Source organism: Propithecus coquereli, unplaced genomic scaffold, assembly GCF_000956105.1.
Source record: "Propithecus coquereli isolate 6110/MARCELLA unplaced genomic scaffold, Pcoq_1.0 Scaffold273, whole genome shotgun sequence".
NCBI classification, from domain to species: domain Eukaryota; kingdom Metazoa; phylum Chordata; class Mammalia; order Primates; family Indriidae; genus Propithecus; species Propithecus coquereli.
The window spans coordinates 2,329,875-2,449,044 of NW_012148319.1; the positions used below are offsets into that span (position 1 = coordinate 2,329,875).

The window sequence follows — 119,170 nt, forward strand, 5'->3', positions numbered from 1 at the left end:
TATTTTTCTTTATAAAAGTTTTGTCTTTTCATTGGCAAGCATCACATACAATTTCTTTTTATTATATTTCAAAATGCTTTTAAGATGATGTGTTCAGAGACTTCAGCTTCCCACACTGACAGAGTAACAGACACCTCCTTACCTTCTCACTGAAATAAACTATAACAATGAACAAAATATATGAGGCAACTATTTGAAAAAAATTAATAGGCAGTGTAGAAATGTAATTCTTGAGAGAGGGGAAGCATGAGGTGAGCCCCACAACTGCCCCAGCTTTCTGCCTGGGGCACATTCCTAATGGCACAGGGAGATGGAGCTGAAGCAGAGTGAACAGAGGAGGAATTTATGATACTGAGTGCCAGAGAAGCACTTGTGCAGAGGGGAAGTCTCAAAAGTCTGAGTGAGGATTTACCATGGGTCTCTGGCAAACACTGAGCTGCACTTGCACAGGACAAGTCTCCACAAAGCCTAGCAGAGACTGATTGCTGCAGAGCTGCAAGGTGAATGGCAATATCAGGGTCTTGTGGTACTGGGAGATATTGGAGTTCCAGTCTAGAATTCAGTTAACATCCTAGAAAAACTATACATTAGGAATAAAGTCCCTGCATTAGAAAGAGGAACCTTAGGAGTAAGGACCATATCATACAGTGACCCCACAATCTATCTATCTATCTATTCATCCACCTATTTACACACACACACACACACACACACACACACACACACACACAATTTGTGTATATTTATATCCTATGGTTCTTTTTCTGGTGGAACTCTGACTGATATGTTCCCAGCTCCTCTTATGAGACCAGAAAACCATGAAACAATACTTGAAAAAAATAAAGAGGAAATGAAAATTACAGACCAACATGTTTCATGAATATAAACACAAAAATTCATAATAAAATGTTAGTAAACCAAATACAGCAATATAAAAAAGATAAAACATCCTGACCAAGGGGGATTGATTCCAGAATGAAAGTTGGTACAGGCCGGTAGCGGTGGCTCACGCCTGTAATCCCAGCATTCTGGGAGGCCAAGGCGGGAGGATCACTCGAGCCCAGGAGTTTGAGGATGCAGTGAGCTATGATGATGCCACTGCACTCTAGCTGCAGTGACACAGCAAGATTCTGTCTCAAAAAAAAAAAAGAAAGTTGGTATAATAGTTGAAAATCAATCACTGAAATTCATTGTTTTAACAGAATAAAAGAGAAAAGCCATATCACCATCTCAATGGATCAGCAAAAGCACTTGACAAATTCTGTATCCATATGTAGTAAAAATTCTCAACAGATAAGAACTAGAAGGAAACTTTCCTGAGTATGATAAAGAGCATCTATAAAAACCTACAACAAACATCATAAAATATTGGCTGCTTCTTGCTCCAAGAATGGGAAGAAAGCAAGGATGTCATTCTTACCGTTTCTAGTCATCATTGAACATAGAGGTTGTAACCAGTGCAATAAAGCAAGAAAAGAAATAAAGATCATAAAGATCTGACATAAAAAATAAAACTGTCTTTATTTACATATGGCATGATTGTTTATGTTGAATCATGACTCTACCATTTACTAGCTTTGTGATCTTGGGCTGATTACTTAGTATAACAAGCCTTACTGTCCTCAACTGTAAAATGGTAATATCATAATTATCATATGGCATGAAATTAATGAGTGGATTATTAAAATTTTGTATATGTATACAATGAAATATTACTCAAGTATAAGAAGTGACAGTGATCTAGCACCTCTTATATTTTACTGGATAGAACTTGAGCCCATTATCCGAAGTGAGGTATCACAAGATCGGAAGAATAGGCTCCACATGCACTCGCCATCAAATTGGCACTGACTGATCAACACTATGGTGCTCACAAGGTAGTAATATTCTCCAGGGATTAGGGGGTTGGGGGGGGTAAACTCACAACTAATGGACACAGTGAGCATTGTAGAGGGGAAGGGCATGCCTCTAATCCTCACTTGGGTGAGACAAAGACATAGAATGTAACCAAAATGTTTGTACCCTCATAATATCCTGAAATAAAAATAAAAAAAAAATTCAAAACCAAAACAGAACTGTCCTAACAAAGAAAAAAATCAGGCCTGACAGAACCAAAAAGGATCTACCAGTGATTTAACTGCCACAACAAAACTCAACACTAAATACATGATCCAGAGTTCATATAAAGTATCATCTATAATGTTCAGGCTACAATCAAATTTTACTAGACATGCAAAGACACAGAAAATTGTGACCCAAACTATAGGAATAGAGAAAAAAACAGAAGCAGAACCCAAGATGATCCAGATGTTGGAATTATTAGAAAAGGTCTTTAAAACAGCTATTACAAATATGTTCAAAGACTTAAAGTAAAAGATGGTCACTGATGCATGGGCTATGGAAATGGTTTGGCTGGATGGGCAGGGACTTAGAAGTACCATGAATGGAAAATTGGCGACAAGAAAGTCTGGGAGAGTGGCAAATGGATAGTCTTCTCTGAATGGGCAAAGAAAGTGAAGGTATGTGTGTCCCATGTGAATGCTCACCACAGGATGATCTCAGCAGAAGCAGATTTTAATAATCAAGAGGATAGGATGACCTGTCTGTGGACACAAATCAGTCTCTTTTCCCAGTCACTCCTGCCATTGCCCAAAGGGCTCATGAACAAAGTGGCAGGGAAGGAGGTTATGCATGGGATTAGCAACATGGACTTCTACTCAGCAAGGCCAATCTGTATACAGTTACTGCTGAGTACACAATCTGCCAGCAGCAGAGACCAACATGAGTCCTTGATATGGCACCACTTCCTGGGCTGATCAGCCAGCTAGCTACTTGGTGGCAACTTGATTACATTGGACAACTTCCACCAAGGAAAGAGCAGTGATTTCTTCTTAGTGGAATAAATATTTACTCTGGATATGGATTTACTTTCCTTCTGCACAATGCTTCTACCCCAACTACTATCTGTGGGCTTACAGAATGCCTCATCCACCATCGTGGTCCACACAGCATTGCTTCTGATAAAAAAACTCACTTTGCAGCAAATGAAGTGTGGTAATAGGCTCACGCTTATGGAATTCACTAGTCTTGCTATCTTCCCTATCTTCCTGAAGCAGCTGGCTTGACAGAATGATGAAATGGCCTTTGGAAAACTCAGTCATGACACCAGCCAGGTGGCAATAACTTGCAGTACTGTGGCAATGCCCTCCAGGAGGCTGCATATGCTTTTAATCAGTGTGTGATATATGATGCTCCTTCTCCCACAGTCAGGATTCGTGGGTCCAGGAATCAATAGATGGAAATAGGATGAGTACCAGTCACTATACCTCTATGGATCCACTAGCAAAACTTTTGCTTCCCATCCTTGTGATCTTATGGCCTGCTGGTCTAAAGATCTTGGTTTAAAAGGCAGAAATGCTTCTACCAGGAGACACAGAATAATTCCATTGAACTGGAAGTTATGACTGCCATCTGGCCACTTTGGGCTCCTATGCTTCCAAGTCAACAAGCAAAGAAGAAGATTACCATACTGGCTGGGGTTATTGGTACTGATTATCAAGGGGAAACTGGAATGGTACTACACAGCGGAGGTAAGGAAGAGTATGTCTAGAATACAGGAAATCCTTGAGGGTAACTCTTAGTACTACTGCTATAGATAGAATGTTTGTGTCCCCTTGAAATGTTGAAGCTTAATCTCCAATTGATGGTATTTGGACGTGGGGCCTTTGGGTGATAATTGGGGCCTTTGGGAGATAATGTAGGTCATGAAGGTGGAATCCTCATAAATGAGATTAGTGCCCTTATAAGAAGAGACACAAGAGAGATGATTTCACTTTTCACCACATGAGGATACAGCAAGAAGGTGTCTTTCTGAAAATCAGGACAAGGACCCTCAACAGGAACCAAATCGGCCTGCACCTGGATCTTGGACTTTGTAGCCTCCAGAACTGTGGGAACTAAATTTTCATTTTTTAAGCTATACAGTTTATAATATTTTCATTTAGCAGCCTGAGATAAGACAACTCCCATTCCCTGAGATTGAAGTCAGTAGAAAACTACAACAATTAATTCAAGCAGGCTAATGGCTCAGTGCCTTCTGAAATGAAAGTTTGGGTCACCCCACCAGGCAAGGACCACAACCAGCTGAGATGCTTCCTTCAGGTAAAGGGGATATGAAAATGGTAGTGAAAGTAGGTAGTTATAAATATCAGCTAGCACTATGTGGCAAGGAGTAGAAATAAGGACTGTAATTGTTATGAGTATTTTTTTTCTTATTTGGTTATAAACATGTTTATGTATATATCTAATTTGATTACACATCAAATATTTTTGTTTTTCCCCCAGGCTTATCCCCTTTATCATCTAACATAAGATGTATTAATGATAGACAACTTTATATTATAGTATTTAAGTTATAGAGTATCAAGGAGAAGAGTGAACATCACCTAAGTCCTTTGTATCCTCTTCTGGAGAAAAGGTCTGTGCATTAGTGGATATACACAGGATATTTCTATCATGTTAGACAAAAGTATGGCTTTGTTTTTGTCTTTATTTGGATATTAAATATGGCTTAAGGATATGTGTATGGGCACCAAGGTGACAAGAAGTAGACTATAATGGTCAGTTTTATGTCAGTTTAGTCAACTCTACTAGGCAATAGTCCCCAATTATTCAATCGAACAGTAACGTAGGTTGCTGCTCTGATGATATTTTGTAAATGTGAGTAACATCTACAATCAATTGACTCTAAGTAAAGGAGATTATCCTCAATAGTCCGAGTGGGCCTGACCCAATCAGTTGGACGACCTTAGGAACAGAATTGAGGTTTCTCAGAGGAAGAAAAAATTCTGCCTGTGGACTGAGAGTTTCCAGTCTGCCCTTCCTGATGGCCTGCCCTATAAATTTTGGACTTGACTAGCCAGCCCCCACAACTATAAAAGCCAATTCCTTGCCATCTATCTACCTATCTGTCTATGTATTCATCTACCTATTTACACACACACACACACACACACACACACACACACACACATTTGTGTACATTTATATCCTATGGTTCTTTTTCTGGGGGAACACTGACTAATATATTCCCAACTCCTCTTATGAGACCAGAAAACCATGAAACCAATACTTGACAAAAACAAAGAGGAAATGAAAATTACAGATCAACATGTTTCATCTTATATAAACACAAAAATTCGTAATAAAATGTTAGTAAAATATAGCAATATAAAAAAGATAATAATACATCATGACCAACTGGGATTGATTCCTGAATGAAAGTTGGTAGAGGCCAGGCATGGTGGCCTTAGTAATGCTAGCACTCTGGGAGGCCGAGGCAGGAGAATCGCTTCAGCCTATAGTTTGAGGTTGTAGTGAGCTATGATGATGCCACTGTACTCTAGCTGGAGTGACATAGCAAGATTCTGTCTCAAAAAAAAAAAAAAAAAAAAGTTGATATAATAGTTGAAAATCAGTCACTGAAATTCATTGTTTTAACAGAATAAAAGAGAAAAGCCATATCACCATCTCAATGGATCAGCAAAAGCACTTGACAAATTCTGTATCCATATGTAGTAAAAATTCTCAACAGATGAGAACTAGAAGGAAACTTTCCTGAGTATGATAAAGAGCATCTATAAAAACCTACAACAAACATCACAAAATATTGGCTGCTTCTTGCTCCAAGAATGGGAAGAAAGCAAGGATGTCATTCTTACCGTTGCTAGTCATCATTGAACATAGAGGTTGTAACCAGTGCAATAAAGCAAGAAAAGAAATAAAGATCATAAAGATCTGACATAAAAAATAAAACTGTCTTTATTTACATATGGCATGATTGTTTATGTTGAATCATGACTCTACCATTTACTAGCTTTGTGATCTTGGGCTGATTACTTAGTATAACAAGCCTTACTGTCCTCAACTGTAAAATGGTAATAACAAATTATTCACATGGGATGAAATAATACACATAAAATGCTTAGCATCATGACAGGCTCATGTAATGTCAGTGTTGATAATGGTGGTGGTAACTTAACTGATCTAGTACTTTATCCAGAGTTTTCATCTCTCTATGCCTCAATTTACTTATATGTTAAACAGCGACAATAATGTTGCTTGTCTCATAGAGTTTATGAAGATTATAAGCAAATGCATGTAAAGTGCTTAGAACATTGTCTGATAGAAAGTAAGAGTTGATAAATGTTAGCTACTTTTATTATTATCTATGTTCCACATTTAGGATAATCTAATATTTTTAAATTATTCTCTGATAAGCCACTCTAATAGAATAGACTTGAGGTTCAATCTCCTTGGTGAGAAATATGGTAGAACTTTTCTGGAACCCTAAAGTAATTTGTAGCCAGAGAAATCAGATTCAATGAGCATTTATCAAATATACTCTATGCCAGTCACAGCTAGGCACATTTATATATTTTAATTTCCTTTAATCCTTAAATAGCCTTTGGGTTAGGTTCTATCCTCAGGCTCATTTTATGGGAAACTAAGAAATAGAAAGGTTAAATAATTTGCCCAAAGTCCCACTGCTAGTAACTGGCCAAGTTAAAATATCATTTCAAGGCCTCTAAGTCCAAGCATTCTTAGTCATGTACAACTTGAACAGCTCCCATTAACCTCAACAGATTGTGTTTATTCTTTGTGTACAGATAAAATTAGTCACAAGCATTTATTCTAACTGTCCAGATTATCACCGCGAGTTGTATCAAATGAATCCAAACTGTTGCTGGGGGCGAGGAAAGCAGGAAGGAGGTGGTTTCTCTCCATTCCAAGTGATTTGGATCGACACCAGAGTTTCTGCCCCAGCTTTCAAGATTCTATGCTATGAGAAGGAGAAATCAGGGCCTATAGTAAATACAGTCTCACCAAACTCCATGCCCAGTTCTTGCCAGAGAAGCCGCAGCTAAAAATGTAACCTGTACTGGAGCTTGTACAAAGTCAGCCTTCATTACTTACTGCTACATGTTGGTCTAGAAGAAATATTTCATTAACTATACTCTTGCTGTAGATTTTATCTAGTTACCATAGAAACTTTGGAGAAAAGGCTTGTTTTTAACCCTTGGACTAGGTTTGCCACCCAGTTTTATAGCTCTATTTAAAGAGCCTCCTTGTTATTTTAAACTCTTCCCCTTCTGCTTGCCTGTTTGCTCCTCCTGTTAGACAGCTGGACAGAACCTGTTCATGACCTTCAAACTGCCACTTACTATGATTTTCAAGGCGCAATTCCGGAGAGTGGATGGTTGCAGCCAGTAGTGCTTTTCTGTGTTTATCTGTGAGATAGGCGCTGGTTGCTACAGATTTTTTTTTAAGCTGAAGTTTCACTTCATCAAAAATAAAAATGAACTGTCTTGTTTCTATTGCCTCTGCCAAGCAAACTTCCCCACCCAGCCCAAGTCTTTATAGAAGGCATCATGAGCTCCTACCCAGCTCCCCAGTCAGCTTCCAAATGGGAAGTGTCTGGTTTCTAGACGCCCTGAGTCCTCCTGTCCTCCCACTGGCTCCTCCGCACCGTTCCAGAAGTTTCCAAATACAACACTAGAGCTGCACTTGCCTATACAGCTTTCCCTTCCTTGGTGGACAGTTTACAGCCAGTGGGCCCCCAGGATGTGGACTCCTGCCTGTCTCCCTACCAGATGACATCTTTTCAACACTGTCCCTTTGTTCTCCTGCCTGGGGGCTCATTTGGCACATGTGGAAATTCTCATCTGGTTGCAATTGATTTTGTTCTACAGGAGAGAGGTGGGTGTCGAACAACTGGGTTGTATTTAGTGGGGTCAGTCAGGCCCTGGCCTTGCTCTGGTTGGAGGGAAGGTTGAAGAACAGATGGTGGATATTTCCAGAAGCTAGAAAGCGTTAACCTGTGGAGGGCAGGATTACTTTAAAGCTCTTTTAATTTTGGTCACAGATGGAGGTGTGGTCAGGTATGATGGCTGAGAACAATTTCACATAAATAACATGCTGCCCCTGCAAAGGCAGATCCAGTCTCCCAGAGAGGACGTGAGGATAGGGTCTCATTGTGTCCAGGTCACAACTGCCACTCCAGTGAACCCCTCAAGGTGAATATGAAAATTAGATTCGATGGCCCTCCGAGGAGCTTGAAACGGCCAGGCAATTGCACCTCACAGGAGTGCTACCCAGTCAGGTTGTTTGAGAGTTCTCACTACCCAATCTCTGCATTATGGTGCTCCAGAGAAAACCTGGACGATTCCCACAAGCATGGGGGAAGAAAAAGATTCACTGCAGCCAGTTCTGTTCCTGTAATTATTAAGTAACGACTGAGATAAGCCAGCTCATCAGTGAAACACTCCCTAGAGATGAAAGGGCTTCAGGGTTGCCAGGATAGGCAGAGTTGGACGGCCTGTTAGGAAGTCCAAAGGCTACACCTGGCTCTAGGCTGACAAAATTCCAAGGAAGCCCTAGATGGAGGCAAAGAGGAGTTTCAATGCATCTCTGGGTTATCTGGAGCTATAAACTCCTTGTTTGTCTCATTTCTGAATGCTTCTTATACCTTAGACAAAGCCTGGGTGCAGAGTAGATGCTAAACAAGTGTTTGTTAAATGTGAACTAGATTTTTTATTTTTTTTGCTATAAATTGTAGATTTCCTTTTTAAAATAACAGCTTTATTGAGATATATTTCACATACCATAAAATTCACCCTTTTATTAATAAAAAATTTAGTGGGGTTTTTTTTAGTATATTCACAGTTGTGCAATCATCCCCCCTAATTTTTTTTTTTTTTTTGAGACAGGGTCACTGCAAACTTGAACTTGTCAGCTCAAATGATCCTCCCACCTCAGCCTCCAGAGTAGCTAGGACTATGGGTGCATGCCACTACGTTGTCCAGCTAAGTTTTTTTAAAATTTTTTTTAGAGATGGGGTCTTGCTATGTTGCCCAGGCTGATCTCAAACTCCTGGCCTCAAGTGATCATTCCACCTCAGCCTCCCAAAGTGCTGGGATTATAGGTATGAGCTACCATGCCCAGCCTACCAAAATCTAATTTTAGAACAGTTTCATCACCTTTATCCCCCAAAAAACTCTGTACCCATACGCATCATTCCCCATCCTCCCCTTCCCCCAGCTCCTGGCAAACATTAATCTACTTTCTGTCTCTGATCATGGATTTCTGACCATTTCATTCAACAGTTTTATAGATCTCTGTATAAGAACACAAAGCAAAATTTCCAGCAGGGTCATGCTCTTCAGAAAGCACTGCTTGTATTTTCCTGGTTCTAGCTAATTCAGTCTCATCCTTTCTGTCACTTAAAAGAACAGATGGCTTAAGCCTTCTCCAGGCCAAGGCTGTGTCTCTGTATTGCCAAACATGTTGATGAGCACTGAAATTCAGCCCAGAATCACAATGAAAGCAAATGTGAAAAACCTGGACATTGCCAAAGTAATTCAGGCATTTCCCCATGCTCTAGCACCATTTAGCAACTGCATGGGTGACCCATTTCTGGTGCAATGACTCTGATCAGAAATGGAATTTGGGCATGCCAGGTCAGCAATGGGAGGTCAGGCTTGTCTGAGACAGCAGCATTGAAGGTGGGCAACAGTGTTAGCTGTGGAACTCACATGAGGAAGCACCAAGTGCTGTTTTAGGATGAAGCCCCAAATCTGAAGCCCAGGGGGGTAAGGTAGCACCAGGAGTAGGGGCATAGCCTGAAGGTCTCCGGCCCAGGGCAGAGGTGGTTCAGAAGCCAGGGTGGGTAACCAAGTACTGAACACCGGAATCTATGTGGAGGCTGAACAGGGTGATTAGGATAGTTCTGAGAACTGTTGCCAAACATTTTGTTGCTACTTCAGTCAGATTTATTAGCCCAGTTCAGCAGTTTTTGCCCGAGAGCATTTTAAAGGCACTATGGGATCTTTGACACTGGGAACTGAGAATCGCTGATAGATAATACTGGGAGGAAGTAGTTCTTCCTTCAACGATTAACCTCTTTAGAAAATGAAAGTTGGTGAGAAAAATTCTCCAGTCTCAAGAACATCATGGAAGCTTCCCATAGAGGAAGTGGTAAGGCTTCATGTTATTTCTATTGTTGTTTGTTAACATGTGGCTTTTCTGGACTAAAACATGAACTTCTTGCAAGGAGAGTCCATGCCATTTTCCTTTTTGTATCCCCAGTGCCTAGAAATGTCTGGCACATAATAACCACTCAATAAAGACTTATTCAGTGGGTGATTATATTTCTAGTACCTATTTCTAAATTTCCACAGAACTCAGTGGCAAAAAGAGTAGCCCTCTTCCAAAAATCCCTGTATGTAGGAGGGCAATTATGATAAAATGTAAATGTGTACTTTTAAATATGCTACTCTTATCAGGGGAAAAAACGGTACTGCACATCCAAGGGGAAAATGTGTGAGCTGAATAAAGATTAAAAAAAAAAACACAAAACACTTGATGTAAGACCAGGGAAACAAGCTCTTCCTGCTGGTGCAGAGATGGCAAATACCCGGCATGCATCTTGGCCCTCTCAGTCCCACACCCGTGGAGGACACTGCTAATCAAATATAGGCTACTCTTTGCCACCAAACTGAGGCTTACCTTCAGACTTCTTATCAACACTGTGTTTCATGCAGTCATTACTGGGCGGTTGGTGTTGACACACATAATGTAACCTATTAGCCATGGCTGAACTAGAGTGCAAGGAGGACAGGGCCATGAAAAATTCTGAGGTCATCCAGGAAAGAGAGGAAGGGGAGCTGGGAAGAGACCACTGGATTGGCTGAGACCCGCTGGTGGGCTCAAGCCTTCTATGCAGGTCATTGGGTACGTGCAGGGCAGTTTCTGCCAACTCAAGGAATAGCCCTGGGGCTGGATCTGAGACCCCATAAGGAAAAAAAAAAGCCTGGGTTTGAAGTTAGGAAGATCTCAATTTCAGCTTCAGCACTTATTAGCTTTGCAGCCTTAGGTAATTACTTTCACTCTCTGAGCAACTGTAAGTTTGCCATACTATACTTACTTAAGGGTTGCCGGGAGGATTAACAGCCTATGTAAACAGCTTAACACATAAAACATAATCAATAATGCTAAATCCATCCATTCTAGGCAAAGATGGAGGCTGGTGGCTTTATTTTTATAAAGTAGGCAACACAGGAGAAGTCAGTATAAGAGACAATTCTGGACTCCTAGGTTTCCAGACATCTAGGCCAAGGCCCTTTCCTCTTCCTGCTCTCTCTGCTGTCTTAGCAGCCTGCAGCTCAGGCTGCGGGTAGGAGAGGGGGTGGAGGAAGCACTCAGCAGGCTGAGCAGCCCTCTCCCAAGGCCCTGGCTCCTAAATGGAGGCAGGCAGCTGCGCTCTGCCCTCAGGGCTGCTTTGGGATTCACGTCAAGGAAGCACAATTTGGAGAGAATTACTATCATTTTGTTGGGAGGTGACAATACCATGAAAGTCTGAGAGGGCAGTAGGGATTAAGGGGAGACGAGCAGTGAGACATACCACAATGGTGACCCCATCACTAGGGAGTGCTCCAAAAGAGCATCTAAGCTGTTTATTCCACGAATCCTCTTCCCAGCTCAGAAAGCCCAAGCCTATCTCAGAGTCCCTTCCCCGACTCCTCCCCTTCCTCACGAACTCTGGGCGCTCCTCTCCGCTGGGCTCAGCCTCCGGCAGCTTCCTCAGCCAAGCCCTACAGCTTGCCAGGAGGTCAGACCCAAAACACAATTGCAACAGCAATAGCGAAGGCTGAGCAAACAGCCCCAAAATGTTGATGAAAAGCTGAACCGGGGAAACAGGCAGGCTGTCCGGGAATGACACCAGAATGATAAATCATGGTAATGAGGTCCTAAGTTTTCCAGACCAAGAGCTTAGCTGGGAGTCGTGGTGGCAAGGGAAACAGTTAACCAGTTACTCCTCCTGAGCACATTCTTGAAAAGTGGCTCCTTTCCTTTTAAAGTGGTGGCTCACACCTGTAATCCTAGCACTCTGGGAGGCCGAGGCAGGATCGCCGGAGCCCAGGAGTTTGAGGTTGCTGTGAGCTAGGCTGATGCCACGGCACTCTAGCCCGGGCAACAGAGTGAGACTGTGTCTCAAAAAAAAGTAAGATGTTGCCATGAAAGTTGTTAAGACCACAAGGAAAAGCCATTGGAAGAAAGTATGAAAGCAGGACCATAAGGCCTTAGAGAAGGTGGTCAAAGGCAGGTATATTTTTAAAAATTAATTCTTCCCCAGCAACCTCAGGTGCAGTCCTGCCTCCTGATAAGCACCTGGACCTCCGCTAAGCCTCCAGTTGTCCTAGAAGGAATCAAAGCTCTGCAAAGTAGCAAGAGGACAACTACCCTTAAACCACCTGCCTGGAGTATAAAACTGGTGCTGACAGGAGAAGGCAATGCTTTGGGAATGAGCAGAGAGTCCCGCAGGAACACAGCCTATAACCTACACAAGCAGAGTCAGGGCAGCACAAAAACCAACACCATCTCCTTCCCCTCACCGGCCATCCTGGTCCCTGCCCACTGCTTCCCGGGGAGCAGCCACCTGTAGATTCAGAGGAATGAGGTCTCTCAGGCCTTGAAAAAGCATCGGGTGTCTCTGTGTGATGTCAGCCACTTTCTTCAACATGTTTTCCTGGTTTACTTTTTCTTCTCTTCATTCACTCATCACCCTAGCCCGGGATGAGGCATCTCGTTCTTGGATAATTACAAAGACTACTATGTGGCATTCTCAATGCAGCTATCTCCCTTTCTGGTCTTCCCTGCCATGACCCTAAGACCCTCTTCCTAAATTATTTTTAATTATTTAATGTTTTGCATCTACGTCCTGTTACGCTGTGTCTGAAGCCCAGACCTCCCTGCCTGACTGTCCAAACCCTCCATAACCCAGCCCCAGCTTCTACAGCTCATGGAGAATCTGGACTCTCCGTTCCAGCTAAGCTAGGCTCCTCCCGGCTCTGCTCACACCAGACTCGTTCCCACCTCCATTTCTTGTTCCTCCTTCCCGCAACACCCTCCTCACCCTCTCTGCCTAATCAGCTTCTACCCCTCCTTTAAGACCAGCTGTAATCTCATTCACTCCTTGCAGCCTTACCCGTCTTCTTAGGCCTCCATCATCTCTTGCTCCTCTGGATTCCAGCTGAAGTCGGCAGCTCGATGTGGCTCTTGATAAGTTTCTGATCGTCTCATCTGTCTAACTAACATGCAAGTAATTTGAAACCAGGGCCACTCCTTGTATCCTTCAATGGCCTGCACAGAAACAGGAAAAGAGCATAGTGTTTACACTGAGGAGGGTCACAATTCATACTTATTTGTTCTACAAAGTCCAGGGTGACCTTGAATTATAGTGAAGGCTGATTCATTCATATACTACATGTCTATTGAATACCTACTATGTGTCGTGATCTGTACTGGAGATCAAAATGAAAGAGACAGGAGTGGTCCTTGACCTCAGGGAGCTTACAGATTAGTGGCAAAGACAGTTAAACAAGCAGTTACAGGACATCCCGGGACGAGGATGCTCTGAGAAGGGACAGATAGCAAGCTATGAGAGTGCATAACGAAGGCAACTAACCTAGTCCTGAGAGATTACAAAAGATTTCCCAAAGTTGGTGTTTCTTAAAATAAGACCTTGAGTTAGCACATTAGGGATTCTAGGGAGAATGAGAGAAGAGTACCTTAAAAGAACTGAAAGAGATTTAGTGTGGCTTAATCATTTGATAGGAATGTTACCTTAGTTTTTCTCTATTTATTTAAAGGACCTTTATGTCATAAATAGTTACTAGATGATAACGTAATTATCTGTACCTATAGATCTATCTATCCATCCATGTATTCTCTGCGTTGCTCTAAAAGGGATATGAGCTGACTTAAAGATGTCTGTTGCTTGACTAGAAGTCAATAGGGAAAAGCAGTCAAACAGAATAATAAGGATAGTCGTGCAGGATGGAGACAGGTGAATTAGTCAAATGTATGTCATGATGTCCTGTGTACTTGCTAGACGTAGTCTGGGTAAAAGCATGAGGATACACTTTTTGTAAGATCTCTGTAGCTTTTCATTCCTAGCTGCCTAAGACGTTTGGGGTAGTGCTGCTTACAAATGGAGGCTCGGGTGGAAGGGGGAGGAGAGAGGAAGGCATTGGACGCTCACTTATGGAACATTCCCATCCATTGGTTCCACACGCTCTATTGCTATTCATAGCATTTCTTTTTCAATCGAAACGTGGGAATAATCTGACTGCCAAGCTATTATGGATAAAATGAAGAGGCTGCCTACATACAAATCTGTATTCCCTTCTATTACTGAGAGCCAAAGGGCTAAGGCCCATCCCAGCTGGGTTTTCACACGTGCAGATCAGCAGGGCAGTTTGTTCCCTGAGTGAACAAAGAAGGCAAGATTTACACATCACCCATTTCTCAGAACACGGAGTAACAGCCTGGATGTATTGGTGTTTTATTATGCTGCTTCTGGATTATTTATTTAATATTGTTTCATTAAATTTTAAAGAACACAGTAGTTTTAACAAATAAAACATGAAATGCCAGAGTGCAAAAATAGATGGTTAAATTCAATAAATATTGTTAGGTTTCTGGAGGAACTGAAGTATGATGTCTGTGTGTTTGTGCAGAATTGATAACATTTTAAGATGCTTCTAGTCACGTTGAGACCTGTGAATACAGAGACATGGTGCTGCCTAGAAAACTGAGCTCGCCCCTAATTTGTCTAAGTACCACAACCCTCCATTCCTGTGCAGAGTAAATGGCTAGACTTCAGCAACCCTATGCTAAGTATTCAGGGCACGCACATCAAACTCTTCTTTGTTTTCCATGGGGATGGCAAAAGGCTGTGAAACACACTCAAGGGCCCACAACTCTATTGACTGGTTTGGAAACAGGAAGGCCCTGGCTGTGATATTCAACCACATTAAATGACCAGCATTATCCGGAGGCCTGCAACATGAGTTAATTGTGCTCGCCCGGCTTTGACGCTGAGCACACTGGAGAAAGGCTGTGCGTAATTAGGAGCTGGCCTCATGAAAAGGGCTTTGCTCACACCACATGCCCAGTTTTTGTCCTCAGAGGAGGTTGCTGGTCTGAGAAAGGGCGAGCCCATAGGGAGAAACATTTATAAAGCTATCTTGTTGCGGCGCCTTTGGGGTGGGGAGGAGATTTCCAGTCAGAATTTAGGCCCTGACACTTGCAGGTGATACAATCTAACAGAACTCCGCTGTTGACAATTGTGCAGAGTGAACTGCAGGCTCCTACGTCAGGGGGACTGAGATGTGTTTTTCTAATAAATTCTTCCCAGTCCAATGTGAATTGTTTCCAGGTACTTAAATGACTCGATGACTTAATATTTCATTTTAAATTATGCCCTGCACAGGAAACAAGGTTGACATTATTAGGTTTTCAGTCTTAAGATGTGTCTCATCCAGGTGTTTTCAAACCCTGAGGTGGTATTACAGAAATATTTCTTACAAATGTTAAATAACTCACATTGTTCTTTAGAAAAGCAGAATCAGTCTTTCTAACGGCTTGAAAAAGCCTTGAAATGAGGAGAGTATGGACGGCTTTAGCCCTCTTCGGAGATAAATATAATCACTCCAAGTGGAGGGCCTCCCACCCATATTGCCAGCTTTCATTTGCTGGACCACAAGATTCCCTTAATTCCTGGACCCTTTGGCTTGTAATTTTTTGAATAGCCAAATATATTCCCTTTTGTGAAGATCCCAATAATCTGAGCAAGCTAACAAGCTTTCGGTCCCCTTCTTTCAAATCCTAGTGTGGTTGTGATCTCTAAGCCAACTCCATCGTTCACCTCAGCAGTTTGGTTCCACCCCAGTGTGGCTGGCAGGTTGCACACTCAGAGTTCTGAGCAGGCGTGGTTATGCTGGGACCAGCTGTTGTGGTTTAACCAGGAGCAAACTCAGGACCTCAGCATTTGAAAAGAACCTGAAATCTGGTCCATCTTGTTCAATGTTCCTCCCCGACAGTAATCTCTCTATTTGAGATCCTCACTGCTTGATGAAAGAGTCTATGCAACAGTTGGACATCACTAATTGCCATAAAGGTCTCCCGCCCCTCACCCCAGTGTTTCTTCTTCTGTCATCTCGTATTCTTTATACATCCTGGCACAGCCCTCTCCATAATGATGATAACTAGTTGCTTATATATATCTTTTTTCTTTGCTGAACTCTTGCAGGCAGGAGTCCTATCTTATTCATCTTTGTATCTCCATTGTCCCTGACAAGAGCTGAAAAGAACCGGGCATTTCTTCTAACTTTCTACTTCAGCACTAATTCATTTCCCTCTCTCAGTCAATCAAACCAATTACTTAATTATCCTACAATTCAATCCACATTTCTCCAGCTTGTCTCAAAAGATACCATAAAAGATTCTGTCAAATAGCCTTCTAAAACCCAAATGTATTCCCTGATCTTTGGGTTGAATATTTCAATAAAAAATGAAAATAAACTTAACTTGTGATGATTTCTTTTTAGTGAATCCATGTTAGAACCTGGTAATCACGTCTCCCCTTTTTACATTTGAACAAACTATTTGTTTCATAACCCATTCTAAAAATTTGCTGGTGGCTAATGTGAGGATTATTAACCTGTGGTTTCCAAAATCCACCTCTGAAACCTGGGGTAACAATTTTCCCTCTGATCTGTGGATATTCATTCCTTGATAATTTGCTCAAAGACTATTAAAAGTAGTTTCTCAATCATATCTTTAAATTATTTTGGTTCTCTGGAAAGTAATTTATCTGATCTTAGAGACTTGAATGCATTTCAAATGACTAGCTGCTCTCAATATCTTTGTCCTGAATTAGGGCTTCACCCTACATCTTCAGGGTGTGTCCCCACCGATTAAGGGAAACAAGAATCAATTCATTTCTGCCCATTGGGACAGGGTGACTCAGGGATGTGGTGTGTGGTGACAGCCAGGAAGAAGGCTGCTAGAGAGTCCTGCCAGGTATTGGCAGAGGTGGATTTACCGTGAGGCTAACAAAGCTTAATTTTCAGGTTCCTTTACTAAAGTTGTATTCTTTTTCTTAAAACTCGTGTGCCAAACTGTGCAGCCTGGATCTGCCGCTGGGTCTTGTGTATACTCACGTATTATGCCTCTACTGGAAGTGTTCATACGGGCATCGCAATAACCAGCCCATCAAAACAAGAAACAAAAATGTAGTGGTATTTCAAGCCTGTAATCAGCCTCCTGATTAGAGGCTTGAAATACCCAGTGCTGATACCAATATTTCATCGAGACTTTAGGAAATTCACTTAACCTCACTATTCTTTCATTTTCTTACCACCTACATGGGGATGATAATCCTTACTTTATAGTCTTAACTGACATTCATTCAATGTTGACTCATTATAGATGTATCTCACCTTATAACAATTTCATAAATAAAAATAAATGCTTATTGACATTATATCCACCTACATACACACAGCAGAAAAATTAACCTGGAAGAATGATCATTTACTCTATTAAGGGATTAATTTACTTAATGAGTAAAGAATAAAGAAAAGACTAAAATTTGCAGTCAGGAGAACTGATTTCTGAACACAAGCTAGGAATCAGAAGACTTGAGCACATCACTTCATCCCTGTGAGTCTTAGTTTCCTCATTTGGAAAATAGAGATGGAAAATAGAGATGACACCACCTTCTCAAAAAGATGTTGTGAAAATTGAGATCCTATAAAATGCTTTGTAAATGGTGTTATTACCCCCCTTTAATCATTAAAATTCTGATTGACTTACAAAAGTTCAACTTATACAAAATTTTCTAAAGCACAGATTATACATATTACCAGCAGTCATGCAGGACATGAGTTAAAAATTTAGTGAATGACAATGCAAATATCAAATTCTATACAGATAAATATCAATTTTTAAAAGCCAATAAAATATTCAACCTCAAAAGTAAATCTCTCCAATCTAGACCACTCTTTTTCCATTCTGCACAGTAGAAATGCTAGTGATGTTGGGAGTTACATTGGGAGTCCAGGATCATCAGACTTGTTATGTGACCTGGTCATAAGATAAACATTCAGTCTCTTCGTTAATGTGTCACAAGTCTGGGATATGTTGTTAATAACCTCCCCCCACCAGCCCAGAAAACATCTCTCCAGATTTCTGAAGTGCTTAACACCTGAAGTTCTGTCTTTTTGTGTTTGCCCCATAACATCACGAGCTTCTGACTTGAGGATGTCCCTCCATTCAGAGAAACAACCTTGGAGTTGCTGGTTGCCCTTGAGATGCTTAAGCTCCTTCACGGCAGACAGAATTTTGCACCTGTTCCCTTAAGAGGTTGCCAGAAGATTCAGAAGCTTTCAAACCTCTTAGAGATTTCCAAGCGCCTAGCTCTCAGGATTAATCTGTGGAGCTGGAAGGCTAATGCTTGACTTTTCTTAGCATAGTTTAACAGCAATTTAAACATAGATTCCTCTCCTTACAATCTGTTGTTCTACAAGGAAGGCCTCATTTCACAAAGTCCCATACACAGTGGAGCTTATGCGCTCAATAGAGACAACTGCATCCATTATCACCAGCCCTGACTTTCAATTCAGAGAGGAATCTTGTTTCAGTTCATTATCTCTCCAAGTTCCGGCTTCTTCAGTCTCCATTAGGAAGTACCTTGCCTTTCTGCCAAGAGGCACTGAAGGTGAGTGGCCCAGTTCCCTGCCACAGGTGCTGGCTGCTAACAGCCTCCTCGCCAAGCACTTCCTTCTCCCCTGTCCTGTCTTTTGTAGGCCAGAGACCCACCTTCCTCATTACGGAGAATATGTCTTCTCTTCCCAAATCACCCTCTGACATGAGCCCAGACAGCATGCTCTTTCTGTACCTCCCCATTCCTTTTCATTCTCACACATAATATTTTATTCTTGCCATTGAAGGTTAGCTCACCAAGTCTCTTCTCACCTCAAATAAAACTCTAGTTCCCAAAATGATCCAGACTGGGTGTTCAACCCCCTCTCTCGATATCTCTCCCCTATTATTCAACCCATGGCTTTCAAAGAAGAAAAAAAGAAGGAAATAAATTAAGGCCAATGGTGGACAGAAGAGGAAAGAATGAGCATGACAAAAAGAAAGATGTGGGATAAGAGTCTTAGGACACAAGGGGGGGACTAGACACTGAATTAGGAACCCTTCTAAGAAGGGCAGAGACTGCAGGCTGAGACATAGTTTTAATTGGCATGAAAAATTAGTCTGATCAATCCTTAATTTTATTTTACAATCAAGATGGTGGACCTAAAATATGTTTGTGGCTTGGTGGGGTTTTCTCCTTCCTATCTTCACTTTTGTCATTTCTTTCCCATCTCTGAGTTTGCCAAGAAAAATAAAAAAACTGAACCTGTTAAGCACAAAACACATCAAAGCTTTGCCAGGAGAAACAGTGCATGCACACGGGTAGCAGAAAGGCATGCTGTTTTGTAGATTCTCCACTCTAAAGATCTAAAGCCTCCCTCAGCCCTGCACAGGAGATTTTACGCTGTCCTTAAAGGATGCAGTAGGAGCCAGAACCTCCAGGCTTCATCATGCACCAGATGGAGCAGGCCCCCTTTGCTTCATACACCAGCTTCAGTTGTGCCTTCATTCCCAATGGCCCGCCCCGTTCTCCTGCTAAAGCCCACCCTCAGGCCTACAGAGAGAGCTGAAGTGACTGGGGACTTCTGTCCTGGGGAGAAAGGTAGGGGAAGCCCTTAACAACTAATGGCTATTGATTGCAGGGGTGTAAGCGACTCCAGCTCCTTGTCCACCCCCTTCCCAATTGTGATGACCCTGACACGTGACTTCCACTGTCTCCAAAATGCCTCTTTGGGGCTTTATACCTGTATACCTCTCTTTATGTCCCCTCCAATCCTACTCCTCCACCGATTTTTCCTGGAAATGCTTCCTAATACATCACTTTCACATGATTCCATTTCTCAGTGGCAGCCTCTGGAGAAACCAACCTATGACATTCTAGAATGGAGCTAAGAGGCTGCAGGGTGGGGAGAGAGAGAAAAAAATCTCTAATAGCTGGCAGGTCAGAAGATGGAGGAGGACAATGAAAGAGAAAGGCCTGACGTATCAACTGAAAGGAGACTTGAAGGGGAAAGTAAAGAAACATTTTGTACTATCTTCCAGATCCCCTATGTCTTTTAATAATAAAGCAGTGGTGTGTTCACGCACTCACATGCGGGTGTATGTTTTTCCCTCTCTCTTTCTGGTAAAGGACTGCACTGCGTGCCTTTCAGACTACTAAAGAGTTGCATATACTTTATCCTAAAAGGTATTTTCTTTATATGTTCCTAATTTTGGTAACAACAGAATACAGGCATGTCTCAGAGATACTGTGGGTTTGGTTCCAGATCACAATAAAGCAAGTATCAGAATAAAGCAAATACAGGTGATCTCTGGGTTACAGACGACCTGTACTCACGAATGGGCTCCCAAGACTCCCCATAAGGAGGATTTATAATTAAATAATTAAATCAGTAATTTGGGATTTGTTTGTTCCACGCATGTAAACAAACCCACATGGCATAAGCGACTCAGTGGCGCAGCATCTTTACGCGGCCAGTCTCATTGTTTACAGTTGCCTATGCACAGCACTGCTTTCGTCTTAGCTTTTTTATTCGATTTTGTGAGTCTGTGTTTACCCTTACGACCATGCCTCCAAAGCAAAAGTCCACTGCAAGTCCAGGTGAGCTTGCAGCAAAGAGAAAGGTGATTTCAATGGTAATGAAAATAGAAATAATTAAGCATTCGAGAAAGGCCAGATGCCATCATTCATTGGGAACGCTTTAGGCTTCAGTCACTCGACTACAGGAACAATTAAAAAGGATAAAGTGAGAATAATGGAACATGTGAAAGGCAGTGTTCCAATGAAAGCATCAGTAATTACTAAGCAGCGTAGTGGACTAAATATTGAAGTGGGAAGGTTATTATTGATTTAGTTAGCAGATCAAAATAAACGTAACATTGCTGGTAGCCTAATGTTGCTGCAACATTAGGTGGGTGTTAACCTTTAATATTCTTATTTGAAATTTCTTCTATCTCCTAAACTTTTTGATGCATTTGTTTTTATGTTCTGTTTGTTTGAATTAAAAGAAAGAGCACAATAGTTTCTGTAAGTTATTATTATAGTACAGGTGTATTTTATTATTATTATTACAGTAATACACTGCATTGTTATTACCACATATGAGCCATTATAGTATTGTTATTATTATTACCATATATACGCTTTTCATTAGGGATCCAAGTTATATATAAATCCAACCTAAAGATGTTCTCAGGAATGTATCTCGCTCATAACTGGGGGACCGCCTGTATTGCAATAAAGAAAATATCATAAAGTGATTCACACAAATTTTTTGGTTTCCTAGTGCATATTAAAATTATGTTTATTGAAGTGTGCAATATTATGTCTAAAAAATGTACATACATATCTTAATTAAAAATACTTTATTGCTAAAAAGTGTTAAGGATCATCTGAACCTTCAATGAATTGTAATCTTTTTGCTGGTGGAGAGTCTTGCCTCAGCGTGGATGGCCCCTGACTGATTAGGATGGTGATTGCTGGAGGTTGGGGGTGGCTGTGGCAGTTTAATAAAATAAGACAACGATAAAGTTTGTTGCATCAGTGGACTCTTCCTTTCATGAGAGATTTCTCTGCAGCATGCAATGCTGTTTGATAGCATTTTGCCCAAAGTAGAACTTCTTTCAAAATTTGAGTCAATCCTCTCAAACCCTGCTACTGCTTTATCAACTAAGTTTACGTAATATTCCAAATCCTTTGTTGTCACTTCAACAATGTTCATAGCATCTTCACCAGAGTAGATTCACCTCAAGAAACCAGTTTCTTTGCTGATCCATAAGAAGCAACTCCTCACTGTTCATGTTTTATTATGAGATTGCAGCAATTCAGTCATATCTTTAGGCTCCAATTCTATTAATAATTCTAGTTCTCTTGCTATTTCCACCACATCTGCAGTTACTTCCTCCACTGAAGTCTTGAACCCCTCAAAGTCATCCATGAGGGTTGGAATCAATTTCTTCCAAACTCCTGTTAATGTTGATATGTTGACCTCCTCCCCATGAATTGTGAATGTTCTTAATGGCATCTAGAATGGTGGATCCTTTCCAGAAGGTTTTCAATTGACTTTTCCCAGATCCATTGGATGAATCACTACTTACAGCAGCTATAGCCTTATGAAATGTATTTCTTAAATAATAAGACTTGAAAGTCAAAATTGCTCCTTGGTCCATGGGCTACAGAATGAATTTTGTATTAGTAGGCATAAAAACAATGCTGACCTCCTTGTTCATCTCCATCAGAGCTCCTGGGTGACTAGATGCATTGTCAATGAGCAGTAATATTCTGGAAGAAATCTTTATTTTCTGAGCAATAGATTTCAACAGTGGGCTTAAAATATTAAATATTTAGTAAACCGTGCCATAAACAGATATGCTGTCATTCAGATTTTCTTGTTCCATGTATAGAACACAGGCAGAGTAGATTTAACATAATTCTTAAGGGCTCTAGAATTTTTTTTTTTTAAATTTTAGTATTTATTTATATATTGCATATCTCCACAAATTTGAAAAAAAGAAGTTTTGACAGGAAATCAGCAAATGCTCGTAGACCTGCCTGTCTCTAGCACTAAGGGGAAAGGATGTCTTGGAGTCCTTGGGGTTTGGAGTCTTGATGGCAGAATTTCAACTGTTCCAGTCACTTGCCAAGGAAGTATCACGCTTGCTCTTCTTCATTACTTTCTTCATTCAGTGAAAATGAGACTGACTCAACTAAGGATCTCGCTTCATCCTGAGTGCAGTGGAAAGGACTGTCACACACCTGTACGTTGGTGCAATTTATAGCCCCTGCGCTGCACTTCTTCATCAGCAACGCCTTCCAGCACTCATGAGTAGATTTAATAACTTCGAGAGCAAAAGCCTTGTTTTTGAATTCTCCATTGAAGGCAAACTGATTTTCTGGTTTTCCCTCCGGCACCTTATAAACTCTGAACCAATTAAGGGTAGCTTCCAGGTAGCCTGGTTTGAACTTCTTAACATCACCAATATCGTGAAATTTTGAAGCTTCGGGATCATTTGCATTGATAGCAATCAATTTCCAATCTGTTTCACCTTCATCAATAAGACTCAAAACTCCAAGTATCTTCACATGAATAACCTCTCCACGAGAAAGAACCTTTGAGCCTATTTCACAAACATCAATAGGATCATTATTTCCACAGCAGTTTATGCTCTTATCTTTTTGATGGGGATCTTCCCAAGTCTGAGGGAGGGCACCATAATTCCATATATAATCCTTGTGAGGGAAGATATTCGCTGTGTAGCGTAGTTTGCCATTCTTTACATCTTGTTTAATGGGATTCAGTGGTTCCTTAGTGGCAATCTCCATTTTAGCATTTGTCCACCGAGGTTACTTCTACAACCATATTAAACAAATTCTCATATTCATCATTTCGTGCTTTCTTTGTAGGAATGCCATTTTCCTCTTTAGAGTCCACCTTCAGAGGGATATCATGAAAGGGGGAAATGTAGTGACCAGCTACATTCTTGAAGAAGACGTGGTAGTCCTGCAAGCTAGGCTGGCCGCGCTCCTTGGTGCGGTACAGGGCTCTAGAATTTTAAGAAAGGTAAATAAGCATTGGCTTTAACTTAAAGTTACCAGCTGCATTAGCTCCTAACAAGAGAGTCAACCTGTCTTTTGAAGCCAGGCACTGACTCCTCCTCTCTAGCTATGAAAATTCTAGAGGACATCTTCTTCCAATAGAAGGCTGTTTCATCTACATTGAAAATCTGTTGCTTAGTGTAGCCACCTTCGTCAATGATCTTAGCTAGATTTTCTGGATAATTTGCTGCAGCTTCTACATCAGCATTTGCTGCTTCACCTTGTACTTTTATGTTATGGAGATGGCTTCTTTCCTTAAACCTCATGAACCAATCTCTGCTAGCTTCCAACTTTTCTTCTGTAGCTTCCTCACCTCTCTCAGCCTTCATAAAATTGAAGGGAGTTAGGGCCTTGCTCTGGATTAGGCTTTGGCATAAGAGAATGCTGTTAGGCTAGTTTGATCTTCTATCTAGACCACTAAAACTTCTCCATATCAGCAACAAAGCTGTTTCATTTTATCACTGTGTTCACTTTTAATTTCCTTCAAAAATTTTCCCTTTGCATTTACAACTTGGCTAAATGGTTGGTGCAAGAGGCCTAGCTTTCAGTCTGTTTTGGCTTTTGACATGCCTTCCTCACTAAGCTTAATCATTTCTAGCTTCTGATTGAAAGTGGGAGATATGGGACTCTTCCTTTCACTTGAACACTTAGAGGCCACTGCAGGGTTATTAATTGGCCTAATTTCAATATTGTTGTGTCTCAGGGAATAGGGAGACCTGAGAAGAGGGAAAGAGGTGGGGGGACGGCTGGTTGGTGGAGCAGTTGGAACATACACAACATTTATCAATTAAGTTCACCATCTTATATGGGTATGGTTTATGATGCCCCAAAACAATTAAAATAGTAACATCAAAGATCACTTATCTCAGATCATCATAATAGACATAATAATGAAAAAGTTTGAAATATTGCAAGAATTACCAAAATGTGACACAGAGACACAAGTGAGCACATGCTGTTGGAAAAATGGCATTGATACACTTGCTTGATGCAGGGTTGCCACAAACCTTTAAGTTGTAAAAAAATGTAATATCTGTGAAGTGCAATAAAGCAAAGTATAATAAAATGAGGTATGCCTGTAGCTTTGACAGGAAATAAAATAAATGAAAACATAGTTTAAAAAAATGGAATTACACGAGCCTCTAGCAAAGTAACCGTAGGATACAAGACAGGAAGAGGGGACAGGCATGGAGAGGCACCTCCTGTCTGGCTTCACATTTGGCCCTCCCCACCCTGCACTATATGGACCAGCTACAGGTCTGTGGCAGGTTTCGGGTGCCAGTGCTTTATAGTTCTTAATGCATTCAACAACCCTTTGTGTAGATATTGTTTCCATCTTCATTTCACAGATGGGGAAACTGAGGCATAGATAGAGAACATGACAAGAATCCACTTTTCCTACTTCACAGTGGTTGTTAGGATCAAATAAAATAGTATGTGCAAACATTTGGACAATTCTAATGCACCGCACGTGTACAGTATTACCATTACTATTGTAATTATTATTGACCATGTTAACAGTTGCTATCAGGGCTATAGGCCTATCTTTGGTATAAATGGTCTTCCCCTGAAGGTCTTACAAAATAAAAAGATTATATTCCTCACCAAGGGTGGCAATGGAACATGTGTTTACCTGGGGAATGTGTTACCTGGAGTTTTCAAGTTTGTTTCTGTCTATAATGGGAGTCTCATTTGAACCTAACGTTTCTCTCTACTCTGGTATCTAGTCATGTCTGAAGGTCTGGCTAAGCGGCTCACCCGGGAGTCCTGACAGGCCCAGGAGGGGAACTATGGATGTGTCTGCTGGCCCTGCCCTTAGCCTCTGTTATGGGTTGAATTGTGACTCCACAGCCCCCAGTACCATGAATGTTACCTTATTTGGAAACAGGGTCTTTGCAGATGATCAAGTTAATGAGGTTATTAGTGTGAGCCCTAATCCAATATGACTGGTATCCTAATGAAAAGGGAAAATTTAGACACAGAGATAGACATATACCAAAAGAAGCCAATGTAATGACACAGGGAGAATGCCATCCATAAGCCAAGGAATAACTGAAGCTACCAGAAGCTAGGACAATAGTATGGAACAAATTCTCCCTCACAGCCGTAGAGGGAAACAAGGTATTGACAACTTGATTTCAGACTTCTAGCCTCAGCACTGATACATTTCTGTTGTCCAAGCCACCCAGTGTACAGCCTCCCACTGATAAGAAGGCGGGATACCCTGGTAACCTCCCCTCCTGAGTCCGAGCTACAGGGGAAGAGAGTGGGAAATAGTTCTGAGCCAAGGACACCAATCCACAGGCTTGCCACACCCAGGGCTGGTGCAGCCTGGCTCGGAGAGATGGCTCGGCCCCACCCCATCCTCGCTCAGACAGCAAGACGCTGCCGTGGGCAGTGGGTGCTAATTTGGAAGTTCGCCTAGACCCTGGCATGTGGCTGCCATTTGGGGCTATGTAGAAGATGAGTAAACATAAGAAGCTAGTCAAGAGAAAGCAGGAAGAATGAAGAGAGAGGCAAAGCACAGAGAGAGAGAGAGAGAGAGAGAGAGAGAGAGAGAGAGAGAGACCAGCTGAGCACTACAGTTGTTTCTGCCCTTCTTAAAGCCACATTTCTCTGGGTTCCCACACATGCATATCCTTTAATAAATCCCTCCTTCATTCTTTCCTCTAGTAATTTGATCTTTTCTTGTACCTAAAGTGGCCTGGATACGACATTTCAAAAAGGAAACTGAAGACTGATGCCTAGCAAAGCGGTGACATGGACATTTCACTTGGTACAGCACCCCAAGTTCTCTTGCTCTCATCTGAGAAATAGTGGAATGGCTAAGTTAAAAATCTTAAAAATTATTTTATCTAAAACCCCTAAGATATTAGGCACAAGGTGGAATTTTTTTGGCACCCTGAGACAAAGTCCAGCCCCCATAGAGGGAGCAAGGTGGGGGCGGGGCTGAGAGAACAAGCACACTGGTGGGGCTGAAGCTCGGAATGGATACCAGGGGCCTAGTCCTGAAGGGCCTCGTAGGACATTCTAAACAGTCTGACCTTTTCCCAGAGAAGGGGAATGACCCACACTGATCTGCATTTTAGAAAGATTAAGATATCAGCAGGGTGTGGAATTGGATTAGAGGCGAACAAGACTGGGTAGGGAGTGTGGTTAAGAGGTTGTTGCAGGAACCCAGTCACGAGATTATGGTGGCCTTAGATGAAGATGGGACCCTGGAGGAGGAGATAAGAAGGGATCAAGCAGAGACACTCGGGTGGTAACGCTGAGCCAGTTTGGTGAATGCGGAGCGAGGGAGGGAGGCATGGGGGAGGACAGGCTGTATGATGGGACTGGCGCACAGAGGCAAGCTCTGGGGCCTGGGGGCCAAGGACCAAGGCAGCAGCATTCCTAACCCTTATCGCTCTAAGAACCAGTTCCTGACATTTAAGACCTGGGTCCTCCAGTGCGGCCACATCCCTAGGGGCTGATAGCAAAACCTGTCCCCCCAACAGCAGAAAAGCTTCTCTTCAGGCTGCTGCCTGCTTGGAGCCTCACACCAGAGCTCTGTGTTTACACATCCAAGAGAATTGAATCTCACATAATCATATATGTGACAAAGGCTTCAGCTATAAGCAACATTAATGAAGACAAATGAATCAGCCAAACGCTGCAGCTTGCACAGCAGCTCCCAGGGCCCTGCCTTGCATGCAGGGAGGCTGCTTTGTAGGGGGAGCTCATCTCCGGCTACAGCTCTTGCCTTGCCTGACAGAGATATATGAGAAGCCTCCCATGGAGGGGGACACTTGAGCCACTGCCTGGACAGCCCCAGCTAGGGGGCAGGCAGTTGCAGGGGGCTTTGAGGGAATTTTAAGAAGATTCTAAGAGCATGTTTATACATTTTTATGAAGCTTATCTTAGGGGAGATATACAAGTAGAGATTAGTTGGACACAGTGGTCTGATCTTGTTAAATAAACAAGCTCCATGCATAATGGTAGTTGCTGAGTGGGAAAGAAGCTACTAGAATTTTAGTTCTGCCAGTGAGTAACCACGCCCCAAAAGGCATCTTACAGTGCTGTGAATCAGTCCTGTGTCCAGGATGGGGTTCTGCTCTTAGCTGAATCCCCTTCTCCTTTGAGGCCATTTACATTGTTCTTCCCATTCATTTCCCTTTGTGACAGAAGCGAAAACATTCAACTTGGAGACTTTTACTCCAACCTCTCCTGAGGGGATCACAGCCAATAAGAAAAAATGGAAAGCATTTATGAATCAAGTGGCATCGGGCTGGAGCTGGTGAACTGGCCTGCCTCAAATCCTTTATTAAAAGCGTTTGTTCTGTAAAATTTGGATTCAATCAAAAGGCTACACTCAAGAATCTAGAAGGCCACATGTGGTCCCAAGGCCGTAGGTTCCCCACCCCTGGTCCAGGCCCTGGCTGGCAGGGTGGACGGCCAGGAGGCTTGGTCTGGATGCTTAGAACCAGCTCAGACACCCTCCAGGTTGGAAAGACAGCAGTCCCATGTGCGTCTGCCCCATTCAGAGGCAGATCCGCTTGTTGTGAAAGCATTCAGACCTGGCAGCAGGAAGAATCTTGCTATCTTTTTGGCATTTGATCTGTGTAATTCAAGAGACTGCAGGAAGGACAACTTCTTTCTCCTAAGGGATCTCCAACAGGACACTTAAAAAAAAAATGCCCCTTATCAGAGTCTAAATGAAACATTCTTAGAAATTTTCTGACACAAATTAAACAAGCCAATTTTATTAGGTCAATATGAAGGGGTTTGAAACTAATTAATCAATGTAGAGATAGGATCAGCCAATGACAGCAAGACAACAGAATGAAAACTTGGCAAGTCAGTAGAAGGACGGGGTTCAGATGGTGCAATAACACTAGGGCTCATTCCCTGTGGAAGAAATTCCAATTGCTCAGTAAAAGAAACTAAGTTGGATGACAAATCCACTGACACCAGCAACCCTCTTCAGGGAATATTCTCTTAATGACACTCAGATTGATTTTCCATTCCTGGAAGGAAGAGAAGGAAGTGGAAGTGGTCAGAAAACATAAATATCTTTTAATAAAGCCAGGCAGGCCGCTGGAAGAATACATGTATACAGTAGAAATAAACAATAACAATAATACACATGGGATGAGTTTCCAGCATCAACAGAGAGACTATGAGTCAATAAAATCGGGATGAAAACAGTGTGGAGCATCTTCCTATATTACTTAGCCAGCAGCCACACCCTCTCCGTGGAGGCCAAGGGAAACTCACACATAGCCCACGGGCTCATCTCTCAGCAGCCAGTTTCTCCTCTCCTAAGTCAAAGGGTTGGGCCAGATGAACTCTAAGGTCCCTTCTGGCCTAAAGATGCTATTATTAATTATTATTCTAGAGTTACCTAAGAAGTGGCCAGGTCAGCATGAACCAAGAGCTGGTGATAACTGTGTGTAGGAGGACACGGAGTAGAGGTGCCTAAATCAGGGCTAGATATGGCCTCACACATTCTCATCACTTCATTTATCAGAATCTTCTCAGAACCCAATCAAATTGTACCATATTATTTTATGCTTGTATAAAACCATGCCAGCCATATGGCTGTTCAAAATGTACACATCCCTCATGTTTCCTGGAGTGGTGAAAAGCAGTCTTTAGAGCCAGAAAAAACTGGGTTCAAATCCATGCTATAGCACTAGCTGGTTGTGTGATTCCGCACTAGCCTCTTTCACACAACAAAATATCAGGCAGCCATTAAGAAGAATGAGGTGGCTCTACAGGAACTCACGTGGAAAGATGCCTACAGTATATTATTTAAAAGTAAATAGCAGACAATAGCCAAAAGGCAGAAGCAACCCATCCATTATTGATAGATTAATAAACAAAGTGTGGTATACACATACAATGGAATATTATTTAACCTTGAAAAGGAAGAAAATTCTGACATAAACTATGATATGGATGAACCTTGAAGACATTATGCTAAGTGAAATAAGCCAGTTACAAACACATACTGTGTGATTCCTTATATGAGATACCTAAAGTATGTCGAATTCATAGAGAAAAACAGTAGAATGGTGGATGTCAGGGGCTAGAGGGAGGGACGAATGTGGAGTTAGTGTTTTAATGGGTACAATGTTTCAACTTGAGAAGATAAAAAAAAAGTTGCAGAGATGGATGGTGGTGACGGTTGCACAACAATATAAATGTACTTAATGCCACTGAACTATTGATTTAAAAATGGTTAAAATGGTACATTTTTTGTTATGTATATTTTACCACACTTAAAGAGGTAAATGGCAGAGCAGTAAGTATAGCATGATCCAATTTTGATTGAATTTTTTTGAATCTCTATATATTGTCTATGTATAGAGGAAATTCTGGAAGAATATATACCACCCTGGTAGTAGCAGGGGTTACTCTGAGGGAGTGGGATCAAGAAGGGGATGACGTGATTTACAAGTTTCATGTGTCTCAAGGCATGAAGGCTTGTGTTAAATTTTGACAGGATGATGGCAATAAATTCTGACTCTCAAAAACCTCTCTGTCTCTAAAGGAAAAGATATTCCTCATTTCTTTTGTCACTCCTTCCTGGGATCTGTCTATGACTTTCCATTTTTTACCAAATATAGGGCAAACTCCTTAGCCTGAGATTTAAAGCCTGTACAACTGGGCTGCAACCAGACTTTACCATTCCCTTTTAGCTGTCTCTTTGTGCCAGTATAGCAACCATTCAATGTTCCCCGAGCACAGTTTTTCATCTCCATGGCTTTGATCAAGCCATTCCCTCTAAAAATCATCCTTCCATCCAATCTGTCTCTGTAGATATCTCACCCATTCTTCAAGGACATAGTCTCTGAATCCCTTGGGTGGAAGTGATGTCTCCTTTCTCATCACATCTAGCCCGTCTTTGATTTGTTTGTATATATGTCTTGTCTCCCCTCACGGACCCTCTGCTCCTTGAGAGAAAGGACCATGGCTTACATGGCTTGGGAATTCCCATGCACTTCCTACAGTGTAAGAATACAACTGCAACAACAGTGTTGGTGGTGAGAGCAGCACACAGTACAACTTGCACAGCCCTGAGAGTGGGTGCCTCCTTAACTTTTGCACCCTCTGCTCTTCACTCACCTCACCTAGTCCCAGCCTGCTGCCATTCCTTGAGTGTCTGCCTGTGTGCCAGGCACTGAACTAAGAAGTGACATATATTACTCCACTATATCCTCACAAGAGTTCTATGACATAGGTGATCGTATCCGCATTTTGCAAATGAAGAAATCATAATTTAGAGATTAAATAAGATCATACTGCAAAAGTGGGGATTTCAATTCAGGCCTGACTGATTTCAAAATGTGTGGTAGCAATAATTACAGGCTAATGCCTCACCATTACACTTGCGCATGCAGAAGGCATTCAATACTTGTGTGTCTGACGAGTTTAATTGGAGAAAGGGCAGCATGCTGCTGGGAGAGCACAATGACTGCAGACCTGGTGCTATAAGAACCCACGTGGTGCTCTGGGCTCCTCTGGCCAGGGTAGGCAGAAATTCATTCCTGCTAGCAGCATTTGAAAGAAAACTCCATTCTGGACCTACTGCTCAGTTCAACCACAGCTTTGCCTTTACTCTCCTCTTCAATCTATTTCAGCCACCCATTTCTCTCCAACAGAAACCAGGTGCTCTGCTCACCTCCACAGATGGCTAAGTTAGGAAAGAGGGAGTGGCTATGAAAACCTCTCAGATTCTGACCTCAGATGCAGACATGAGGGAACAAGCCCTGCAGACCTGATTGAGCCCACTCAACATTTTGTGCTTTCCAGAGCACTGATGGTGAAAGATGCCGGGAAGAGTCTCAGATGCTGAGAACAGATTCCAGGGGCTCTGGGCGAGGCAAGAAGGATGGGCAGTCTGCGGCTGAGAGAAGTGAGGGCCCCAGCGTCAGCCCTTCTTCAGGGGCAGACGGCCCCAGAACTTGGTCTGTCCAGACCTGTGCTGTCCACATGTGGCCACTGAAATGTGGCTGGTTTGAACTGAGATGTGCTGCAAGTGTAAAACACACATATGATTCCAAAGACTTAGCGTGAAAAAAATGTAAACTATCTCATTAATAATTGTTTATGTTGATGACCTGTTAAAATGATAAGATTTTGGAGGGTTAGGTTATATATCATTAAAATTAAACTCACCTGTTTCTCATTTTTTTAATGTGGCCAGAAAATATGAAATTCCGTAAGTAATTTTGTGTCTTGCATTATATTCTCATTGGACAGAGCTGATCTATACCCCTAAACTCTCTGTTTCAGAACCATACCTTACTCCACCAACCAGGGCCCTGGCTGCTTGGACTTAGCTCTACCTCAGCTTGGGTTTTCTGCAGTGGCAGCTATGATGACCAATACTCTGTCCCTGCCTCTAACGTCAAATATAGAGTTTGAGAATAAGAAATAGCTATATCTTCATGCATTAACTCACATTTCCCTTCCCAGCCCATCTCTCTAGCTTGCTTTCTTTTAGGACAGCTGTTCTCAAAATCTGGTCCCCAGAATTGTAGCATCACATCACCTGGGAGCTTTTTAGAAATATAGACTATTGGGTACAATCCAGAAACTCTGAATTGGAAACTGTGGGGGTTGGGTCCAGCAACCTGTGTTTTAACGAGCTCCCCCCACAACACACATATACACTATTCTGATGAATTCTAACGTTTGAGAAAAAAGGGTCTCAGGGGACTGTTTCTGAAACTTTGCTGCATATTAAAATCACCTGGGGTGCTTTAAAAAATCCCAGTGCCCAGGCCACACCAACTGTTAAGTAAATCAGAATCTCTGGGGGTGGAACTCAGGCATCAGCTTTTAGGAAAATTCCCCACTTGATTCCAACGTGCAGCCGCAGTTGTCTGAAGGCGAAGAACATAGAATATAGCCAGCCACTCCCCTACAGCTGGACAGCCCGTAGCTTTGGACCAGGCAGACAGAAGCCCTTCTCTGGGAGAAGAAAACAGTGCTTAAAATGAAGTGAGAATGCTTAGAAAGCCTCTTTTATTATAGGCCAGGCACTGTAATGAAACAGGGACTTGCACCTTAGATTTTCTGAAGTTGAAATGATAGTGAGGAAGCATCTGCTTCTTCCCACAATCCATCAGGAGCAGGTGGCCAATGGGCTGCTGAGAGGGCAAAGGAGACCTGGGACACTTCCCTTCTCTGAGGCTTCAGATACATTGAAATGAAGGAATGTCCAAATAGAGTTTCAAAAATTGTGATATATTTTAGAAGTTTACATTTAATAAATTAAGCTTTTAACACACGTAAAATTTTAAAAACACACACAAGGCAATGTAACCATCCTTTTCACAAGATAATAGCAGGATTAATTTTAAAAATCCATGGGCCTGGTACCAAAGTTGAGCGTAAGTTTGAAGCTGATAATCATTTCCTTTTTTCAGTCCCATTAGCATACCTTTGGAGATAAATTTTTAAAAATCCAAATTTAAAGTCTTCTGTGAGTGTGAGATCCCTGGATGAAAGGCCCTTCTTTGCAGTTCCGCTGGGACAGACTAGGAGGATCCCTGGAAAGAGATCCTAAGTGTGGCCCGGAGCAGCTGTGCCTGGTCAGGCTGTGGGGCCTGGCCGGGTCCCAGCACATGGGAGGGAAGCCACAACACCGTAGGTGTTCCAAAGCAGGACCCGCCTCCCATGCACACACAGTCAGCGCCCAGGCCTGCTCGCCACCCTCCCGGCCTCTGGCACCCTCTCTGTTCTCAGGCATACTTGACTGGCAGCAGCAGGAAGTGAAGCAATCAATGACAGTCGCAAGACACCCCCTTTCACCTTATTATCACCTTATTATGGTAATTCCTCTAGTGTAACAGATGTTGGGGGAGGAAAGGAATTGGGGAGACACTTCACTTGTGCAGCACTTGCAGTACTGTGGATTTATAAAAGCCCAGTCTTCTGCCTTCAGGGCTAGACTGGGCTTGGGACTCAGGACTGCATGGGATAGTATGCCTTAGGAAAAAGAGAAAGTAGTCCCAGAGTGCACGACGATTGCTTGAGTAGCAGGTGCATCAGTGAGGCGCTGCAGTTGGTCCCACCAGCATCTGCTTTGTCCTCTGGGAGGGGGGCTCAGAGACATGAAGACTAAAGAGACCACCAGCTACAAGCCTCAAAAGTCTCTTAGGAGGCCCAGGGCAAGGCCAGTGGCGCCTGAGCCTTGCAGGAAGCCCAGGCACCATAGCACAAAGGGGTGGGGGTGAGGGTAGGGGTGGGGAGCGGGGCAGGGAGGAAACAGCACAGAGCAAACAGCAGACCTTGTTCTCACTGGCCCCGTCTGAGTCAAGGGCTGCCCACAGACTTTCTATTTCCTGGAGATTCAACCCCAAGCCTCACACCACCCTCTCCCCTCAGTAAGTCTTACAGGGAATAATATCCACACTCAGGAGAGGTGGGTGAGGCTTGGGTTCAAAGTCCAGGGCCAGCCCTTACATCTCATAGGCAGAGGGATCATTCACTGTAAACCCATGGTGTCCTTGGCCAGGCAGGGTCTCCCTCTGGGTCAGTAAGTTCCTGAGTTTCTGCAGTCTATAGAAAATAAGAAGAGGAGGGGGGATCTGTGGAGGGGCGCAGGGAAGGAGGGAGAGAATGAGCACATGGGTGGCCCACCCCACAGCCCCATGGCACCAGGGTGGTAAACACTTGGAGGGAGGCCAGCCGTCTGGCGCCTCGAGTCTTCCACATCTCCCCAGCCAAGATTCAGACCTGTATATTCTGGGCTCTTTCTGCCCCATTTCACCCAGGCTTTAAATTACCCAGACTTGGGTCTGGGTTATTCTGTCCAAAACTTTCCTCTGAAATCTAGATTGCAATGCAAGGTATACACTCTTGGAATCGGGTTTCTCAGGACTAAATGCTGGCCAGTGTGGACTTAGCAGTCTGGCTGCATACCATTTCTGGCAGCCCGTCGGATGAATACACAACAAGGTGCTCATCCCTTCAGCAGTGCACAGGAGACAGCAATAGTCTAGGTAAATTAGAAAGACCTAGCTGGAGCCAGCTAGTCATGGCAATTTAGGGAAAAATAAGGAGTACACGGAGGGTCTGAGACAGCATGTGGAATCAATCCTTAGGTTGTTGAATTGCTCCTTCATTGGCTGTACAACTACTGGTTCCAAAATATACCCCTTGATTCTGTAAGATGGAAGACCATTTAGAAAGACAACCTGAGCCAAATCCCAGAGTCTTGGAACAAGCCTATAATAATAATAGTGGCAGTAATAATAACAATACTTTACAGTTTTCACTTACCATGTGCTGGGCACAGTTCTAATGCCTTATGTGGATTTACTTGGGGGATTTGACAGCTGGATCGAGGTGAGGACCACCCTCACTCCCAGGTGGTTCTCAGCGCAGCTCCCTGGAGTCCCTTTCCCTCTGCTAGTCCCCTGACACAGACGCATTTTTTTTTTTTTTTTTGAGACAGAGTCTCGCTTTGCTGCCCGGGCTAGAGTGAGTGCTGTGGCGTCAGCCTAGCTCACAGCAACCTCAGACTCCTGGGCTCAAGCAATCCTTCTGCCTCAGCCTCCTGAGTAGCTGGGACTACAGGCATGCGCCACCATGCCCGGCTAATTTTTTCTATATATATATTTTTTTTAGTTGTCCAGATTTTTTCTATTTTTCAGTTGAGACGGGGTCTTGCTCTCTCTCAGGCTGGTCTCAAACTCCTGACCTTGAGCGATCCACCGGCCTGGGCCTCCCAGAGTGCTAGGATTACAGGTGTGAGCCACCGCGCCCGGCCCACAGACACTTTAACTCTTGGACTTCAACATTCTAGTTCAAATCTTGGCCAGCTGCAGACCTGGGCCTACCTCTCCTTATCACAAAGAAAGAAACAAGGCTACAAAAAGTAGCAAGCCCCTGACAGCTGTCCTTAAATGAGCTAGCTTTAGGAGAAACATCCAAAAGAATGACTGAGTGAGTCTCCAGAAAGTAAGTACTATTTGCTCATTGCTATTGTTCCTCCAGGAAGCTATGGGGGTGGGGTGGGGGTGGGGGTCTCTCATTTTGTGAAAACACAATATATAAAGCTGAGATGAAAATGATTCAGAAATTATTATTGCCTTTATAAAACAAACTGCTATAGGGTGCCTTTCTGTGCTTTCCTAAGTATATTTAAAATATGATTTTAAAATTAGATTTAATAAAACCTCATCAAGTATACATGCATCACATGGTGTACATCTGTATGAGTGCTCTTAAAATACTAGTTTACATGAACCTTATTTTTCTAGAGGACTGTGTCCTGTTGGGGGAGGGAAAGAGGGAATAAAAATAGTATTGTGTAGCTGCTGACTGTGCACTGGCCGCCGGCTCAGCACTGAGTGCCTAACGAGCCTGGCAGCGTCATCGCATGTTGTCCTCACAACAGACCCGTGGGGGAGGTGTATCATCCCAATTTACAGGTGAGGAAACTGACAATCAGGAAGGTCAAGTGATGTCCTCATTATCACACAGCCACTAAGAGCAGAGCTTGGCTGGAACTCACGCTTGCCTGACTCCAAAGACTAGGACTACAGACAAGGTGCCAAAGCAAGGTCAGGTCAAGATGTTCTCCAAAGTGACACCCATGGCTCCCTAATTACAGGTATGGTTGCAGAATCCTGCCATTTCCTTTCTTTTTGGTCTCCTTGTTTTATCAAGCCAGTCAGAATGGATTTTAGATGTATCTCAAGTGCAGTCTGCCTTCAGCTGCAGACAGCCACTCAGATACTTGGAGCTAGCCCAACTAGTAGACCTGTGAATAGATGTCACTTCTGGAATCATTCTTCAACAAGCACAGCTTGACTGGAAAGACTCAAATGCCTGCGCTGGTCCAAAAGGGCCGTCACCCAATACTGCCGAGTCTGACCAAGAGGCATCCTGGCAAAGGAACCAGCCACACCACTGGCTCTCCTACCGAGTCTGAGAGGAGCACAATAGGACGTTCTCCAAGAAGCTTCCCCAAAGTTTAGATGAGTTGATCTCCATGTGGGTTCAGCATCCTGACAAACCAACACCAATTCCAGGCCTGGCATGTCTAACAAATATAGCACACAAGCCTAAGATGCTCAAATTGTTACCTCATGTTATAAAGGACCTAAATCTGCATGCAATTAGCACTGCATCTGTGAGACTAGGGAAAGAGAACCAAGTGAACAGGGCTTAAAATGACTATTTTCCATATGGAAAATTGGTATGTTGCATGCATGGTAAAATCCTTTCAGATATGTTTTTAAACCTTACATTTTTTAAAATCAGAGTTTTAAATGTTATTCTAGGAAAGGAAGCTTGATTCCTTAAACATCAGAAGATCTGTAAGTAAACTAAAAAGCTGTTGAAACCTTCAGTAAAGAAATTAACATTGTGAATGAACTAAGGCATTAGTGTAAATTAATCAAACTGCATAAATTACAACTTTAATCGTCATGGAATTTCAATACTCAAAGGAACTTAGAAATCATCTGTCCCAAGAGCAAGAATTATGGAAAATAAATGGGCAGGTGGAGAAAAACCTCAAGACTAGAGAAATGCACAAAGAAACAGAGAGTCAAGAGGTAGCATGCACAGTGGTTTGAAAGCTCAGCTCTGCTTCTTGATGGCTGTATGAGCCGGGCTGAGTTGTTTGACCCTCCTAAGTGACAGTTTACATCTCTGTAAAATAGGTAGGTGCAACATAAGGTTACTCTGAGTCTTAAGGGAGGCCATCCATAGAAAGGGCTTAGTATAGTGCCTGGGACACCATATGGTACCTGGGACATTGGTGCTCCGTAAATATTAGCTCCATAGAAAAGAGAATGCTACAGATAGAATCTAAGTGGGCAGACTGACACACTATGTTTCACTATGGTCATTCTCCTTTTTTGGTCCATGCAATAAAAATAAAATGCAACACACCGCAGCACTCAGATTTCTGACTATGAGAAGAGGACATGGTATCCAAGGTCTTTTCTGGAATAATAAAATGATCTTCATAGAGGGGAACCACACTTCAGCTGTAAATAAAGCCAGACCTGATAAGTGAGAGAAAAGTACCCATGGAGATGGTGAATCTCTCTCTTATATGGGTAAGTGAAAACTCCCTTTAACAGGTCTTGATGTAAAGCTGTCCAAGGTTTAGAAATCTGAACAAATTCCTGGCCAAAAGATGTTCAAAGTGAGCACCAATGATGTCCTATTTTAGCCTGGAGATGGAACCAGTGCTACGTTAACAATGACTGGGAAAAGTTAAAGGTTAATACGTAGGATATAATTCTGTGTTTGCATGTCTTTACATCTTGCTATAAACTTAGTTTAGCCCTATAATGTAACATTTATTAATTATGATGAGAGAGGGAGTATAGATTAGTGGAAGAATTACAGATGCTGGACTAGAACAAATCCTGGAACTGTCTAATGATACCGTGAGATCTTAAACAAGGGATGTAGCCTCTTCAACCCTGTTTTCTCATATATAAGTTGTTCTGAAGGGCCAGCATATTGCCTGCCACACAGTTGGTATCTAATAAGCATTCGTTTCCTCTTCCAATTTCTTCTACTTTTGATATATTAAACAGCTTTATTTTTTAGTAGAAAAAGGAATATACTTGCTTGACTCAGTATCCCACAGTGATAGGAAGTCTAGCTGCTCAGACCAACACCAAGGAATAGACAGCACCGTCTATTCTGCACGAGACACCTGAATTACAGACATAGTGTCTGTAAGGTTATTAGCTCTGGACTACAAATTTCCTAAATCCAAACCTATGGTGGCAGAAAAGACAGCTGTACTTAGAGCAAGAGACAAGGTCTTTCTCCCATTTCTGCTACTAGGTAGTTTTTTGACGTTAGGCAAGTCATTTAATATTTAACTTGCATCTCTGGTTCCAAATCTACAAAATGAGGGCTTTGGCTGGACAACATCCAAAGTCCCTTAGAGCTTTCAAAATTGCACGTTTCTGTCATTTAGTTCATGCTGTTTGTTAAAATGTGTGACTGCATTCTACTCCAAAAGCCACGGGCCCTGCTCCGTGTCCTCCATCTTAGTTCAAGCCATGATTTGTTCCCTAAGTTAGCAGCTCCATATAAACAGCAATTGCACAAACAGAATCTAAGTGAGCCAGGCTGCCAGCTGTCAGTGCTGTACCTTCTGCTTACTCTGGAGATGAGCTGAAGCTGTGTGAGCTGGGAATAAATGGATCTGCCATGAAGATGGGATTTTACTTGGAAAATGAGTTTTCTGATGAGTTTGAAGCAACAAATGCTCTAAAGACTGTTTTATACCTAAATGATGCCACACGAATTAAAAAATAAAACACAACCTCCCAGGCCTCCTATACCTTTCAGTTTCTTATGGCTGATATAAATTTCACTTAACTCTCAACAGACCCTCCCCCCAAAACATTTTTTGTCAGAATTAAAAGCAAAATAGGAGCACATGCCAATCATAGCCCTATATTCAAACTGATGGGAGGAAGGGCTTTGGTTTTATAGAATGTTAAGTTCCCACAAAACTAAGTATTTGATTCATCATTGTAGCTTCATATTTTCCCCAACACTTAGCAGTGTTTTGTACCTAGCAGGCTAGGAACTCTTTGAAGGCATAGAAGGTATTAATACTTCATTCACATCTAGCACAGTGCCCTGGTTACCGTAGGTGCTTGTATTAGAGAGGGCGACTATAACCAAATACCACAGACTGAGTGGCTTGAACAACAGAAATTTATTTTCTCACAAGTTTGGAGATTAGATTAAGGTGTCAGCCTCTCTCCTTGGCTTATAGATGGTCATGTTCTCTCTACATCGTCTCCCCTCTATGTGCCTCTGTCCAAATTTCCTCTTCTTACAAAGTGACCAGTCAAACTGGATTAGGGCCCGCCCCGATGAGCTCATTTAACTTTTAACTCTGTAAAGGCCCTATCTCCAAATACAGTAACATTCTGAGGTACTGAGGGTTAGGTCTTCAGCACATGAATTTGGGGCACAGGGCACAATTCAGCCCATAATATTGATCAATAAGTGTTGTATGAGTAAATGATGGAAGGATGGGTGGATGAATAATGAACAACCAGGTAATCAATACTTACTGAATTGAGTAAATTTACATAATCACTTGTGGAGACTGGGTTTTGCTGTGATATCACCCCAAAGGTATTACATTATACATTTTAATCCAGCCTTACAAGACAATGTCAAAAATTATTACTCACCAAATTCTATCAAGCTATAAAAACTTAGCCACATCCACACTTACCAATGCCATTTCCCCTGTCCTAATCATCCCTATCTTTAATGACTTCTGTAGCCAAGAGAATATCAGCATTTGCCCAAAACAAACTACTACTTCTCCCATAAATACTTGCCTACTTAAAACCTTCACATTGAGAAAACAGAAAGAATTAAGAAAATAGTTTTAGTTAGATCTGTTGCCTGACATTTCATTGTTTATTTGCTTTTAATTAAACCTGTCCAGTACTTAGTTTCTAGGTTGTCTTAGCTCTTTGATTTCATTCAACAAACTGCAGAAATGCCCATACAGAATAGTAGGAAAGAGGGAAACTGCCCACTAGGGACCTTTAGTGATTCTCTTTTCTGATTCATCTGGTGACTCTGAGTGTTTATTACATCTCTAGTGATACAGAAATTCACAGGCCAACCCTCCATCACCGATGTTCCTTCTCTATTTTTCCATTTGTCTATAGAATGGGTACATGTAAAGCTATCAAGGTGGTGATGGGTGCATATCTGGATGAGGGTCAGAGAACTGCCTGTGCTCCTTTGCCCTGCCCAATGAGGCCCTGAGTCATGTTGCTGGCTGGGACTCTGACTCAATACTCCCTAGTGCCAGCCTATGTCACAACAGGAAGTGCTGCCAGAGATCATCCCAGCTCTAATGAATGAACTGTTTGTGGCACAGCTAGTATGAGACTGATTCACTGGTGTCACAGGACCATGTGGGCACTCATTCATTCATTCATTCATTCCACACTAACCCATTCCCTCCTGGAAATCTTATCTAACAGATAAGCCACAGTGTAAGTACCCTTGAAGCAAATGTGGTAATTTTTGAAAGTTCCATTATGATTTACAGCATTTTTGTGCTTAAAAATTACAGAGAGATAAATAGATCGTGTGAGTTCTAGCTGTATAATATGTCAATTAAGTATTAACATTTAAAGACAAGTTTATTGTGGTCCTTTGTCAATGAAAATGATGAATTATCTTGGTTCTTACTCTTAGGCAGGCTGGTTCCCTACACCTAGAATTAACCCATGTGATTGTCCCTCTGCTGTCTTTCCCTGAGGCTTCCTGAGATGAGGTAGTATGAATGAGTATTTCCACACGTTGCGAGGCATGATGCCATTTATTTTGATTCCACATGTAGAATGGGCTCATGAGATTCTAGGTTCTTCCCATCTGCAGAGTTCTTTCTCCATTCCCACACACCTAGACATTTGTATCGGGAACTGATCAAATACATTCATGTGCCATAACTTCTTGTCAGGGATTCAAAGCAAGTGATTTCTGACCTCTCTGTCTGCTGCCTCTCTTTTAAAAATGTGTTTTAACTGTCCTGTTTTAGACATGTTTTATTGCAAACTACTTCACATTCTTTTTGAGAGTAGGTAGCATGTAAATCATAGTTGAAGAAAAACATTCAAACCATCATAACATTGCCAGAGCACAAAAGCTCAGTGAGGAGGAGGCAAGGCAGGGGCCAGGTCCCCTCAGGCCCACCCACTGGGTGCACCTGTCACTCCCACCATCAGGCTGTGTTCCCTGCGGGCTGAGGGATGATGGAAGAACAATCCAGAGGTCTGTTAGGAGCCCTGCTCTGCCAGAAGCAGAGCATCCAACTCACTCAAGCCTTGCTCTACTGACAATCTCATGTCATGCAAGGACAAGGATGAAAGGAAGAGAGCTGTTGCGTCGGCCTATTTTTGGCTAATGAGGGAGAACTAGATGGATGATAGAGTGGAAGTGACTGGCACTTAGAGAGAAAAGGAACCTTGTCATCACATGATTTGTAAGGACCAAGGAAGGGAATATGAGCAGTTTGTGTTCCTGAGATTGTAGGAGATCAGAACTCCACAAGTCCAGAGAAAAGAAGGTGATTCAGTGGACCAAATCTCAGGGACAGCATAATGTGGACGTTAAAGTACACACTCAGGAACCTCGACACACTTCAGTCAGGCTCTTGGCTCTTTCCTTACTAATGTCACCTTCCTATATCTCAATTTCCTCATCTGTAATCATGAATAATGAATGATACCTACCTTATATGTTGATTGTGAGAAATAAATGAGAAAATGGATATAAAGCCCCTAGCACAGTTTACAACCATGGTACTCAATGAAGGTTAGCTATGATTGTTGTTGTTGCTACCATTGTTGCAGGCTTCCTATGTGCAAGGCACGAGGCTAAATGCTCTTTGATTCCATGGTCAGAGAATCTAACCACATAGAACTTGATTCTAGAAAGACTGGAGGCTCCACATAATTTAATTCTGATTATCTATTCACACATACTTTTGGAGAGGAAAAAGGGAGGTAACTATCCAAAGAAATGACTGTGTCTCCAGTGAGCTTACATTTTACAAGGACACTTACAAAGGCAGGAAGGAGGAATCCGCAGCAGCCCAGAGCAGATACAAAGGAGTGGCATAAAAAGAAAGTGTCAAGGCAGAGAAGTGGAAGGCTGGGGCTTCGAATAATGCATACATAAACAACAAGAAGTGCCACTGCGGTATGTTCAGAACAAAGAAGAGAACAAGAGAAGCCTTGGCCTATTGCTTGCGGCAGATGACACAGTTAACTTAGAGATGATATAGTGAAAACAGAATTACTCAACTCCTAGTTTGTTTCCATCTTTTCTCTCAAGAATAACCTTTGAGCCAGAAAGGAGAGCAAAAACATGGCCAAGAGGAAATTAAAGTCTGAGATAGTGAGGAGATAGGATGCACCTGGCTGCTGCATTTAAGTCTCCAGGCTCAGATGAATTACATCTCAACACTGTCTGTATGTGCACCCAAATACTGCAACAGGCACAGTGAAATAAACAGTCCTAAGGACCCCAAAAGAACAAGAATTCATGAGCACAATATCTGACATTATCTGAAAAAAATGGCAGCATGATAATATATGAGAGTTTATAAAGCATGATAGAACTTAAACTTGCAGAAGGGCAAATGTTTCAATTTTATTAATAGGGACTTTTAGCAAAATTCTAGCACAGATTAGACACCTTGTGTTGAGCCAGGAAGATGAATGCTGGTCAGACTAACCTCCTCTCCTCTCTGACAGGACTCCTCAGAGAGTAACTTTGTTCCATACATATTCTCTAGTTAGGAAATGGTAATAGACAAGGCTGTACAATCTCTTTGTGGACAATGTAGAAAAATATAGGCTCCATGACATACAATTAGGAGCACTCAGAGTGGCTCAACTATAATCCCCAAAGAGGACTAAAGAACAGGTTAGTATTAGTCTGTACAGGGATTTTAATGGCACAAGACTTGGTCTTCATTGCCTCTCTACAAAGAGAGCAGTAATGACCTGCAGGGCAAAGGAATTTTGCTAACATCTGCTGAGAGAAAGACCAGAAGACAGCTGGTAAGGTGGAAGAAGGGTTGAGTGTTCAAGCTGTGGAAGCAGAGACCAGTTTGAATCTCAGCTCTACCACTTACTAGTTGTGCAATGTTAAAGAAGTTACTTATACTCTCTGATTCAATTTCCACATCTGGGAAATGGGGATAATAATTGTATCAACCTCACTAAATGAGGTAGATTAAATTATTCCATATAAAGCATTTAGAAGAGTACCTGATTACAGAAATTGTAGTTATAAATAGAATCCCTACCACCTCTGTCAGGCTGAAAGGGCGGAATCTCACAAAATGAAAGCAATAAAGATAAGATATTGACTATAACTTACCTTACCCAAAAGGAAAACAACCTAAAAGTTTGACAATAGAGAATCCATAGTACATACATATTATAGAATATTACAGCCATCAAAACCATGTTATAGGGATCAAAGGCAAAAATAAACAAGTAGAACTACATCAAACTAAAAATCTTCTATACCTCAAAGGAAACAATCACCAAAATGAAAAGGCAGCCTATGGATCAGGAGAAAGTATTTGTAAACCATATATCTGATAAGGGGTTAGTTAATGTCCAAAATACATAAGGAACTCACACAACTCAGTAGCAAAAAAATGAATAACCTGATTAAGAAATGAGCAAAGGCCCTGAATAGACATTTCTCCAAAGAAGATATAAAAATGGCCAACAAGTATATGAAAATGTACTAAACATCACTAATCATCAGGGAAATGCAAATCAAAATCACAATGAGATACCATCTCACACGAGTTAGGATGGCTATCGTCAAAAAGACAAGAGATAACAAGTGTTGGTGAAGGTAGGGACAAAAGGGAACCCTTGTACACTGTTGGTGGGAATGTAAATTGGTGCAGCCATTGTAAAAACAGTATGGAGGTTCCTAAAAAAATTAAAACTAGAACTATAATATGACCCAGCAATCCTCTTCTGGGTATATACCCAAAGGAAATGAAATTACTGCCTCATAAAGATATCTGAGCTCCCATGTTCACTGACATTATTCACAATAGTCAAGATATGAAAACAACCGAAGTGTACACCAGTGGACAAATGGAAAAAGAAATTATGATGTGGAGGTACACACACACACACGCACACAGTGAGATATTATTTAGCCTTAAAAAAGGAGATCCTACCATTTGTGCCAACATGGATGAGGACATTATGCCAAGTGAAATAAGCCAGACACAGAAAGAAAAATACTGTATGATCTCACTTAAATGTGGAATCTCAAAAAAAAAAAAAAAAATTGAATACATAGAAACAGAGAGTAGAAGAGTGGTTACCAGTGGCCAGGATCAAGAAAATGGGAAGATGTAGGTCAAAGGATACAAATAAATAAATACATATAAAAAATCATGTTACAGAAGAATATTTAATTACTATAATGAAGAAAATGAATCAGGGTAAGGGAAGGAGAGTGATGAAGGTAGAGGCACCGTTTAGGGAAAGTGGCCCCTGGGGACATGGTGTTGGATCAAGGACTGAAATGAGGGACGGAGGCAGGTAGTACTGGAAAGAGCAAAGGCCCTAAACTGGAAAGGGCTTGAGTTGGAAAGAAGCCCCTGAGGCTGGAGCAGGTAAGCAAAGGGGAGCAGATGGAAACAAAGCTGGAGGGCCCCATCCTGCAGGAGCCTGCAGGCCAGAGTAAGCACTGACTGGGGTTTTGTTTTATGTGCTATGGGAATCCATTGGAGGGTCCTGAGCAGGAGAAAGTCATGATTTTAAAGGATCACATTGGTTATTTTTTGGAGAATAGACAGTAAGGGGATAAGAATGGAAGCAGGGAAACCAATTTTAGGGGATAGCAGTTTAATAGTTTTGCAATAGTTTAAGAGACAGTGGTGACTTAGACTGGGAGAAAATGGTGAAAAGTGGCAGACTCAGAATATATTTTGAACAGTATGATACTAATTTTAAAAAAAGATATACATACATTTTGGAAAGATATATATGCAGATATTAATAGTGGGTATCTCTGGATCATGCTATTTATGGTGACTTTGATTTCCTTCTTTGTGCTTTTCTGCATTTTTCAAAGTTTCCACAACAAACATGTAGCATTTAAGTAATCAGAAAAAAAAAGGGACATTTTTGGAAAAGAAAAAGTCAATGATAGGCTGAGTGAGGTATGGACCAGCAACAGCCTAAGTAAAGAGATGTCAAGGATTTGACTGTTGGCAATTTCAGTATCTGTTGACAATATAAATAACTAGCTAAAAAAGTAATGTCTCCAAGGATTGCAAGTAATAGGATATAGTGCCCTGAGGAGGGCGGTGACTGTCCCCATCTACTTTGCCTTACTCAAGCATGTGCAATTCTGGACACCACAATCTAAGATCTAACTGAGCTAGAGGAGAACAGTCAGATGGGGAGGGACTTAAAAGCACATACTGTAATAATAGGAGTAGTTACCACCCACTGAGTACCCACTCTGTGTCAGGCACTTTAAAAATGTATAGTAGTTAAGATATGAGATGTTCATTTGAATATAAGGAAAAAGGTGGCAAACGAACATTTTTAAAGCACTTACAGAGCCAGTGTTAATCATTTTTTCAGACTTTATTGCATGTAATTGTCACCACACATTCTGAGATAAGTATCTCTGTTCTATAAAATTGAGTTAGGGAAGGGGAAGCAGCATTGCATCGCTGTGGGCTCTGGACCCTGAGAGCCCGGGTTCAAATCCCAGCAGCTATGTGACCCTGGGCTAAGCATGGGAAGCGGGGAGGGAGCCAGTGCAGAAGAAAAGAATCCGAGACCCTCTGGGTAGTTATTTGGTGAAGGTCTGTCATAGGGAAGAAGGAAGAGGCTCCTACAACTTAAAGAAGTAGAACCAGAACAGTTAATAGAAGTGTAACAGGGTGTCTGCTAGGATATAACCTGAAATTAATTAGCTGAGTAATATCAGTTGCTTTTCTGCCTAAGTGGACACAGACTTTCCCCATTCAGGGAAGAGTCATTAAGTGGCTACTCTTAGCTACGATGCCTGAAGATATTTACGGCACTATGTCCTGGAGGGGAGAGCCTGCTAGAGCTATGTGTGACCTGACAAAGCCTGTTGCTCCAATACCCCTTCTTATTCAGCACGAGTGTCTTATAAGAGAGGGGCACAACTGTATGGAGGTCAAGCAGCCTCCCGGGAGGGGATATTATTAGAATCTCCCTGATAGGTTAGGATAGATCCCACAAGAAGCCCTCTGGAGAAAAGGGCATAAAGGCTATAAAGGAGAAACTCACCATGAGGAAAGAGACAGTTTGGGCTGATGATGATCTAAGGTTACCAGCAGGATGAAGGGTGGCAGAGATGTGAGGGCCGGGGGAGGGAGGGTGTGGGTGCTGGTTCCAACTGCAGCCCATGGCTGGGATTAGAAACCCTTCTAGAAGTGGATGTGATTTGAGAACAATGACCGAGCACTGTGAACTAAATGAGCTGTGATCTTGGAGCCCAAGAACTAGGTACCATGCAGAGGACCTAGGTCAATAAGAGAATCCCTGCAGCAGTGGGGAAGTGGCTGCTGATCTGTGTAGAGCCAGTTTTAAATACTATCCCATAGTAAGATGGTGGCAATACTGGCAGATCATTCAGACTCCCCAGTTTTTTTCTGCTTGCATTTGGAGCTGGGATGGGCCTTTTGGAATGAATTAAGATCAAGGTGTTCTTGGCAATCTTGGCTGTTTAGAAGAGGTGGGAGGTGGTGGGGGCATTAAAAGAGACCTCCTTATATTGGACCTCCTGTTTATGTGAGCAGGAAGATGTTCTGGCAACTAAACTAATGGGGAAAAAGATATATCTATAATTTGTACCCCCAAGTCATTAAAATGAGTTTTATCAGTTATATACATTTAATAAAACTAAATTAAGCATATTGTTAAGGACTTTCTAAAAATCAGAATGATAATGAAATAATAACAATAGCAGCTAATATTTATTTAGTGCTTACTATATGCCAAACTCTTTACATGCCTTAGCTCGTTTAATCATCACAAAACCCTATGAATGTGGAAGCAACCCAAGTGTCCATGGGTAAATAAATGGATAAACAAAATGTGGAATATACATGCAGTGGAATATTATTCAAACTTAAAGAGGAGGCAAATTCTGACATGAGTGCAGACTTCTGACTTAACACAAATTTTACAGAACAAATCAAGGGACTTCTTCTGTGAAGTCTGGATTCAGTTGAGGGGTCGCACTTAGGGATCTGCAGGGCCATATGTGGCCTTTAGGCCACAAGCTCCCCACCCCTTATTTATTTGCACAACATTATGAATGTATTTAATATCACTGAACTGTTCACTTAAAATTAAGATGGTAAATTTGATGTTATGTGTATTTTACCACTATAAAAAAATTGGTGGGGGGGAATACCCTATGAGGTAGGCACTATTTTTATCATCATTTTACAGATGAGAAAACTAAGGCTGAGAGAGGCTACAGTATCTTGTTCAAGGTCACACAGTAGACAATGGTAGAGTAAGAATTACATGATAGGGCCACCTGATTGCAGAGCCTATTCTTGTGAGCTACATATCCTCTGGTCCTGTAAGGATGAAAAGGAAGATGCAGTGCTACATGGAGATATAGTTGATAGAATCAGAATAGATGGGTGGTTGGACTGGAATACCTACAAAGTTCTTTTCTATGCTGCAACACTTCCTTCTAACCTTAAGAATTTGTGTGCTTCATTTAGCTCTACAAAATCACTCTCAAAATGAATTGTTTGTTATGGTAGAAAATAAGCATAGGAACTACTGCTAAGGAATATAAAGAGAAACCACATGTTGAGACACAGTCTGAGTCTATACAGGTCAAATCTCATGACAACAACCTTTAGAGGAGTAGTATTTATTTGCTCAACAAATATTTATTACATACTTTCTACATGTATTGTTCTAGGTGCCTGGTATATAGCAGTAAACTAAATGGACAAAGATCCCTGTCTTTGTGGATTTTACAGTCTCGTGGAGGAAAAGAAAATAAACAGTAAACATAATAACTAAGAAAATAATATAGTATATTGGGAGGCAATAAGTATTTGATCACATCTGCAGTTTTAAATTAGGGTGACAGGGGAGACCTTCTTGAGAAGGTGACATCTAAGCAAAACCTGAAACAGGTAAGGGAGGCAGCCACAGCTGAAAGAAGAGCATTTCAGGCAGAGGAAACATCCAGCACAAAGCCTGGCACAAGAGCCTGCCTGGCTGGAGTTACTGCAAGGACGCTAGTGTGAATAGGGCAGGTGGGGAGGGGGCGAGGAGTAGGAGTTCAGGTCAAGCAGTGAGGGGAGGGGTCACAGGTCTTCCAAGCCATTGTAAAGACTTTGACTTTACACTGACAGAGATGGGGAACCATTGCAGTGTTTTAAGCAGAGAAGTGACATGATCTGACTTACATTGAATATATTAAAATGTACTATATTTAATATTGTTTTGACTTGAAAAATCTTCTTTATTATTGAGCTCACACCTAAGCAAATGTCATCACGATGTGCTGAGAACCCCACTGGTTTTGCGACTGGAGCGGAAGGAGGAGGAGTTGGGGGAGTTGAGTAAAAATAGTTGTGTCATTTAGTTCAAAGAGCTGCTGGGAGGAATAACTAATAACAGTAGCTCTAAAGGTCACTGCAAATATTAAGTGCTATCCAATGCTAACTACTATTTAAAAATAAAAAGCCTGTCATTATTCTTTGGCCCAGGAGTCAGGACCTCTGGCAGCCTACACACCTTGGCCAGTCTGCTAATGCTTTGGTGCTTTTAAAGGACTTTTCCATCAGCCTGTGTTATCTGATGGCTGTATCTCCCATCTACAGCTCTGGTGGAAGGAACTGAGCTATTTACCATGTGTACTCTGCAACAAAACACAATCCTGAGGGTAGGGTTGATGAGAATTTACTTAAAAAAAAAAAATCATTAATTCTTAAGCTGTGCTTATGGAACTCCCTGAAAAGCACTGAGCATTTGAATGAATGACATGGCGATACATGTAAAAAGTTCTTGAGATGAGTTGTTTACATCAATCCACCAGGTCATGGAAATTTTGCTTGAGATTTGTTTGTGTGGAAATAACAGAATAACACTGAAATACTAGCTTGCTGGTGCCAGCTTTGAAAAACTAACACAATGAACAGCCATTGTTCTCACAGAGTATCCGGCAACTCGTGTCTACATACACTGAAGACAACCTTCCTCTTCAGAAATAACTTCCAGTCATTATATATTTTTTAAAATTGTTATTGGTGTACTCAATGTTCTAGGTGCCTGGGAGGAGGAACATTGTATTATATAAAGATATTTCAATTTCTCTCCTAAAAGGATTCCACAACTATGCTCTTTTGGTAAGTCAGGTCACACCAATATTACTGCTTTCCTAGTATAAAAATATATGTTAAAAGAGATATAATATAAAATAAAGGGACAAAGAGGTAAGTTAGTTATTAAATATCTATTAAGTACCAGATTCTGTGTTATGCTATCCTTTCACTTCACCCACACAAACCTAGTAAAAATAGATACTGTACACTATTTTGCAGATGACAAACTAAGATTTAGAGAGATTATGTCACTGTTTAAATTATTCAGTAAGTGTCAGAGCTGGGATTTGAACCCAAGGCTACTGATCCTACATCCATGCTTTCCTACCACACAGACTTACCCTCAAAAAGACTGTCACCTAGTGGGTAAGGCAAGACTTACATATAGAACTCAACTGGAGAAAAACACAAGCAGTACGTAATCAAATGCTGAATCGCTTGATCAAGACTCCCGAGTTCAACTCTACAAACAAGTACAAGGGCCTACAAAGAGCAAGGCTCTAAGTGAAGTTCTTGCAGGGACATTAATAAAGTAGAAATAATTACAGGAAGTAAGAAAAACCTCAATATTCAGAGAATTTTAAAACTCATTTCCTTTCCTCTTCTGTTTGGATGGAACACTTCTCCAAATCCAAGGCTGTATGTCTTTGCATTAGATTTTATCCTTAGGAGGTGAGGATATTATAATTTCCTTAGTACAATGCCAAGGAGGGCTGACATCACCAAGAATGCAAAAGCTGCAATTGAAAGGGAGTAAAAATGGCCTTCTGGGATCCTGGCTAATAGGAAAGTGGTCCCTCTGGCCAGGACAGGCCACCACAGTGCCGAGAAGTCCTCACCAAAGTCCTCTGAAGTCAAATAGGATCCCCATCTTGCAAGATTCGCCTAATTGGAATCTAGAACTCAGCTCTTCCTTGCCACCAGCTGTAGGGGTAAGAATGTTACTCCCGGGAATAACGGTCCAAATATCCTATTGTGGCCAGGGTCCCTCATGGATTAAGGCAGTGGCAACATTCCCAAACTGCTTATGTCATCAGGGTAATAGGATTTTTGCTGTCCCACATCTTGGAAGCCATTTCTCCCACTGCTAGCTAGCCACGCATGTGCTCTGTCACCCTCAAGGCTCCCTCAAAGTCTGAAGGTGACAAGGGAGTACATGTGTCAACAGAAAACTGTAGAAACCTGGAGGCAAGTAACAGGCAGCACAAATCAACTGTATGCATATTAAAAGATCAAGAGACAGATTATAGGCCAAAGAGAAACTATGATTCTTTTCTAACTTTGCTCCTTTCTAGCCCCTTCTCCAAGGTGATCTTTTAATATGTAGATGGTAAGCATCTGATCTTGCATGGGAAAGGAACATGAGTTAGTTTGTTCAAAAATAACTGTGACCTCTCCAAGACAGATAGTGTGTTTGTACCTGCAGAGAGGTATTTTCACACTTGCAGACATCACAAGGACTCAATGGAATCTTACTAAGAATAAATGGTTACACTACCCTGCCTCAGGAGAAATTACATCTGTCAGAGTTTCTACCACTTTATTTTCAAGAATCTCAGCTGAACAATTGCACACTTACTTGTTTGTTATCATGTTAATATTGAAACTTTGTGTAAATCTGATTGTGAAAAATCAATTTGAGAGATGTGGCTTTGGTTAGGTATTAAGCATAACATAGAGAATGAAGCTAGTTAACAAACAAAAAGAGATATGTTTCCTAATCCAATGTGATATATCTAAAGAAACAAGCTAAATCTTTAATATTTTCTCCTTGTGAAGTACAGAGCACTTCATGTGAGATATGAACTATTTTGAAAAATTCCACAGGAGAAGGACAATAATTAGACGATGGGCTGGGTGTCTTCCCCTTGCCCTTCCAGATCCGTTCTTCACTCTCTCTACTCTGAGCACGGCCCCAGGAAGCAAAACCTATAGACTAAGTCAGTGGGCTCTTGGGTCTTCTGGCTTCCCATTGGGTTCTGCCAATGGGCAACTTGAAGAAGATGGGCCTCTCTGCAAGTTGTCCATGGCTAATCGGAATCCATGCCTTCAGAGTTGCTTTAGGTTGACTGTCCTGGATTTGAGGTCAATTCTCTCAAGGCAGCCTTCTCAATTATAGCCACCCCTCATCCATCCACTAGGGCCCAGGATGAGGGCAGTTTTGCTGCTCCTAGCCCTAGGTTACTATACCTGTGGTTCCCCCTACCCTGCCGACATACCCACCCAATCATGAACATCTTTGTAAACAGTTCCCTTATAAATAGACTCTCATCAGACTATCTTAATTTCAGTGTGCCATCCCTTTCCTGTTGGGACTTTGACTGTGTAATGGTACACTGCTCAATACTGAGAGGTAGTAACATTCTCATCTTTTATTGGAAGTCTGCTTCTAGAAAGTCTGATAATATGCAGAGGTGCTATTCAAAATATTTAACATAATGCTCTAGTAGGGTCTTGGAGCCCCCACTGTACCAGGCATTATCCCTGTAGTTGCTGGAATATAGAAGGGTCTAAAGCATCACAAGGGAGGGATTGGGGCAGCCAGAGCAGATAGCACTTGGGAGGTGTCAGGATCCCAGCTATTTACCAATCAACATGGAAAGGTTTAGTGTTTTAACAGCTGGTGCATCCCAGCTGAGCACTTAGCCCAAATAATGTGCCTACCTATCTATTTTCACCTTTGGGTTAGTAAATTTCCACTACAAAGTTCATTTCTATGGTTACTTAACATACTCTGAAGACAGAAATGCAGCTGAAACATTAGCAGGGAACAGATGTTGCCTTGTACATATAATGAATAAGCAGTGAATTTTGCATTCCCTCACCCCCATCCCAAATGAACCAAGAAAGAACCAATTTTAAGCCTCTGGCAGAATGGGTAGTGTATTGACAAGCACGACATATGAACCAAATTTCAAAGGCTGCCCAGCACTACCAGGCGATTTTTAGAACTGTGACATTTGCATTAAAGATTGTGCCTGTACTAAGCATTTTGCATCCTTTATGACAGTCCTTTTAATCCTGGACTTTGGTTTTGGAACTTATTTGTTTGAGCATGTAAAATAAAGCACTGTTTGATCCTTGTCACACACAAGAAGTTTCTTGATTCTTAGAGCTGATCCTGTGTTATTATAATTGGTTATTCCTCCTCTGAAACATAATTATATCACATATTTTTATATTTCCTTCTGCTGCTCCTATGGTGACACCATTTACAGATCTTAAGTGATTAGTCATAAGAAGGGGCCATATGCTTGTAACACATACTATCTGGGTTTTTAGTCCTGTTAGCTTAAGCCATGCACAATTAAATAAATTCCTTTCTTATTCACTATGTTGCAAACATTGAATAACTAAACTATCTTGCTAATGAAGCATCAGATTTAAGAAAATGAGACATCTAGTGATTGTACCAGAATTTAAAAGGGGATCTTTAGCTACAGGACAATGGTTGACTGTAAAAGAATACCCATCCCAGGAGCTGGCATTTCAAATAGGTAATAGGGTAGCATAACAGAATTAGGGAGCAAACATAGAATGTGTGCATATATGTAGAAGAGGCTAAGGGACATAGGACAGATTAAGCTACAGAAAATATTCTGATGATCACAAATTGTATAGTGCAGTACATAAGCCATGTATTTAGTATGAATATCAATGTCAGCTAATATCTATAATTCATAAATTGTACTTCTGTTTAGTCTTCTATTCATAAGGCTAACTGATCAAGGAGGATATCCTGTCTTGATATGAAGCCATGTTCTTTGAAGTTTATTTGTTGAGTATGTTTCCTTAATGTAATATATGAGATTCATGAACTCAAATATTTCTCCCTATTAAAGAAAAAAATTATGCCATAAGCCTTTAATTAAACAACAACCTCTCCAAATAGAAAGGTAAAAAGAAGTACAATTAATTGTGCTAACCATTCATTCCTGAGGATATTAGCCAGGTCTTCTAGAATTATTTAGAATAATATTAATAAAATTGAATTATCAAGCTACATCAAGTACTTTTCAATCTTACAAAACATTTCCAGGAAAGATGAGCATTTGGTCCAGTTAAGGGAGCAAACAAATTCTTGCAACACTTCTAAGCATTCTGTGTCAAAATTCTCTGAGAACCATGGCAACCCCAGGGTCATTTTTGGTCCCCCTGCCAATATGGTCCAAAACACACCACACAAAAGATCCTAAGGCAGGGAAGTAATAAGTAATCTTCTTGGTTTCTACTCAAAAGTTAGTTGTTCTGGGAATAAAATGTACTAATACCCAACCTCCAACTGGGAAAACTCAATTAAAGTGCAATAAAAGTATACAGTAAACTAGGCAGCAAAGTAAACCCTTGACTTGTAGTGCTGCTGACCACCCACAGAGATAATTACAGAACCTCCCACAATTCATCACCTCAGTCAAGTAAGTTCCCATTTACTACTAAGGAGCAGAAGCTATAAATTTTCCTCTAAATGTGCTGCCCTAGCAAATCTGTGACTGGAAGATGCCAACATTGCTTCAGTTACAGCCTTGGCTCCCCCATCTGATACCACTTCAGTCCTGTGGCTGCCTTTCTAAAAAGGCCTTGGGGACTTTCTTTAGTCAGCAGCCGACAACGACCAATTCAATAATATAAAAGTATCAGACCAGTTCATTTTCCAAGTTAAAAAAAATACTGCTGATATTATAGTCTCAAAAAATTCAGGTGCTGAGCCATCTGGAATCTCAGTGTGGACCGTTTACAATTATAACAGAAGATCAGGAGGTGCCGAAGTCAAAGGGACCTGCAAGGTCTTCTGTGGGATGGCTAAGCCCACCCTGACATCACTTCTGTGTCATTCCTGGCAGATGATTCCACTGTCAGAAAGGCTTTTTCAAGGTAGTCCATCACCGTTTGGGTCAAGTTGACAGTTGTTCATATGGATCTAAAACATTCATCCCTGTAACACACCGTTTGGTTCTCACTTTTTGTTTTTCTAGGGAAATAGAAAAAGTCTGGCCCACTTATCCCTTTATAGCTCTGTGTGAAGTTGATGTCCATCATAATGTCTTCTTTAAGCCTGATCTAGTCAATCCAAACAACCAAATGCTTATTGGCTGCCTCTGTCAGGTTAAACATAGAAGATTAAAAAAGGAACAGACACACACATAATTAAACTTAATACATAAGGATGCCTGCTATACCCATAGTACAAAGTCCTTCAGAAATTGTTTTAGGGTTTTTTTTTTTTTTTTGGAGATAGGGTCTTGCTCTATCACCCAGGCTAGAGTGCAGTTGTGCAATCATAGCTCACTGTGACCTTGAACTCCTGGCCTCAAGCGATCCTCCTGGCTCAGCCTCCCAAGTAGCTGGGACTACAGGAGCAAGCCACTATGCTTATATAATTTTTAAAATTTTTTATAGAGACAGGTTCTCATCATGTTGCTCAGGGTGGTCTCCAACTCCTGCAATCCTCCCCCCTCGGCCTCCCAAAGTACTGGGATTACAGATGTGAGCCATTGCGCTCAGCTAGAAACTGCTTTTAAAGTATTTTTTCTTTTCACCATAGCACTATAAATTTTTTCTCAATGAAGTCTTATAGGAACCACAATAAACAAATCAGACTGAAGCAGAGTTGCTCTGGTTGAAGTGGGGGGCTTAGCACCTCTCCTGCTCAGCCTCTCTCTGTTCTCTTTGGGGCCCAAGAAACAGCCCATGGACTCTGTGCAACACAAGTCTAAAAACTGCTCTAGCACTTGAGAGGAGACTGAAAGCAACCTGTGGGTCAGATGTGGCATGTTGGTGGTAGTGGGGTGGAGGGGTGATGGTATAAGGAACAGGTAATAGAAAACCTTTCTAAAATCAGTACATTTGAGTTAGATTTTGAAGGGTGAATAGGATTGGGCAGCTAGAGCAATGGCAAGGAAGCTGGGCATTTTAGCTGTACTGGTGGAGTGATCAGCCTAGAGGGAGTATGTGACAGACTGATGTGAACTGAAGCTAGAAAGTAGACTGTAGACAGAGGGAGGAAGACCTTGAATGCTATGCTAACGAAACTGCACTTTTCCTTAAAGGAAAAGCCACTGGAAGCTTTTAGGCTGTGGGGGTGATATGAGAAGATCTATGTTTTAGAGGAGTTTATACCACAGAATGGAACAAAGTGATATAAGTTAATAATGAGATTATTGCAATAGGTGAGATGATGGGAGCTTGTTGGAAGGATATTTTGGGGATAGAATTAAAAAGAACTGCTGGTTGGTAGCTTAAAGGAGAATTCTAAGATAATGCTAAAATTTTTTTGTTCATTCATTCATTTAACAGATATTTACTGAGAACCTTAATGTTCCAGGCACAACTTAGAGATAAACAAGAATAATTTTTGCCTTCAAACAGGTTACAGTCTAGTCAAGTGAGACAGACAGGTATTTAGGCAATTTAGTAGAGCAGCGGTCCCCAACCATTTTGGCATCGGGGACTAGTTTCATGGAAGACAATTTTTCCACGGACCAGGGTGGGGTGGAGTATGGTGGGAGCGGTGGGGAGGGGGATGGTTTCGGGATGATTCAAGTGCATTACATTTCTTGCGCAGTCGAACCTCTCTGCTAACGATAATCTGTATTTGCAGCCACTCCACAGCACTGGCATCACCACCTCAGCTCCACCTCAGATCATCAGGCATTAGATTCTCATAAGAAGCACGCAACCTAGATCCCTAGCATGCAGTTTACAGTAGGGCTCGTGCTTCTATGAGAATCTTATGCCGCTGATCTGACAGGAGGCGGAGCTAACGCAGTGATGAGAGTGATGGAGAGCGGCTGTAAACACAGACTTAGCTTCGCTTGCTTGCCTGCCGCTCACCTCCTGCTGTGCAGCCTGGTTCCCAGTGGTAAGTATTACTACGGAGCTGCATACGTGATGGTATGAGAGCACAAAGGAGTGGGAGGCAGATATACACACTGGCACCCTCTACTTCATTCCAATCTCCTTCTAGCATACCTTTCTGCATCGCAGGGACTGGAAAACTAAAGACTACATTTCCTAGTTTCCTTGTAGCTCCATTTCCCTGCATAGATCTAGCCTCTGCCAAACAGTAGCAAAGACTGAAAGACTTGGAACATGGGTGTGTCTACCACAGGGGAGAGGCCAGCTGTTACTGCTGCCATTGTTTAGACTGACAAGCATGGTTGTAGAAGTTTTTGATTTTTTAGTGGCAGTGGTGCCAGTGTCTGGCCCCCTGCTTACTGGGTACCATGCTGACACATATCTTGGCAAAAGCAGTGTGGACCTAGAGGTAAGAACTGTGGTGGCACTTTCTTTAGTTTCTGGCTTCCTGATTATGGCAGAGGCAATGATCCTTTGGTGAGGTAGTTCTGCAGTGTTAATTTGGGTGTCACTCCTGGAAACTCAGCTGACAGCCTGCTCCTCTAACCCTTCCAATAATCCTAATCCTCCCCACTCCCTGCCTTTTTAAAAGCAAGCTGAATAGATTGTTAGCTGCAACTTTCTAACTGAATCAAAGGGCTATTTAACATAGGCGAGAAGTGGCAAGAGAAGGCTTCCAGAAGACAATGCTTAGATAAATCTTAGAGGGTGAGTATAATTCAGTCAGAAGACCAGAAAAAGACATTCCAGGGAAAGCCAGGAAAGTAAAGAAGAGAGAGAATGATGTGTTCAGAGAACTGCATAGGATTCGCAAAGGGGAATGCTAGAAGGTGAAGGTAGAGGGCAGGCAGGGACACATTCATGAGAGTCTTGTGTCAGTGTAAGCAATTTGAGTTTTGTTCACAGGAGTTATTGGAATTTGAAAGCAAAGAAATTAATATAGGGATATTTGCATGTTAAAAAGACATCTCTGCAGAAATGTGAAGTGTAGATTGGCACAGCTGGAGTGTAGAGTTGGAAGACTTCATCAGGAGGAAATTACGATAATCCTGGAAAGAAATATTGAATATTGTGAGATTAGCTAAGAGATAGGAGGAGTGGAGTGGTAGAGACAGATTTTAGAAGTACTAAGGAAACAGAATCTTCAAGACTTTAAGAGGGAGGGGGAGGAGGGGACGGGCATATGTACAAACAATGAGTGTGATGTGCACCTCCAGGGGAATGGACACACTTGAAGCTCAGACTTGGGGCGGGAGGGAGGGCAAGGGCATCATACATAACCTAATCATCTGTACCCCCATAATATGCTGAAATAAAAAAAAAAAAGACTTTAAGACCATCCAGATATCAGGGTAGTGTGAATAAGGTGTTGTCGAGGATGACAGTCCACTTTCTGGCTTTGGCAACAGGTGGATGATGGTACCATTTACTTGCATATGTAATAGGAAAGGGGAGTGTGTTTGGTGGGGAAGATGAATAGTTGAAGTTTGTATGTGATAAATTTTAAGGAGCCCATGGCACCACTAAGTAAAAGTATAAGTAGTCCTTGGGATAGATGAGTTTGGAATTCAGAGTTCAGTTTGAAAGTTCTTCCATGTAAGTGGACAATGAAGACTTGGGTAGAAGGATTACAGGAGAACTTGTACCCTGGAAATAAGGCAAGGCTAATAACAGAGTCCTGGGAAAAACAACCATATAAGAGAAACATAGAAAAAGAGGTGAAGATTGGGCCAAAGGGATAAAAAAATGAAAAGAAAATGGGACCTTGGAAGGTCATGGGAGAGATTTAAAAGGAAGAAGTGGTTCAATGTCAGATATACCAGAGTGGTCAATATAAGCACACACACAGACACAAATTGGTTTTTGCAAGCCATAAGCAAAAACAGCTTAATGGGAGAGTTAGGCAATGCATTTGACAAACAGGAAAAAGTAAGAACTAGAGCAAGGGGGAAAATATCACAGCCTATTTATTTTTTTTAAGAAGCTTCAATTTGAAGGGAAGAGAGATAAGGTGGTTGCTAAGAGAAGACATGTATATGAAAGTTGCATGTGTTATTTTGGATTGGATTGACTTACAATAACATGCAATTATTGATAACTTTCTGCATGCCAGGCACTGTTCTACATGTTTAATTCATATAATCCTTCCAATCACCCTATGAGAAAGGTACCATTGTTCTGTTTTACACAAGAGGAAGATGAACAACAATGAAGTTATTACACAAAGTAATTTGTCCAAGGTCACAGAGTTAGGAAGCAGCAGCATGAGGGTCCATACCTGAGTACTCCGGGCACAGGGCTACATGCATAGCCACTGAGCTTTACTGTCCCTCACATCTACAGGAGGAGCAGAAAAAGCAGAGGAAAGGAAAAGGTTACAGATGCTGGAGGGTGTGGCATTCCCAAGGAGCACAGACTAGATAGTGGCCTTAGGTGGAAGACAAGAGGTGAGGATGACTACAAATGAAGAAAATTATAGCTGCAGGGGTCTCAAAGTAGATGATGTTTGTACCACACCTCCATTTTTGTTTCTTAAGTGGGAGGTAAGAACACCTACTCAGTGTGAGAGAGGACATGTGGTAATGTAAAGCCCTTGATGTAGGCAGTGAAGGGCTGAGACAGCTGCTGGGCATCGGACAGTGGGCGCTGTTGAGAGACAACTAAAGAATTGATGAGCGGAGGCTGGAGCCCATGATTTTTTACTGTCCTCGCTTTGCCTGGTGTGTGATTTTACGGAATGGAACTCCTGCTGATGCAAAAGAAACAGGAATTTTTCAGTATGAAAGACAGTTAAGGAAATTGATATTAGAAAGCAATAAAAATATTAATTTACTTAACAAACACTAAATAATAATTACTTCATGCCAGGCATTGTTCTAAACATTTCTAAATATTATCTCATTTAAAAATTATCATCGGTGACATCAGCCAGATGGCTGACTAGAAACTCCTAGCACTCTCCCCCATCAACAAAAAAACCCAAACAATGAATAAACTACATTTAATCAAAAAAACTAAAGTAGAGCACCAGAGAACAGCAAAGAAGCAGCAGAAATCTTGTAGAGCACAGAAACCCAGGGTGGCTACACGGAGAAGGGAAGGAAATACCCTGCCTCCACCAGCCCATCTCCCCAGTTGGGAGCAGCTCAGAACTCCTTGCAGGGAAAAGGTAAGCAAGAATACCCCAGTAGCCCCCATTGCCAGTGTGAACACCTGCAGTCTTCACCCCTAGAGACTCAGCAGTCCTCAGAACAGCAGAGCCCAGCTGAGGGAGCTCCTGGAGTCCACATGCTGAGCTACTCCCAGGGAAGGAGCCAACACTCTGCCCTGCCCTGCTGTGGCGTGTGCTGATACTATGCGGCACCATCTTGGAACCAGAGCTACTGCCTCCATGTGTCCTGTTCTGGGGGCGAGCAGCCATTGCACCCCTGCATCCCTGAGGCTCAGCCACCACTGCATCATGCCTACCCTGTAGCATGCCATCTATAAGCTGAATTGCTGCTATGCCCTACACCCTAGAACTAAGCTACCCCAAACCCACCCCAGCCCACCCATTGTAGTCATTGGTACACCCTCCCCTTGGGGCCACACTGAAGTGGTACCCCACCCCTGAGGACCCAGAACCTTGAACTACCAGATAAGCCATGCCCTCTGGTACCAAAGCTGAGGAGGCACCCCAACCCCCAGGGACCTCAGGCATCCTGCACACTGGAGCATTTGTACGTTTCCAGCACAAAAGGAGGCTCTGCTGACCCATTAAGGTTCACTTTCTGGGGCTGAGCAGACATAGTGCCTTGTATCCAGGGAATCAGAGGCTTGGCTGGGCTGTGCCACCCTACCCTCTGGGCTGAATGGCCAAAGCTCCCTGCCTACCTGGAACTGGACTAGCCCCCACAGTTCCAGCTGATGAGGCACCTTACCCCTCCAGGGAGTGGTCATTGCTGTGCTGCTCCCTTCCCCCGGGGGCCCATGCCACAGCAGCATCTTGTCATTTCTGGATCCTTGCTGCTGCTGCACCTGACCTCACAGAGCCTGGGCTACTGCCATGTCCCACCATCCCAGGGTCCAGAGTCATCACTGCGTGCTACCTCATCCCCCAGAGCCTGAGCTGCCACTGTGCCCTGTTGGTTCCAGGTCCTGAATTGCATCTGTTCCCTGTTCCCAGGGCCTGAGCCTCCAAAGCACTCCTTCCTCCCCAGAGCTGTGAGAATGCTGCCCTGCCTCCTAAGGTTAGAACCACAGCTACGTCCCAGCCCCATGGGCCCAAACTGCGGGGGTGTGCCTCAGAGCAACAGACCTCGGCTTAGTGGGAGAACTACATCAACTTGTACCTTGAAGAGTGAACCTGCATGTTAAGTCCCAGGTGCTGCAGTAGTTTTGCAAGACCCTGAACCCAGGAACCCAGCTCCACAACCACTCTGAGCACCTATACCCTGCATCCCAGTGCTGCTATGGCTGCCTATGAGCCTGTCAGACCCAGTACTAAGAGAAATCCCCTCAGCTAAGACTCCCCATGGTGAAGAAGACAAAAACGAGAGCATTCTTAAAGCCCTTGCCCTAATAACCTACTCAGCCACCATCACTGCCACAAACTCCTACAGCCTAGATCACTAAAGCACCCACAGTCATCATTAACACTGATAACAACCGAAGAAGGTGCACAGAGACCACACCACTAACCCACCTGAAATCAGAGACACCACACCCTGCCCAACCGGCACCCTCAGGCTCATCTGGTGGTAAAAGTCTTCCCCTACAAAAGGTACTCTGTAAAGTTTGGAATACGTAACTGTACCCCAGATGCAGACATCAATGCATGGACACTAGAAACATGAAAAAGCAAGGAAACCTGACACCACCAAAGGAGCATAATAATTCTCCTGTAACTAAGCTCAAAAAAAAAGAGAAATTCAGAAGTAGAGCAAGAGCCACGGGTCTGGAAGGCAGCTATGCTTACCACTATACCACTAATGCCACACAATGGGTCTGGATGAAGGTGGGGTCTAGAAATGACAGGAAGCAGGCAGCTTCTTGACAGATATCATGAAGCTCAGAAGAGGAAGGGTTTTTGTAAGAGGATGAAGAACCACTGGCTTGGAAGGGGCTGTGGGAAGACTGGAGACATACCAGCCCATAGCTCCCCTTGCCCCTCCTCTACAATCCCATTCCCCCTGCCCCTACTTATGATAGAATTACATGATGAATTTATCTAGAGTTAAATGATGAATTCAATGAAGGCATCACTGAAAGGTGACATTTACCCAGCCTTGCAGATATCTAAGAGAAGACATGCACATGAGGTGAAATGGTCTAAGGTGAGTACATGCTTGGTGCATTCAAGGAATATCAAGGAGGCCAATGTGGCTGGAACAGAACGTGCGAAGGGAGGAGTAGTAGGAGAAAAGGTCAGTACATGAGCAGAGTATGTACGGCCTTCTAGGACACTGGAGATTTTTTAGCAGAGGATCAACATGATCTCGCTCTTTTTTTAGAAAGCTGACTCTCACTGTTGTATAGCAAACAGTCTGTGAGCAGTAGGGATTTAGGAGGAAAGACACCACTTAAGAAGCTATTGTAATAATCCAGGTGGGAGAAGATGGGGGCTTGGACCAGGGTGCTAGCAATGGAAGTGGTGAGAAGCACTTACATTCTCTGCATATTTCAAAAGTAGAGAAGAATTTGCTGTTAAGTTGCATAATTGGCACCCTTTGTGATGGCTCCCAATGATCCCTATCTCTACTTGAGTATGAGTTGGACCTAGTGACTCACTTCTAATGAAAAGAATAAGGCAAAAGTGATGGTCTATCAACTTTGGGATTAGGTTACAAAACGTGACTTCTGTCTAGCTTCATTCTCTCTCTGGCTCACTCTGGGGAAAGCCAGATGCCACACTGTGATCTGCTTTTGGAGAGGCCCAGGTGGCAAAGAACTGTTGTTCCATCTAATAGCCAGCAAGGACCTGAAGCTTGCCAACAGCCAAGTGTGTGAGCTTGGAAGTGGTCCTTCCATAGTTGAGCCTTGAGATGACTGTAGCCCAGGCCAACACCAGGAATGTAGCCTCATATGAGACCCTGAGCCAGGAGATCCAACTAAGCCATGCCCAGATTCCTGACACACAGGAACTAAAGTATGATAACTGTTGTCTAGCAATATATAACTAATATAGGTTGTATATAGGATATAAAAGAAAGAGACTAGTTGAGGATAAATCCACTCGTTTTGGCCTGTGCAGCTGGCACCTGGAATTGCCATTTACTGAAGGTAGGAGCAGGTTGAAAGGGAGGGGAGGAAACAGCAACTCTTTGTGGTGGGTTGAATTTAAGATGCCCAGTCAATGGGGATAATGAATATGCAGTTATATATCTGAGTCTTTAGTCTGGGGAAGAGATCTGGGTTGTTTAAGCCTTTGTTCATTTTTCTATTGCTTTGTTTACCTTTTTCTTATTATCTGTGGGAATTATTTATCTTATATAGATACAGGTCCTTTGTCATATATATGCATTGTAAATATCTTTTACTCTGTGGCTTACCTTTTCACTCTGAATAGTGCCTTTTGATTTACAGTCTAAATTTTAATGCATTTTAATTTATTCATTTTTTCCTTTAAAGTTAGCACATTTTATGTTCCGTTTAAGAAAATTTTTCCTACCCCGTGGTCATGAACGTATTTAGAAATATAAATCTGAGGATCACCGTCATACTGGATAACAAAACCTATGAAATGACTACAGAAAGAAAAGAACTCTAGGACTCAGCCCCAGTCAATGCTTAGAAAACAGAAGGGCGAAGTGACCTGGCAAATGAGACTGAAAAAGAGTAGATGGTCAGAGTAAGGTAAGATTAGACCTAACTGAGAGAGGGTCCCAGAAGTTTCCAGGTGAGGTTCTTAATGCTGGCAAACACTGCTGATAGGTGGAGAGGGATGAGACTCTCTGGAGTCAGCAGTGTGGAGGCCACTGGATAAGCACTGATTTAATGAGCGTGTGTGTGGTGGGGAGGGGGATCTCTAAGGCTTGACTGCGGTAGAATGGGAGAAGTAAAGACAAGTATAGATCACTATTCTGAGGAACTATGCTGTATAGGAGAGAAGAAAAATGGGGTGGCAGCTGGAGAGAGATATGCAATACAGGAAGGGATTTTTTTTCCATGAAAGATGTTACAACATATATTTAACAGCTAATATGTGAGAAAGAGCCAACTGAGGAAATAACTGATTATGAGAAAGGTGGTTTAAGTGCTTGAAGAGTGTCCCTGAGTCAGCAAGAGGAGATGCGATCTAGTGCAGAAATAGAGAGAAGAGAGTCAGGGCTGCAAGTAGGCTGGTAGATGAGGTTGTGGAAGGCGATGGAAGCCTTTCTGACAGCTTTGGTTTTCTCAGGATAGTAAGAATCAAGGCCATGAGCCAAAATGGGAAGCAAGGAGGAGTCAAAGTCAGTGACTGAAAAGAAATATAATAGAATGTTTTAGAGTCCAAACTGTAGCCACCAGGGTTCATATTCTGGCTCTCCTACCTAACAACTGTGTGACCTTGGACAAGTTACTTAACTTCTCTATTTCCTCATCTATGCTTCCACATCTATGAAATGCAAATAATAATAGTACCCATCTGATAGGGTTGCTATGACGATTAACCGAATTAATACACATAAAGCAGGGTTTCACTTCTTTTACAGACAACATGGAGTTTCTGGACCTGTTATGTTAAGGAACTAATCACCAAAGTGGTGCCAGAGGCATTTTGGCCTTTCTCTGGGATACACATTAGTTTGTCTCCCATGTGAGTCAGGGGAAAGGGAGGCCTCACGCAACTTGGTGAGGATGCTGAGAATGCCCTGGGACTCCCTGCACCATGATTCTCAACTCTGGCTGTACCTTATGATCTCCTGGGGAGCTTAACAAAAGTACCAATGCCTGGGCCCCAGCTTTGGAGATTCTGACTCAATTAATCAAGGGGGAGGCTACGCTGGTACTTTTGAAGAAGATCTTTCTGTGAATGTGACGTGCTTCTAAAGTTGGGAAGTGCTGGTCTAATAGGTATATCTATGCTGTGGAGATGGGTGTTGGCCATCAGAATCATCTTCTATTAAACTCTGTATTCATCCAATCAATGCTGATCCTACATGTACAAAGCAACCTTCTAGATTTATCCTGGGTTTCTAAAGCCTTTTGTCATAAGAAGAGAGTATGCTAGTCAGGCCAATCCGAATGTCTAGTCCAAGTGGCAGTCACCTTCTCATTATAAGTGAGTAAAGTGACTCTGTGGCCCTGTGCAGTGTTGTGACTCTCAGGGTAAAACTGTTTCTGGACTTAAAACTGAAGGCACTGGCCATGGACCATAGGGAGGTCACTAAGGTGGTACCATCTTCTCAGGCTCATCTGTGGGCACAGGTCATTAGACCTTTCCCTGAAGACCCTTCTAATTTGAAGAAGTGAGTAGCCAGACTTGAATATCACATTTCAAAGGACTGAGGTGAGACTGAGAGCAGAGGATGCCGGTTCAGCTCTCACATCTATGATTTTGGCAGTAACATGGGTACAATTTCTCACAGCCTAGAATCATGGCCTAACGCATGGCCCATGGATCACTTGTATCAGAACTCCCTGCTAAATTATAAAATCTGGAAATTGGGCCAGAAATCTACTGTTTATACATCTATCACAAAAAATCTATAAAATACAAAACTTATAAAGAACCAAATATTGATCATCTAATCATCCAGAGATGATTACTGCTAGCATTTTGGCATATGTGGTCCCAATTTTTTATCTATTAATATAGGTACGAATATATGTATTTACACATATACATATATAATCAAAACAGGAATAATACTAAACACATAGTTGCTTTTTCCAGGTAACATTTTACCTTTAACAGGTTCTTTTATGTTCAAATATACTTTCAAGGATAGTATTTGGTGAGTGTTTACGGGTATAAAACAACTTTTTTAACTATTGTATGGATATATCACAATTTACCTAACTACTCCTCTATTGTAGGATATTTTTGTTGCTTCTACCAGAATGCACAATTTTAGAATAAACCTTCTTGGTACATAAATCTTTGCCTTTCTAATTATTTGTCCTTTCTACTTTCACTTTCCCTTTTCTGGGCCTAGTGAATAAAAATAAAATCCTAAGCCCCCCAACTGACTGAAGGGATGCTCCTCTTGGCCATGGGGACCCCCAGAGAAACTTTAAAACTGAGTTCCTGGCCATGGTGGGAGGTCAGACATGTCTTCTTATATCCCCGCCCTTGTTAACTGCCATTAGGCTTTCTTCCCTAAGGGTTAAACAGAACCAGCCTTTGGAAAGACTTGCCCAACCACTGATTTTTATCAACTGTCTAATGCTGCTCCTCCCTTTTGTACAACAACTGACCAGTATTCCTTCCTAATAAGAGACTACTGACCATAGAGTGGTTCTGACCAGTCTATGGAGGATGGGCAGAGAGGGTTTTCAAGTCCTCTGCTTCACCTTTTGATGTCAGAGGGCTGAAAACTCCACCCCTGGATCATGCTAAGGCCACCATTTTCTGAACACGGGTCTCATGAAGCTGCACAAAGCTCAATTGCACATGCAAATGTTTCTCTTTTCATAAATATTCATGACTCCTCCTATAGCTTTTTAAATATGTATATTCAGCCACCCCTCTTAGCATAAATTCCTGTTCCCATTGTCCCTCCCTTGAAGTATAAGCTCTCAGCTTCTGCCTGAGGCTATTGTTTCTCAGCCTGTCAGAATGGCCACCCTGCAGGCTGCAACACTTTATGAGAAATAAAACTCTCCTTTCCAAATTTATAAACCTCATCATTTTCTTCTGACCGCCTGTTCAAAACACAATTTTAAAAAATAACTTTTGACATCCTCAAATGATACAACTAATTCTTATTTCATCTTGATTTATGTTTTATATACTTTACTATTTCTTTTTTTGTTGTTGCTTTAAAAACAAAAATGCCCTTGGAAAAGTCCATAGATCTTTTCTCTGAAGCCCTTCCATTAATACATTCATCAGATTGTTTGATCTGCAGAAAGGAAAAACAAGGTTGTAACTAAATCCTAAAAGCCAGAGGTAAAGGAGTTCTGGGTTCTGCTGTGGGGGTGGAGAGGAAGAGAAAGTGGAAATGAAGTTAGAAATAAAATCTCTGTATATCTCAAAATTCCACATTGAGTCTCCCTTTCTGCTGTCCCACCCATCTGCAGTAGATGAGCTACCATACTTCTTCCTTTTATAATCAATCAGATGCAAAAAGAATGTGAAGCATTAACAAACTGGGATCTTGCTTGAGTTTGTGCTGAGCATATAAATAGCATTAACAAGAGTAAACAATGGCATCGATGAAACATAATCCTTGCATTGGTCCTCCTGTTTATTGAATGGCCTGGGTCAGTGTCTGTAGATAAATTAATAATGGCTTCCTCTGTCTCTGGCAGCTAAATCAATGCCCACTCTTCACAGTAAGGAGATGCAATATTCCTGCACTATATGTATCTTGGCAAAAATGGTTGGAAATGTATAGGAATGTATTTCACAGCCTTCTTTGAAGGTTTCTGTGAATCACAATGTTATATTCCCACAGCTGGAATGAATCACATGAGTCTGTGACTTGTGTAACAGAGTCATTGTCTAAGGTAAATGCTCTTTTATCTCATTTGCATCTACTTCCGAATTATTATCTGTCCTCTAGGGTGAAGGTCTAGTCACAGACATTTATTGGAATGACTATGTGGCTCTGCTTTCCCCTCAGGCTTCCATCAAAGTGTACCATTAAAATAATAGACACACATCTGCCTTTCTAACTGTCCACCCACGAAGGATGGTCACTCTCAGTAACATTCTCTTCAAATAATAAGGGCGACAATATGGGGTATAATCAAGGTCCCAGCAGGAAACAGATGGCATACTCAAATTAGGATAATTCATGGAAGGTTTACTGAAGGGACTATTTACAAAGGTGTGGGCAGGGTGGAGAGAAACTACTAGTGATAGAGCGATACCCAGAGGCCAGTAAATAGTGGGGCCGTGACCAGCCCTAGGCCAGAAGGGGCTGGTTACCAGACCAGGAAAGGAAAGAAGCATGTGGCAATGGCTGTGTTGACTTACCTTTGACAGAGGGATGCAGCCAGCCCTGAGCTATCCCAGAAATAAACACGCTGATCTCCCTCTCCTCTGTCCCCCATCTTCCTCTGGGATCTAGCAACCAGAAGCCAGAGAGCAGAACAGTACAGACAAGTTTTTCCTGGATTATTCCCATAATCTCCCAGGGGCATGGAGAGTGGATATGGAGACATACATGGAAGCTAGCTGGCAAAGGCAGGAAGACCAAGAGTTCAATTTGGATGTGCCAAATATGAGAGGTCTATTAGACATCAAGGGGAGGCGTCAGGTAGGCAGCTGGATCTATGACTGTAGTTCTGGAGGGAGGCCTGAGATACACTTGGCATTCAGCAGGCTTTTTAAAGCCTGGAGACTAAAGGTGATCACTAAAGGTGTGGGAGAGATGAGGATCGAGAGCAGAGACTCAAGGATCTCTAAGCTAAGAGGCTGGAGAGAAGGGAAAGCTCTGAAGTCCCGAACGTGGAGGGCAGGTGAGTGGAGAGTGTCCACTGGAGGAATGTAGGGAGGGACCTCACAGGCAGCTCACACCAGAGGAAAGGTGAGACACAAGTGTCATGCTGTGACATATGGCACAGAGCGTTGGGGTAGAGCCATGGGGGCCAGAGCTTGACTGCAGAGAGAATGGGAGCAGAGGAATGGAGACAGTATGCACAATTCTTTTGAGGAGTTTTTGCTACAAAGAGGAGAAAGCAGGGAGCAGCTGGCAGGGGAAATGAAGTCAAGTAAAGGGTGACATTTTTAAGAAGGGAGAAATAACATTAGGTTTGTATGCTGATGGGAATAATCCAGGAAAAAGAACAAAAATGATGGTAGAGGAGAAAGGGGGGACTATGGCAACAAGGAGCACATAGTTCCCTAAATTAGGGGGTGGCTGACTCTCAGCTCCAGCAGGGTAGTTGAATGTTGATTCTCATCACGAGTAGCCATATATTTATCTTTTTTTTTTTTTTTTTTAATATAAAGTCTCCTGATATTTGGCAACAATTTTTTAAAAACTTTTAACTGTCCCATATGGCAAAGTTTGATCCCTTCAATAGTTATCAGGTGTGGCCTCCTGTTTTAGGGACCTCTGAAGGACACCGGCTGTTTAATCTCTAAAATGCTCCTGCAGTGGTGCTTGACCAGGGTGGCAAATGATAGTCATTGTCCCCTTTATAAAGGGCAGCGGAACTGAGGCTGCCAGAGCAGGCTGCACATCCTATACTTAAGTCCTCACAGTTAATACTTAGGCTTCACATATGCCCTTTACCTCCTCTGGCCTCCTCCTCACTAAGGAAACTATTATCTGCAGGCCAATGCAAATAAAGGTCACCAAGAGACACTTGCAGGCCAAACACCGAATGCTGGCATGGGGTAGAAGGGCCGATTGTTTGTAGGCTCCCAGCTAATAAAGGAAATGCCAATCAAAGGGGCCTTCCTGCCTAGTCGAAACTCAGATGGAGTACTAGCTGTCAGCAAGAGCCCCAAGCAGGACAGTGCTAGGATTTCTGAGGATGCCCAGCACCTGCACAGAAAAACTGCAGAGCCTGGTGACTTGACAGTCCCTCACTGACCTGGGAAGGAAAGGGCCTGCTAGGCATTAGGAAGGAGTACTGACTTCAGTCACATGGCTGCCTTCCTCCAGAGGCTAGAGTGAGGAGGGCACTCATGAGACCGATTGTTATAACAGGGTCAAATCCTAGACCTTTCAATTCCCCCCATGCAAATATAAACTTCAAAAATGTTCCTCAGGTCACAGAGCTGGTTTCCCTAGTGGTGCCTGCCTCCACCTGGAAGAGTAATATCAGCCTCAGAAAAACTATATTTTAAATCATTTCTTCCCATTTAAGAATGAATCTAGGTGAGGAAGAAACAGCTTTCATCTCTCACTTATCTTTTGGTTCACTCTTAGGTAGAACAGGACAGAAAAATATTCCAACTATCCTGTCACACTTCTAAGTTTTTGTTTTTTTTTATTTTTTACAATACTTCATGACATTCAAACACTGCTAAGTTCTAAAGTATATATGCTCCCCTCCAGCCTACTAAAACCTGCCTGGGAGAATAGGGAGAGAAAAGAGGGTCTTGAGCAGGCCAAGGACTAGAGAGAGAGTTCTCTATCAAAAACACTTTTCAAGGTCTCCACCATGGAGGCTAAAATAGTTCTCCTCGCTCTAAGTGAGAAGGAAACTGGGGGAACATTTATCAAGAGCTCCCAGGTAGGGAAAGATTCTGGGAGGACAGCATCAGGGGCAAGCATAGCTTTTCAATCTCTCCAAATCCTCACATTAAAACAGAACAACAAGATAGAAAAACCAAAAACCCATGGACAATATTTATAACAAAATCAGCTGACAAGGTATCCCCACGAACCTCAAAATATGAGTGAGTGCACACAAACTACCAATACTCCCAAGACCTGCATGAGAGCCATCTGTGCAGGGAGAAGAGGGAAGCAATGGGGCCTCTGATTTATGAATCTGAGAACAGAAAAACTGCAACAGGTATTCACTGAAAAATATGGAAGACCAATTTGAGAACAGCAGTTAAAGCTGGGAGGTACTGTCCTCTCAGATAGCAAGTGAGCATAGGGGGCCTGCAGTAAGGACTGAAGGGTCCCTATGTACTCCCCAAACCAACTCATCAGGGCCTCCTGCTAGGACAGGGGCCATGCTGGTGAGAAGCTGCTGGAGTATAATTAAAAGTGAGCTGAATAAGGACAGCAGAGACAAAGGAAACAGAAAGTTCAGACCAAAGTAGGGGAGGGAAACAGAGCCAAGAAAGCTCAGAAAGTGAGTTGCCATATATTTGAACAGTACACAGAAACAACAAAAGAGGGAGCTCAATGAAGTAAGAGAAGCTTTTCTGAACGTTGCCTCTTTCTAAAGTTCAGAAAAACTAATTTCACAAAAATGAGCTACAGAAAAGTATCAAACTAGATATTATGCAAAGTTCTTATAAAGAAAAAGAAAATCAGTTGAATAGCATCCCACAGGCAAAGACATGCCCACAAAACAACAAAATTGTAAACTAATAATTTCAAAATAAGTTAAACAATATTAAGAAAAGGATAGAAAACTTGTAAAAAATCAAAATTAGAAAGACTAAGAAATGAGGTGACAAAACTCATAAAACTTAGAAATGAAATAGTTCAGAAATAAAGAACAAACTAGAAGGAACATAAGAGCAAATATATACAACAGATAATGTCTTAAGAGAAACAAAACGTGAAAAAAACTTTTTTTCATTAAAAAGAAATGAAAAAAGGATTAAAATATTAAAGATATGCAGAGGAGTGCCAGCATGTTGGTAATAAGAATCCTTTGCATAGGAAAAGCCAAAGTAAGGAAATAGAACAAATACTAAAAACTGTAATTCACAAAAAAATTTTCTAAATATAAAAAGGCAAAGACTTGAAACTGAATATTGAAGAAAACACATGTACCTGAAAATATAAATGCACAATGACCAATACTAAGCCACATTTAGTAAAATACACTGTTAAAAAAAAAAAGGAAAGAGGACAGGGGAGGGCAAAGGGTGAGGGGAGGAGAGGAGAGGAGAGATCCTTTGGGCTCCTGGAAAAAGAACATGTAAATTATAAGGGAAGAATTTAAATTGCCATTAATTTTTTCCACAACAATGCTTTTTGCCAGGAGGAAATGGAGTAATATGTTTAAGATACTCAAAGAAAGAATGAGCAAATAATTTTATAGCCAGAAAAATTCACTTTCTATTATAATATAAAGAAGCACAAACTTATCAACATATAAGGACTCAGGGAACATCATCCCCAAGAGCCTTTCCTGAGGAATGAGCCAAAATGACAAGGACAAATGATTAGACAACCAAAAAGACTAGGGTAACACTGACATAAGGATTGCTAGTGGACATTAAATATACACTTTACCTGTGGAACTAAGACTATGTGAGGGCTAAGAAATAATACAAAGTACAACTATTGAAAAATGAGGGAAAGGGCAGATTCAAATTATATGCATATATGTATGTATGTGTCTACACACATACCTTTCCTAGCTCTACCTACAGAAAAGGCCTGAAAACAAAGACGGATCCAGTAGCAGAGAGCATCCCTACACCAGACATATTTAAAGTACTATTTCTCACTTATTAGAGAAGTGGTAAATTCCAGGTGTGGCATAGGAAGTTTAAGGACAAGGACAAGCCCAGAATATGTCCTCATGCTAGAAAGAAAGCTATCAAAAATTACTCAGGTCATGTCAAAAGGACTTAGGAGTCACTTTGAAGAGGCTTCCACTGGCCACGGAAGATGTGATAATTTGAGCTTCAGTAATGATAATAAATGCAATGTTGAGACCTATTAAATTTGCTTAAATCCATGAGTTCTTAAATGATCTTATTAAGAAAGAATCGGCCACCTTTGAAGTGTAAGAACTACAGCAGTCCTTCAATATCCATGGGAGACTGGTTCCAGGACCCACCCACCCTCACCATGGATACTAAAATCCAAAATGCTCAAGTTCCTTATATAAAATGGTGTAGTATTTGCATATAATCTATGCACATCCTCCCATATACTTTAAATCAACTCTGGGTTACTTATAATACCTAATACAATGTAAATGCTATGTAAAAGTTGTCATACTATAGGGTGTCCCAAAAGTTGCCATACATAGGGAAAATGGGAAATTTACATATATATGTATGGTGACTTTTGGGATACCCTGTATATTGTTTAGGGAATAATGATAAGAAAAAAAGTTTGTAACATGTTCAGTACAGATGCAACCATCCAATTTTTTTCCTAAATATTTTCAATCTGTGGGTGGTGGAATCCACAGATATGGAACCCACAAATAGAGAGAACTGGATATAATTCATTATATTGAAAATCGGTAAATGAAAGGAAAGAATCAAGCATTTATTCTTTTCCTACATGAAGCATGCCATTGATAAATCAACAGTAACTGTAGTATCTCTTTATAAATATATTCCAACTAATAAATGTGAAAGAAATGATAGAATTAGAATAGCACCATTTTGCAACCCTAATGAATTAATAGATATAGACATTAAGTATAAAAACTGTTCTTATTACAAAAAGAGAGACAACCAGATATCATGTGCCTCCTTTGATCTTGCCAAATACCACCTAGAATCTTGCCAAAGGGAGTAAACATGAGTCTCATCCAGTGCCTGGATTTAGTTGCCTATTTTTAGGAGATATGGAGGACAGGGGAACATGTTAAATTGCACCACAAGGCTGTAATCAGCAAAATCCAGACTTTGGAAAACTCTAAAGGTCAAATGGCCTAGATTATTCCACATATATTTGAAGGAAAAGAAAGATGGAGAGGAAATCTGTAAATTAAGAGAGACTTAAAGGGACATCAAATGTAAACAATGAACAAGATTAAACTATAGTGCTAAGGATGCACAACTGCAAAATAATACTATGAAAACACACTGAAGTGATCATAATAAAGTCAGGATATGGTTACCTTGCAGGGAGGGAGGGATCTGTGATTGGAATGACGTACATGGAAGGGGCTTCTGGGTGGGGGACAAAGTTCTATTTCTTGACAGGGCTAAGGTTTCAAGAACATTCACCTTAGAATAATTTATTATGCCATACAATTGTTTTGTGCTGTTTTCAGTATCTGTGCTTTATTTTATAGTGATGATGATGAAAATGATGATAAAATAATAATAAAAAGCTCCCTAAAACTTAATAAAGTAGTTTGGTCAGACTGGCTGTCAAAAAAGGTCTCTAGGATGAGAGTTTACTTTTAAAGTTTGACATCTGGCAAATGAACAGAGCTGAGACAACCAAGACATATAAACAGGGTTCTAAAGACAAGGAATATGATTGAATATTCTATTTACTCATGAGTCACTGGGTTAAGGAAGTAACATAATTCCCTGAACACTGGGTTAGGGTTTACTGCTCTTCTATGAGGAAATAAAGAAGGCAGATTAAAAAGAAGAAAGAAAAAGAAAAGAAAAGAATCAAGATCAAATTTGGGGACAGGATGGGCCTCTGAGATCCCACCTGAAAGGGCTTCCCCTCTTTGTTGGGGGAGCAGAGTCTGGAGCAGGGTCAGGAGATGGGAGCAATTCCCCACCGAAGACAATGTATCTAACCAGAAAGCAAAATGTGTTTCCAGGATGCTGATGGACCACCAGCACATTCTCTGACTTCCCTGTGGGGACACGAGATCACTGAACCCTCTTCAAAAGACTATTAATTAATATACTGGATAATTGCTGTTTTTATGTCAGGAGATACGCAAAAAGTACTTCAACTGAGACAGGTCAGAAAAGCTCAAACTAATTTTGCAGACATCTTTTGAAAAGGGTTGTTAAGTGGATGAGGATTGGAAAGGGGGTGGGTATGACCTTCTGGAAAAAGCAATAGACCTGTTCCAGCCCTCACTCTCAAATCCTGTTTTATATAGAGCTGTGGTCAATTTAACTTGGATACCGTGCTATGGTTATCTAATTCTTGATGATTTAATGGCTTTTAAAAAACTGTAAAACAGAAACGTTTTATCCAATTAAAAAGAAAATTTCCCATCTAAAGCTTATTAGCCACTAGAATAGATTACTAAGGGAAGTTTTCTGTCACAAGAGCCTAAAGAACCATCTATTCAGAATCCCCTAAGGTGCAGGCGCACATGAAGACAGGTCTGCAGATGTCCATGGGTGTCTCCCAAGTAGACATGATTGTGCTGTTCTATCACCGCCCAGGTGTGCTGGCCATCACAGAAAGGCAGGAGAGCACAGTGGGTGGAGCACAGACATGTGTCAGAAAGATTCAGGTTCAAATCCTGGCTTTTGTCATTTACTAGCTCTATGATCTTGGGCAAATAATTAATTCTCCAAATGTTCATTTCCTTACTTGTAGAATGAGCACAGTAATCACACCTATTTCATTAGGTTGTCATGAAGACTGAACGTAATGATGGATGTAAAGGGCACAATACCTGACGCTCCACAAGAGCTCACTAAATGTGACTCATTCACATCATTATTATCACTGTTGTCACTGGAAGGAGGGTCTATTAAAGAACAAGATAATTTACACCAGTGGTTCTCAAAGTGTGGTCCCCAAAATAGCAGCATCTGTGGAGTTGTTACAAACACAAATCCACCCACCTCCAACCCTCGACCTACTGAATTAGAACCTCCAGGGTGGAGCCCAGCAATCTGTGTTTTAACAACTCCTCCAGTGATTCCAGGCACATTAGAATTTTAGAACCACTGATCTAGAACAATAAGATGTTGAAGCCTCTTTCAAACTTTAGCAGCCAGAGTCAAACTTCAATTTTCCAAGACAGCTGATAAAATTTTGCTTTATAATTGACTGAGAATAATGAACTTGAAATCTAGCCTTGATTCTTTCAGCCAGTGATGCGTAAGAACCCTGTCTGATGCCCCACTGACCTTATAAGTACATTGAGGGCAGAGATTGTGGTTTTCCATCAGTGTGTTCCCCAGCATCTCACATACTGTCTGATAGGTTGTAGACACCTGATAAAAACTCATTGCCTGAACAACGAAGGAATAGTTAGGAGAAAGACTGGAAGTGATTATAGCATTGAATCAGCAGATAAATTCACATCTAAGGTAATCTAATTTGGAATTTTGTTTAAAAAATACTTGCTTTCTATAATTTGGAGGACACTCATTTCTTTGCCTTAGTACCTTAAACATATTTTATTAAAATGTATGACTTACAATTGAAATAGGAAAAAAAAAGATTAACAGTGATTTTAAAACCTCAAATAACATAATCCCCAGTAGAAACTGAATTTGGGACAGTACTCAGCCCTGAGGTTAAAGAGGCAACCAAAAGAAAACAAATGGGAATAAAGAATTTTAGTTGTTTTAACTCCAATTCTGAGGCTAGATCCTGGAAATAAAGAGAGTGAAATTATTTTCTCTCACTATGTGTGTATATATATTATAGTATAAGCATAAATGATTGCTGATTTCCTGAAGCATAGCAAAATCCATATTAATCAAGGGAAGATAAGTAGACTATATTGAATATAATTTATTAAGGCAGGGAAATATATTCCTAAAATTTTGTTTCAGGAAAGTTTCAATTATTCTGTATTTCAATTAATCCATATATATCATTAAACATGTATCCCCATTAATTAAATTTTAACTCTAACATGTTTAGAAAGCAGGAATCATATTATCAAGTTGAAGTACCACACCTTCATAGAGAAAAGTATCTTTTCCTTTAAGAATCGGTACATAAAATTAACAACTGCAATTCTAGGAGGTATAGGAAAATTAAATGTAGTTTGGTACCCATTCTCAGATACAGACTATATAGAAAAATATTAGGGTAATAAAAAAATGTCAGTAGCAGTAATACCAGGATAATCCATATTTATTTTCCTTCTGGTATTTGACCAACTATTAGTGGGAACAGCCCTCAGTAAAAATGAATGGCTTTATCAATATTCTCAGCAAAAAATATTTTGTTTCATCAATGTAAAATCTATTACCACCAATGGATCTTGAGAGTCTCCTGGCTTAAGGACACCATCTCTCTTGGTAAAGAGAATGAATACAAAACATATATTGTCTAGAGCAGCTCTATACATTAGAGAAAAAGAAAACCGAATGACTGACAGTGATTCCTTGGTGGCACTTGAAATGATGCAGCATTAACTAATGAATTAATAGGATGTTAGACCATCATTTTTTACTTTTGGCTTACAAATAACAAGAGACCCTCAGGCACTGAAAGAGCACCATGGCACTTTTAAGTAGGCCGACGAAGATAACAAACATTCCCAAGAACTTAACTTACTCTCAGGGAGAACTTACTGACTCATTCATTCATCCATATATTCGTTCACTGAGTTCTCTTTAATTTTATGCTTGGGTGTACCTTTACATGTATTTAGTATTTTAAAAGTAGGACAATTGACTTGTCCACCTTTTGGGAACTAAAGGATGCAAAAGGTATCTAAGATGCTTCAATCTTCACCAGCATATCAATGACTCCCAAAGCTCTATCTGCAGCCCAGCCACTGTTTTGAGCTCCAGGCTGGACACGGAGCTGTCTTCCTGACACTATCACTCTGATGGTATAGAGGTCTGCGAGAGCTGTTTCAAATGCTCAAGATTCAAGTACACACATGCACATGCACACACAAGTGCATGCTTGGCATTTGCCATCATTAATTCATAAAATGGCCTTCTAAGAGTGGGCCTTTGTGTGGGAAGAGAGCCAGGTCTAGAGGAATACTCAGGAGATGTCGCAGCACATGCTTTCTTCCATGCCTCTTTCTGATGCCAGCCAATGTTGTGAATAGCAACTGACAATTCCAGACCCTCCCAGATGCTTGCAGAGCATTTAAGTGCTGTCCTCATTACTCTTTCTCCTTGTTGACTGGCATTTGAAGGGGCAATGATATTACATGCTTAGATTAACTGATGAATAAATAGAATTATTTTTAAGAAACCTCATTTAATAGCTCTGCAGAAACTATACACTTGACCCAAATAAGAAAGCTGGTTGGTTGGTGACTTTAGAGGTATTTTTCCCTCACTATTAGCTCACTAGCTTTTGAGTCCCCTTGTTTGGGATGTGCTTCAGACCATGAATAGTTAGGCAAATAGTTAGGCAAAGATAGTTAAGATACTACAGTACAAACAGACTGAGAAACTGCTAAAGCTGCCATGAGCTAGGAGTTATCTCTGATGTATGTATATAGTATTTCTGCTGTAACAAAGGAATTTTAGTGTGAACTTTTCAGTTACACACAACAAATTCCTTCTTGTTTAAATGACTGGGATTAGGTGATCAGCACTGTTAACAACCTATAAAATGAAAAGTGAACCCCCATGGTCTGGAGGGAAGGAAATAAATCAGGATGTATGATATAGGCATAATAAAAGCCCCTGAAGAGGTCACAATGGTTAAGTACCTGAGACTTAATGTGGCCACATCACTTACCACCTTCCTCCTAAAACATCCTGCTCCTCTTCCTAATGCCATCTCTCCATGACTGGTACCATCTGCCCAAACCACATCCAGATGTCCTACCATTTCTAAATCCTATTTGGGTTTCTCATTTTGAGTTGTTGGGCCAGATGCAGGAGTTGACAGTGGATATTTAGCAGGTGAGGCAAGTCAAAAGACAGACTACCAAGTAGGGGGTAGATGGAGTTAGGAGGCTACAACAAGAGGCAGTAATGGCCTCTGCCCTTCAAAGAGACATAGGTAGTGAGCTAATCATTTCTGGCCCATATGGGTAGAACATGTGTGTCTGGAGGAGACCCATACAGGATCTCCCACTCCACAGAGAAAAGAATTGATTGAAATACTTTTTTGGGCAGCTTCTTAATACACCAGAGGGTATCAGGAAGTCCTCTTAGAGATTTGTAATTGCAATTGCTGCAAGCATTGGCTTGCCGCTGAAGGGGTGGTAGTGAGAACGACAGTGTCATGTTTGACACGGAGCCCCCAAAGTCTGTAGGAGCTCTGCAGTTCTGAACAGGCCATGTTATCCAGCTGAGTCACAGTTTTAGGAACTGAATGCAGGCCTCTCCAGCCCCGCCACCCCCTTCCTCCCTGAGGAGAACAGCTGCCAGGACATGTGACCTTGAGGAGTGTGAATGTGAAAGCCAGCGCACTGAGTTCAAACTGAGGAGACAAGATGGAAAACGGAAGGTAGAGAACGGGAAAATGGGTCAAGGAATCAAGGCGCCAGGGAAGTCAAAACTGAGAAGAGGCAGAGTTGCTCCGGATGGATTCTGAACACAAAGTGTAAATTCCTATTGGGCTTTTGTTGTTATTGTTTTTCTCTGAGACAGGGTCTCACTGTGTCACCCTGGCTGGAATGCAATCATAGCTCACTGTAGCCTTAAACTCCTGGACTAAAGCAATCCTCCCCACCCCAGCCTCCTGAGTAGCTAGGTCCTGCGGCCTTAAGGCCACATGCGGCCTTCTAGGTCCCTGAGTGCAACCTTTTGACTAAATCCAAATTTTACAGAACAAATCCTATATTTGTTTTAAAAATAAAATAAAAACATAAAAGATGAACAAAAATATATTAATAAAAATAAAAGGATTTTATTAAAATAGAAGGCCACAGGTTCCTCACCCCTGAGCTAGGACTACAGCTGTGTGCCACCATGCCTGGCTAATTTTAAATTTTTTTTTTTTAGAAATAGGGTCTTGCTATGTTGCTCAGGCTGGTCTCAAACTCCTAGCCTCAAGTAGGGGGTAGATGGAGTTAGGAGGCTACAACAAGAGGCAGTAATGGCCTCCCATCTTGGCCTCTATAGGTGCCACGAATGCAGGTTTGAGCCATCACACCCAGCCTCTATTGGGCTATTTGCTCCTAACATTCTCTAGTGTGGGCAAATCAAGATTATTTAAATGCTCAGGACAGGGAGGAAGAACAGCAAGTTGATGTGGTTCATACCCAAGACCATGATTTTCACTGCATAGTAACAGGTAAGTTCATCTACTGAGAGACAGACAGGGATGGGTAAAGGACTCCATAGAACTGTACAGGTCTGAAATAGCCTCTGTGGGAGTGAAGGAGTTGACCGGGGATACACAAGCACTTCTCAGGAACCCTATGGGTCCACGTGAAGCTAGAGACCACACATTTGTTGTAGCATCATTACACCTGGGCTTGTGGTTTTCTTCCATGTTGAGCAGTTTCAAGAGTAGTGGAAGCAGACTGCAGGACTTTGGCATTAACAAAGCAGATGCAGTGATCACATAACAAGGTAAGGGAGAAGCAAATACAGCCATTCATTGGGTAGGTCTAGGTTGGAAAAGAAAGGGAAGTGTGATGTGGTTAATTTTGTGTGTCAACCTGGCTGGGCCACAGTGCCTAGATATTTGCTCAAATATAATTCTGGATGTTTTTGCGAGGGTGGTTTTAGATGAGGTTAACATTTAAATCAGTGGACTTTGAGTAAACTGTCCCTTATAATGTGGGTGGGCCTCATCCAATCAGTTGAAGGCCTGAATAGAATAAAAGACTAACCTCCCCCAAGCAAGAAGGAATTCTGCGAACAGATAGCCTTTGTACTTGAACCACAACACTGGCTCCTTCTTGAGTCTCTAGCTTTCCAGCCCACCCTGCACATTTTGGACTTGTCAGCCTTGGTAATCAAGTAAGCCCATTCCTTAAAATAAATCTCTCTTTATCTATATGCACACCCTATTGGTTCTGTTTCTCTGGAGAACCCTGACTAATACAGAAGGAAAGTCAGGAGAGAGAAGGACTGGGAGAAGGGACATTAAGGACCAGAGTCCTGAAAACCAAATTCAGTGAAGGCAGTGCAGTGTGGGAAAAGAAAGGATGTAGGTTACCACATTCAGAGTTAGGAGAGTTTTAGATTTCAGATGCAGAGTGGATCTGAAAATAAACAAAATCCGAGGAGTGGAGGTAGAGAACTTGGAAACTAAAAAGCCTTTGAGGCTTGGGTGCTGGATGGGATGTCCACACACTGAAGCAGTGCATCTGGCCTAAGTGTGAGCTTGGAATGGACAGAAAAGATGAAGATTGAAGACTGCAAGCCAGGATGTCAGCGGATAAGGAGGGGTCCCTGCTAAGATTCCCCAATATCATCTGTAGGTAATGTCTAACTCCTCTGCATGGCATGAAGGCCCTGCATGACCTGGCCCTTTGCACCTTCCCAGCTCAACTCTACTCAGACCGAGCCCAGCCAGGCTTCAGCCGCACTGACCTTGTCTGTGATCTGGAAACAGACTAAGCTCTTGGCATTCAAGCCTCTGCACATTCCATTCTTTTTGCCTGGCATTCTGCTCCTGGCCCCGCCCCCTCTCTCCATGCTGGAGGTTTCAAATGAAGCTGAAAAGAATTCTCAATTTGACAAGAACTCCTAATATACCAAAGACCATCTGGGCAATAGTCTCTTAAAGGGTAAAAAAATTTCATCCCTTGCTCAGTGTAAGTGTACCTCAAATGAAGCAAACTTCACTTTTCTATAGAACTGCAGGTTCTATAAATCCTTTAAAAAGTTTCAGGCTGCTCAATCTCAAACACATCCCAGTATTTGAGCATTCTAGGTTCAATTCAGGTAGCATCAGAGAACTGTATCGATTACTTGCAAAGATGATGATGAGCCTGCAACAGGGGGACTCACCTTCAAGATCTTAATTTTTCGCATACCCTTGTCCATTGCTGTCTCTCTGCTAGACTTCTGATTTCAGTGTTTAATGCAAATATTAACATATTCTTTTTGCATTGATTTCTTTTATTATTCTTTTCTTCCTACAGCTTCTCTTGAACTTAGTGCTTTATTAAAAAGTGGTAAATAAAACATGAGCCTGGTTTTAACGTTTAAAGCATGAGGTAGTTCAATAAATAGATGAGTGGATGGATGATAATCGATTACATTTGATTCATGGCTTTACCTGGATCAAAGTCTCTGGCATTAAACTTCAAGGAATCAGGCACTCTGATTTCTTTCCTTGGCATGAGAAAAATTCACCCCTTTGACACATTTTCTTTCCTCCAGGAGAATTGTATGGGGGTGGGGATAGACATTAGAGGACTGGAGTAACTCCAGGGCAAATGGCTACCCTTGCATGTTTGTTCACCTTCCCAATCTATTGTCTCTAAGTTTCCCTAGCGATACAGACAACATCATTATATAGTTCCACCTGTGGTCGGTCTTCCATAGGTGACCATTCTTTTTAAAATTAAGCAAGCTGAAGCTCTCAGTGGCAGAAATAAGGTATGATTTTTTTCTTCCTTAAACTAAATGCTCTCCTTCCTTAATAAACTTCTCATTCACTGTGAAATTGCAAACACAGCCTTTTCCTGATGACCAGATGGCCCAGCAAATTTAATCACTTCAAGCACTCCACACTTCCTTTCCACTGCCCTCCATGGTGGGGAAATCAAGAAGCAAACTCCTCATTTGTCCCAGATGCCAACCTCTCTTGAGAATTTCCCCAACTATTACCAAAAACAGATATGTTGTTTGCTGTAAGTTTGGGTGGGGGGACAAATCAGATACACATGAGCAATGGAGATGAAGAAAGCAAATACATTAATATCTTTAGAGATATAAATCAAATATTTCAGAGGAGGGAAATAGTAAATAAATAAAAGAAATAAGCCAAGATTGTATTATTCTTGATTAATGTTTAATTTGAAAAGAATGCCCTTAAATTTATTCTGATTTACCTGGGATAGTTGTTTGAATTAAAATTTCCCTTCAAATTCATGTCTAGTACTCCAGAAAGTAAAGCAAGGAAATTCAAATGTATAATGTAGGGCAATGTATATAGAATCTTACCCAAATAATCGATATCCACTTAATACTGTGGACTGTTTCAGCTAATAAACCCTTGTCATGACTTCCTGAGTATATTTTCCTTTGATGGTCTTACCTAGGCAAATTTATTGAGCTTTCCAAACCTGTTTTGTCCCCCTGAAAAAATGGGTCTCTTAGGCTTACTAATATATGAAAAAATATAGGGAAAGAAATTCATGTTGGTAAGGTATTTTCAGGCACAGATAAATTAACTATACAAAGAGGAAATTATTCCCACAATTTGGTCTCTCATATCATCAGGAAATCATCTTCTCCCCCTTCCTCAAACCAATTTTTGAAATGGTGATTAATGCTCTTATTTACATGGGAACTGATAACTCAGTCATTTATTGCTTAAAATAATAACATGTTAGGGTTGCAATGAACTGTCAAGGAAAATTAGTTTGCAACAAGGACTTTTATTAACAGAGTTGTGAAGTGAAACCAAGAATGAAGTGGCAGCACCCATTCTGCATTTGGAAAATATGCTGTTAGAAAATGTGCAAGCAAGTCACATACACACTTGTTTCTAAAAGCTCAGAACACTAAAGCATTCTAAAAAGCATGACAATAAAGCCATCATTCAGAAATAAAAGTGGGTTATACAGGTTCCAGTCTAAACGCTTAGATGGCATATTTTCCTATCCTTTCAATCCTTCATTTTATAAAAAGCAATTTGACTAAAGAGTTCCTGTGTCCTACTCTTTTCTAACAAAAAGTGGTTATTATGAATCATTTTGATAATTCATTGTAAACTGTAATTAATCAGAAGCCTTACATAGATACAAAAAGATTGTTTATATGAAAAGTCTTCTCTAGAAAGGACAAGAAATCTTCCTGATTCAACAGAAAACAATTGCTATACTTGCTAATTCAAGACGGTAAAAACTTTCCTCACCATAAGAAGACATATAGAGTTTTTTGATACTTTTGTTTCTTGGTGATTTTATGTACAGTATTTATAAAAAACTGGTCAGTGTACAGGGAGACTAAATAATGCTGTTTCAAGCAACAGCTTGAATGCTAACAACTTGAGTAAGGAGAGAAATTCAGAGCAATGTTTTGTCCCTCCCCCGGCAAAACACATCAAAAGCCTGGACTTTGAACTACAAGGTCACCAAATATTTACTTTAAAACTTTCTAGTCAGTAAGAGAAACATTTCCTTGGTGCAAAGGAGTAAACATCACCCAACATTCCCTAGAAATTCTTCAGCAAGGAAAATAGTGTATAATCAGGGGGGAAAAAAAAAGGCCACAGATTTTAGTTCCTAAAATAAACTTTATGTAATCACAGGAAGCATTTAGATCCTTTTTCCCCCTCTTGCAGGAAAATGAAACAACCTCTGGGCCACAGGAAATAACACAAGTTTTAGAAAATCCCAGAGGGATGAGAGAAAAAACTTCAAGTGGATCTCTGAGTCCCATAAATGACGTAAAGGACAACAGATGTTCAAAGGCTCAGGTACTCCAACAAGAAGTAATTGATTTGTACTGGTGAGAGTGATGACTCCGACCAAGGCTCATGGAAACAGGACAGCAGAAAGTCACACACACAACGCTACAATCAATATGTCTGCACACAACTAGCTCCTGGCCTCATTTTGGCAAAGAGAGCAAGAAGAGCAATGATGGCAAAAAGTGCTTTAGAAAGAAGGGATGAGAGGTGGAAAAGGAAAATATGGACAGGAGTCTTATGTTAAAATGTCAGCCGTTTCTACTAAAAATTTGTAAAATTAGGCTGGCATGGTAGCTCATGCCTGTAACCCTAGCACTTTGGGAGGCTGAGGGAGGAGGATCGCTTAAGGCCAAGAGTTTGAGACCAGCCTGAGCAAGATGGAGACCCCATCTCTACAAAAAATTAAAAAATTAGCCAGGCGTGGTGGTATGTACCTATAATCCTAGCTACTTGGGAGGCTGAGGCAGGAGGATCACTTGAGCCCAGGAGCTTGAGGTTGCAGTGAGCTATGATGACACCACTGCAATCTAGCCTGGGTGACACAGCAAGACTCTATCTCAAAAAAAAAAAAAAAAAATCAATAAAAACATGATAATGTCAATATTGATGGGAAAACTCAAGAAAAATAAACCCACTACCATAAATATGCAAAAATTTGTACCATAATGTAATTGGGTGGAAGAAAAAGTTTATAGCATGCTATAGTCTGAATGTGTTCTCCCAAAATGCTTATGTTGAAACCTAATCCCCAATGTGCGGCTTAAGAGGTGAGGCTTTAGGGAGATGATTAGGTCAAGAAGTCTCCACCCTCAGGAATGAGATTAGTACCTATATAAAAGAGGCCTGAGGGAGCTTGGGCACCCCCTTCCACTTCTGCCATGTGAGGATGCAGCAAGGAGGCACTATTTTTGAAGCAGAGAGTACGCCTTCACCAGACACCGAATCTGCTGGCACCTTGATCTTGGACTTCCCAGTCTTCGGAACCGTGAGAAATAAATTTCTATTCTTTATAAACTACCTAGTCAATGGTATTTTGTTATAGCAGCCCAAACAGACTAAGACATAATATTTTCATTAAATTTACTTACAGATGTGAAGAGAATAAATCCTATAATATCTACTTTATGCCTTACAGGTGCTTTTTACTTACAATATCCAGTTAGGAAGATATTTTTGGCATTGCTACTTAGGACACATTAGGAGGCAAACACTTTTATAATCCCACCAAAGACTTATCCATTAAGTCCTTCTCAGGATGAAAGGTCAAAAAGTTGTTTATGTAGAGCAAATCAGGAAGAATTTAAGATTTTGTAGAGATTTCTCCTTTTGTGGTTTTAATGCAAAAGGAGTTTCCACAAGACTTTCTGAAGACCATCTGTATTGTGACATTATGACTACATTTTTAATTTAACAGGCCATTAATAATAAAATAAATTACATTTAATAGATTGATTAGAAATGTAGTTTTATATGACTTTATAGACTACTGGGTTTTGGTCACAGTAATTAGGCAGACTGAACTGTTTAATCATTTACAGCGTCAAAATACATATTTAACTTTCTTATGCTCTACCTCGTAGACCCGCTGCCGTCACCCTTTTCCAGAACCTGTTCCCTCATGGCTGCATTCCTGGGATGATTTTCTAGCTGTTTTCCCTGGTTTTGTTACTGAATGTCCCTCTCTTGCCCTACCCCAATCCTACCACCTCTGCAGCTGCCACCTCATTTCCTACATATGGCTGGTCCAGCTTTTCTAAAAATATGGCTTAAGTCATGTCGAGTCAAGAATTTATGATTGCCAGTTTCTTGGTAATCTTACAGAGATAGCCGATACATGCATACACAAATATATGTGTGTGTACATGTTTTCATGCAAATCATAGCATTCCACATAGATTTTTTTCTCTTAACAATATAACCCAGTGGCCATTCCACTTCAGAACATTTGGAGTTGCTTCACTGTTTGTTTTGTTTTTAAGAGACAGGGTCTTGCTCTGCTGCCCACACTGGAGTACAGAGGCATGATCATAGTTCACTGTAGCCTTGAACTCCTAGGCTCAGGTGATCCTCATGCCTCAGCCTTCCAAGTAGCTAGAACTATAGGCCCATGCCACCACGCCCAGCTAATTTTTAATAATTTTTTGTACTTAAGTAATTCTCTTGCCTCAGCCTCACAAAGTGCTGGGATTACAGGTGTGAGCCAACTCCCCAAACTCCTTCCCACCAACTTCATTGCTTTTTAATAGCTGCATTATATTCCATTGTATGGAAGATCCATAATTTATTTAACAAGCCTCTGCAGAAGGAAAATGGGTAGTTGAGTGAGGAGGTGTTCATGTTTCTCCAAATGATATCTTTAAGCTTGTATTTCACGCACACAAAAGAATATGTACAAATGAATTTAAAAACAAACAATACCAAGCCCCTTTCACAAACTAGAAGTTTACCAATACTGTATCTACCCTTGTGTTCTTTTCCTGCCTCATGCCTGTTTCACACCCTAAAAGTAACCCTTATCTGATTTTAATCATTTCCATAGATTTTTAAGATTTTATCACATATATAAGGCTAAACCAGATATTAGTTGGTTTTGCTTATTTTTGAGCTTTATAAAATGATATACTGCAAATAATCTTCTGTAATGTGCAATTTTCACATATCATGTTCCTAAGATTCATCCATTTTTTAAAAGTAGCTGTAGTTCATTCAATATCACTGCTGTATAATATTCTACCACGTGATAATACTACAATGAATTTATCCATTTTTCTGTCACCAGATGTCTTAGTTTGTTCAGGCTGCTGTAACGGACACTGTGGACTGGGTAGCTTATAATCAACAGAAATTTATTTCTCACAGTTCTGGAGACTGAGAAGTCCAAGATTAAAGTGTCTGGTGAGGGTCCACTTTTGATTCACAGATGGCTGTCTTTTCATCATAACCTCACATGGTGGAAAGGAGGGACCAGCTAGCTTCCTGGGGCATTGATCCCAATCATTAGTGCTCCACCATCATGACCTAATCCCCTCCTACGAAGTCCTCACCTCCTAATACCATTACAGTGGGGGTTAGGATTTCAACAAATGAATTTTGGTAGGGACACAAACATTCAAACCAAAGCACCAGACAATTGGATTATTTGTAGGTTTTTGCTACTTTGAACGGTGCTGCTAAGAATACTCTTATATACGTCTTCTGGTACACATGTGCAAGAAATTATACAGAGAAGACCCAGAAATAGAGTATTTGAGGTAATATTCCATGGAGTAATACTGAAATGGAGTATTTCAATATTATAACAAAGTGTTCTCCACTATGGTTGTGCCACTTTACCACTCCTACCAGCAACATGTTAAGCAACATTGCTTCCAGCACTTTTCCAGACTTCCTAATTTTTACAATCTGGTCAAGTGTAAAGTATCTCATTGGTTTTGATTTACATTTTACTGATTACTACTGGGATTGAGCTTCTCTTATTATGTTTACTGGCCATTCATGTTTTCTTTTCTGTGAAATGCCTGTTTGTTTCTGTTGTTCAGTTATCTTTTCTTCTTCTTCTTTTTTTTTTTTTTTTGTGAGACAGGGTCTTGCTCTGTCCTCCTGGCTACAGTGCAGGGGCGTCATCCTAGCTCACTGCAGCCTCAAACTCTTGGGCTCAAGCGATCCTCCTGTCTCAGCGTCCCGAGTAGCTGGGACTACAGGTGTGTGCCACCATGCCCGGCTAATTTTATTGCTCAGTTTTCAATAAGTTATCCTTTTTAACTTATTGATTCATAGGAGTTCTTGAATTATTCCAAATAACTAGCTATTTTTTGGTTATAGGCACTTCAAACCTCTCCGTTTGTGGCTTATCTCCTCACTTTCTATATGATGTCTTTTACTGAAGAGATGTTCTTAATTGTAATGTATATAAATTTATCAATCTTATGATAAATGCCTTTTGTATCTTAAGAGATTCTTCCTTTTTAAGGCTAGAAAAGTCCTATATTTTCTTCTAAATTTTATAATTTTGTCCTCAAAATTGAGTTTTTTTGTATGGCATGAGGTAGGTATCCATTTTTTTCCATATGGATAACCAATCATCCCAGCACTGTTTCCCCAGTGATCTGAAATACCCATTTTGTCATAAATCAAGTGTTCAAATGCATGGACTACTTGTAGGCTATTTTTTCAATTTTATACTCCTGTATCAACACCAAACTATCTTAATTAGTATACATTTACAGTAAGGTTTGTTATGCTAGGGAAAGTTGCCTTCTCTCTCCCTCTCCCCTCCCTCTGCTTCTCCTTCAGGAATTGCTCAGCTATTCTTGGATCTTTGTTCTTCATATACATTTTTAAATCAGTTTGTTAGGTTCTATCAAAAGGGAAAATTACTTTTCATAGAATGCCTTTTTGTACCTTATAAATTTTGTCTGAAGTCTGAAAGGCATGCATTATAAATTAAAAAAAATATTTAAAAATAATCTAATGACTGTTCACTTGGTCAAACTGTACTTCGTGTCATTTAAGGCCCTCTGCATTCTGATCAGTCCTATTTTTCCATCCTATTACCTATTACTTTCAAATATGAAACTATATCTCTTAAGTAGGCTGGTTTTCCCACGGCTACCCGATTTATACCTTTTCAGCTCACTCCTACCCGCTCATTTCTTTGCTCACGTTATTTTCTTATATTCAACCCAGCTATTCTTCAAACCTGATTCCAGATCTTTTTTCTCCAACTCATTTCCCTAAAATAACTAATGTACTAAAAGTCAGATTTTGGCTTTTATTAAAATTTACTCAATTTGTGATAGTTTAGTGTCCTCAAAGTATGAGCTCCTCAATTAAAGTATGAGCTCCTTGGTAAATATGGGCTAAGAGGTGAAGAAATATTTTTGATTGGTTTTTCTCAATGTTAAATGAATTTTAGACTAGTCACTATTGCCAATCTTTGGGTCCAATCACAATAAGGTCATTTAGTTTGGATATTCTGGCTTTCTGCTGTACTTAATCTAGGTGAGTAACTATGATTGGTGAACTACAAGAGAAAGCCAGTGGTTAATGGAATTTATTTGCAAGGGACTTTTATAACATAATTCGAGAATACCTTCATCAGCAGAGACAGCCTAATAACACGTTCTCATGGTAGTTAACAGTGTATCTGAACAGTTCTCCATCTGAAGAGAGGATAAAGAAACAACTATGTGAACCATAATTAAATCCATTAGGCACAGTGTGAGAAATAATGTTTAAATAACAGTTCAACAGCTGCAACGCCCATACTCTTCCAAATGTTTTTTTAATGCCTGAAACATATAGTTGAAGGTAATTTATTGTTTCTATTTTATTTCTCAATTAAAATTTTAAAGAATTAAAATCATTATTGCTTGATACATTTAATTCCTAAGAGACAACCAATATTACTATAAAGGACTAGACTAACCTATAGTATAAAAATTACCAAAGACATAGGGTATAAATGAGCTAAAATAAAAAATGCTACAAAACTCAAAATATCTATAAAGATTAAAAATAATAAACAGCAGGAAAGTAGTTTGAAAAAATCTTTAAATATGCAGCCATGTTTTGTCTTTTTTTCAAAGAACATTCTTTTGTATTAAAAATACTTTTAAAAGCCTTTTAAAAACCAAGTTATCTGTTACCAACCTGACATTCACGGGGGGAAAAAAGTCAGCTACTTTTCAACTAATAAGTTTCAATTAATAAGTTGAAAGGATGGTACATCAATATTTATATAGGTCATCCAATTTCAGAGTTTAACAAGGTTTTCAGAGCACTTTTAGGAACTTTACAGTGAACACTGGGTTCAAATGTGTCTTAATAAGAGTTTCTGATTAGGAAAGTGGTCTATGATCAAGTTCTAATGTTACTATAGTTTATGGAAACTTTAAACCAAATTATTTAAAAAGTTTTAAATGTGAAAACAATTTACTGCTCCATATCACACAGTAAGGATCTGGCAAAGTGAGAAAGGAAGCAAATAATTGAATTTATTATCCTTCAGGCTCCAACCTGAACTCCAAATGTCAGAAGTCACTCAAACTAACTAGTTCATCTACAATGAGTGAATGCTCATCTAGTTTTTCAATAAGGTATTTTCGGTTAAAAAAAAAAAAGTGGATCTTTGAAAAAAGGGACTTGAAAATAAATATATATGGAAGTTGAAGTTATGACATTTAAGTCATTTAAAAAGGGGATACTTCTTATAAAAATAGTATTCTGAAAAGAATAATCTACTATCAGAAAGCAATGCGTTAATACTTCACTCTTTTATAGCTTTATTAACATATAACTGATGCATAATAAACTTATATTTAAAAAGTATACAATTTGATGAGTTTTGACCTATATAAACCTGTGAAACCATCACCAGAATCAACTGAACATTTCTATCACTTCCAGAAGTTTCCTCATTTCCTTTTTAATCCATCCCTCTCTCCAAAATCTTTCTCCTCCTACCTGTCTCCAGGCAATCACTAATCTACTTTGTCAAGTGGTTAAGTCTACATTTTCTAAAACTGTATATAAATGGAATTATACAGGTTGTACCCCTTTTTGTCTGCCTCTTTCATTAAGCATTATTTTAAGACTCGCTTAGGTTATTGTATCAATAATTCATTTCATTTTATTGCTGAGAAGTATTCTATTATATAGATACGGCAAACTTTGTTTATCCATTCACCTTTTGATGCATATTGCAGCTATTTCCAGCTTTTGGATATTATAAACAAAGCTGTTAGGCACATGTGTATATAAGTCTTCATGAGGATGTATGTTTTATCTGTCTTGGGTAAATATCTAGAATCAGAATATTTAGGTTGTATGGTTAAGAGTATCTTTAACTCTTTAAGAATGTGCCAGACTATTTCTGAAGTGGTATTATTTTACATTTCCATCAACAGTGTATGAGACTTCCAGTAGATCCATATTGTCATCAATATTTGGTATGGTTAATCTTTTCAACTTTAGCCACTTTAGTGCTGTGTAGTGGTATCTCATTGTGGTTTTAATTTGCATTTCCCTAATGACTAAAAATGTTGAGCATTTTCATACTATTTTTCAATGGCATCTCTTCTTTGGTGAAGTATCTATTCAAATCCTGTGCCCATTTTTAAATTATGCTGTCTTATTAATGGGTTATAAGTGTTCCTCATATTATTTTAGATATAAATTCTCTGTCAGATTAGTTTTACAAATGTTTTCTCCCAGTCTATAAATTGCCTTTTAATTTTCTTAACTGTGTCTTTCAAACAGCTAAGTTTTAGGTTTGATAAAGTACAAATTACCTACTTTTTCCGTTATAGTTTTACAATGATTTTGTGTTTTATTTAAGAAACTTTTGTACAACTCGAGATCATGAAGATTTTCCCCTATATTTTTCTTTTTGAAATTTCATAGTTTTAGATTTTACATTTAGGTTGATGATTCATTTTGATGTAATTTTTGTAGTGGTGTAAGATACAGGACAAGGTTCATTTGTTTGCAAAAAGATGTCTAATTGTTCAAGCACATTGTTGAAAAGATCATCCATTCTCCATTGAATTGCCTTGGTACTTTTGTTGAAAATCAAGTTATCATATCTGTGTATGTCTATTTATGAATTCTCTGTTCTGTCCAATGGATCTATATTTCTATCTTTACACCAACACCAACCATATGTTTTGATTACTGTAGCTTTATAACACGTCTTGAAATTAGGAAGTATAAATCCTCAAACTTTAATCTTTTTTTCCCCCCCTAAAATTGTTTTGGCTATTTGAGACTTTCTCTAGTTCTATATAAATTTTAGAATCAAGTTGTCAATGTCAATAAAAGAGTCTCCTATAATTTTGACTAGGATCACAGTGGTTATCAATCAGTTTGCGGAGAACAGATATTTTAACCATACTGAGTCATTCAAGCCATGAACATGGTCTCCCTCACCACTTACAGGTTTTCTTTGATTTCTTTCATTAGTATTTTGTGTTGTCAGCACAACAGATCTTTTACGTATCTTATTAAATTTATATGTAAATATTTCGTGGGTTTTTTGATGCTATTGTAAATTGTACTTTTTTCATTCAACTTCTAATTGTTCATTGCTAGTATACAGAAATAAAATTAGTTTTTGTGTATTGACCTTGCACATTGCAACTCTGCTAAATCCAACTTATTAGTTCTAGTTGCTCTTTTGAATATTCTTTGGAACTTTCTGCATAGACAATCAAGTCATCTGTGAACAGAGATGGTTTTTTTTCTTCTTTTCTGTTTGTTTTTATTTCTTTTTCTATTATACTGGATAAGACTCAGTATGATATTGAATAAAAGTGATGAGCTTGGATAGCCTTGCAGTGAGACTTTCACCATTAGCTATGAAGCTAACTGTAATTTTTTGGCAGATTCTTTTACTATTAATAGGCTGAAAAAGTTGTTTTCTATTTCTAGTTTGCTGAGAATTTTTATCATAAATATGAATGTTGAATTTTGTCATATGCTGTATCTATTGAGATAAACATAGTTTTTCTTCTTTAGTCTGTTCTGCTTTACTCTGATTCTTCTTTAACCTGCTGTTTACATTGACTGATTTCTAAATGTTGAACAAACCTTGCATTCCCAGGAAAATGACCTCTTGGTCATAATGTATTATCCTTTTTACATAATGCAGGATTCAATTAAATAAGATTTTGCTGAGTATTTTTGTGTCTATGTTTATGAGGAATATTTGTCTGTAGCCTTCTTTTCTTCTGTTTGTGTACCAGGGTAATGCTGGCTTCACAAAATGAGTTGGGAAATGCTCCCTCCTCTTCTATTTTCTGGAAAAGTTTGTGTAGAACTGGTATTATTCCTTCCTTCAGTGTTTGCTAGATTTTGTCAGTAAAGGAAATCTGGGACTGAAGTTTTCTTTGTTGGTTCTTAACTACAAATCACACTTAAAAAGTGATTTATGTCTACTCAGGGTATCTATTTCTTGAATGAGCTTTGGTAGTTTCTTTCAAAACATTTGTCTATTTCATATGTTGTCAATTTTATGGACATAAAGCTGTTTGTAGTCATTCTTATTGTTCTTTTCATGTCTATGGGATCTTAGTGATGTCTCCTTTTTTATTCCTGATTTGTTGATTTATGTCATCTTTCTTTTTTTAATAATTCTAGCTAGATGTCAATTTTGTTCATCTTTTCAAAACACTAGCTTTTGATTTCACTGATTTTATTTATTACTTTTCTTCTCAATTTCATTGTTTTTTCCTTTCTTCTGTTGTTTTGGGTTTCATTTGCTCTTCTATCTCTAGGTTCTTAATGTGGAAGAATACTTCACTGATACGAGATCTTCCTTTTCCAACACAGATGTGGCCCCTGACTTACAGTGGTTCAACTTAGGACTTTTCAATTTTAGGATGGTGTTAAAGTAATATGAATTCAGCACCCCCCTCAATTTCTCATGGGATTACATCTAGATAAACGTATGGTAAACTGAAAATATGCTGTTGATTATGGTATTTTCAACTTACATGGGTCATACCCCCTCTTAAGTCTGGGAGTACCTCTATAGGCACTTTAATGCTATAAATTTTCCTCTAGGCATTGCATTAGATGCATCCTACCAATTTTGATATGATTTGTCTTCATTTCTACTCACAGTTCAAAGTATTTTATAATTTCCCTTCTTCCTTCCTCTTTGACCTATGGATAATATAGACTTATTTTACTTCCAAATATATGGGAGTTTCCACATTTTTTGTTATTAAATTCTACTTAATTCTGTTATAATAAAATGACATACTTTACATTATTTTGGTTATGTTAAATAAGTTGAAGTATGCTTAATGGCTTGGAATATGGTCTATTTTGGTGAATGTCCATGTTTATTAAAAAATAATGTGTATTCTGCTGTTTGGGGGTAGAGTGGCCTATAAATAAATGACCATTAATGTTGTTCAGGTCTTCTAATCCTTACTGATTATCTGTTTTTGTTCCATTAACTACTGAGAGAGGAGTATTGAAGTCTCCAACTATAACTGTGGATTTATCTGTTTTTACTTTTAGTTCTATCAATTTTCACTTCCCATATTTCAAAGCTGCTTTGTTAGTGGACACACATTTAGAATTGTTACATATTCTTGGCTTCCTGGCTTCCCCTCTCCCTCTTTCTTTCTTTCATTTTTTTTGTTTTCGGGGGGATAGGGTCTCTCTCTGTCACTTGGGCTAGAGTACAGTGGTGTCATCACAGCTCACTGCAACCTCAAACTCCTCAGCTCAAGTGATCCTCCTGCCTCAGCTTCCCAAGTAGCTGGGACTACAGACGTGTGCTACCACGCCTGGATAATTTTTCTATTTTTTGTAAAGATGGAAAATGGGATTTCTCTCTTGCTTGGGCCTCAAGCAATCCTCCCACTTCAGCCTCCCAAAGTACTAGGATTACAGATGTGAGCCACTGTGCCTGGCTCCCATCTTTCTTTTGATATCTCTTTTACTTTAAATCTATTTGTGTCTTTACATTTAACATGGATTTCTTTTAGATAGTACATAGTTGGGTCTTGCTTTTTCATCTAACCTGACAATCTGTTGTTTAATTAATATGTTTGGGACATTTACTAAAGTTCACTTTAATTATCAACACATTTGGATTAAAATCAGCTATCTTGCTAGCTGTTTTCTATTTCTTCTATTGTGTGTTCCTTTTGTACCTCTATTTCTGCTTGCTTTTAACTGAAGTATTTTTATGATTCTATTTTATCTCTACTGCTGCTGGCTTATTATTTAACTTCAGTAAAAATGTTAGTTGTTTTTAAACTTACAATGTTCAGCTTTACTCATAACCTACCTTCAAATAATATATCATCACTCATATAGTGTAAGAATCTTACAACAGTATACTCTCAATATATCCCCCTCATCTTTTTTGCTATTGTTGCCATATATTTCACTTTTACACTTGCTATAAATCCATAATACGTTACTATTATTTTTCATTTAGAGTCAACTTTCAGAATGATTAAAAATATGACAATAAGCATTCCTTGTATTTATCTTTTTTAAAAAATATCTTCACAGATTTTCATTTCTTTGTATAGACCAAAGTTTCTCGCTGGTATTCTATTCCTTCTATCTGAAGAACTTCCTATAACATTTACTGTAGTCTGTTGTTAATGAACTCTCTTAGCACTTTTTTTTTTTTTTTCTTGAGACAGAGTCTTACTCTTGCTGTGGGTAGAGTGCAGTGGCATCATGATACCTCACTGCAACCTCAAACTCCTGGGCTCAAATGATCCTCTTGCCTTAGCCTCCCCAGTAGCTGGGACTACAAGCATGCACCATGACACCCAGATAATTTTTCTATTTTTAGTAGAGGCGGGGTCTCACTCTTGCTCAGGCTAGTCTTGAACTCCTGATCTCAAGCAATCCTCCTGCCTTGGCCTCTAGGAGTGCTAGAATTACAGGCGTGACCCACCACGCTGGCCTGTTAGCTTTTATTTATCTGAAAAAGACTTTCCTTTTTGAATGTTATTTTCATTGGTACAGAATTCTGGATTGACAGTTTTGTTAATTTCAGCACTGTAATGTTGTCATTCCATTGTCTTACAGCCAACATACAGCAGGCCTGCTATAATTCTTATTTTTGTTTTTATATAATTTGAATTTTTTCTCTTACTGCCTTTAAGAGTTTATCTTTGTTTTTCAATAGTTTCAATATAATGTATCTAGGTTTTTAAAATCCCACTTGTGGCTTTCTGAGTTTTGTCAATTCCATGGTTTGATACCTTTTATTTTGACAATTCTTAGCAGTTAGCTCTTTAAATATTTCATCTATCCCATTGTCCTTCTCTTTTTATGAGATGTCAATTTATGCTCAGCTCTTGCATGTTGTGTGTTGTTGTTGTTTTTAAATTTTTAGTCTTTGTGCCTCAATTTGGGCAGTTCTTGTCTATCTATCTTCAAGTCCATTGCTTCTTTCTTCATCCATGTCAAGTATACTGATGAGACCCAAATCGTTCTTTATCTCTACTACTGTTTTTCTTTTATTTGTAGCATTTCAATTTTCCTTGTTCCTATGATTTCCATTACTCTGCTGATATTCCTCATCTGCTTGTCCACCTTTTCCATTAGATCCTTTAAAATATTAATGATAGGCAAGGCATTTAAAATTTCTTATTTGTGCCAACTAAGTTGGTTCCAGATAGTACCAACATCTGAGTCATCTCTGTGTCTGATTCTGTTGATTGCTTTGTCTCTTGACAGGGGGTTAATTTTTTTCCCCCCGCTGTTTTTTGCCTTATAATCTTTTTTTTTTTAAATGCTGGGCATCATATGTAGGACAGTAAAGACAGGTAAAAATAGTATATATGGCTAGAAATGGATATGCATTGTCTTCTGCTAGAAATTGAGAGTGTAAGGCTGAGTCAGTCTGGTCAGGAATTCATCTTATTTAGGGTTTGTTGTTATGATTACCTTAGTACTCCACTAATTTCAAATCCCTTTGGTATTACCTTGCACCTAAGTTGAAGGCTGGGTTGCCAAAGGATTTTTTTTCTTACTATTCCTGCTCTACTCTTAGCTCTTAATGTCTATTCACATTCTTGCCCCCTCCTCCAGCAGGAGAGACTTCCATTGTTTGATGCTCAATGCTTGTTAGCTTGCTGTGGGGCACAGGGTTCTTTGCTGTCCTGGTCCAGCCTCAGCCTTAGCCAAGCCCTTATCTTTGGGTCTTGGTAACTGGGCTTTCTTTAGCATATTTAGGATATCTTTAATGGCTAGGGGCCAGGATGGTTTTCTGTTCCTCCTCCAGGAGTAGAGGGTTTTTCTCTTTCCTCTCTCCAAGTCATAATGGGTCTTCATTTGTTCACCGAGGAAACAAGGTTTTCTGTCTTCCCCTGTGACTTATGATATTTTTTATACAGGGATGAAGGGTCCAGGCAGGGCTTTGTGTTTTTTTCAGAGTGGAAGCTACTCTCCATCTCCAGATCTGTACCATTAAGGAAGGCTGTCTACAGTTCCCTGCCCTGCACTCAATTCTTCTCTTAGGCACCCAATGAGGTCCACGGAGTAAACTCAATGGGTGGGTGAAAACTCCCCTTCTGTTAGCAGCTTCCAGGGATTCTAGATTCTCCTATTATTCCACACTCAGCTTTTAGCAATTTGTTAAAATTTTTCTTACTTGTTCATAGGTAGTTTGGCATCTCTTTCTTTTGTGCTCTGCCAGAGGTGAGGCAGGGCTTGCATCCTGTCTCTCCATAGAGGGGCTTGTCTTTCTTTACATGTCAGGCTAATTGGTTGCACTATAACTTCAGTTCTCTGGTATAGGTTTAGGAAAGTTATGATTTTGTATATCACACAGTTTTTTATTATTTTAAGTGTGGGTATCATGCTCTTTCCAGTCTTTTCCATCCTAAGAAAAACTGAAATTCTCTCCAGTAGACTGTTCTTGTTCTTGGACTTCACATGCTAGCTCTAAAATTTATATAAAAATGCAAAGAATCACAGATTGCCAAAACATTCTTGAGGAACAAGGTGATGACAACAAGAACAACAACACAGTGAGTTATTGGTGCAAAGATAAGACAAACAAACCAACAGAACAGAGAGCTCAGAAACAGACCCATAAAAAGATAGACATTTAATTTACAACAAAGGCAGTACCATAGAACAGTAGGGGGAAAAGAGAGTCCCAGTGTTACTGAGACGATTAGATATACAAAAAAGAAAAAACAAACAAATTTAAAGCCTATCTCACTCAATAACCAAAATCAAAACCAAAACCAATTCCAGGTGGATCACAGAACTAAATGTAAAAGGCAAAACAATTGTACCTCCAGAAGCGTATCTTCATGACTTCAGAGTATGGCACAGAAATCAATAATAATAAAGGAAAAGTATGGTGAACTTGAAACACTAAAATTAAGAACTTCTGTTTATCAAAAGACATCATTCAGAGAAGGAAAGGCAAGCTGCAGAGTGGAAAAAGATATCTGTAACACATAGTACTGAAGAAAGATTCTTATCAAGAATATATAAAGCATTCCAACAATACAAAAGAAAAATAGGCAAGAGATTTGACTAGGCACTACACAAAAGAGGATATCCAATTAGCCAATAAATATATGTAACAGTGCTCAACCTCATTTACAATCAGGAAAACACAAGTTAAAATGAGATACACAATGAGATACTACCAAACTACCAGTGAATCCACTGCTAGAAATAACTGAACAGAAATTCAAGTGCATGAACACCAAGAAGATATGTACAGGAATGTTTAAAGCAGCATTACTTGTAATAGCAAAACATTGGAATCAATCCAAATGTCCATCTACAGTAGAATGGATAAGTTGTATATATCCAAACCATGGAATATTCTACAGCAAAGAACATGAACAAATCACAGCTAAAAGCAACAACAGACATGGATCTCAAAAACATAATATAATGCAAAAGCAGTCAATATGGAGCAAAAATATTATAAAAGGAATTAATATAGAACAAAAAATACATACCATATAATTCCATTTAATATGAATTTCAAAAAATAGGCAAAATTATAGTGTTTAAGGACACAGGTATAAGTGTTAAAACATCAGTATATGGGTAACTTTGTAAGGGAAGGAGGGGTTAGTGATTAGGAAGGAAAACATTGGGGCTTTTGGGATGCTGACAGTGTTCTACTTCTTAACTTGGTTAATAGTTACATGGGTATATACTTTGTGAATAATTAAGCTACACATTTATGTCTTCTGTGCTTTTCTGTGTATTTATTATACTTCACAGTAACCGTTCCCCCTAACAAAGCTTTTGGTCATTGATGATCTTACTTTTTATTAGACATGCTTTAAATGTAGTGGTGGGGACTATCTGAACTCTAATATATTCTTCAGTTTTAATTTTCTAGGACTCCATAAAGGTATTTTGGGTTTCCTGGAAGTGGAGTGGGGGAAAGGATAGGGGGATTCTTCCTTTGTTTGGAACTGAGAGACAAAGAATTCAGATAAAGGCAAAAATATCAGCTTTATTACTTACAAAAGCTGGATTAAAGGATATATGACCACAATGGGCGAGTAAATACTCTAACCCTAAATTAGACGGACTTTCCCGCTGAAGTGCAAGGCAGAGAGAGACAACTTAACTTTTACCTGTAGCCTGCCTCAGAAAACTTGGGATTTGGCTTAAATCAAAGAAATGCAGAGGGTTTTAGGAAGAAATTTTCCCATCCCTCCTTTCCTGGAATGGAGTGAGTGAGGGAGCTTACCTTTCCCTCTTGGATAGAATAGAAATTCTCTACACTCTATGGAAATGTGAAGAATGAGGAATAAATATTATCCCTTTAACAACAGGCAGACTACCTATGCTTGGGAGTCTATCTTAAAAGTCAGCTCTTTGAAGCTTAACAAAGACTACAATAGGCAAAATTTTAGAATAAGTTTAGTTCTTGCCTTCAGAGCTACTTTTCCTTCCCCTACTTCTGAATGTGCATGTATTCTCCAACCATTTTTTTTCCCCCAGTAGCTTTCCTTGAAATATCTGTAGTGAAGAAGAAGGAGGCAAGGAATTATATATGTGGATCTTCTCTAAGTCATGTATTTATGAGTAAAGACTATCTTTTTCCATTTCCCCATGAGATGTATTAAACTATGACGCACAACTTTAAGCACCTCTGGAGCTTATAAATCATTCTTTTTCTGGATAAAGTTAAGTTTGGTTGAAGTACTTGCTTTTTGGTATCAAAAGTGCTTAGTGATCATCTGTATTTCCCCCCTCCTAAATAAATAATAAAAACACAAATACATATCTGCAACTGTAAGCCATTACTTCCTTCTCAGAGTGATGAGTGATGATTATTGTGTGTCCACAAAGAATTTTATTCATGATATTAATCAGTATATATAATTTTGTACCAGAAATTTCAGTTCAGATATAGCAATACATGTCTTTTAAAACTTTTATTTTTATTTTGAGTTAATTGTAGATTTACATGCAGTTGTAAGAAATAATACAGAGAGATTCCGTGTGCCCTTTATCCAATTTCCCCCAATGGTAACATCTTGCAAAACTATAGTACAATATCATAACTAAGATATTGACATAGAGAAAGTCATGATATGGAACATTGCCATTATCATAAGGATTCCTCATGTTGCTGTCATAGCTACACCCAATTCCCCATCCCCATCCTCACTCCTACCTTCTTTAACACAGCTATACCACTAATCTGTTCTCCATTTCTATAATTTTGTCATCTCAAGAATGTTATATAAATGGAATCATATGGTAGGTACATAGCCTTTTGAAATTGGCTTTTTCACTCTGCATGATTCTCTGGAATTCATTCAGGTCGTTGCTGAACTATGTATCCATAGTTTCTTCTTTTTTATTACTGAGTAGTATTTCATGGCATGGATATACCACAGTTTGTTTAACTATTCACCCATTGAAGAAAGTCTGAGTTGTTTTTCGTTATTACACATAAAGCTGCTATAAACATCCATTTACAGGTTTTTGGGTGAAAATATGTTTATAATGATGTGCAACTTTTTGTCTAATGTTCTGGCTGATAACTATAGAGCAAAGGATGTCAAGGCATTTGCCAAAGGTGAGAGACTACTTCCTTCTGACAATTAACTAGTGACTCACCCTTATCAGTACTTGCAGCTTTATAACCATCTACTACCTGAACTTGCAAAGTCCTTGACTCTCTCAGCTTCAATTAGACAAGATACATGTTTTTCAAAGTGTATTCTTTGAAACATGAACTCCATGAAATGCTTCTAAAAAGGGGGAGTGGATTTCACAGCCAAATAAGTTTGAGGAAATGTTACATACTATATCCTCCCCTTTATAATTAACAAATGCACACTGGTGTATAAAAGGAGGAATCCAGTATCCAACTACTCAAGTTCAAATCCCAGGCTCCATCATTTGCTAGATAAAGTAATCCTCAGCAAGACATTTAACCTTCTTATGCCTTAGTTTCCTCATCTGTAAATGGACATAACAATAGTACCCCACTCCTAAAAATGGAAGATTAACTATAAGGACATATAGAAAGCACATGATAAAAGTTAGCTATTATTATTTTTGCCATGATAATCAGAATCATCATCACCATCATCATGATCTTATTAAAAACATACATGTCCAGGCCCCACCTCTGGAGATTCAGGTTCATTAAGTCTGGGATACAGTCTGATCCAGATGAAGAAGCAGAGGCTCATCCATATTAAGAATATGTCCGAGATAGGACTAAAGACAGGATTGAAAGCCAGACCAAAGTGCCTGGTGGGGAGGTGTCACACTTTTATGTCCATACGCAAATTTAATAAACCTTTTAAATGACTAACTCTGTGGTCCGGCAAAAAGAGTACAGTTCTGTCCAATCGGGGCTTGCAAAATCATGAACTCATGATTCCTCAAGGGGTAATTCAATAAAAATAAAATGCAATTCTGCATAGTTGGTACACATCATCTTTCAAAGAAATTCCTAAATACACTCAGCACTGAAACATAAAAATTTGTGAGTCATAGCTTATCAAATCAAATCTAAAACAAGACATTACTTCCTTAGAAATAAAAGAAAACAATTATGATTGCTACTATTTCTGTAGGTTCCACTACCACACTGCTGATTTCCAAAGATCCTCTTATTATCAGTACCAGGCAGATTTCCAGGACACTTGGGGAATCATTCTGGAGGTGGTGGCAACCTTCTTACCACTTCTACCGCAATCCTCAGGTAAGCTTTGGCCTGGAAAAGAATAGACTCATTTGTTCTGTATTTTTCTTCAGCAGACAAAGAATGACTCATGTACTGTTTGCCATAGATGCCTACTGGATTTGATAGTAAAAAGGGTGAGATGAGGAAATTCAGTAATGAGAAGATAACGCTATGTACATTGCAAGTGGGGCAGGGAAGAAAGGATTTTAGATTTGAAGGGTAATTATTTGGAAAGTGACTTTCTGAAATAATATTTAGTACCAGCAATTACTGTTTTTCAAACTCTAATCCTGGTGTCAGCAAACTAGCAACTCAGTCTAGTTGCAGAAAAATTACACCTTCCTCCTCTGACAAACTGATATCCTTAGATACTGCCAAAACTTCTTTGGCATAAGAGCTGTTAGTCATTTTAAGGAGGACTATTTATGACTACTCTATGGTTTATATTTGGAAAGCATTTTCTTCATCTCTCTGAGAACAGTGTGCAATACTAGCATTGAACACCTAGGCTCTTTCACCTGGCAAATATTGGGTATCATACAAGAATCCCTGGTTCATTTATCAGATCCCCAGTGCCATGGAACACTAAAAGCAGCTCCTAAGCCACAGAGTACTCCACAAACTAACCTAATACCCACATGTTTTAGTTAGAACAATGGTCATGGTATTTGTATTTTAAGAGTTCTTTTAAATAATTGCAATGCAAATATTACTTATTTCCCCTACCTTATTTATAAAAAGTAACTATAAAACACAATAGTAATGGCTGGGCGCGGTGGCTCACACCTGTAATCCTAGCTCTCTGGGAGGCCGAGGAGGGCGGATTGTTTGAGCTCAGGAGTTCGAAACCAGCCTGAGCAAGAGCGAGACCCCGTCTCTACTAAAAATACAAAGAAATTAATCAGACAACTAAAAATATATAGAAAAAAAAATTAGCCGGGCATGGTGGCGCATGCCTGTAGTCCCAGCTACTCGGGAGGCTGAGGCAGGAGGATCGCTTGAGCCCAGGAGTTTGAGGTTGCTGTGAGCTAGGCTGACGCCACGGCACCCACTCTAGCCCGGGCAACAAAGCGAGACTCGGTCTCCAAAAAAAAAAAAAAAAAAAAAAAAAGAAAGAAAAATACAATAGTAAGATTTTCTAAAACCATTAATTTCTATATTTATCAATACTTAGTTATACATATGTATACACTACTACTACTACTAACTAAAATTTACTGAGTACTTAATATTTGCCAAGTATTATTTCATTGTCCTTACAATTACCATACGGGGTGAATTCTGTTATTATCCCCACTTTATAGATGAGGAAACCTAGACCCAAAAAGGTCAAGAATCTTGTCCAAACCATTACAGCCAGTAGGAGATAAGCTGGGCTTTGAACCCAGGCTGACCAACTCCTAGACTCTGTACAGTAAAAAGAGATGTTTAGGATCTTCTGTTTGCCCTGACTTGATACAGTGCTTCAAGTGTATTTTACACATCTTCATTTTTAATGACTATGTTTGAGCCCTAACAGCTGAATCACGTTTTATTTTACCAGAAAAGTATTAAAGAGAGTCCTTTAAAATAAAAAAAACTCTCAAAACATGAATGAGGCATTAAATTTTTTATTGAGTATCCACTATGCCAAGTACTTTGTATGTATAATCTCAATTACATAAAACAACCATCATCAGCTCAACTTGGATGATAAAACTGGGAGTTGTTTGCTCAAGGTCATGAAATGAGGCGGGAAAACATTCAAACCTGGATACAACTGACTCTAAAGTCCAGCTCTTTCCACGTGCCAGTGGTCCCCAACCATTTTGGCAACAGGGACCGTTTTCATGGAAGACAATTTTTTCAGGGACCAGGGAGATAGAGATGGTTTCTGGATGACTCAATTGCATTATACTTATTGTGTACATTATTTCTATTATTATTACATTGTAATATATAATGAAATAATTATACAACTCACCATAGGTTGGAGACCCCTACACTATACCACATATTAAACAATAAACCCAAAACACAAGTAATTATAATCATTAATGCATAGTCTAAAAATAGTTTCAATCTCTGCTACATTAACAGAAACAATAGTTTTTGTTTAAAAATGGAAATAACTTGTACTTTTAAAGAAATATTTCTCTCAAATCTAATGTGCTGATTTTCACCCATGTATCTTTATAAATACCTTTTATCTCCTAGTAGCTTGTCTAGTTATTTATGCCTAATATTTTGCGTTGAAAATTAAAAGTTCACTAAAGCAAGCTGAGACAAGGCCATAATTCTGTAATATTTTAGTACTTATCTACATTAGAGACACAAACCTATCAGAATAAAAAAAATACTGAATGATTCCAGAATAATCAAAATTGCAACATTGAACCTTTGCTTTTTAATGGACTACCTCCAAGCTTAGACATTCAATGTATCACATTCAAAGTAATGGTTAGATTTGTCATTTGCTGAGAAACCACTAAAAGTGCTTTAGATTAACAGTTTCAGTTTCTGAACAACTTATGCAGTATCACTTCAACAAATATATTTTGGTTCTTATTGCATGCAAGGCATTGTGTTGGGAAATTTGTGGGTTGTAATGATATAAAAAGGGGGCAGAATAGCTCACTGGTGAAGAGTTGGGGCCTTGTAGTCAGACAGGCATGGTTTAGAGAATCTTGGCTTCATTAATTATTAGTGGTAAGGCCTTGGGCAAGTTACTTCACCTTTCCAGGCTTAGTTTCCACATCTGTAAAATGGTTATAATAACAGTATGTACCTCAAAGGATTTGGGGGAGTATTAAGTGAGAATAAGGCATGTGAAATGCTGGTACAGAGGAAGGAAATAATAAATATTAGTAGCGGCCTTCTCTTCCCAGTTCTTCCTGGAGTCAAGAAAAGCTGGGTTGAGAGGGCGTTAAATAAATAAATACACAAATAAATAAATATTAGTAGCTGCAGCTATTATTATTATGCCCTCAAGAAATTTATAGTCTCACTGAAGAGCTCATATGAACATGTCCTTAGGGCACTTTTCCCACTTCAGGAATAATTAAATTAAATCCCTCTCTTTTGTTTGATCCATAACTAGCAAAAAGGTAACACACATGCATCATACGTAAAAGATATAATTGAGATTTCTCAAACTATTGATACTCTATTCTTTCATCAACTTGACTCTACCCCCCTCTCCTACTGTAGATCTTTTCGTTGGGCCCTCTAGAGGCACAAATAATACAGCTGGACCCCATTTGTCTGCACCGTCATTAACAAGCAACAGGGAATGAATGGAACCAAGTCCAACAAATTTCATGGAGAGTTTTCCTTTGTCTTTGTTTTTGAATATTTTAAGTTCTAATTTATCATACACAGCCATTCCATAATAAGACTCTGAGTTGATAATTTAGAAATTATAAGGTGATAAAGTTTCCACTTTTACTTGAAAGTCTTTACCAGGAATATTTTATAGCACATCTTTCTGTAGCTAATATTTTTCTTTGAGAAAAGGATAAAAATCACAAAATTATTAGTTAATCATAGGTCCATTCCTTGTGTCCTGGTCTCAATCAAGGGTGAAAGGTAATTTTAGTCAAATCAACAATTTTAATCACACCAGCATGAGGCAATGCTATTGAATTCAAGAGTTCTGAATTCTAGGTATCACCTTCTCTTCCTTTCTCTATTGCTTTCTCCAGCTATTTTACATTATTCACATTTAGAGTTTCAGTTACTTTCTTTTCCTAAGTGGTGCACACGTACAGAAGGTTCTGCCCATTGGCTGAGGAGGCAGCAGTCTGTTAGTGCTTTTTAATTGGTACCACAAGTCTTTTCAACTTTTCCAATGATACCTTAAATTCACCACAATTCATACCTTTAATCATTAACTTTTTAGTTTTGCCTCTTCTGAAAGTTAAATGTTACCAGGAAAGGTGAATCCCTGGTGCCTAATTTTAAAGGATTTTATGGGCAGAGAGTGAGAGCCCTGACACCTGGTGTTTGGAGGAAGGAGTGATGGAATATGGCGAAGAGAAAGTGGAGTAAGAAGACAAAAAGCTAAAGATACAAACATTTACTGAATAATAATTTTGCCTGTGGGTTAACCTCTAAAAGCAAACAATAAAAATTGCCAGTCTAAAGTGTTAATGATTAACAACTAATATTGCAAGTTTCCATCCCATTAACTTTTGCAGAAGTTTTATCATGTTGGCAAATAAACACTTCCTTCATTCCTTAAATGAATTTCTTCATTCTACATACAGGTAGAATGGGAATTAAGCTTCTAAGAATACAACAGGATCTGCTGAGAGCTGAGACTAGTTTCTAAGAGCACATTTCCATTTGAGTTCACAGGGGGAAAGGGAAGAGAGTTATCAGAAGGCAAGATTCAGGACAAGACTAATCAGAAGGATCCAGATTCTAGGACTCAATCACAGCTTTCTAATGTCTAGCAGTTAATGTCTTTAACGTTGAAACTGGGAATTCTATTCTCATGTCATGATTCAAATTCTGCTACCCTGATTTTTAAAATGCCATTAAAGAGTGATATTTACTTGATGCTATGCCAAGGGTACACGTGCACTCAGTCCTTTAATAAAGGGAAGAGGGTAGACCTTTAGTGTCCTAATATCTTATACAGGAAGTTGCAGAAGGCAATAAACACAGTTGTATTCTACCTGGAATTTTTCAAAGTATTTTCACATTATTATCTCATTTAATCCTCCTCATTATGAAATCGATTTATATATGGAGAGAAAGGTTCAGAGAGGCTAGGAAACTTGCTTAAGGTCTCACATAGGAAGTGGCAAACTTGGTAAGGAAACCCCATACTGACTCAGATTTCATGCTTTTCCTTCATGCAGAATCCCTGTTAGAGAATCTAACAAAGCTCTTGGCCAATTACTCAGAAAGTGCATTTGCACTTTCACACATTCTGGGTGTAATTTCAGGGGATTCTCAGACCCAGGTTAAGATCCTGTGTATTATGCCCTACAGTTGTGCATGCCAATGGAACTTGAGCAGCAGAGTCTCCTTACCTTTTTCTCTAAATCTCTGTGATGTTATGAAAAGAAGTTGAACTGAAAGCTAGCATTTATATACCACAGACACATATATACAGATTATATACTAATCTTGTAATTCATTAGTAAGTGAAGCAGATATTGCATTGGCAAGAGAATACATGGGCTGTGGTGTGGAACTAGCTGGGTGTAGAACTAGCCTCTAGTACTACTTGGGCAAGTTCCTTAACGTAAATGAAGGAACTTCTTTTACATTAAATTTCTGCTTCTTTGAAAAAATACTGACTGTTATACCGATCACACAAAGATGCTATAAGAATCAAATAAGGTAATGTATTCAATGTACCTAAGCACTGCACCAATCTCTCAGAAGGAATTAAAGAAATCATAACTATTTGTATAGGACCAAGAAGGTGATATGATGGAAAGAAGCAAACATTTGGAAGGACCAGACTTGTCTTTTAATCCTATCTTACCATTTAATAGCTCTGTGATCTTGGGAAAATTATTTAACTTCCTTGAGGCTCAGTTTCCTCATCTGTAACATGGGGACTATCTATTAATATATATTACGTTAAGTTGCTGTGAGAACAGAAATAATGCTAATAAAATGCCTGACAGTGTCTGGCACACAGTAAATGCTATTATTATCAGGAAGATGATTAATAATAATGAATGTCTACAATCTACGAGTAGGAAGTAATATCTTCCATGGAAAGAAAACAAATACGAGGTGGCTCATCTTGGCAATACTTACTGGGTTTCCATGCAGAGGAATCATGTGATTAAAATAGCTAATAGAATTGTTGCTTGGGGTACAATAAAGAAGAAGAAAGGAAAACCTATATCCATTTTACATTCTGTCGTGCTAACAGTGGTTTAAGTTTCTAAAGTGTTTACCATATGCCGAAGGCAAGGTGGGAAGTGAAAGCTCTTTGTGGATATTTTAAACTCTATGTTAGAGAGCAGCTTTTGGAAAATTCCTGACTTGGTTCTGCTTTCTGCCCTGTCTCTACCTTTTCAGGGTAATCTTGTGGCACAAGTGATTTCATTTAAAAGTTTTAGAGTTTTATTAATTTCTGCTCCTCCCTGATGCGAGCCTTGAGCTATCTACTATGCAGTTCTGCCATGTCTGCTGTTTGGTATCTTTGTCTTCTTTGATACTTGGACTTGAGTGCAACAGCAACTTCCCTGCTCTGTGCATTGCATCTTTCAAGTTGTGTAAAGTTCTTCGCTTTTTTCTCTGAGGGTCTAGGGGGTGGGGGGAGTCAGCATAATTATATTTTAATGTAGAAAATGTGATATCTGGATATAAAATGAAAATAAATGTTAAATTAAATGGAAAAAAATACAAGGCATCTTTTTTTCCCCCTTTTCATGGCCATTTCTAAATCTTAAAATTGATCAGAAATCTTCATATTTAAGACTGATGATGTGTACATAGTGACATCAACAAATCAGATCTAGCCCAAACCACAAGTTTAGGCTATCCTAAGACTCTCATAAATGTCACCCAGCAATGGTAAAATAATTGATCTGATACTTACATGAATGTTGACCAGATTATAAAAACATAATTCCAAAAAACTCAACAAACACTGTTGTTTAGAGTTTTAAATCATATTTATTTTTGGATGGTTGCTATATGGTCTCTGTTATATTGCATTACTATAACTTTATTGAAATGTTTTGTACTTTTGCAGAATTTCAAAGAAAAACAATAATGAAGGTTGAAAAAATATTAAACATCTAAACTCATAATTGAAATAAACTAACAAATAACAAATAATAATTATTCTTATTCTCTTATTCACTAGGAATCACCATGGAATATCTTTAAATAGTCTGTTCTTAGGAGGCATTTAAAAGTGTGTAATTAAAAAAAAACCCTCAATTTTCATACAACTTTTTCTTTTTTTTTTTTTACAACAAGTTTTTTTAATAAGAAATGGGCAAAGCCAGCTTTCTTTTCAGAATCAAAATGCAGAACAAATGGAAAAATTATGGTATTTAACCTTCACAAGTTTGAGCCTCCACAAATAATGCAACCAAGATTTACATTTTTAACAGCCCTTCTACATCATACAACTTTTTCATTTATGGTATAAAGTAAAGCATACCTATCGTAATTGAGATTAACAGACTTTAATTATGTAAGTGATAAAGGATTATGGTTTTTGCTTATCTGAAAGATTTCTAAGAAAGACTGAAAAGGAACCTTAACATTTAATACCTAAAAGGCAGATAAAAGAAAAACAATGGTAACTGCTATACTGCATTTACTCAGAGATCATACTGTCAGCAACTCAATCACCTGTACCATAACTTCAATCCTTAAGAAAGGTAAAGGACCTCTGGGCTCCTGAAAGAGATAACTGAAAATCAATCTACTTTCCTTATCCAAGATTCCTGGCTATTAATTTTCTCTTACTCGTAGTACTAAGCAAGCTTGGCTCTTTTATTTTCTGGAAGAGAAAATACTTTCACAGAAGATTAGAGGAAACAAACTAGAATAAAAGGGACAGTAGTTATGGATGGACAAAACAACAGTGCTATGAAGTTATGCCCATTTAGTTATGGAAAAAAGAAAAGCTATTAGAAGATTGATTGAGGCTGTCTAACAAAGGAACACAAAAACTACATCAAAACTGATGTACCAAAAGACAATTCAGTTTTTAAGTTAAATAGCAAGTGCTATTTAGGAAAGAAGAGATATATATGATTGATTTTATTTCTATCAAAAAAGATTAAAATAAAAGATTTTATGTTTTAGCAACCTTGAAAATCTATCAGCTATATCCCTAATGATATTGCCTAATGAAACACTACTAGTCTTTCTACCCTTCTTCCCCAGTTGTATTTATTAAAATAAATGCAATGACAATCCCATCTCTACTGGTTTATACAATCACTTTATATCCAACTCAATAGATTCCCTTCTCCCAACAATTAGCTGAACTTTTAGTACTGAAATACAATAACCTTGGGCAGTTAGATATTGCTAGCCAGCAAGACAAGAATTTCTCAAATTCCCATTGTTCATGATCTTCATGAAAAAACTGGTTGGGTGATGATTGTCTGTAGGTAAGCTTGTTCAGCTGATAGTTCAGAGCCAGCGCTGGCAGCTTACCACATAAAATAGTAACTTAAAGATGCTTTGCACGAGTTAACCAATCCTTGTTTATATAAATGCACTGCAAAGAGATAAGCTTAATCTTTCCAACATTTTTTTCTGTATATCAAAAAGTATATATCCTAAAAAAAGAAATAAAAATACATACCTAGAAACGTAACTTACCTCATCACTTTCAGGCTGTGAAAACACAATTGGCTGGCCTGTATCTGAAGCTTCCCTTATATTAAGGTGTAAAGGAATGTCTCCTAAAAGAGCCCACCAGATATCCATCAGTATCAGAAAAGTTTATATAGACATTTAGAATCTCATTATTTGAACTTCGGAAAGAAACAAAATCTGAACTGAAGTGATTCAAATAAACTCAAGTTATGACTATCTTCAAATTGCTAAATCTCTTAAAAAATTCAAATGAAAATTAGGGGCAAAATATTCCATTTGAGGGTAGTATGGTGATTGTTATATGTATAATATGAAAGCCACATGGCAGCCAAGGAAGGGATGATTTACTCTTTGCTGGAGGTCTTCCAGCAAGGAATGGCTTGGAAGACATTTGTAAGTGATTTCTCCCTGTAAAATCTGATATGGAGACATCATGCCAAATAACAAGAGAAAATTGAAGAGGAAAAGATGGAGAGGCAAAGTAATACACAAAAGTACCACAAAATAATTTTCCTGATGTCGGCAGATGAATGAACTCAGAGAACTGTTGAAAAGTAGACCAGACGTGTTATCGTAACTATCTGCCTCTTTATCAGATAGAATTATTTTTCTCTTATTATTTACTAACCTATGTAGCATTATATATAACTTGTGAGTTTGGTGAGGTGTCAGTGGGTATATAATAAGAACCCCGAACATACAGACTGGAGTTGAAGAGGTTGTATGTCTTTCCTGAGGACATATTACTATTAGGTGGTAGAATTTAGGAGCAATATGCTCTGACGCATCATCCAATATACTGTTTCTACCACGCCATTGCGAATAAAGTCTTTCAAAGGCTGAGATTTAAAATGCAGTAAATGAAGTCTTAAGTAAAACAGCTGACTTGGCACTCTCAGAACCACTCCGAATCCATGCAAAGGTTATCGACACGTGTGTGCTTTATTCAAACAAGTAATTCAGCACCATGCCAGGCAATGTAAATAACGCAGAAGTATATGTTATAACATACTTTATATTATGAAGTACATGGAAGAGGAATTTGTATTTCATGTTCCTCCTGTCGGCAACTTTTGCGATCTTAATCAGCTGAGTCTTTCCTTAATGTCTAATGGCCAAATGATAAAATATGTGGATATTTCAGTAGCCATTTAAAAGTTAGTCTTTCAGTAAATATGATGTCTATTCTACAGATCAACTTAAGACTGTAGGAAACTGTCACAGGGGCAGGCAGAGAAAAATAAGTTTTACAAAATGCTTAGAAATCCATAAAGTTTTTTCTCTTGATTTATGAATTGCCATTATGATAAGGAATTCTGAATAATTTCTTTTCTACTGCAGAAATGGAAGGGTAAAGTAAAATCTTCTCCTTTATATTGCCACCGATTGACAACATTTCTGCCCTCCGGAGACTCACAATCCTACCTATAGACGTAGAAGAGTAGACTAGGAAAGAGAAAAATCTTACTAAAAAATAGGTGGCATAAGAATGGCAATGGACTAATGGTTGTGTCTAGAGAGGGATAAAAAGGAGTAAAGGCATGGAGAGGGAGTGAGGAGCAGCCTGGCGTGAAGAATACCTTTGAGGGACTAGATCTGAAAGAAGTGAGGGCCCATTTCAGATACATAATGGGTTAAAAGGTTTTCTGTGAGATGGTCTAAGACTTTAACTATTATGCATATACTGTCCCTATAGATAAATATGGATACAGTTCTGAGGAGCTATTGTGTCAAATCATTTAAAACACAACCCAATAAATGAAAATAAAGAGTCTGCCAGTGAGTCATAAAAGGAAAATAAGGGTTCCCGGGGGGTTCAACCAGCCAGGAGGCTATAGCTGAGAAAGTCCTTTCCCTGACTTCAGTTCCTCATTCCCAATTTCCACTTCATGGGAGACTGCTTTGAAACCCCCTGACTACATTAAAAGGAGGAGATGTGTCCTGAGTTGGAACTCTATGTTATGGAAACTGCCATAACACTGTTAAACACAACAGTCTACAGCACTATCCAGTTTTTGTGATACATCAGTGTTTCTGATACATTTTTAGGGTAATTGAACATGTGTGAGTTGTTGAATAAAATATAACTTCCATATGTGAGATTGTTTCTTTATGAGATGTTTCAAATTGTAAATAACTGACTTACAAAATTGTACTGCCCATTTACAAGTTGGGAAATTACAAGGTTGTAAGCTTAATTCAATAATGCCATTATAATTACACATTTACTTTATTATATAAGTGAAGGTCAATCTGTTATGTTATTATGCAGATTTGCAAAATTGAACTTTCTAGGTTAGTTAAATGAAAAACAGTTGCAGAATATAATTACTGGCTATAATTATAGCAATGGATCAAAATATATCATTTGTATTCACCTGGTATTGTAGTGGCTGCTATAGTGCAAATGCATAACAATAATATATTTAACATCAACTTTTAGAAACTTAATTATAACAGAGAATGTTTTGAAATTCCTTGATCTCTAGGAGATCTTAATTTTTAACTACCTAAAACTAATAATTCACTCTATGCCTCCCTTATTCAGCATCTAACATCTGCCTTTGCCAAGAACAGAAACTCATTCACAATTAGAATATCAAAACATGTTTTCTAAAAAGTCTATTAAGTTGCTTGTGGGTTTTTGAAAAATCATGTTTTATCCAAAATCTGTGTTTTATTCACTTAACACATGATTTTAGTTTTCCTCACAGCATTAATTAATTCTTCAATTCAGTGCTGTGAACAGTATATACAACGTGAGTTTTAGGTGCCATATTTTATAGACATGTCAAACACATAAAAAGATTACAGAAAATAGTAAATATTGTCATTCTAAAGCAGAAAGACTAACAAATACAGAACCAATCAGGAATGCATTTTTACATATGCACCAAGAACTGACACTTCCAGAGGTTGCCACAACATATTGAACAGGTATTTTCATGTATATCTGTTTATACTGAAAGATGTATGCTTAACTAAGTAAACAAACTGATGACCATCATTCAAAATATGGCTTCAAATCACAGTGCTCAGACCACAAAACTCTCTTCTCAGATTTAAGTTATGAGCAATTTTTATCTACAGAAGAAATTATCATAGTTGGCAAAACAAAGCCTATTCAAAAAGCCAAAAAAAGGTAAGCACATAGAATTGCGCTATATTAACTTAATTTAAAATACAAAGCCAAAAGCAACTCATCATTTTCTGAGACATTTTTAATCACCACACCTCATTCCCACTTTCCTTTCTGCCACTTCCTCTACAAAAGAACATCCTACGGTCTTACCTAGAACATCAAGACCAAGGGTCCGCGCTAGTTTCCTTGCACCATCAGCACCAAAAATATGAGTTTTGTGTTTACATTTTGGACACTGGAAAACACTCATGTTTTGGACAAGGCCAAGAACCTAGAATAATAAAAACACACTGAAATCAAGACAAAATCAAACCAGATCTTAATACATTATTTCAACAAGTTTTTAAGGGGTATCTACTAACTTCTAGCAATATAATGATAAGTTATGGCTTCTGCTCTGAAGGAACTCACAAGCTAGCAAGAGAGAAAGACATATGTAATTAACTTTAATATCATAATAAATGCTAAAGAGAGATGAGTAAACAGGAACCAAAAAATTCTGCCTAAAAATATAGGAGGAATCTTTGAGTTGCTCGTAGACAATTGTTCCTTCGGGTTGAGGGTGACAACATGGGGCGAAGCCTACAGCAGGGATTCTAGGCAGAAGGGAGAGCACAAGCCAAGACAGCAAAATATAACTGTGTGTGGCCTATTTAGGCTGTAACCCAGTGAGTGGGTGGTCAAGGCAGAAGATTGTTTGGTAAGGAAGGTTAGGGTCAGATGGTAAGATGCTAAATGCCATCCATGCATTTGAGGCTTTCTTGGAAACCACTAATGGTTTTTAAAGTTGAGAAGATGGTATTGAAGAGGTAGTGTTACACAATCAGATCTGTGTTTTAGAAATTTAGCTCTGATGACAATATGGAGAAAAATAACAAAGGAGAAATAGAGGAAAATAAACAGTTAAGAGATTAACTGTGAATGAAACCTCACAGTAAATAACAGTACACGTATACCAAGTGCTTATTATGAGCCAGATGTTGGGATAGTGCTTTCAATGTACTATCTTATTTACTCCTCATAAGAACTTTATGAGATGAGTATTTTATCATCCTCATTTTAGGTTGAGAAAACTGACAGTGCTAGCAAAAGATAAACTTAGCTCTTACCAAAATGTTATTGTTTGAAACAAAATTTTAAAGTTTCAGAGAAAATGTCCATCACCTTCTGAGTTTCCCCAGCTTCTGGCACAAAATAGATACAGTTGACCTTTGAACAACACAGGTTTGAACTGCATGGATCTACTTATACATAGACTTTTTTTTTCAACCAACTGAGGATCAAAAATACAGTATTGGCCAGGAGAGGTGGCTCATGCCTATAATCCTAGCACTCTGGGGGGCTAAGGCGGGAGGATTGCTTGAGCTCAGGAGTTCAAGACCAGCCTGAGCAAAAGCAAGACCCTGTCTCTACCAAAAAAAACCAGTGGTCCCAGCTACTTGGAAGGCTGGGGCACGAGGATCAGTTGACCCTGGGAGTTTGAGGTTGCAGTGAGCTATGATGATGCCACTGCACTCTAACCCAGGTGACAGAGCGAGAGTCTGTCTCCAAAAAAAAAAAAGAAAAACAACCCCCAAAAAAACACAGCACTACTGGGCCAGTGGCATGTGCCTCTAATCTCACCTCCTTGAGAGGTTGAGACAGGGAGGATTGCTTGAGGCCAGGAGTCCAAGACCAGTCTGAGCAACATAGCAAGACCCTATCTCTTAAAAAATTTTAAGAAGAAAATCAGCTTGGCATGGTGGAGAGCACACCTGTAGTCCCAGCTATTCGGGAGGCTGAGGTGGGAAGACTGTTTGAGCCCAGGAGTTCAAGCCTGCAGTAAACTATGATTGCACCACTGCACTCCATCCTGAGCGACAGAATGAGACCCTGTCTCTAACAAAAAAGAAAACAGAAAATACAGTATTCATGGGATGCAAAACCCATGCATGTGAAGGGCCAACTTTTTGTATATGCAGATTCCACAGGACCGACTGCAGGACTTGAGTATGCAGATTTGGTATATTGCGTGCGGAGGGGAGGATTCTGGAACCAATCCCCCTTGTATACTGAGGGATGACTGCACCTAATAAACTTTATTACTTAACAATACTGTTAAATAAACAGGCTTTGCAAATATAATCCTTATTCATGTTCCTTTTAATCCCACCTTTTTATTGATGAGGAGCAGTGGCTCTCTTCTGTAATAAAAATGTGGAACACTACTATCAGAGGCTTAAAGACAACAATGTCTGTTACCATCCTATCAATTCCACTGTAAGATTATCATTGTAGGAGATTATTAGAACATTTGGATTTTAAATGAATAATAGCACTGATAGTCCACAATGGAACATACAGACAAGAAGGTGATAAAAGTTGTTTTTCTTTTTGTTTTTAACAATTTAATTCTGCTTCTTTATTCTCAAAATATTATTTTTTATTTATTTTTTATTTTTTTAATTTCAGCATATTATGGGGGTACAAATGTTTAGATTACATATATTGCCCTTGCTCCACCTGAGTCAGAGCTTCAAGTGTGTCCATCCCTCAGATGGTGCGCACCGCACCCAGTAAAGAATAACAAAAAAAGACCAAAGTTTTCCACAACACATATAAATGAAGACAAATAGTGAAGGACATAAATTTGTAGCAAAGCACTTTCTAAGCATCTCATATATGCCCTTTTGTTGATGCAAAGTATCACAAAAAATAGATCACACTGTATTTTGGTAATTTAGTACTATCTTCAGAAAGCTAGAGGAAAATATAGCTTAATATCACACAGTTTATTTGTTTATTCAGTATATCTATATAATACACTTATTGCTTGGGCAGTTTTATTGCCATTTATGTTAAATATGATATATCCCTTGACCATAGGGCTTTCAACATAAACATATAAAAATTCAAGAAATGAGAAAAGGAAAACCACTTAAAGAAAGTAAAAATCTACATGAGGATATATTTCAATTCAGAGAGAAGAGGTAAAGCATTCTCACCTTGGAATCTCTTAGACTCCCCAAGACATACAGGAATAGAGCAAGCGGGTATTTGCAGTTTGTGTGATTTACTTCTTATTATCAACTTGTTCTCTATGGACTGTACAAATATCTTAGATATGCCTGCTATAGACTACATAAATGTAAGAGACCTAAAATATAAAAAAACTATAACCAAACTCAATATTTAATGAGTTTTTATTACACGCTAGTAACTGGGCTAAATAAGGATTAGCATATAGTGGTAAGCAAAACAGACTTGACCCTTACTCCCTTGAAGTTTGCACTCTAATTGGAGAAATGGATTGAACAAATAACAGTACAAAAATATACTCATCAAATGGAACAGTTTCTCTGGAAGCAAAGTACAGGTTATTATGAGAGTATAGAACAGAAAGGACTTGGTCTACGCTGGGAGTCAGAGAGGGCTTCCCTGAAATATTTGACCTAAAAGGTACAGAATAACCAGGCAAAAACAAGGAGAAAGAGAAGAAAAACATTTAAGACAGAAGTAGATAGCACCTGTCTGCCTTCAAGGAATCGAAAGGCCAGCCTGAGGACTCTGAGGTATAGTGTGAGTGGCATGAGATGAAGCTGGAAAGGGAGGGTTTATAGGCTATACTAAGGTGTCTGGGTTATATAATGAGTGCCACGAGAAGACATTAGAGAGGTCACTATGCCTGTAGTTGTAGTAGATACATTACTCAGGACTGTAGGGTTTTCAAACAAAATGAAATAATAGAAAAAAACCAAATGGACTCATTTTTGTGTGTTTATTTTCTTAGACAAAGACAAATCCACGGCTTTGTTCTCCAAAATCAATTGCAGGAGAGGTGATCGTTTTTAGGGTGTCTACAATACGTCCATTTCTCCTCCTGGGCACAAGATTAGGATTTTTCTTCTCTGCAATTAGGTGAGGACGCATAACTTGCTTTGGCTTATGAAATGTGAACAGAAGTGCCATGTGTCTCATCTAGGTCAAAGCTTTAAGTGTTAATTCCCTATTAACTTTCCCTCTGTCCCAGGGACCAGCTAGCTTCCAGATGGTAGCTGCTCTGTCAGTCTGGGTGCCAGTGTTGAACACACAGGAATGTTGAAGCCAAACCACAATGGACATGTAGCATGAGAGAAATAAACCGGTTGTTTTAAGTCACTGAAATTTGAGAGCGGTTAACGCACATAACCTAGACAATCTTGGCTGATACGGGGGGGAGCAGAAAGAAAATATCAGAATTTCTATTTTATGATCTCTTTTTAAATTTCAATTTTGTGTTTGATAATGACAATAACATTAATGCAGTAATATATGTATACTAGATATACATATACAACATAAATATACATACATTGGGGTATATGTTCAAGCATCATTTACCGATAAAAATGTATAATTAAAAGTTTGGAAGTAAAGAACTCTCTGTATGTTTGAAAGTCAGAGATTTTGACAGCTAAGGTTGGCTCTATTACTATTAATATGTAACTTCTTCCAGTTTAAGGATAAGTGCCCTAATATTGCTTCCTGGGTCATCTTGAATAAACTAATTTCACTTAACTCTAGAATTTCCTTAAGCACTTGACACGCATACACCACTTTACTTGATATTAAAAAAAAAGTTGGTTGTAATTGAACAGAATAGACCCATACCTGGAAGTCACTGATTATAATGGAGATGACATAGCACTGCATGTTAATTGGATATCCATATGGAAAATAATGAATCTTAACCCCCTACCTCACCCCATACACAAAAATTAATTCCAGGTGAATTGTATAGTCAAATGTCAAAACAATAACACTTACAGAAGAAAACAGGTAAATATACTTATAATCTTGGAGGCACGCAAAGATTTTTCTAGCAGGACACAAAGAAGCACTAAACATAAATGAAAATTTTTTTTATGAAATTGGACTACTCAAAATTAAGAATTTAAACCAAAAGATACGATTAAGAGAGTAAAAAGGCAAGCTATAGAGTACGAGATGATATTTATGATACACATACATGACAAAGGACTTTCACCAGTAATATATAAAAACTCCTACAAATCAACAAGAAAAAGTCAGATAATACAATAAAGAAATGGACAAGAGACTTAACAGGCACACCAAAAAGAGGACACATGAAGTACATTTATGCTTAAAATTAGATTAGAAAAGATGAATGTCAGTATGACTAGAACAAAAACAAAAAAATAACAAATGCTGGTGCGGATGAAACAACTAAGGTTCATTGTTTTAGCTGAGTATAAATGAGTACAACCATTTAAAAAACTGTTTGGCAGTATCTATTTAAACTGATATATGCCTACGCTATGGCAGAGAAATTCCACTCTCAGTTATGTACCAACAGAAATACGAACATGACATTCACTAAAAGACATGTACAAAAATGTTCATGACAGCACTAATCATAACAGTCAAAAATGGAAAACTACTCAAATGTCCATCAATAGTAAAATGGACAAATTGTGGTATATCTACACAAAGGAATGCTACACAGGAATGAGAATAAAAGAACTATAGCTACAATCAACCGTATGAGTGAATCTTGCAAACATGTTAAGCAAGATAAGCCAGATACACAAAAGCATGTATTATATTATTACCTTCATAAAAATTTCACAAACAGGCAAAACTAATCTACATTGTTACAATTTGGGTTCCATTTGGGGAGCAGTGACTGAAGGTGGAACAAGGCAGGAATTTCTAGGATGCTGGTAATGTTCTATTTCTTTCTTTCTCTCTTTTTTGTATCCTTTATCCAACATCTCCCCGACCCCTGCTCCACAGCCCCTTGTAAGGACCATTCTACTCTCTATTTCAGTGGTTCAAATTTTTAAGATTCCACATATGAATGAGATCAAGAAATCTTTGTCTTTCTCACTTCATATAATACCCCCAGGTTCATCCATGTTGTTGCAAATGACAGAATTTCCTTCTTTTTTAAGGCTAAATAGTACTCCATTGTGAATATATACCACATTTTCTTTATCCAGTTATCTACTGATGGATACTTAGGTTAATTCCATATTTTGGCTATTGTGAATAATGTTGCAACAAACACAGGAGTGCAGATATCTGTTAAACATACTGATTTCATTTCTCTTGGATATATACCCAGTAGTAGAATTGCTGGATCATATGGTAGTTGTAGTTTTAATTTTTTTTTTTTCTTTTTTGAGATAGGATCTTGCTCTGTCACCCAGGCTGGAGTACAGTGATACAGCCACAGCTCATCGTAACCTCAAATTCTTGGGCTCAAGTGATCCTCCTGCCTCAGTTTCCTCAGTAGCCAGGACTATAGATGTATGCCACCACATCAGGCTAATTTTTAAGATTTTTTCTAGAGACGGTGTCTCACTATGTTGTCCAGGCTGGTCTTGAACTCCTGGGCTCAAGCAATCCTCCTGCCTTGGCTTCCCAAAGTGCTGGGATTACACATGTGAGCCACTGCACTGGCCTATTTTTAAGTTTTTGAGGAACATCCATACAATTTCCCATAATAGCTGTACTAATTTATATTTCTACCAACAGTGTACAAGGGTTCCCTTTTCTCTGTATCCTCTTCCAGACTTACCTTTTGCCTTTTTGATAATAAGTATTCTTTCAGGGGTGAGGTGATATCTTACTGTGGTTTTAACTTGAATTTCTCTGATGATTAGTGATGAAAGCATTTTTTTTAATATACTTGTTGGCCATCTGCAAGCCTTTATTGGTTGATCCATATATAATTTTTATATGGATTTCATGTTGA

At 39.7% G+C, this 119,170-nt stretch overlaps 1 protein-coding gene and 1 pseudogene across 3 annotated transcripts in view; both read right to left on the reverse strand.

Moving 5' to 3' along the window:
- Positions 1-22,527: 22,527 nt before the first annotated feature.
- On the reverse strand, positions 22,528-84,922 carry LOC105813225 (annotated as a pseudogene). Its single transcript, XR_001137648.1, has 2 exons — positions 84,876-84,922; positions 22,528-23,592 (listed from the first exon to the last, which is right to left on the reverse strand). The product of XR_001137648.1 is annotated as an inorganic pyrophosphatase 2, mitochondrial pseudogene (transcript).
- A 15,159-nt stretch (positions 84,923-100,081) lies between these two features.
- Positions 100,082-119,170, reverse strand: part of NUBPL (nucleotide binding protein-like) — a 213,973-nt gene continuing 194,884 nt past the window's right edge. The window contains exons 8-10 of one of the 2 annotated variants that reach the window (XM_012647883.1): positions 112,582-112,702; positions 109,293-109,375; positions 100,082-101,018 (exon numbers count right to left, since the gene is read on the reverse strand). In XM_012647883.1, the coding sequence (XP_012503337.1) occupies positions 100,956-101,018; positions 109,293-109,375; positions 112,582-112,702 (267 nt within the window). In that variant the 3' untranslated portion in view covers positions 100,082-100,955. The remainder of the gene's footprint in view (positions 101,019-109,292; positions 109,376-112,581; positions 112,703-119,170) is intronic. The other variant, XM_012647882.1, reaches the window with a different exon arrangement.